Consider the following 131,183-nt stretch of genomic DNA (forward strand, 5'->3'; position numbering starts at 1 on the left):
GACAGCAGAGAAAACACAGACAGACATATGGAGCTCCGCCAGCCAGGGCAAGCCCCCCCAACAGTGACGTAGATCCCTGAACCTAGTAGGTAGTAAGCGAGCGCCGCCTTTAGGCTCCAGGGCAGCGTCGCAATGCGTCGTAATTGCAACAAAGGTAATAGACCTAATCAGCAGCGCGTTACGCTGCGACTCAACCGGCCCGAAAGTCGATCGATGCGGATCAGACAGACCGATCATGCAATGCGTTCGGTCGTCCAGCTTGATTTGTTTTTTTTCCCCGCACCTGCTCCTCGCCGAGGGCAACATACAGTGAAACCCCTCCGCTTCAAGATGGAGGAAATCAACCGCGACGAGCAACATGCAACAGGAAGTCTGGTGCTCGATCCGATGTTAACTCGTGAAGCGACTGGTTCGCGCATTGCGGGAGCTGCTCGATATGCTCGCGGTTCGCTCCGGGTATTCATTATGTCATCTAGTGGACCCCTCTCTCCCGTCCTGTACCACTCCCTGCCGAAGGCGTCGACTGTTTGGAACTAGAGACGAGAATAACGATACAGTCCAGCATGAATGAGTCGGAATCGATAGACAATTCTTTAACTCACTTTTAATGAGTAGTCTCGTCCAAAGGGATTTGGATCACTCAGAATGTTTTAGCTCTTTCATGAATCATAAGAGAATGTTTTAGCTCTTTCATGAGTCATAAGAGTCGCCCGAGAATCGAATCACGATAAGTGAGTGAGTTAAATAACTCATTTAGACTGGTTCGATTCTCGAATGAGTTAAATTATCCTAAGCGAGCTGAATCGTAAACGAATCAAAATAAATCATCTTGGCAAACCACCACTCGTTGGGAAGAGTTAACTCACTCACCCACTCACGTGTGACTCACGACGGAAAAAGCAAAGGGGACGAATTTCTTCAATTCATTGAATAGCAAACTCTTTATTTGATCGGGTTTGAGTGTGTGGTGTGTGGCGCGGGTAGCCCTGTGCGGGGGGTGGGTAACTGAACATTTTTTTTACATATACACCCCCCCGCGGGCCCCGTGCCTCGCTTAACATATACATGTTGTTGTTTTTTTTTGGGTTTTTATCTTCTTCATGCTGCCGCCGCCGCCGAACCCAACTCCGAGCAACTCGGACTCGTTGTTTGTTTTTCTCAAGCGATGTTGTTGCTAGTATCCCCTGTTGGTACTACTCTCCAGTGCGTTTTTTTTCTCCCATTTTCACCTGTTGCACGTTCGGGTGCTGTTGTTCCGTACGAAACCGCGATTGCAGTTGCGGTCTCCCCTGCACTCCGGGGGTTCCCATTTTCCGTTCCGGGTTTTGCTTTTTCAGGCTTGCTTCCTTTTCCTTGACACGGTCGGTCGCGACCTCCAAAAAGGAAGGGGAATCGAGGGGGGGAACCGACCGGGTGTTGGGCCGAACAGAGAAAGGGAGCGGACAGGCAATCCGCTCCGGATCCTTTGTTGTTTTCGTTTCTGTTTTCGTTATCGTTTTCGTGTTTCATGATGAGACTCCTCACTTTCGATTGTGATCCTTTCCGCAGAGATGTTCTCCGGTGCGATCGTGGAGCCAGCTAGTCGCGGCCGATGAACCGGTGGCGTGACAACTCTGCGCTCCTCGACGGCTTGCAGGCAAAGGACCGAGGGTTGGACAATCCCGCTAGCACTCAAAACAAAAAAAACCATATGTATCCATATCACACAACGTCTTCCGTGGGGCAACATGGGCGCTGGAGGGTGTGGGGGAAGGGAGGGCGAGTCGGTGGCAGGCGGCAGCCTGACCGTTGTTGCTCAAGCAGTTATATCCTATAGGCGCGCGGCTTTGGGCTCACCACACTAACAGTGGTACGCGGAAAAGGAAAGGAAAGGGGGGAGGAGGGGGGGGGGTATGACTTGACTTTGACAGTAATACTGGGTAGGAGGTTCGTGTAGCTGCGTTCGCGTGTTCGAGATTTGGTGTTGGAGCGTTCTCCGCACATCTGCTGGATTGTGCTGGAAGGATTTTTAAGGTTAGGGGCGCGCGATTGAAGCGTACAAAGAGATGGCGGTAGATGAGTGGTAGTGGTGGTGCATTGGGGTAGCTTAGTAGTGGTTGTCCCATCGGCCATCGTACGAGCCGTCGTCTTCGTGTCCGGCCGGGGCGGACCATCCGGCGCGAGCGCCAGCCTCAGCGAGGGCGGCGTAGTGCGCGGCCTTGGCGTGCTGCACCTCGGGCGTCTCGACCGGGACGCCGTTGTGGATGACCGGGATGTGCTGCGGGTAGTAGGAGTGGGCGTGGGCGGGCGCGTATCCGCCGGCCTTGGCGACGGCGGCGAAGTGCGCGGCCTTAGCGTGCTGCACCTCGGGCGTCTCGACCGGGACGCCGTTCTTGATGACCGGGACGTGCTGCGGGTAGTGGGCGGCCGGGGCGTGGTGAGCGTGAATGGCGTGCGTGGTGGAGTGGCTCACGGCTGGGGCGAGGGCGTGCTGGTTGGCGCGGGCGGCGGCATGGGCGGCGGCGTGTTCGGCCTTGGCGTGGGCGACCTCGGGCGTGTCCGGGACGGGGCCGGCGGGATGCGCGTAGCCGAGGGCCTTGGCGTGGGCGGCGGCGTGCTCAGCCTTGGCGTGCGCGACTTCGGGGGTGTCGAGCGGGACTCCGTTGTGGCCGAGGACGACCGGGGCGGCCGCACCGTAGCTCCAGGGGTACGAGGCGTACAGGGAGCGCTTGTGGAGGCGGGCCTTGGCGGCGGCGTGGGCGGCGAAGTGGGCGGCCTTGGCGTGCTGCACTTCCGGCGTGTCGATCGGGGCTCCGTTGTGGCCGAGGACGACCGGGGCGTAGGCGTAGGCGTTCCAGGCTGGGGCCGGGGCAGCGTGGACCGGGGCAGGACCCTGTGGCAGGTTGGTGCCGGCGACGCGGAATCCGTGGATCGGGTCAGCCGTGTACTTCACGCTCTGCACGTGCCCGTTGGCGTCGACGTACGAGTAGCCACCGTGCGTCACACCGTGCGCATCCTTCGACTCGTGCTTCTGCGAGTTGGGCTCGGCGTAGCCGTACGAGTAGCCACCGATGCCATCGTGCGCCTGGTACTGCGACGACAGCGCGACTCCAAGGTACGAGCCGGAAGCGGAGGCCGTGGCCAGCAGCAACACTGCAGATCCAAGTACCTGCGCCGAGCCATAGAATGGGAGAACAAAAACATGAGTGACCACCTATTTAGTCCGTGCTTCCAAAACTTCGCCCACTCCAAGGACTCTGGCCAGATAAGAGTTCTCAGCTAGTTTGATAGGATAGGATGTCCCAGACTTTGGTTGATCGATGATTGGCGATTCAGTACTACACTCCGCTACTTTGGACACTCATTTTGGCACAACAGCTGAGTAACTTTTTTTGAGGAGTACCCTAACAGTACTCCTCCTGGGATGGCAAAAGGATTGGGGACCAGGGAGTTATGGTCGGATAGAGGACTGGGAGCGGAGTCAAGGAGTTTTGGAGAGGACCAGGACGTTGTTCTGGCCAGCGGAAGTGGATCGCTACTGGTACTTACGAAGGCTTTCATTTTTATTCCTCTTCTTGCTCACTGGTACACAACACTAGCAACACACGCAGCACACAAACACTGTGCACACACTGTAGGATCTGGCAGGAGAGGATGCAACGGGTCACTTCCGGTGTTCCACTGTTCAGTTTTCGATGGATGATGGACGCTGGTGGTTTTTCGTTGTGAACGAGTTTTTGAGTGCTGAAACCTCCTAGGAGCCGCCGGATGCGTTGGACTCTAGGACTGTTTGCGGACTGTGCCTCAACATTGCGCCCGGACATGGTTTTATAGTCGGCCCGGCTAAAAACCCAGGAGCCGCGGCTGAAACGCCGGTGAGCGCGCGTAAGAGAAAGCGGCCGAGCGAGCGAGAGACGGAGCGACGGCGGCGATCGCGAGCGGCTGGGAGGGAGAAGAGCGTACACAACGGCAACAAAAACTAGGCACACATACACACACACACACACACACACAGAGACCGAGGGCACTGGAGTAACAGACAACACACATTAAACAAACGCGTTCGCCTGAAACGCCCGATCCAAATCAAAAAGCGCCCGAGCCCGAGCGGAATGCCCTTCCCTTCCCGTCACTGAAGAGGTCCCCCCCCCCGCCCCGTCCCTCCCTGCGCTGCCCCGCCCGCCGGGGGGTGGTTCTTCGGTTCTTCGGTACTACCTCAGGGTTGGCCGCAACTATTACTCCCTAATCTGCCGCAGATCAGTCGGTACGCCGAGGCGTCGAGCGGCTCAGAGCAAGAGCGAGATGCGGCGTACGATCTAGAAAAGCGTGCACCGATCGCGGAACACACTGGGTAAGCGAGCGAGAGGGCAGGCGAACGGGTGCAGTGGTGGTTGTGGTGCATTTGGGAACGCAGGAGGCAGCGATCGTTTGTTGCGGTGAGGGTGTTGTACCGTTCGATTTGGCGTTGCGCCATACGGCTTAGTTCGATCCGGAGCGGAGCCCATTCGCTGCCGGGACGGGTGAGTGCCCGGCAGCGGAGGAGGAGCTGAGTGAGTGGAGGAGGCGAGTCTTTAAGGAAGAACAGTGGAATTATGGCATCGGGTACCGGGGGTTTGTGCAGGTGCACAACCAAAACCCAAGGAGACGGCGGACGGCGAGCATGCAACGCAATGCAGGCAGGACAGAATGTATATGCGAGCAGGAAAAACCAGCGTCGGAGAAACTTTCGGTTTTTTTTCCCCCCTGTAAACCAGGGGACCAGAGTACCAGAAGAGCTAACAGCGTGGGTGTAATGAATTGGTAATCGAACCGTGCAGCTCCAGCTGGTAAAAGGATAAATGCCTTAATAGGAACCCAAGCTTGAAAAATTATTTTGCGACTGCTAATCCATAACGGTCAAGAGATCGGTAGAACTCCACGCTGCGTACATTCCGAAACTGAAGCTACAACCAACTTTGGGTTTGCCATTTTTGACTAATTTGAGAGTTGCATTTAGTCACCTATGCACCTGCCATTTCTTAAGGTTCGAGTACATTTCGCTAGGCAATGGAGATCTCGCCCCAAGTTTCTCGGATGTCACTCCCCAAGCCCGATCGTTGGGCTCAGAAGAGACTCCAGACTCGTCGGGAAGTAGAAGACACGAGCTAATCATCAAATCCAACCAAACCGAACGAGAACGGTTCCTCTGTGTGGTCACGCGAGCGCTCCTCTTTCGTCGATACGTTTCGTCGGCCCCGCTGCAGTCATTATCCCAATTTACGTGCATTTTCACTTCATACCCGGTGCACCGTTGCGTGCAGAATGTATCGGTTTTGGGGTTTGCCTCAAATTGGAGAATGGGTACCGAAAGACACGCCAGGCCAATATTGGTCACAAATCAACCAGCTCAGCGGACCGGAAACGGGTTTTCGGTAGGGGGGCGAAGGTAAGGCACTCAAGGGTGGGAGAAATGTGCCGAAACCTAGAATGAGCTACAGAAAAGTGCAATCGTCGCGAGCGGGTGTTCGAAGCAAACCGGCAGACAGTTTCCAGTCGTCGAGGCTTCTGCCTCAGGTATTTGTTTGAACAGTTTGGAACGCGTTACGTACGTACAGTGGAGTTCGCGGAGTAAGTAATATCCGTCCCAACATCTAACTAGCATTTTTCCACGAATCAGAAATGCAGCCAGAAATCCTAAACCTACAAGAGATCATAGGTTCACACACAGATATTAGCAGATACCTGCGTATGACTAGTGTGACTTTAAAATCCTTCCTGGTTCAACTCCCCAACTATTGAGATATGTGATAGCCACATGTTGGCCACGTGTACTTGGCCTAAGATTTCAAACATACAAAATATGCCAGAGGTCTCTCTGAGGCTATAAGGGCCGAATTGCACAAGCTTGTTTTAAACCCCCATACGGTTTGGGGGACCATCAGAACAATGGAAGGGTTTCAAAATGTCGTCGTAGAGGTCGTCCAGTGTTCCTCTCGTTAGAACGAAATGAACGTTTAAAACGCGTTCTGGACATATCCAGCGAACGATGGTAAAACCTCCGATACAGAGGAAATGTCAATTCCATTCCAGAAACGTGTATGACATTACGCGAATTGATTTGTCAGCGGCACCGACGAAAAAAAACGAATTCGGTGTGAATGACCACGTTGGTTTGAGGTCCGGTTTGCTCTGGTTTCGCTCCATCGGTAGGCGAATCTAGACGCAACCTTGTCAAGGTAAAACAACCTGTCGGGCAGTCCACCAGTTCATCTCGCGAACCGGTACTGGTACTCAAAATTAACAACCAATTTAACGCTTCTCCCGTCACAGAAGTATGTAGAACAAATCGACTGTTCGCCGGCGGGTTAGGGCGCCGGGATCGGCGCGAAATCGGAAGCTCGGCTACAGCGGAGAGGACCCCGAGCCCCAGGGACTACTTCATAACACTAATTAATCCATTAATAAAACAATGAATTAGGATCAGCGCAATGCGGCGCTGGGCAGGGGAACGTCAAGGACGTGATGTGGGAGTTGCAATCGCCAGTGTTTGCTGTGGAGAGGTGATGCAACCCCGCTTACAGCGATGTATGCGTCGTCGATGGCGGTAAATGGTGGTGAGTATGGAAATGTGCGTCTACGTCGTGACCTTGCTTTCGCTTTCAGTTTCGGTACGCGGAAACTGACACCCCCCAACCTGCCTGCCGCTCTTCCTGGCCCTCCGAAACCTGGCCCTGGCGAAGGGAATGGTGGAGACTCGACTTCGCCTTATCGCAGACGACGGCCTGCACTTGCGCACCTGTATGAAGACGCGCGCCATTCTTGGATCGTTCCATGTATGCGTGCCCGAGTTTCCTTGATCTCTTCCCCCCTTTACTGATCGGCACAATCAGATGGTGCGTAAACGCGATCTCGTTTGTATACCAATGTGACGTTCATGTCTTTCCTGCTCAATTAAGATAGCAAACGCACCCGAGGGCCAAACGAAACGTACTGGTTGCCTTGGAAACGACCAGTTTAGTACCTTTCTTATCCCGACGGTTGGAGGTTGCAACCACATTTAATTTGCTTTTTAAACAAACCAAGTTTACCAAGAAGAAGACATTGTATACTAGAAAATATCTAATATACAAAAAATGGTAGAATATACACTAATGGGAGCACCCTTGACAGAACTTGTTTGGCATAATTTATTCTTTACATTTTATTGTATTACATATAACACGTGCACTGCCAAGCGTTTTTAGTACACTTTTTTAGTATAATCTTTTTTGATAAAATTGGTTTATAACATGTATTAAACCGACGGTTTTCGAAGCCTACTTCTAATACTAATGTAATTTCAATGTTTCATTGTCATTTATGGGAGAAAAACTTTTTAGAACTAATGACAGCTAGCTGTCAAAAATGTAAGAGGTTTAGGAACTCGTTGGTTTGTTCTGAATCTGGTTTGAAACTGTTCAACCAAGTGGTCGATTTCATACCAAAACCATAAGAATATGATCCGACGGCCCGAAAACATGTCCCAAAGGGCCTCGGCAAGCCAAAATGCCATTCCGGAAGTGGCGGTGGTAAGCCAACGAAACCGGCACCAAGTCCACTTTTCGAGTCACCCTCGCGGCACAACCATTACCGCCCTTCAGGCGACGTCAGAAATCTCCAGAAATTAATCAACGCAAACGAGTTCGTATCCACAATCCGTCGCGACCACCACCACCGCCACCACCGTCGTCGTCTTTGTTCGTCGTCGATCGCCTCATCTCATCTCAAGGTTGCAAAGTTACAGTTACCAACGGCTCTTACCCGACGGGCGCCAACGGAAGGAATGTCGATCGGGCGGAACGAGATTGAACAATTTCGCACCCCAAACGCACCTGGAGAGAAGAAGACGATTGGGCGGGGGGAGGGGGAGGGGGGGAGGTAAAAAGAAGCCGCGTGCCACCCCAAAACACACCAGGGCGCGCTTTCCACCGACCTTCGCCGCTTGCTTTTCCACTTCATTTCGCCCACTTTGCGTTTGCTTTCCGTATTTTAATTAATGTTAGCTGATGCACGTGGACAGTGAGGAGAGCCGGGGCGGGGGGCGAGGGAAAGCCACACACACAGGGAAAAACCGATACCCTTTTCGATCGGTTCGATTTTCCACCCGTTTTTCTTTTTTTTTTAAACCCTTCCAATTGTGTGTGCAAACCCTCCAGCGCGAAAGTGCGTTGCGTTCACAAGATTTTGTAAAATGCAACAACCATTGGTTCACGTTTTACCGTCGTTTGTGTGTGTGTGTGTGTGTGTGGGTGATTTTTTATGCTTTTCGGTTGTGGTTTTTCATGCCCGAGCGGAGCGCAACCAATTCCCGGCCTTCCCGCACACGCACAAGCCCCATTTGCGGTGGGCGGTTTCGGTGAATATGCATTTCATTCTGTGTGTGTTTGTGTGTGTATTTTCCTTGCAGTAGCCGTTTTTTTTTATTTTCGCATGGAAATGAACCTTCTCCGCGACGGCCGAAAGGAAGCATAACAAAAAAAAAAATGGCGAAGATACAAAAAAACACCCATTTCCATAGCGCGCCGTTTAGCAATTCAATCGTTCCGCCCCGTGCCACCCACCACCCCCTCACCCCTCTTTCATCCCCCCCCCCAAGGGCTCCCCCGGGAAGTCACAGATCGTCCCCGATGGGAAGTCGTCCTAAACAGCCCTTTGCGCGTCCGGCATCGAACCAGAAAAGTAAAAAACCCTTCACATCGATTCGGAGCGAACGGAAAATAAAAGGGGGGGGGGGGGGAAAAACGCAGCCACCGAAAGGGGAAGGCTACGAGGGGCTGGCACATTGGTTACAAGAGGGAAAATGCCCCCCACCCCACTTGAGTGGAAAAAAAAAAAACATAATTTCGCGAACATTTCTATTCAACAAATTTACTCCGGATTTCCACATTTCTGTTTTCTAGCATCTGTTCGATGACCGAAAAATATTGCGAAACTTGTTGATGTCTGTCTCGTTTTAACACCTGGAATAACTTAAAATATGTTTACGAAATTTACATGATTACACAGCTAATTTAATCTACCTCATTTTCTCTGTAAACGTTTTAGTTTATTACTTTAGCTTTTTAAATTGTTCAATTGTCCCGTTTTCGTTGCAAGCAACTGTACTTCCAGGCACGATCAAGACGTGTCCTGAACTGGACTTCTCTATCTCTTTCTCTCTCCCTCATAAACACACACACACATATACACGCACATCCCAAAATGCGGCGCAAGTTGCCGTTATTTTTATTTTCTGGTTGCCCGTTACCAAGCGAACGGTTGGAAAACATGCATAAATGCACAAAATATGCACCCTGGCGTCCGGTCCGCGCCCGCTCGAAATGCATTCCTTGCACAGTACCCCACTCCCCACCACCCCCAGGACCGCCATGATGATGTGGTTGACCTTGGGGATGGGGCGGAAGTGATCGCCGAAGTGATGGAATTTCATGTCGCTCGCACGTTCGAACGGTTTTCGTCTTTGGCGAACGTTCTGCCAGCACCAGTTTCGCTTCGTTCTTGGAGTGTGGGAGGGAGGGGGGGGAGAGGGAGGCACGTTGCATAATACCTCCATCGCCGAAGCCTACCCTCGCGCGATCCTTTTACCAGCATGCGAATGGGTGGCGTACCCATAAAGACCCGCTCTTAAAATGAAACAAGAATGCTAGAGTGTTGTCAACTAAACTGGTTATCAAATTTTATTTTTTGAATTCAGCAGAAGTAAAACAAAAACAACTGCTAAGTCCGAAAATTGTTTCAAAAATAAGAATAAAACCCTCGAAAAATGTTACAGTTAAGATCTTTTACCACTTTGTCGATTTATAATTTACAATTATCCGAAAATATTGCATTTAATTAGAAAAGAGTTATAAAAAGAAGGCAAGTTATCCGATTAGCGTTATGAAAAGTAAGTAAGTAAAACTACTATTAATTGTGGAGTTTATATATATTAAAAGCTACTTACACACGTCGTAAATCATTTCGGATACAGTGCAATGATAAACCGACAAAGGGGTAAAAAATCTTAAGTTTTTACCTTCTTTGGGGCGTTTTTTTATTCTTGAACTAGCTGATTTGCAGCATTTTCAGATGTAAGAACGTGTAATAACTATTGCATTTGGTCTCTAGAGACTCACCATTTCGTCTTCTTATGGACATGCAATCTTTTTTGTGAACATTTGTTGATAAAACAGATGAGAGACTTCAGCTATGTGCAGAATGCATTTCTTATAGTGTTACATTACACTGTTTTACTTGACGTTTGCAGTATTTGTATGTTTGTTTAGCTTCTTTTTAATCATATTAGACTTTTTATTTTTGCTTTCTGTTACGATTATTTTCGAGAGCTGTCTCCAATTTTCTTTTGTCTTGCCCATCACACCGATTATTACAAAATCATGTGTTTGGTTGTTTGTTTCCTTCTAGCCACTTGTTTAGTGTGTGGCTCTCGCTAACAGCTACAGTAGAAGTGCCAAGAGTAAGGAGAAGGGAAGAAACGAAACATGGAACCGTGATTGTCGTGATCTTTACTTCAAATTTGATTTCCAACATATAAACCACTTCCGGGAAAATGTCCGTAAAAGTTGTTCAACGCTGCACGAATAATGTTCCAAACCTTCGCACACATCAAACACGGAAACCGGCGGGTTCATCAAAGGGTAAAGAATCGTCGGTTTTCGTGGTTAGGTTCTCGTTCTTGTTCGTTCGCTTTCCCGCATTCTTTTCGAAAACCCCACGCTTTCGTAACGCACAGAGGGCACGACGATCGTGGAGGGCGGCGCACTAACTAACTCGCAAACCGAACCAAACCCACCCACCTGAGCAATGCCCACCAGCAGCGGCAGCATATGGTCACCTCGCCAAACTAGCACTTAGCCCGTAAATTCTCAATTAATAAATATCTTGAGCACGCAGGGATCGCGTTCCCTTCCACCCTCGGGCAGGGAATGTGTGCCGTCTGTTATTTCCCTTCGGTCGTACGGAGGAAAGGGAAGGTGCCACCAACACCAGCATCGGGCCGCGCGTGTGGAGGGCGAGCATAATTCCCCCAGCATAAGCGCTCCATGTTGTTGTCGCGTGCAGGAAACGGCACACGAACTGCGAAGCCAGTTTCGCCCAGCTTACCCTCCACGTACGGGTCGATGTTTACGGTTCGAGTGCTGTTTTTCAGCTCGTCTTATTTTGCTTTTGGCTTGTCCACGACCACGGCGATGACGGCGAACGACAAAACGACAAGTACACATATTTTACATTTTTTCGCCCGACATTCGCTGCGCCGCCAATTCTGGTGAAACCGTGGATATCGAGATGATGCTGATGGGTGTGGGAGGCTGGAACTGCATGCGAAACGGTCAGGAACAGGTACCGGATACGTATGCTCCGAGACCTCCTCGCTTCAACAATGTAAGGCTATCGACAAAGCTATACAACTCCTTTCCCCTCTTGACAACCGTTCAGAAAGTTCGACTTTCTGCTGCTGACAGGTCGGTTTCCTGAGTTCCTGACCCAACTTTCCGAAAGAAAAGCAAATCGCTTCCGCCAGAGAACAACACCCACGTGCGGCCTGTTGTGCGCGTACATCTTCAGCCTTAGACCTCCTCCGAGTATGGACTTTCGAAGACAAAGAGGACCCGGACCACACACACCTCCATTACGTGCGCTAATGTGTGCGGAATAGAACGGCCTGGCGATCGATCACTAATTAGCATAAGATCAATATTTGTCGCCCATCGGAGCCGCCCGGGGGCTTGGAAGGGATGGTGGTGGCAGGGCCGGCGAGGGATTAATGTACGGCTGGGGTGATTAATTAGAGCGACAGATCACCCGCGACACGCGGCAGGGGCATGTTTTTGTGCTCTTGAATTTCTTGCAAGAAGTGCGGCAGTTTGCCAAGGAAACCCTTCGGTGCGGAATAACCTGACCGCAGGACCGGTGTGTTACTTCTTCACAGTAACTTCATCTTCATCCGGTAAGTAGTCTTTTAATGGAACTACGAACTAATGGAACTCTGAAAGTAAACTTCTTAGTCCAAAGACAGACCAATTCGCAAGCTTCAGTACTTCTCTCAGTTCGCATCAGATGCTTATGGAACTACGGACTATAACACAACACAAGGATTAAACTTCTTGGACTAAAGAGAGGCTGGTACGCAAGCTTCAGTACTTCGAACGTTGCGAATTCTAATGTTTGGGGTTCTACCACCAAGAATTGTCCCATTGAAGAGCGCCAATCATGTGATATCAAAGGACTTTGATGCAAGGTGTCGGATGAGTGTTTGATTTGCTCCGTTTGAAGGGTTAATACCGGAATTTATCAGCACTCACCACAACATTGTACGAGCGATCAGCGAGGCGCGATGTAAGTATTTGAAAGTAGATTCTGACCACCCACACCCTCTGCCCTCGCGCTCCCTTACGTACCTGGTGGTCAGCATCCACAACCCCCACAGCCCCCAGAGCCCTCAGCCCTCAGCCCAGGTGGAAACCGATCAATCATAGGCGGCAGGCGAAAGGTACCACGGGATCGGAACTCGGTATGTCGCTCACTTTGTGTGTTGCGAGATCACACACCGGACCCAGGTGTGTGGGCCCGGCGGCGGATGAGAATCTACGCAAACCACTCCTCCTTGACTTCCACCCAAGCAAGCAGCCCGCGCTTCTGCATATGCGGGTGAATGGGATTGGGTTTGTGAAAAAGGCGTTTGCGTTTTCTAGAAAACACGGTACAGGGTAGTTCTGCAGATGCTGGCAAGGAACTTAACTCAAGGAACCCCGGTCCGTTTGCATCAAAGGCGGATTATGCAGTCGGAGAACATGGAGAGATACACTGTACACTAATTTACACACCCAACCGTGCGGCCTGAAAGCTGAAGGTTGACTGGGCGGAGTTCGTCTCCTTGCCGAGCGTATTTGCATGTAATAATCATCCGATTGACTTGTCAGATGTCAGGTGTTATTACGCGACCGAGTCGCTCTACACTACCGACATTCCTGAGAGTGGCAGAAGGCGAGCGAGAGGCAGGAAAAGAATGGAGCATGGGGATGAACTTGAAGGCAGCGTGGTACTATGGTGAAGGTACGATGGAGTTGGTTTATTTATAAACTTTTAAGTTCCCATGGTAATTGAAAGCCTTTTTCCTTTGGAGGTCCTAGACTGTGTTCTTTTTCTTTATCATATATCCTTCCAAGATCTCTACCAAACGAGTTTAAACAGGCACCGGTCAATAGGCACGCGGTAAAAGAGCCCCGTTTCGCGAGATGCATAGATAAGACAAAACTACGCCGATTGTCGGCCGTGTTCGAGCAGGGACGTTCATTTGTCTTGCTGGTGAGCTTCCTGGTTTCAACCTGCGGCGAACCACCAGAACAGTCAGCTCACCCGAATGCTCCCTCGAGGTCCCCGAATGACCGCGCGCTGTGTCGGAGCGGATGAACCACCGGTCGCAGGTAGCGCGAGAAATAGGACGAATCAATTCATCAAAGTCAACACTTCGTTAAGGGAACTGTCAAATGCCGGAGCGACCTGACTTTCCATCGCTGCGCTGTAATGGAGTTCCATCAGCTGCCAGTTCTCAGCTATCCCCCCCCCCTTTGCCAAACTAGATGACTCACGCTCTGATTGTCCGTTTGATTTTGCAGAATATCGTTGAAAGTGACACGGGCCAACCGATGACAACTTTCTGTCGGTGTGCAATCAACGAATCCGAAATAGTTTGGAACTTCTATTAATGGAACTTGTGCCTTCCCAAAACTCTAAGTCTAATAGTTTAAAAGCATTGTGACGGACGTACACAAAGTTGAGGTTACAGAAAGTTAGAATAAATACCTCCAGAGTGGTTTATACTCTCATACCAACTCTCTGAAGGATCCCTACCGCTTACTCAATCTACTGTCTACTGCGTACCATGGCTTTCAATTGGCCTGCCAATCGATGTCAAATATCTTTCTTAAACAACAAAACAGCTCCATATCAAGATAAGCTGATATCCATTAATATTCGTCATTTTTTTCTCTCCCAATCGCTTGTCATATTTTTTTTTCAGCCCATACTAGTTTCGCCAATGAGCTTGTTTGTTTGGCTAATTGCCGGCACTCAGCGGCTGTCCCATAGCCAGATATCCGGACATGGCGGCCACAACATGGCGGCCGCAGAACAAACAAACCAAAGCGCCAAATATTTAAAGCATCTCCTCCTCCATCCATCCATCAACTTAAGCAACCTTGAAAGGCGCCGCAGCTTCCGTAGTATCGTGCGTTTTTAACATTGTTTAACGACCCCTCGTGGCTGCTTTTCCCCGGTGCCAGTGTCACGGAGCAAGTGAGCGCCAAGTTTGCGTGTTTCTGCGGTTTCCTGCTTTCGGGGCGGCCCGGTCCCGGAAGCGGATTACCGAAAATCGAATTACTGGAACCCTGCCGCTGGCGCGGCCTCCATTCGCCTCTCCCTCCATTCCGGATTTCTCCGCTTGGCTGCCTTCATCCATCCATCCCAACCGTTCGCTAGGCCGTAAACTTCATTCTAGTCCAGTTAATTAAGGGTTCCTCTCGACAGACTCGATTAAAAACGTGACGGTAATGCAGGAGATGATGGAAGGTGAGAGAGCGAGAAAGTAAAATTGAAAAAAAAAACAGTATACGCACAACGTTTACAACGTGACGAAAGTTAGTCTACACTTACATCGGTCCGCACGCAGACGCATTTGGTTACACAATTTTATGGTTGCAGTATGGGTTTTTAAGCTTTCAAACCATTTTAAAATTCGTCAAATGCCGTTTATGTTTGTGATTAAGGATGTATTTAATGCATTTTAAACAGAGAGCAAAATAAATTTTAACTTAAAACCGTGCTTTTTCCCTTTCCTTTTTCGTTTTCAAACTTCGTTTCTAAATAAACCCTTTCCTGGAAACATTCTGCAATGCTTACTAGATTGCTTAATGAACTCCTGCTAGGTGCCTGCTCTTCGTTGTTTTGTATCTCTAGTTGGTGGTTCAAATGTTAGTGCAAAGAAAATATTCGAAAGCAATGACAAACGTATAGACAAATTAAAATGAAAGATATCGGCACCATCCACCAGCATTTAAATCAGCGATTTAAATAAAGAGAGAAACACACTAACGCCCTAAGAAACAAAAAACCATTATAAATTAACCAAACGCTTAAGGTTTTTTATCCACCTACTTGTACGCGAAACGCCCAGTGTGCGGTGTTGTGCGTGAGTTGGAAAAGGCAACCAGTTTTTCGTGCCCTTTTTCTTCGTTGCGCCTGCTTTGCTCCATTTTGGCGTTCCCTCTGGGGTGCATGCCACACAATTTCGCTGCACAAGTGGGTGCATTTTCGATGCAAAAACCACGAAGAGAGACGGAAAGCGGGGAAAAAAGGGAACGTCTGGAGGTCTGGACCCTGCCTCGGTCATCGAGCCCAATAATGCAGGCGCTAGAAAAATGGCTTGATGTTTTATTTATTACTTGCCCTGTGTGCAGGCAGGCAATGGCAGGCTTTCAAGGGCTTGGATCCGGGGCGAAGGGCTTGCGATTGATTCGAGGGAAAAAAGGAAGCAACCGTCCGTCCTACCCTTACACCCCCGGGAGCGCACCATCCTGGCTTGCGGCAGAAACTCCCGTTCGGTTTTTAATGGCTTTTGGGGCTCCGTCGAACGGCACGAACACTCGATGTCTCCGAGTGTGTGCGGTTTCACGTTGCCTTTCGCCGTAGCCGCTTTTTCCCTCTTGCCTTGCTCCGGTTTTCTTTCGTAAGGGAGGGGGGTGGGGGGGGTGGCGGGCCACGAAAATATGCCAACGCACACTGGCGCCGAAGAAACATCTCAATTAGTCAATCAATTTAACGCTACCTTAAGTGGAATTATCCGCGCACCTTCAAGGCATTTCTGCTGAGCGCCACAAGTGGTGAGCAGCTCGCAACAGCAGCTTATGCCAAAACTTCCAGCGACAGTATTTTGCGGGCAGAATCCACAGGCGGTGTCTCGTCAAAAGCAACAAGTTTCCCCCGGGGGGAAATGTGGCTTACAAGCAGTGGCGGATTAAGTGTTCTTGAGGCCCCAAGCAGCTACAAGTTGAAAGCTCCAAAAACATACATTACACTCAACATCTTTATGTTTATAAATTTATAGACTTTCAACTACACTACACAACTAAACTTTTACTCAACATTATCACAATTTTTAACTACCAAAATCCAATTTTCAAAACCATATTTCATGCGAAACCACCATTGCGAACTTTCCACGATAATGATTCCAACATCAAAACGTGATATTACTGAAGAGCACGAGCATCGCTGATTCTAAAATCGCGCGTATAGGAGGAAATACAGTCATTCTGTAGTCCGGAAGCAACATTTCGCCTCAATGAAATTTTGCGATTTACACATTCGTTCGGCAGGAGAAGCTAATCTATATTCAAGTGCGCAGTATTCGCAGATTTAGAGGTTGTATCATTTTGGCTATAATGGTGATGAGTTTCCATAACCAAAATTGTCACCGCCAAAGTGACTCGCGTTGTAGAATAGGATGCTGGAAATGAAAATATAGCGAATAGCTTTTCCCGGAACAATTATGCCGCATTCTGAGCTAGGATCCTCGTCATTAGCGGTGAGGTGAGTACTCCATAGCCAAAGCATCCCACAGGTGTGACGAATCCGCGTTGAGCTGTACGGCGGGAGGTGCTCGGTAAGTGGGGCAATAAAAGGATTGATGTATAATACATCGGGTGCCACAGAGACACCACAGGTGGTTGTAGGCGTAATTAGCGGAATCCCTATCTGACGCACCACACGTATCCATTACCGGGATTCGAAAGTAAGGAGATTAACGGCGGCAGAGGATAGCCGAAGGGGTGCGAAGGTGGCGATCAATGCAAATCTTCAATGTGAATGTGAGCTGATAGCTGTGGGAGGCGGCGACCGTGGGTGGTTATAAGTATCTGAATAGCGCGCGCTGCGAACACTCATTTCGTCGAACGCGGACATAATCACCAACATTAGATAGGAATCACCATTGCCGTGAGTGCGGGTACGGCGAAGGACACGGACCAGGTGCTTGAGGGGCGTGCTAAGGGGGAGGGATAAGCTTGACAAAAGCCCGCCTATCGTCCTTCGCACCAGGCATTGCACTGATCCCCTTCCCCCGAGAGTCCCGCCTTCAGATTTCCGCACTACATTTTAGTACACAACAAAATGGATTACAAATTCTATAAACCCTGCGTAGGCCTTAAAGTCAATAAGTCCCCGATACCGTTTATGTTGAACTCATGAACTTAGAGCTTGTTTATGTAAAAGTTCTGAAACCTAGTTCTGATACCCTACAGGAGAGATAGCACAGAGATACGCATCCTACCGGTTCTCTAGAAGGTTCTCTAATCAATATGGCGATGGCTTTAGACACTGACACGATAACCGACGCTGTTCGCAATGCTCGGAAGTTGGCTCGCACCAATGAGAACCCGTTCGGTGAAATGCATTCCCTTCCCTCCCTCCCTTCCTACTTCCTATTTCTCACATTTCCCAACATCGGCCTTAAAGGCTGATACCTGAGTTTGATTATTTTTAACCCGCGCCAAATTAATTACCAACCACCCTCGGATTGATGCGCGTCGGCGTTACGGTGAGGAGACGTGATGGGATCGAGTCAGCATCCCTTTCCCCCCCCCCCTCCCCTCGGGGGAGCTCATCTTCCCTACCCTCTATCGAAGGAATCCCAATAGTTGGATCGTACTTAATCTTTACCTGGGAATTAAGGCCAGGTTGTTCGCGAAAATTTGGTGTGGTTTTATGTGTGGCCGAAATGCTAGAAGTTGCCCGATACAAACACCTTACAACCAGGAGGGTGTGACACATCGGCGAGAGGGTGGTGGGGGGATGCCATAAATAAATGGAAGCGAAACATGTTAGCAATTCCCTTTTGGCGTATGTCAACCCGCGCCGGGTGGTTTCTGGAGTTCTCCAACATGGAGACCGTACCGTGCACGAAATCTGGGGGGAGGGGGAGGGTGCAGCAGGGACGAGAACCACCAACGGGGCCGGGCGCGTTTTTCGCGTCGTTTTTTTTTCTTTTCCATTTGTTCGGTGTTCATTTTCTTGCTTCTTTTCCTTCGCGCCGCATTCGGGTCGGCATTATGAAATGACCAACCGCCGTCCGTGCTGTGGGTGGAAGGGATGCTGCTGGAAGCTGGAACGTGGGGGGGGGGGGGGGGGGAGAGGGGGGGTTGGCGCTTGCGACGAAACCCGGTGGAATGCGGTAGGGTTCGCCGCCGTGCGAAATGGCGCATACGTATTTATTTGCGTCGTTTTTAAAAAGCAGCCGCCGGGCGCCGGGCTGAAAGCCAATCAAAATGAGATCGCGCGGAAAAGTCGCCGAGAATGGCCCACGGGGGTGGGGGGTGGTTGGGTGGTTTGTGGGCGCACGGAACCCGGGGCCCCATCGGGTTTGTGTTGTGGCCTGCACCCAATTGACTTCGGCTGTGGCTCAATCGAATCATTTTTCGTATGGGTTTTTCGATCTGGTGGTTTCCCCCCCACCCCATTTCCATCCCGTTTTCAGCACCAACCCCCTACACGAAGGTGTTTCCGTGCACCACACACACACAAATTGGCTCGTGTTCGCGGGCTCACTTGCTGGCACTTCGGCATTGGCGGAAAGCATTCTTTGTTCTTCGGCCGGTTTGCGATTTGGCAAGTGTGTGCAATCGTCGTTCGAAGTAAAAATTAAAACCAATCGATGAACAGCGAACAAGGGACGGGCGTTGCAAGGCTAAAATAACACCCTCACCCTCACACCCTTAAAACGCCAGTAATTAGCCGAACAAAATCCTTCGTTTGCAATTCGCAGTTCGGAAACGAACAACGAAACAATGCAGAATGCATGTCGAGCACACCGGCTGCAACATAGAGATATGGCTTCCGCAACACACCATGCAGGGTCGTGAGGGTAGCAGGTGATAATTTGGAAAATTGCTCCTTCTGCACAATTCTACGGTCAAACATTGTGTACACACAACTTCCCGCAAAGTATTTCGATTGTCAGTGATCGCTGAAAACTCGTTTGCTCGGGGACAAACGCAAATGAAAACATCTTTAAACATTCCAAAACCGCAGCATCTGTTTGAGGGGTGGGAAAAGCTGCTTTCCATTTTGCTCTTAGAAAGAGAGGTTTCCCCAGCGCTTCCCACCCTAAATTCACCACGCAAGCTGGCGACGGAACGGGAGTTTCGTTTCCGAACCGTTTGTGGAAAATTTAATTTGATTGAAAGTTGTGTCCTCCTGTTTGCCTCGTTTAGCGATTTCCCCTGCATGTGAATGACACTCTTGCGGCAATAAATATATGTGAGAAATCGTTACGAAAAAGATGAGGCAAGCTGGCCTGAAAAACTTAAGGGAAAGTGTTGGTTTCCATTACAACACTCGTTACTTTACATAAAGTTAAGTTAGCGAGCACTTCACTTATGAAAACGAAACTCAACAGGCGTTTGTGTTTGCTGTTTCTACTTAGAAATATATTCTACCCATTTTAAAACGATGATTATTAAGTACTGCAATCTGTAACTAAGGAAAGGCAGCCATTTGCAGCTTCCAAGCCCAAAGATCGGCATTCTTAAACACGAGCGTCGTTTCTTCGGCATCATAGAATTGGAAAAAATTAAAACGCACCCTCGGCGACGCGAGCGTGAACAACTCAATCTGGCTCGTTGAGTGAGGTGCCTGTTTCGAACGTGCGCTGCACAGTGGGCCAACGGCCGGAGGGCCCATTGGTCGCTGGGGTGCGGTGCGAAACGTTGTTTTCTTTTTCGATCAAGCAAGCTCTGAATCATGCGATTCAGAGTAACGTACCGTTTTTCAAAAGCCGCTATTCGCTTTTACATGTTTTCTTTTTGTGTTAATTCGATGAGTCGGATTGTTTGAAGAGCACCAGATCTAGATCCAGAATAATTGGACTTTGCACAACGCTATCACAGGTTGTCGATGACAGCATACCGACCGAGACCTAGGCCAATAAAGCCGCGACAGCAAAAAGCGCGCAAGCAAAACATGATAATAAATAAAGTTAGTAAAAACATGCTGGCTTCCGCATAGCCGGATAATAAACCAGGTCTCCCAGCACCCCCCTCCGTGATCTTGATCAGGTCAACTAGCGATCTCGACGAGTATAGAGCAAGAGAAAACATAGCACGTAAGAGAGAGAGAGATAGATCTAAGAGCTTTAGGTATATAAGAATGCATACTTAATAAATAAAATTGCATTTGAGCCCAAGCCAAAGGTGTAAAGGTGTCTCTTTCTTCCTGTCTTTATTGAAGTTAAAATCAACTTCTTCGCAGATTATTTTCACACGGAACATTTCACTTTGCTCCTATGTTAAAAATTACCAGGTCTTGTTGTACTCAATAGATAGATTAAAGAAATACTATTTATTACTGAATGAAAGAATTCATTCCGAGTGTAGAAGAAACCCAATTTGCACCAATCGAGTTTACGTAGAGTCCTTGGCTTTGGGCCACCGGTTCGAACCACTGTGCGTTGGGGCGCCTTTCCCGGTACCGGTACGCGAATCTGATCTGATCTCGCGCAACGCGAGTCGGGGCAACGCTTCGGAACGCACGTGAAAGGCGGCCGCCCGGAAAACGCGCCGTCGTCCGGATACAGAAGGTGTTTGCTTAATTTACTGGTCGCCGGTCGCGTCCCGCTGGGAGTGGCCACAGGCATACAACCTTCGCATTCGCAGCTGCCTGGCCAGCGTTGGTATGCGGATGGGCCGACGTCGGACCTTCGTTTGGACCTAACGTTTCCATGAACGTTCCAATCCCCTCCTCTCCCTCAACAAACGAACTGACAAACGAACTGACAGCAATATGTCACTCTGATCGATTGTATGACAACCGCGACGACGTTCGACGCGGGGCGATGGGCAGGAACGAGCCCGAAGGGCAGCCTTTTTTTTTGCGGTGAAGTCGTCCCCCGCTGGCGCCACGGGAAGGTGACAAGAGGTTCTGGGCATATCTTAGGCGTCGATCGAGGCGCAGCCCGGATTCCCCGACCGTGGTTCAATTGTCAGCTTAATCCGCTCCCTCCCCCTCCTTTCCCGCTGGCCACAAGCCGAACCTGGCGGGGCTGCACATTCCAATCTGAGCCTTGGCTTCGGCGTTGTCACTCTTGGCACGCAAAGTGTTTGCATTCTCTTTTTGCGGGCTCTCAGGAATCTCAGCCGAATTTGCACCTCCACCTCTCCCGGCGGTGGTGTTTGTTGGTGGGCCTTCGCTTCCGACCCAATTCTTGGACCTCCACCCTCACCCTCGCCCTCCCTCATTTCCACCAGCTTCCGGCACACCGGATGATCGGTATTTTACGCCCCAAACGCCCAAACCGTTCCTTTCCGTTTCACGAGGGCGCGAGGGCCCCTAGCGATGTTTTCTCAAAACTCCCCCTTCCTTCCGCATCCCTATACACCCCCACTCCTTCCGACTCTCCCCTACGTCATCGTCGGAGCAAAGGGGAGGCACTTGCTAATGAACTCGTCCTGCGGAACGCCCGCGATTCGGATAAGTAAATTAAACTTCGCCTAACATTATTTCCCACGGATCCCGCACATCCCCATCCCCCCCCACACACACACATCGGGGCCGCCCTCGCAACCGTGCCGAAAATCGGAAAACTTCCCCCGCGACCGGCGCGTGGGTTGTGCGGGGGAGGGGTTGAGTGGGTTCAGGATGATTCTTGCACGGTTGGTTTGACTAATTGGCGCAAGATGCCAGCATTATGGAAGCCCTAGCACCAACCGTACGTGCGTGTGTGTGTGAGTGTGTGTGTGAAAGGGATACCAAAGTTATCCCGGAAAAGATGCACACGTCTTGCTTCGCGCGAAAAACGGATTAAGGGAGGGGGAGTATTTCGTCAACACATCGCTCGGCCACATCCTCCAAAGGTTAATCGAGCACACACGGAGGCGAATCCGCTGGCGAAAGCACTTCACCGTACGCTACAGTTGGCCTTCGGCAAACCGAAACTCCCAGTGCTCGAGTTTGATCGATTACGGCCAGGCGGGGCGCTATCAATGGGCAACGACCCAAACTGACTTTTCACCATGAGTGCACTCCTACCGGCAAACGGTCGGAATGTTGCCCCCGAAAAGAAGATTCTAACAACATTCGCTACAAAAAGGATTATCGAGGAACGTAGAAGAAACTGCAATTTTACGTCCATTTTCTCTACCCTTCTTCAATCCTAATTCAAGTGTTTTGACAGATATTTCATCAAATGTCCTTATATATGTGTCAAAGATGTAGGAGTGATAAAATCTCAAGCACTCAGGAAGAATTTGAACTTTTACGTCTAATTTCAATACTGTACTGAAAAACCAAGTGAAATGTCAAATTGTTTGCATCGTCCTCGACTCATAATAACATCGTCCTGGAAGGATGATTGGCTCGGTTCACGGACGAATGCCAATCCACGGCAAGGTGGTTCCGAGTCGCCAGCTGGTTCCGGACTCCGTTCCCACGCGCGCTGCCACTTTAATCGGTCGTGATTAGACATGGTTTCAAGAAAAGAAAAAAAAAAGGGAAACCCTACCTTGCCCCGAAGAGTGTCTGAAATTATCGGTTTACATGTAAATTTCATTACAAATAATGAGCCGCTGAGCTGATTAGCGTAACAAGATAATGGTGCAATTAGAAAACAACAAAAAGCAGAAAACTTAAATGGGGCAATAAACCACGCACACGGACACACACACACATCGTGGGTAAACCGGTCGTAAAAAATCAATGAGCCAGTAAAAGGAACGCAAGCAAGGGATCGATGTAAGGGAAGGGAGGGAGGTGGGGCGGGATGTCGTTAGTGGTGTTAATCCCGTATCAAAGCGTAGAGAGGCTGGAGGCCGCACAAGCGGACCGAACAAACATGGCTAGAGCTTGCAACCGCGATGCACCTTTTACGAGCGTGACAAACGCGTACTTAAATCCGTCGTCGGGCGCACTGACACTTCGGTTTAATGGTGGTTGTACATCGATTCGTTGCTGCTTAATATGGAATACTTATAACGAGCCGTACAGAAATACGAACGACGAACATTAATCGGATCATCGACGCGCACCGGCATTGATTGTTCACTTTTCAAGCCATTCCTAACTCAACACGCCTACACGCGAACGCTCCCCGAGCGTGAGCTAGAAGATTATTTTTAAAGGCAAAAGGTCCTAGAAGCAACAAAAGCTGCAAACTAATCGAACCGTTAAACAGACTTCCGGTTCCCCGGGTCCAACGGGACCGGGCAAAACATGAGAACAGTCGGAGGAGGGAGGTTGCGATCGACTCAATTCAAATTTCCGTCCAGTTTCACACTGTTTTGGTGGCGTCGCAATCAAAAATAATAGTACCACCGGAAGTGCGAGCACTCTACCCACGCAAAGGGAGCTTCCGGTCGTCCGGGTGTTGGGGGAGGGGTTTGCTTCCGCCAAGGCGTCAAAAACCACAACCAGGATGTTGGGCAGCTTTTAACACGGGTAAGTGTTAGCTACGGGTGGATGAGAACGCAGTAGGGATTTCATTTCAGAAACGTCACAACGCCGCAGCCTTGTTCAGGTGGAGAAAAAGTCAAACAAAGTGCCCTTAGTTCTATCAGAAACAGGCCTGGTATACAGACTTACAAGCTACCGATCCTTACAGTCAAGTAGTCGGAGTACTATCTCCACAGTTATTCAATATTTATTATGCAGACGAAATAGCAAAAACATGTTCCGCTAATAATCAAAACCCTCAACACACATTCACAATAGAAAAGTCAAAGGTACTTCAAACTAATGAGGAAAACAAATTATGAACCAATGACATAATGCTAAGAATGATGTAAACTCATACCATAACAAATAAATGCTACTATTATACTACAACTAAAGTGCACCATAGAGACGGAAAATAATTGCTTAGAACTACTATTCCAGAGCAAATGCAATGGTTGGCACCGTTCGGATATTGCAGGTAACTGATTCGCACAGGCGAGCCATTTTTTTCCGAGCGTTCTATTGTGATAGTTTATTGCACGAATTTTCGTTCGCGATTTGCGTCCGTGCCCCTGGGCCTCTGGGTGAGATGACCTGACGCAAACGCTCTTCTCCTGCCTCCACTGCCTGCTTTAGCTAGTTCGTTTTTAAAGGTAACACACATCCTTACATCTACGTTTATCAGAGTTACTCTACTGAACCCTCCTAGCGTTCGAATAATACCGGTTTAGAGAGTCGTGTGCATTTTGGTTCGCTTTCATCATAATCGCCGTGTTCAACTTATTTCGTCACACTTTTCCAAGCGCGTTAATTGTAAGTAAGCAAATGTGATGCTAGAGTATATTAGAATATATAGTTTCGATACGTTCTTATCAACTTTAACCTTTCTAGTTCCTAGTTCACCCGCAATATCGAGAAGAAAAGAAAGCCCCCCAATGGGGAGGTTCGCTCGGAAGATTGCGATTGGAATTGGTTCGCTTTAGTCGCGCTTCGGTGGCGAGAAGCATATGGTAAGCCTGGTAAACGCGAGCGAATTAATTGTTTCACCACAAGCGAACGCGAGGTGTGGCTACATTACAAAGTACAGCGACGGGGGTAGGGTAGTTTAAGCGTACGCCTAAACCAAACCAAGCAAACGAACGGACAAAGATGCGGACTGTTTACGAGATACAAGTTTGGAAGGCTGATAGTATGCGGTTGTATGTGTAATAAATAGAATCGCCCTTTCCGAACGATTACGCTTTTTTCCGAAATTTCATAGCATTCGCGAGCGAAAAGATTAAGCGATCAGCAGGCGATTACCGTGCGGAACGTTTCGCGTCCGTTTCGCCGGTTCGCCGGTAAGCAATCATCCGCCGCCGTCCTTACGCGTCCCGGTCAGACCGACACCGGCGGGCAGGCGCGTCGACGGCGGTGGAATACGTGAGAGGCGCGACCCGGCCACCGAGTGGACGGGCGTACGCGGGGAACGGTTTGGCAGCGTAGTGTTTGCACGAGCCAGCACCTCCGCCCGGGCCCGTGCACCTTCGCCGCTCGCCGCCTTCCGCGCCTTCGCCGGCGACGACGGGGCGGACGAAATGTGTGGCAGCGCGGCCATGCTCGGTTTCTCGTTGACAAACGTTTGCTGGCGCGTAAGTAGCACCACCTTCGGCTCGGTCCCTGGGGACGCGGGGATGGTGGCTTGCGGCGGTGTCGCATTACATTTCGGTATGCCACCGTTCGGCTGCTTGCCTTTGCCGGCCGGTGTCGTTTGACGGATGGCCGAAGAAACACGCCCCGCCGCCGGTGTGACGCGCTTTGCCGAACCCTTCGCCAACTGCTTGACGGACTCGTTGGAGCTAGCAGCCGGACTCTTCACCCCCGCCCCCGGCGAATGTCCGACCGGTGGGACGCGACCAGCCGAGGTGAGACTGTTGCGTTTCGTACCGTCCTTTGGTTCCACCACCGAGCCGGTAGTTGCCCTTCCGACCGTCGGTGAGGACACTTTCTGCCCGGCGGGAACCGGACGTGTAACGACTGCACCTCCTCCTTTCGTGCGCACCGTCAACGGAAGCCCACTGGCACGACCGTAAGGCGACACGTAGGCGGGTTTTTTCGGCGTCGATTTGTCCCCGTCCGCCACCACACTGGATTTCCGCTGTTGCGGCAGCTTCGACGATACGCTCTGCGATACGCGCTGGATCCGCTCTTTGGAGGGTGCTTTCGTTACGATACTCGCTATCTTAGCCGGTGTCACTGCGACCGCTTGTTGTTTCTAAAATGGAAAACATCGATTTAATTTTCACGTTTACTGAAGCGCTCGAAAAGTTACATGTCAACGGTGCAGGCAAAATTGACATGTAACTTTTCCAGACGCGTTTGTTTGTGTACTTATGGACGAATGTTCAGCGGGAATAGGTGTTGAGCGGGAGCAGGTAGGTATACTAAATGGTTTATGATTTGAAGCATGCACATTTAATCGATGTAAAATGATTTGGTTAACTACTGATTCACACTTTTCTACAGAACACTTTTATGCACTGGGTATATGTTGACAAAAGCGTAGCAATAAGGAAGTGGACTTACCTTATCACCGCCGGATGTCACGGAGCGATCGACCGGCAGTACCGGTTCGGCGGCGTTGTGCTTGAGACTAGGTTCCACATCCCGCAGCGTCCACTGCTGGGAGCGAATGGAGCGATGGAGCTCGTCGAATTCCGCTTCGTCGATTATTGGCACTCCAGCCTCCGCCGCAGACGGTGGGGTGTTGCAGCGGGTGCCCGCCTGCGTGAGGCTGCTAATGAGCTTCGGTAGCGAGCCGACGGTTTCCGGCACCCCCCCGCACCCATCGCCCCATTTCGTGCTCGATAGCGAGCCCAATGATTCGTTCATCATGGTCGGCGGTTCGATGCTGTTGATGTTGGCCATATTGGCGACGGCGACATTGAACTGGGGTAGAAAGTGCGTGCGGGGCAGGGAGGTGGTGGTGGCGGCGGTGTAGCTGGTCGCGAACAGCTCATCATCGTTCAGCATCGACGGCGGCTCGATGTTGGGCAGGTTGACAAACTCCATCAAACTGTCCGTCTCGTCGACGGTGAGCGAAAAGGCGGGAAACGACACTTGGCCACCGAGCTGGAACATGACCGACGGCTCGGTGGTGCCCTGCTCCTGCGCCCCGTCGACCGCCTCGTCATCGGACAGACCGTGGCCACTCTGCGACACGAGCTCGCGAGTGAAACGCTCGACCGATTTGAGCATCTGCTCCGGGTCCTTGTGTTTCTCGGTCGCTAGCGGGATGGACCCGGCCGGCAGTGAGTTATCTTCGGGCGGTTCAGTACGCCGTAGGCCGTAGCTTGGGATGCGACTGCGAGCGTTGTCCGCGAGTGGCAGATCCAGGTCACACCCACTCGCCGATGCCGTCGCTGGTTCCGGTGGAGCTGCTCCACCTTCCGGCGTCACTCGGCCGCACGAAGCTGGCCCGACCGCGCTGGACAAGCCGGCCGCGGTGATGTTGCTGCTGCTGCTGCTGCTGCTGTTGATGCTGCGCCGCCTGTGCGGTGCTGTGTTGGTGGTGTTTGTGTTGGCGCCGATGCTGCCCGGCACCATGGGAACCATGGATCCCGAGGGCAAGGCCCGTGTGCCGGTTGACTGTGGTTGGTAGCTTGCGCTGCTTACTACGCCTGCTGATACTGCGGCGGCACCGACATCCTTCAGTATCACAGGCGTAGTGTGCACGTTTTTTGGATTGCTCGTTTGCATCATCCCCGCCGCGCCCGGCCGCGTCCCGTTCAGCGTCAGCCGGTGCAAATCGCCGGCGAGCAGCTCGCCGACGCCACCGCCGGTCTGCTGTTGGTGGCGCATCTGCGTTGCCGCGGTGCCACCTTTCGGCACGGTGTGCATTCCGCGCTGGATGCATTCGGCCAGCAGCTGGTAGTCGTCCTCGTCCCGGTCCGAGTCCGGTATGCTCTCGGTCGGATTCACGCCCATCGGCATCGAGCTGCTCACGACCCAGCGCTCCGTTTCCTGCCGCATCGCCAGCCCACTCTTGCCCTTGTTCATGCCACGCTCGATGGCATCCTGCAGCAGCGCCTCCTGCTGCTCGTCATCCGAGTTGACCGTCTCCGTCGAGCCCGGCGAACTAATGAGACGCTTAAACTCCGCTGCAAACACGTACGACATTACATTAGCTCAAATGCACTGGTGTTGTATAGAAAACACTAGAATACTTTACCGTGCGCCATCGGTGACGTGCGCTCGAGGATATTCCGACGGCGGTGCTGTGCCATCTCCGCCTTCCGGATGGCACCGGTCGCAATCGCTTCCTCCAGCAGGTGGTCGTCCTCGTCCGATGCGACCGAGGGCGAGCTAAGCAGCTGCTGATTTCCCACCGACGCAACAGCGTTCCGCTCCGCCACCGACTCACGATTGTCTCGCTCCAATCTACGACCGCGGAAAGCGAAATGAAGTGGCGTTTCAGTCAAAGTTGTTTGTTTATTTTTTATGCTCCCATAGAAAAGCCATATTTACGTACAACTAATGTATAAATGAGTAACACGGTTGTTTACGTAAGGGCTTGGTTGATTTAGAAATGGGGCAGTTTGTTTGAATGATAGCGGAGCCCCACTACCCCTTCTACACTATGATTCATTCAAACAAAGTTTTTCGATTTGATTAATGGTATAAAAGATACACGCTATACAAAGTGCCCGCATTTCTAAATGAACCTAGGCCTTATCTTACCTTGGGCGTGACGTTTGTCCCGTGACGATGTCGGATGCCACGGTCAGCTCGGACAGCGCGGACACAGTGGAAAAGTTGCACGGACTGTCCTCGACGTGGAACGGGCTGAGCTCGTCGTTCGCGAGCAGCGGCTGCAGGTGGTGCACCGGGTTGGTGCGCATCATCTTGAGCGGGCTCTCCTTTTCCACCGGCGCGAGGCGCTGCAGCGTTTGCTGGACGCCGGCGTTCGCGTGCTTTGGCTTGGGCATGCCGCTCAGTATGCACTCCTCCAGCAGCCGGTCGTTATTGTCCGACTCGTCCACGGAGCTGTCGTCGGAGTCGGGCCCCCGGTCACCGTTGGGCAGGTCGCGCTCCGAGTCGATCGTGATCGCGCTCAGCTCGCCGGTGCTGGTCGCGCCGGAAATGTGGCGTGCGGCGGCAGTTTCGGAGCAGTAGCGCCGCAGCATCTCACTCCGGGACAGCATGTCGGGCGGTTCCGCCTTCGGCAGTGGAAGATTGGCGTACGTCGGAGCCGCGGTGGCTGTGGCACTGGTCGCAGTAGTTTCCTTCGCCGAGCTGCGCGCCTTCACGCTGTTCATGCCGATGCTAATGCACGACGCGAGCAGCTCATCGTCGCCTCCCACGTCCGAATCGACGTCGGACAGCGTGCTCCGTCTGGTGACCAATTCTGCCGGGTTGGGCAACACGGGCGACGACGACCGACACTGGCCATTGTGCTCGGTGGCTTGAATGTGCGCCGCGCAGACAACGCCTTCCCCTTCGTCCGGGTCTTTTTCCTCGATGCTGAGATTGCTCAGGCTGGTCGCGCAAGAGAATTGGGCGGGCGTATTTTCCACATTAAACTTGTTCATCGTGTCGGCGAACGCACTCTGCTGTTGCTGCTGATGCTCCTGCTGCTGTTGCTGCTGTTGCTGCGGATGGTGCCGGCTAGCCGGGGGCGCCTCTCCACCGACATCGTCCTCCACCCGATCGGCAAACGGTTCCTGACAAAACACCTTCACGGACGCCGCACTCAGCGAACCGCTCACCGAACGACGTGGCGAGTGGGCAATCGTTTGCGTGGGCGAATCGGGCAGCTCCGATGGTGAGATGACGCCGGACGCCAGCCGGCTGAACTCGCTCACGATCGAGCTTTTGTCGTCGATGCAGGCCGGCTCGGCACTGGACAGCGAACCCATCGAGCTGGTGCGCGAAAACATTAGCGGCGTCTCTTCGGCAGTGTTGAGGAAGGAAACCGATTTGGCGGAAACTGGACCGACGACCACGACCTGGCCGTCGTCCGCCACCAGCTCGACATCGGCCGGTGGTTCACCCTTGTGCTCGCCGGTGCTCACCCCGAGGCCCTTCGACCCGTCCGCGTCCGACAGATCGATGATGTTGAGCGACGCATCACGGCTAAAGTCCGGCGTACCTTCCTCGCAGTAGTTGAACGGCTTGTCCGGTGTGTTGCAGCCGAGATCGTCCGGTCCAGTCACGCCGACGCCACCACCGGCTCCGACGCTGCCGCCGCCGCCACCACCACTGCCAGCACCTCCGACGACGACGCCAATCGGTATCGGATTCGATTTGAGTGCGTTCACCTGCTTGAACGACGAAGACGATGGTTGGGCCGGTGCACGCAGATCACTCATCGACGTCGCGCTCGATATGATTTGGGGCGTACCCTCGGTGTAGTAGCACTTGACCGAGTCCTCGGGTATGAGCATGTTCACCGGATCGGCACCGTACGCCGCCTCACCCTTCTCGTCGTCGGAATCGGACTGGTTTTCAGCGTACCGCAACGAATAGTCCGTCAGCTGGTCGATGTCCGTCTCCTGGTAGTCGTACGATGACGACGACTGCTGCTGCTGATGGTGCAGATCGTCCTGCAGGCTGTAGTTGATGGGCTGCTCCGATTCCAGCAGCTCGCCCCCCGTTTCTACCATCGTTCCACCCTTCGCCCGCTCCTCGTCGCTCACGTCCTCCTCTTCCTCCTCCATTAAACCGGCGCGATCGTTCCCGATAGCCTTTTCCCGATAGAAGGCGGCCCGGCCCAGCTCCTCCTCCATGGCACGCTGCTTGCGCACATTCAGGCTCGGCAGATCTTTCGGTTCGGCGAGCTTCTCATCACCGTGCACCGCCACCGCCGCCGGTCGATGGTGCTGTAGATTCTTCAGCGCCAGCTGCGATCCGCTCGAGATGATGTTGTGCTTGCTGTAGATGAGCGAGCGCAGCATCGGTACCGCGCCGTTCTCGCGCAGAAACCGCTGGTCCTCGCCGTTCTCGCTCGAGAGGTTACCGAGGGTGCCGCACGCGTTGCTCACCACCGTCAGGCTCGGCGACTTTAGCTGATCGAGCAGTATCTTGAGGCAGTTCTTCTCCCGCAGCACCCGCCGGTACTGCTCGCACTGCGCGATATGACTAGAGATGTTGCGCAGGATGCCGCCGGCGTTCTCGACGATGCTCATCGTTTTGCTCGGCGCATCGTACGTGAGCATGTCGATCAGGAACTCCAACGCCCCGTCGACCTCGCAGATGTTGGCCCGATTCTGCGTGCAGTGGTTCGATAGGTTCCACAGCGCGGACAGGATCGACTTAAGCGTGTTCTCCACGGTGCAGCGCATCGCCGACTCGGTCAGTATCTTCACCGTGCCGATCTCGATGAGCGTCTGCTTGGTGACGCTGTCGGCGCGCCAGGACAGGTTGCGCAGCACGGACGCGGTCACCTGGAGCAGCTCGGTGCAGCCGAGCTGGGACACGAGCGCTTGCATGAAGTTGCGGTTCGAGCACAGCAGCGCCTTGTTGTTGCCCTGCCCGAAGGTGAGATTCGTCAGCACCATGCTGGCGTACCGGCGCATCTCGATGCACTTGGTCGCATCTGGCGACGCACCGTGCACGAGATGGTCGAGCTGGATCAGACTGGAGATCGTTTGCAGCGCCCCGAACTGGCACATCGCGTGCCGGTGCTCCTCGTCGTAGCTGATTTTGGCCAGCGTCCCGATCGCCTGGATCGGGTGGCGCTCCTGCTCGATGCTGCTGCCCTCGACCACTGCCGGCGGCGGCGGCGCCGCAGCATGCTGCTCCTTCAGCAGGTCGGTGTAGTCGATCAGCTGATCGATCAGTCGCAATACCTTCACCTCGCGTCGAGCCGACGCTTCATCGACGTTGCAGCGAATCACGTTCACTAGCGCATGGCGGGCGTTTTGGCGCGCCACATCGTTCGGCTCGTTGTGGATAATGTGCACCAGCAGCGGCACACAGCCGGAGCGGCGCAGGGCCGAGCATTTTTCCACGTTGCGCGACAGCTCCAGGAACTTGCTCGACATCTCCAGCACGTTGGTGGAGCCGAGCATGGACAGCAGCGAATAGACACACTCCATCTTCGGTCCCACCTCCGATAGCTCCCGGTTGAGCGAATGATGCTGCTGTTGCTGCTGCCTTCTGCTCGGACTGTTGCGATCCTTTAGCGGCCACGTACCACGCGCCCCGATCGCTGTCGGGATGGGTTTCTTCGCCGCCGGCAGAATGTTAAGCGAGCTGGGCGTATCGTACGAAGCGTTCATATGCGGCAATGGCATTGGCTCCCCGGCGTACTGCGTCTCGCAGGGCAGTGCAGCATCATCGAGCCGTTCCACCACCGCCGCCTCCGACGGCGACGCACCACCGTTCAGTCGGTTGTGCTGCTCGACCAGCTCCGCCGGCGGCTTGTTGTCATAGTCCAGAAAGTGCGGCTTCCGTGCCAGCCCGCCGCCGTCCAGATCGCCGAGATTGTCCAGGTCCTCGATGCAGCTCTCCAGGTCGTCCAGCGACGAGTCGGGCGGTGAGAGTGTTCGCTGGCCAAGGGAGCCGGGTGATTCCTCCGTTGGCCGTGGCATGATGCCGCTGGTTTACTTCTGTTACGTTTTGTTTGTTGTCGGATTTGGTAGCTTCACTTTAGTGCGAGTTAGGAAGACGCGTTACACACAGCTGATATTGTCCAGGTAAAGCGAATGCAGGCAAGTTGTCTTTCCACAGCATATTGCAGCGATTGAACATCAATCGATCGCCATTGTTCATAGCATGCCGCCACCGGTGCACTTGGAACATAAACACTTTTTCGAACACTTTCCATCGTCGTTCGAACGCCATTGCTGCACCGCACTCGTTTGCATCGTTTTTTGCACACTATACTCACAGTCCCAAATAATAATAGTCACAATCTACAAAAACAAATCACTTCAACGAGGCGAAAACGCTACCGTGTACCTGTGTCTCACAACCAGCAAACTTTTCTTCTCAAAACTCTGACGAAAAATGTAAATTTTCTACCATCTACCGCTAGTGTTGCGGGTACCACCAATCCAAGGACATTACAGGCACGCTACGCACACGCCCGAAGCAAATCAATATCAACCTAGAACTCCGTGCGCACTTGCCAAGCGTACGGTCGCGTTTAGACGCCGGACTCAATACTTCACGCTAGCGGGCCGCTGTCATTGCGGTTTGAACAATTCAATGGTATAAATTTCAAATTATGTTATGTATTTCCGTTAAGCAGTGCAATCGTGTTTTGAACTCCGAAAAACAAAAATAATAGAATCAATCATTGCAAGTACTCAAACCATTATATAGTACTTTAATATTTCTAAAGTGAATTTCTTTTGAACGATTATTTCTGAAATAAGAAGAAAAGAGTAAAAGCAGTCAAAACTAACAAAATCATTGATAAGATTTGCTTTAGAAGTACAAAGGAAATAATATGTCAGCCAGATTAATTAATCTATTTTCTTTCACCAACTCAAGTTATTTTCAAGTTAATCAGTAAAACTACAACTCTAACTTCGCCTTTGATAACATACAAACTAGCCTGCAGTACGTTCTTTGTGGGCGAAGGGCGAGGGATTGAAGTTTTGAATAAGTATCTAGAAAACGGGTGTAAGGAAAAGTAAAAAAGAATGTAAAATCGACAAATATGTGTTTTTGTGTTTTTATGTATTTTATTATTCAAACATTATTTCATTCGTTAATTGAGTTCCACGTGTTTTTTTAAATCTATGAGTAAAATGATATTATCTGCGCATGTCCTGTGCCATTTCCACCACACAGCAGAACATTCTCTCCTCGGTTGCTTCTCCTGCAATTCTGTTTGCCATTACTGCGCGTGACAGTAAGGTTCCTCAAGCATACTTTCCTAAAAAAATGTTAATCAAAAAAAGAGATACTGCTCCCAACACTAAACACTAAACTCGTTGGCCATTGGCAAGGAAAAACAAAGTTAAAGTAATAATTCATTCAGGTCGCATGCATACGCTAGTTCTCCGATGTTAATAGGTTTAGGAAGCTGCACTTGCATCATGTATTATCCGATGCCCCTAGCAGCCGTATCGATTGAAAATGAGTTTCGGTTAGTTCACGAGCTTAATCGCGGTACTTGCTCCATTCGTGAAAGATTAATGCTTCTTATCTCCTGCTCGGTATCGGGTCGGCCTGAAAGGGATTGGATGGGATGGGTATCGTTTGTAGTGACAGTTGAACTGGTTGCACTAGTGGTGCTGCTGCACTCAATCGCGGGATTGGATTGCGGCGGTAGCGCCAAGGATATGGCAAAAGGTGCTCGGCTGGCAGCCAGCGAGGCAGCTAGCTTCATCGTCTTGTAGTCCTTTCGCAGGTGCTGCCGGATCTCCGTGTGACAATGCTCGTTGTTTGTCACTATTATATCGCCCGTGTCAGTGGTGGTTACCCGGGCTTTGCAATTGTACTTCCGCGACAAGTTGCACTGCCAGTACTTCTTGTCCTTCCGGATGTACTGGATGCCGAACGAGTGCCCGTCGTGCACCAGCAACGGCTTCCCCCGCTGGCTTAACATGAACTGCAACCTTCCCTGGAACCACTTCTCCCCAGGTGCGACTGGAGACGGAAAAATAGACTCATCAGTTGTAAATTACGAAAATTCATTTATTTATTTTTCAGCAAGAACGGCCTGGCCGTATTGCTTATGAATTACGAAATTAAGAATTACAAATAATTCCAAATGGATGATGCTCCCTGTAGGGACTTCTCCTGCCTATTTATTTCGATGAGTAAATTGATGGATGAACCGATACATCATTCAAATTCGTGCGAGTGTCATGCTGGGTTTCGACAATATTATCTACAAATGGGAAAACAGAGAAAATGATGAAATAAAATGGAAATGTGAAGCTGAGAACGTTATGCAAACATAATACAACTGTATATATAACATATACGTATACGTATGAGGATACGTATATGCTATATGGATACGTATATTCTAGCATGCCCAGGTTCGAGCAAATGCAATGCAAACACAAGGAAAAGAAAACCACTAAAAGCATTCTAATTTGAACAGACAGAATCATGCTTCCGCTCGTTATCGCAAAGCGTATCTCACATTGAACGAAACCGTAGGACATAAAACATTGAGAATGATTCAATACGCCAAGATAGAGAGCCGTCGGAATGCTCCACAATAGCGCGCGCAGGATGATTGGGCTTATTACGGCCCCAATTCTAGGAGTTCATCTCATTGGCTCACTGTTGATAAAAACAGATCGTCCACTACAACAGCAAAAAAAAAAAGTATAAATAAAACGAAAATACTTAAAACACCAAACCGGGCAAAGAAGGAGCCTGGAGTAGGAAGAGTAAAGTTCAAATCCTAACCTTCGCCCTGGCTCGCACATGGACCAATGACAGTGGATCAGAGAGACTTATCTCTGCCGGTCGCGGGCGCGCGCGCGCACACACATCCCCGGTAAGGGAGTCGCTTCCGGAGCGCAACGAGAAGACAGTTTTCCAAATATCATCTTAAAAACAACCGGACCACACCACGTTCACGGGGTGCCGGGTGCCTTTTTCTCGCCCCCGGTAGGCCCTGTCCCCCGGCGCATTGCGTGACCCTTGATTAAGCCGGAGGATTTCGAAATCTCCGTCCTTACCGACCCGCCGAAGATGTCATGCACACTCCTCCACTCGCCGAATGCCGAAATGGAAGGTAGAGGAGCGCAAGAAAACAGAGGGAAAAAAATAGGTTATTATCAGTCCGAAGCATTAAGCCGAGCACATAGTAGCGGGATGAGTGCTGACTATTGAAAGTCGAACACGATAAGCTTGCGTGGATCTTCGCCTGTCAGACGACGGCAACGTCATCAACTCCATCTTCCAATAAGATCGAAGGCAAAGTGTTTCATCTCCCGCCTATCATACCCGAAGCGGAGACTAGACGTACTATCATGAAGCCAACATCATAGCACGCTGCTGGCTTATGCTTACAGTTAGCGCGAACGGTTGGTTAATGCGATCCGCGCAATAATAAAATCAGCTCACCCGTGCGGCCAGGGGAATGTAACGACGAGTGTTTGGGGCTTTATCCTTTATCAGCAGGCGACTTATCGGCCTATCGAGCTAAGGCACTAGGTGCTAAGGTGGGCAAGTTGTAGTAGAGCATTCCGGGCACTCCGCGAAATCATTGTCTTTCCCAGGGCCGCTGGGTTTTAGACGCACTCCAAAACGATCCACACGTTTATCGATGTTACCCCCGTCGCGCGTTTATCTACACTTGATATACACCTAGTGGCGAGCGATCGATGCCCAAGTATCCACGGCTGCTTAAGTGGCATAAGGCATTCTTGCGGAGAAGGAGACAGCGCCTAACCCGGCCCGTCGACTTCCCGTTGTCGACAAATCGTCGATGGAACCAAAAAAACAAAAATACTAATGATAACCATACTTCCAAACACAACTCTTCTGCCCCTCTTCGTTTAGCAAAGATGTACATCGAAATTGTTGGCTCCTGAGGCGGACTGATACAAGCAATCAGCGTCAGCGTCGGAAGCAGAAAAACAACCTAACCAGCCTTTTTCTTCTTGGAATTTTCGTTCTCAATGGATTAAAATGAGATCATACAGCCAATGCGAAGTGATCACAGCGGGTGCCTGGCCAGTAACCTTTGGGTAGACCTTTCATGAACAATATTTATGATATGGAATGGGTAGGGATGCTGGTGCGGAATGCTATCTGCGCACGTAAGGGAAATGAGTAAAAGCAGCCACTCGCTGCGGCAGTGGGAATAAAAGATGTAACTGTAAGCGTGCACAGGATGGCAAAACGCTTCATATTAGAGATGTGTAAACAGTAAACAAGACTCCGGTCTCTACTTCTATATATGTTCAATAAACAAATTGATAACTGATAAGTGGTTAGCCGAGATGGCGAGGACGTGGGTACGCCTTATCGCCTCATACTGGGACCTATCTCCGTGCGCAGGATAAACTGACAGCAGGACGAATGATCTAGCCGAGGCGATGGATTGAGCTAAGCTGTTGCTAGTGTTATACATTGATACCGCGGAGATAAACATACCGTTGGATGGAAATCCCAAGCAAGCATTCCAAATGTGGTTCAATTTAATGAGGTTATGAATCGTGTGTTTAGATAATTGCACAAGTAGACTCACCGGCCGGTATGTCCATATGTCCCATGCGTTGATTATCGTTGGCCGCGATGCGCAGATCGTTCGGGAAGAGCTGGCGCATCACCGATGGACCTTCCGATCGGGAGGAGGACGACTCGCCAAAGTCGTTGCTGGAGCGTGGGCGCTCATACTCGGATAACCCGGTCAGGATGAGTGGTGGCGATTCGTTGTACTCCATCGCACGGTCGAAGTCGTTCTCCTGCTGGCGCTCTGATGAGGCGTTCGTGTGCGTCGATCTTGGGTGTTTGATAGCCGGCTTGAGGTTGTTATGGCGAGCGTGGTTGAGTGGTGCGCTGGACGATCCCGACAGGAACCCGTCCTCCGAGCTGCTGTTATGGTCCATACCCATCAGTGCTTCGACACATTCTATGGCGGTGCGTGGTGCAGATACCTTCCGAGCGTTGCTTCGGTCTAGCGGAGTGCTCGAGTGACCCGGTTGCTCGTCCGTCATGGAGTCGACCATGCCGGAAGATTCCGGCGCGGCCATCTCATGATCGAGCACGGACTCCAACAGCGGCGCCACGGCGGTCGGTGTGTAGATCGGCAGGGTGCTCAGACCCTCCTCGTCCTGCTCGTGATGGGGCTGGCGGGGCTCGTCTTCCGCCATCGGTCGCTCGGTGAGTCCTTTGAGCTTCAGATTTTCCGCCAGGTTGAGAAACGGCTTCACCTTCATGGCCTCCAGGTTGGTCGTGCCTTTGTACATAAACTCCATGATGTTCTCCATGTAGTCGCCATTGACATCGTTAAGATAAACTAAACCGAAGCGAAAACAAGAAAGCAGCAAGATTTGTTAGAGCAAGGTGAGCGGAGAAGCACAAGAAGGGTGCACAACACGGGCGAGGGGGGAGGAGCTACCGCACAACACGTGGTACTGTCCTATCAGCAAATACAGCGTTAGCGACGAGTACAATCGATGTATTAAAGTCGAAACACTCATTCACTGTCCGATATCGGGAATGATAAATCTATGAACAATAATCCTGAAGTGCCCCCGGTATCAGTGTGGCGTACGATAGCAAACGGCCCGCTGCGTGTAGACCAGATGGGTTGCCCACCACCAACCCCAAAACCGGCCGCCCGCCCGCCCCTTGGCTATCGAGCAGGGCGGGCCTTCGTTCTAGCGGCCGATCAAGAGACACAGATAGTGAGATTTCTTCAGGTATTTCCTAATGTTGACGTCTCTACGCACACCGTCGGCGCGAAGATGCCCAACGTCGATAGTTGCCTATCCTCGCTCTCGGATAGCGGGCATTGTTCGCCAAAGCAGATGACTTCGGGTTACGCGTATGGTCTCGCTTGAGATAAACTCCGTTCCCGGTAGGCACCGGTCGGAAACATCCAAACCCCGAAACAGTTACACTTGTATCGATATCTGGGCCCACCTTTATCAATCGTTTGTAAAACGATAAATTGTACAATTGGTGGCAGCGGGACAACCCACCAACCAGGCCAGGGCGGTTTGACGCGTGTTTCAAATCAGATCGAGCAAGCTGTATTGGGCCCCGGGGGCGATAGTATTTCTTATCCACGCCCCGGGAAAAGGCTATGCCACAACAACGCAAGTGTAAACACGATAAGCGAACATCATGCCGAATTGTTGCCCGATGCACTTTACACTGACTCACGCACGCAGATCTGCCTATCGTGTCTACCGGCGCAGCAGCTCATTAGGGGGAAAGCATCCTGATGAGACCGTGAATGTCTCACGAGAACACACATAATCTACTGCCGAAGCCATCATGGGTAAATCCGTTTCCTTATCTGCTTCCCTAGCTGCGGGAGATGGACTGGGCGACATGGGGGAAACATGAGAGCACTTGCCGTCTACCCGTTACGTTCTGCCCGCGTACACGGGAACATGGATGAGACGGGGTTTTATCGACTCTTGGCTATCGAGCACAACCAGCTATCGAGAACAACACCTATCCGTAAGCGATCGCTCGGAAGTGTACTACAATTTGTTCCACGTAATCAGCTGGGCCTTAAGTTCAGGATAAGGTATACAATTAATAACATAATGATTAAAAGGAAGCTAAAACCAGCTGGATTAGGAAATCAACCAATAAAAACACTGGGGACGAAGATCATGAGGAGATCATGTAAAACACAGAAAAACAAACCATAGCTTCTCCATATCGCACAGCACGGAGAGTCCTGTACGCAATTATTCCAAACAACAAACAGACGACTATAAAAGCAAGTGCGAGCAATGGGTGTTTCACCACAAACAGCACCATTGCAATGTTTAATTCACTTGACTGGTGAAATACTTTCTAAGGCGCAAAACCTATGATGTCCCCGAATCACAGCCGTCGATGCAGACGTTAGGCAAACTTTCCAGAATTGCTGCGAAATACTCACTTATCGGGTGTTCGGTAGGATGCTCCTTGAACAACTTCTCAAAGTAAGGACTGCAGGCCGCCAGGACCAGCTTGTGCGCCTTGAAGTGTCGGCCGTCGCAGGCGATCGTCACATCGGTGAAGATTCTGTGCTCGTAAAACGTGCACACGTTGGCGACCAAGTTGTCATGGTATTTCTTCCAGCGCAACGAATACTCGCCACTGTTCATGATGGTGGAGGTTCGTTTGAGCCTAATTTTTGTTCGCAAATGTTTGTTCTCTGCCCTGTTGAAAACTCGCTTCGGAAAAGCCGTGTCCGCGCCGTGCACCGTAAACACCGGAATCGCTAGCTCCTGCGCGACGCGTGTATTCTCAAATCACTTCACTGCTCGACTGAACGCCCGCCGTTACCTATGCCGGCGATAGCAGGCAAAGGAACCTCATGGTGTTATCTCCTTTTCGCTCGCGTTTTTCAGTATTTCGCCGCGGTTTGAGCGCGGTTCCACAACACATGTGCAAGGCGCACCAATACTACACACACGGGCCGCCAGCTTTAGGCCGGCGAAAGTCGTAAACTTGTAGCGCGCATCCTCGCACGCGTGGCGGCAACACAGCCTCCCGGCTTTTAGAAAATTTTCCAAGAACCACAAGTCAGAAGAATGCAATGCATTGTTCCACCTGAGTAGAGCATGCTTACTCCTTCGTCGAACACACATAGCACAAGGTATTGATTTGTTCATCCTGCCCGTCTACCCCGAAAAATTTTCCGAGCACCGAGGCAAGCACGCAACGCATTGTTTCACCTAAGCAGAGCATGGCTTACTCCGTCTCCGGGGAAACTTAGCACGAAGTATGGATTCCTGCCAAGAGTAATCCCAACTTAACCAGCGTAAGAATATCGATTTTGGCATCACAGTTGCGCGCGCAAGTGAAAAAAAAATTACATTGGTGCAAATTTATGTTCGAAATAAGTTATAATATGTAAAGCACCCGTTCCGGAGAAAGTTGAGCGAAAACCTCATCCTGTTGCCGACCATGTTGAACAAGTAATACCGGATGGTATACAAAATGGACACCTTAAACAAATATTACCGGGAGGTATTCTAACCTCAATTCAACACTACATGCATTTCAGATGAATATACGAATACAAAGTATAAAAAATAATCACATCGTCACAGAGTAGAAGAGGAAATCATATTTGCGAAAATGGTACGATATCACGGCACACTTGTAAGCTTTTACTACAGTTTAATACTTACCAACGTCTGGGTTGGGTTGCATCTGCAATAATTCTTCGAAAAAAGTACTGCTGGATGCCAGAACCAACCGATGTGCCTCGTACCGTCCGCCATCGCAAATAATCGTCACATCAGTAAACATTTTATTAAGGTAGAACTCGTACATGCCGTCGACAAAACTATCGAGGTAATTATTTGATTGCATTTCAACAAACGACATGTTTTAAGTTCGATATGGACAACTTCTGGTCGATGATGTATTTTTCTAGGTTAACTTGCTTCCAATATCGTTTTTCACTGAGATCACCGGCACCTATCCAATGCGTGTCACCGAGAGCACTCAAACTCTTGACTGAGATTGCAGCATGCTGTCAGACCTGTGGCGCGAATTACAAAACTTAGGTCCTGTTCTCAGCTCACCTGACATTTCCATCTGCAATTAGTCAATGACGTCTGTTTATATCCAGTATGATATGACGGTTGACAGGTAATAGCATTTGCAGCATACCAAAAAGATGTGATCGGATGAAAACCGACGCGGCTTTTCGACACCGATACGGTGTTGCCGGACGGCAAAGTGATAATTGAAAAAGCCTTTATGTGCCTTCTACTATTGTCAACATTTCAAAAATCGTAAGACGTTGAACAAGGCGTTGTTGGATCCATCACAGTTGACAATCTGGTACAGGCTCTCGTAGACGAATCCGAAATTGAAACAGTACAATTGTATGCTACAGTCGGTTATTACACATAGCAAATCTCTACTCGCTTTTATCATGGAATCAGCAAAACTTGACCGAAGTGGTTGAATAATTGATTTGTTTTATACAATAGAAGAAATGGAACACTTATTAGTGATTTGGAGAGAAGATATGTTAAATAAGCGGTTCCCTCTCAGTGTCAACTCTACAATATGAGGTATAAACGATATGGCAGAGGAAATCCGCAATACGCGAAAATTCTATATACGCTATTGCGTTCGGTCCCAAATATTCGCGTACTGCGGGGACCAACTGTAATCAAATTGTATTGGATTCCATATTAAAATCACTCGAAACCAGTAAAGACGCTACTAGCGGTTAATTTGAATTGGTCACGATTCGTACAGCAAAGGTAGCTGTCTGCAGAAAGCTCGCCGCTTCATTTGGGATCACTTGTGTTGTATCATGGTTTCTAGGCGTTTGAAATCCACTTGATTCGCTTCAAAACGAATTGGTGATAATCTTAATGAGACAAATACTCCTTACACAAAACATTGACTTGATATAACGACCAAGCCAGCGTTAACTTTCAAGTGTTGAATTGAATGTTGCGTTCACGCTTACCGCACCTAGCACTAGATGGCGCCACGAACGTAAAATTTTAATTTTACGAAATCAAACATTTCTTTCACTTAAATCAAAAACTCACACACAAAAATGTTAAAGAAACAATTAGCACGTAACAATGGCTACTTTTTATCATTTCAAAACTCTACCGGTCTTGGAGGCTAGGATTTCTCCACGTTCTTCGTGAACTCTGTGTCCAAGCGTAACTGATATGTTTTTCATATCGCACAGAACCATTTGTTGGTTATGCTTACAATATATGTCTATCCTAGCAAGAAAGTGAACCCGGAAGTATTTGGGATACTGCTCCGGATGCTACGTGTGTCTGTAGATCGTTTTTAATGTATATATATATATATATTCATTTATATATAAATCTATGTATTATTGTCTTTTTGTTTTTCATCGCCTACTACCATTCCAGATCATCGGGAAGCCCCCCAGGGTAGTCGCCAGTGAGGCAAGCGGTACAGTGACCAACTTGTTCGGGTTTTTTGACAGACATATTTAGCTGAACCGCCTTCTTGAGCCCTTCGACGCTCAGATAAGCGAGACTGTCCGCGCCGACGTATTTGGCCAGCTCCTCGGCGTTCAGTTTGTTTGCGATGAGCTCTTCGCGCGTCGGAATGTTGATCCCCATGTAGCAAGGGTAGAGCAGCGGTGGGCTAGCTATCCGGATGTGCACCTCAATAGCACCGGCGTCGCGTAGCAGCTTGATGATGGGTCCGATCGTGTTGCCGCGCACGATCGAGTCGTCGATCAGTACCAACCGCTTGCCGGCCACGTTCTCCGACAGCGCACCGAACTTCTTGGCAACGCCGAGCTGCCGCAAGCGTGTCGATGGCTGAATGAAGGTACGTCCGACGTACCGGTTTTTGCACAGCACCTCGGCAAAGTTGAGACCGGTCTCGCGGGCGTAGCCGTGCGCCGCGGCCGTACCCGACTCCGGCACGGAGCTGACGATGTCCGCATCCACGCCGGCTTCCCGTGCCAGCTGGCGACCGCACTGCAACCGCACCGAGTACACCATCTGACCCTCGAAGATGGAGTCCGACCGCGCGAAGTACACGTACTCAAAGATGCAAAAAGCATGGCGCCGATTATCCGGACAGTCGATGATATCGATCGTCTTGATACCGTTGCGCGTCATCTCGACAATCTCCCCAGGCTGCACCTCGCGGACGTACCGGGCACCGATCGAGAGGAAGCCGCAACTTTCGCTCGATATCACCCAGCCCTCCGCAGGCAGTTTATCAATTTTTTCTACGGAGCAAAAACGATAGGATTAAGTAAGCGGCAGGAGGAGCGAAAACGGCGAGACGAGGAAACGATCTTACCATGCCGGTAGGCGCCAATAGTAAGCGGCACGATCTTGCCGATACACAGCGGCCTGTTGCCGTACGGGTCGCGCACTCCGTAGATCTTATCCTTGAGCATGATCACGAGCGAGTAGGACAGCGGGGCGAGCTGCATCAGATGTTTGATGCGCGCCGGCCAGTCCGGACCATCCACCTCGCCCTCCGGTGGGTTGAGACAAAGGGCCTGCGTGATAAGCTCGGAGTCACTGTGCGTCGACAGGCCAACGCCGCGCGACAACACGTCCTTGCGGAGGCTCTCGCAGTTGACCAGCTCGCCGTTGTGCGCCACGGCAAGCGCACCGTGCGCCGTGTGCACCACGAACGGCTGACAGTTGACCTCCTCCGAGGCGGCCGACGTGGAATAGCGCGTATGCCCGATACCGAGGTTGCCCTTCAGCTTCTTCATCGAGTCGTCGGTGAAGATGTTGTTGATCATGCCCATGCCCTTGTGTACGTTGAAGTTCTTCGCGCAGTTGCCCTCGCTCGTGACGATGCCCGCCGACTCTTGGCCGCGGTGCTGCAGCGCCACCAGCCCCAGGCAGATCACCTGCGCCACGTCAATCTGCGTTGGCCACTCACCGGTGGCGATGGCACCGAACACACCGCACTCGTGTGTGAGCCCACTCAAAACGGCACCGCGTCCGGCACGTTTGCTGCCCATCGGCCTCTTTCCTTGCTCACCTTCCGTGCTCAGCGATAGATTTTGCTCCAGCGAGGATGCTAGCAGAAGCGAGTCCTGTTCTGTGCTTTCCGATGGTGATGCTGGCACCATCATAGATGCGCGTTCCTGCTGCTGTTGGGCCATCTCAGCCATAACGACCTATTTTCGTCTTCAAGAGGAGCGCTTCAGCTGCAGAGTAACATTAAAACTATTACAAACTATTTACTATCAATCGCCGGCAAAAGAAACACACTGGCAAACAAAAGAACAAAACCTGTATCAGTGCCCGGAGGAAATGAAAATTGGCTTACAAAATGGACCAACCAACAATCGAGTGTATGGGGCAAGCAATCTTGTCCTCGAAAGCGAAACCAACCGATCAACCCCTTCAAACTTTCCCCTACTGCAAAAGCCCATGCCACCGGTTTTTATACACAACAGGATCTCGGCGTGCGCAGTTGTGTGTGGCGCAGCTACTGGGTGGTGGTTGCCTCCGCGTGACCTACTATGTCGCTGGGCTGCCGTCCGGCCCAAGGATCATCTCCCTATCTCCAAGCAGCACGAGCAAAGACAACATAAACGGATACGGGGTACACGTTTTCTGCTGCGCGGGTTACAGATTACGGTTCGGCGCGTGTTATCAACCCCGCACTCGCTCTGCTTGCGTTATCGCTTATGTTTTTGCATTTTCATAAACAAAAACAAGCAAACTGAGCGACAAACAGAATCAATAAATTTTTCGAGCCCTTGATTCTGGGGCCCCCCGTTTCCGTGCAAGCCGTTCACCGATTAATTAGGCCCCGGGGCATCCAACCCTGAGGAATCGAAAATATTTACATCCTGGCACAAGTTTCAAACAGATCTATTTTACGATGTCCGTTTGTTGATGCATGGAAGATGGAACAAATCAATTCTAATTTCGATTAAATAGTAAAACTGACCGAAATGAGTTAAGGAACCGTCGTACAAGCACGCATTGACACACACCACGTGTTTCTGGGAAACAAAATGATGCAAAACGACGCATGCAGGGATGAGAAAAAAAACAATGAAGATGATTTGTTTTTACTGTGGATCACAAATGAAAGTGTTTCTTTTGGATACGATGCCATTGGATAGCGTAACTGCGAACAAGAATGGTTTCCGACAATGATAACCCCTCCGAGGGGCAATCGACTTGAACTCCTTGTATCTCGTTTTGGAATTGAGATTAATTTAACAACCGCCTAGTATAGCTAACCCATCCTTGTGGTCATTTGGCCTTTTGAAGCTCGTCCAGAAGCTATTTAGCGACCTACTAACTTACACCAACAATTAGCCAGTGGGAACACAACGCACACGTGTGGCCGAGTGTTCGCTTACATAATTTGTCCTTGCCAGAAGCGTTTTTGTTTCCAGTTTCACACCGCTAAGCTAACGTGCCAAGCGTTTGGCTTTTTTCTTCCTTCGTGTGTTGTCTGTGTTTGTTTGGTTGTCTACCATTTTTGCTGGCCTATCCAATTTTCAGCCCAATGATCTATTCATCTATAGGGCCATCGCGCATGTTCCATCTCCTACGCAGTGTGATACATTTCTGCTTGATTTTATTACAGCACAAGGGCTCGCAGCCGAACTGGTACCTCATTATGTGCAAGGTAGCATGTTACAGCAAGGTAGCATCGACTCATCTCACAGACTCACCTATCACTTTCGCTTTGTTCACGGAATCCGCGCCGTTTTTCCTCGAGGATCACTTTGCTTCACTTTTGCTTGTACTTGCTCGTACGTTTGATTGTTGGCATGGGTTGGAAGGAAAGCGACAATGCAGCGGGGATCCTGGCACGAGGCACGTGTCTCCGTTGTGCGTTCGCTAGCTGCTCCGATATATTTATATGTCAACCAACGACGAGATGTCAATCACCGGTATCCCCGTGTAGTGTACTGGCTTTGCAACTGCTAGGAAGTGGAGTGATGGTGCGAGCTGGAATCCAGCACGCTATTCACCGTCCGTCGTTCGTACGTATACTCTGTCAGGCACTTCTGCCTCCGTCCCGGTGATCGCTCGCTTTGATCAATCGTGAGCGGTAACTGATTTACGATCGGTTCCTCTTTTCATATTTAATACTTACGAGCACTGACTGCTGGGCCACACCACCGCCGCTTGCCGGGTTTACAGAGGCGGACACACAAGCTTGCACGCTGCGGTCCCCTCGGCACGTAAGGCACTCCACCGCCTAAGGGTTTACCTCCTATACGTCGCCGCTCGATGCTTGATTGAGCCGCTTTGTAGTTTAAGTGAACGCGCCGGTCCCCACGACGAAGAAAGGCTCCCGGGCTTCGGCGAGATCGCGCGCGCGTTCGCGGCCTTTTTGTCTTTCCCTCGCTCCAACGGGTCCCATCTCGGTGCATCTCCCTTTCCCCCACTACGCACGGCTCGGGCGCCACACTCACATTTACTTCACAAACCCGCGAAATTTCCAACCACATCCATACGACGCAAACACACAAAGCACAAACTATCCTGCCGCCCGCAGCATCCGACCGCGATCGTCCGACCGAAAATCGGTCGAACTTGATTTACTGCTACCTTACCTTGAATTTTGAGATGTAGTAAATCAAGCGCAGAGCTGGACGCATGGAAACGAGGGATTCGGCGGATGACAGAACTCTCTGACGCGGCCATCACACGGTGTGCGCGCATCTTCTTGCAAACCCGAAAGACTAAAACCTGTCAAGCAGGTCCCGTACCGATCGTTTTGCACGTGTCTCGCAACGAAACTATATCAAATCGCCATGTCTTCCCAGGAAAAGCTGTGTGAAATCTTTTTAAACATCCCACGGGGAATTTGCTTGTCAATCAGGATAAATTTGTTTGAGTGTATGATCCGACTTAAACGCAATAATGTACCTTTACCGTTATACATCTAAATAAAGTCCAAAAGAGCAAGATCATACGTAGTGAAAATAAAATTGTTGCAAAAAACACAACACTTAACAAACAACAACAAAGAAACAAAACCCTAGTAAACAGAAGACTCATTTGTTTGTTTGCCTGCCGCCAGCCAGGCTGTATTCAAGGACATCAAGGGCTTCGGACGTGGTGCGTACGGCGCGCCATGAAAACATCAACAATCCTGCAATCGCGCACTCGATGGCGTACCAAGATGGCTGTTGAAATTGACGAAAGTGACCGACCGGGAGATACGGGAGCTAGAACCTCATTCCGCGACCCACTGACCTGAAATATGCCAGCGACATTTACAAGCGGGCCTAGGGCAGGGCCTCTAGCTTGAGTTGCCTGCGCCCCTGGGATGTTCTGTTTTTTTTATTTCGTTTTTTTTTCTTCATTTCGCCGGACGCACTTTGAACGACGATTGCTTTATTTTGTACGCCAGAATCAGGTCAATCAAGTTTGATTAGTTGCTGGCATCCGATGTTATAGGGAGAATAAAATAAACCTAAGCTTTCTACGTAATTCAACTCGTTCGGTTGAAAACAGAACATTAAAACCAATACTGGTAAAAAAAAAGGAAAAACCAGTACGAGTGAATACAATCTAATGTATGTTCCCTGTGTACAGTATATTAAGTACATGGAAGTACATGTTATAAGTGTGGTAACAAAAAAAACGCTAAATGACGCGATCAGGTTCTAGCATTTGATAAGGGCAACTGGCAATAGCGTATTGGAAACAGTCACGTGAAAATGGGGACCATCGTTTGAACCATTGCGCGGCGGCCTGGAAACACATGGTCCAAAAAGAAGATCCCCTTTCCTGATTATCGAACAACAAACTGCATCCATGGCAACGACTTGGCCGAGCACAGCGATCAACTGAAATCTATGCTGCCCTCGATTCCCCTCTTCCACTCACTTTCGCTTTCTTTCCTTTTCGCTCGCCTTCGCAGCATCCGACGCTGGCAGCAACCTTTTGACCGCCAGTGAATGTACTGGAATGTCTTACACTGTGTGACGTTGAAGATAAGGGTTTTAAGAAAACAACGCCGTGTTTACGTCGTCCGGCGGTTTCCACAGTTTTCTGACAACAATATTTTGTTGTGATGAAATCGATGAAAATGCTTCGTTGCCGGGGCCGATCGGCAGCATGTTTTTCCCAGCATGACCCTATCGCCATGCCGCGATGTGCTCCACACGGGCCGCGATTCCGCGGCTTGATGGATTGTCACACCACCACGAGAGAGCTCTTCGGACCACGGGCCACCGCGGATCGCACCAATACGAGCCAATATCGCCCGTCAAGTGATGCTCCCGCGGCACCGGGAACGGGCAGAATAATACCTTCACTCTATCGGTGGCAATCGTTGGCAGGGAAGCTGGAAGGCAGAACGGCTGGGGCTGGGCTGGGCTATCAGGAAAAGGAAGTCGCACGCTTCCAGCGCAACACACAACCGAAGGTTTCGTAAACGCTGCTATTTAGTGTGGTGATTCGTCGCAGGCCGCCAGTATTTGGTGCTCGATCGCGCTAGCAGCCACTTCAGAGGCTTTATAAAACTGCAACCGAACGAAGCGTAGAGTGTAATCAACCCGTGTGAACCGAATCCTCCGGTGTGCGTGTGGTGTTTTTCAAACCGGTTGCTTTTTACCTAGCGATTTTCATTGTAGAGCGTTTAGTTGAACATATCTAACGTTCAGTCCGTAGATACAACATGGCGACCGTTACGGAAGGTAAGTACGAGGCGAAGTTTGTTCTAGGAGGAAAAGATCCACTCGAGGCAGCTCTCCCGATCGCTATGGCGGTGGCTAATTTTTGTTCACCATCTCTCTCTCTCTCTCTCTCTCTCTCTTTCTCTCTCCTTACTGTGTCACCACAGTTGGAAACATTAAGCTGGGCAAGCTGCTGATCGAGGGCAAGACGAAGCAGGTGTACGATGTGCCGAGCATGCCAGGCCACTCGATCCTGCTGAACAAGGATCGCATCACGGCGCACAATGGCGTGCGGGCGCACGACCTGGAGGGCAAGGCGAAGATCTCCAACCAGACGAACGCGAAGGTGTTCACGCTGCTCAACCGGGCCGGCTTGAAGACCGCGTTCGTGCGCATGGTGTCCGACAACGCGTTCCTCGCCCACAAGTGCGAGATGGTGCCGATCGAATGGGTGACGCGCCGGCTCGCTACCGGTTCGTTCCTGAAGCGCAACCCGGGCGTCAAGGAGGGCCACCGGTTCGCGCCGGCCAAGGTCGAGACGTTCTTCAAGGACGACGCCAACGATGATCCCCAGTGGAGCGAGGAGCAGATCGTTTCCGCCGGCTTCAAGGTCAACGGCGTGACGATAGGTAGGCAGTGCGCTTCTCTTATCAGCCATCACTAAGCACGTATCATCATCCACTCTCCCGACCTGCCTTGGTTTACTCATTCGGGGCCAGGGTTCGTTCAACCATAACCCTCCTTCGATCCAGCATCAGCTTGGTTATGTTTCCCTTCCGCTTGCATTTGTTGTGCTAAACTCACTCACTCATTCCCAATCACCATAACAACATTTTTTTCTAACTCGGGATTTTTTTTCCTTTTTGGTCCTCTCCTGCAGGCCAAGATGAGGTCGATATTATGCGCCAAACGACACTCCTCGTGTTCGAGGTCCTGGAGAAGGCATGGGCAACGCGCGACTGCGCCCTGATCGACATGAAGATCGAGTTTGGCGTCAATGGCGACGGCCAGCTGCTGGTGGCGGACGTGATCGACTCGGACTCGTGGCGCCTCTGGCCGTCGGGCGACAAACGCCTGATGGTAGACAAGCAGGTGTACCGCAATCTGGGCAGCGTAACGGCCGCCGATCTGGACACGGTGAAGCGCAACTTCGGCTGGGTGGCGGACCAGCTGGACGGCATGGTTCCGCCCTCCGATCACCTCGTGGTGATCCTCATGGGCAGCGCCTCGGACCGCGAGCACTGCGAAAAGATTGCGACGCACTGCAAGACGCTCGGGCTGAACACCGAGCTGCGCGTCACATCCGCACACAAGGGCACCCAGACGACGCTGCACATCGTCAGCGAGTACGAGAGTGTGTTGAGCAAGCTGGTGTTCATCACTGTGGCAGGGCGCTCGAACGGGCTCGGTCCGGTGCTGTCCGGCAATACGAACTATCCGGTCATCAACTGCCCACCGGTTAAACCGGACAACGTCAGCCAGGACGTGTGGTCCAGCCTGAACCTGCCGTCCGGACTCGGCTGCGCCACCGTGCTCTACCCGGAAGCCGCCGCCCTGCACGCCGCGCAGATCGTTGGCATGGGAGACTTCATGGTGTGGAGCAAGCTGCGCGTCAAGCAACTCGACAACTACGTCAATCTGATCCTGGCCGACAAACAAATGCGCGGTGTGCGCAAATTGTAATTCTATCAACAATCAACCCCACCTTCAACATTCAACCCTATTATGTACCAATATAGTTATGTGCCAGTTATACACAAACCTCAATAAATAAATATCTACGCTAAATGTAATGCTTTTCCCATACAAGTTTCGTTGAGATGAGAGTAAGAGCAAACGTTTTTGTACGATAAGAAGAAGCCGGTATATAGCAAGAAATACTCGCTGGAAAGGATTTGTAAGATTTGTTGTTAAGTGTACTTTGTAGACACTCCACACTCCATAACATTGATTTTATATATAACCTCAGGGGTACTACGAAACTATTTGACTTACAATGTTTATATATAAATCAAATAGCATTCATAAGCTACAACCTTCTACTTGATTCTATATTCTAGATACTATTTGAGTTCTTCTCTTCTTCCTATTTAATCGTCCACTCATAGTTGAGCACGTCGTGCTAAACATGGCCTGGTCAATATTTGAGCTCAAGTCGCATAATTGTACACCAAAAATTTAACAAACCCCTCAAAACTACCATTTCAAATAAATACGAAACTTACTAGCCTACTGTAGCGCCCTCTATTGGTCGGTCTTATTGATCACGATGTACTTCAGCTAGAAAAGCTTATAAAAGATCAAGCTTGTATTCGAACGTGTAGTAACGAACATTAACCCTCATTTCTTACCTAAAACCTTATATTAATATATATAGAACCAATGTACCAAAATACAAAAATCTAAAAAAAACTCCAGCTTATATAGCACCTCCTGATAGCTCAGCAATCTTTCATTTCACAGCAAAATGAAAAACTTTTTCCACACATCAGAAGATTCATTTAAGAAACACAACATAGCCTTGACCAAGGATTTTTGGATTTGCATCGTTCTGAAGCATGACGCGGTCACGTTGCGCATGAACGATCGTTACATTGTACGCAATCGCAACAATGGTTCTCACAGTCTTGAGAGGGTTTATCGTCTATAAACCGGCGTTGACGATAAGATACAAGGTGCTATTAATCGTTTTACCTACCCCCAACAGCGGGTTATTGCTTGGCCCCCTTTAACACTCGTCAGCTTCGTTCTCTCCAATTACGCTAGTTTCGAACGTCACTAGGACCAGCATTTAAACTGTTCATATTGCAGTTAAATCAGTACCGAACATTGCATAAGACATGATATGTACCTCCGCTTTCCATTAAATAAGAATTCCCAAGTGAAAGAATATTAAGGACAGGCTGCGAAAATGTATAACCACCTCATGGTCCAATATAAACCACGTTTGGCTTCGTGCAAACGCGTGCTGCAACACTGATACCTCCTCAAGTAGCCATTCTCTTACATTGTGTTCACCATTGTGAATGACTACTGATTCGGCCCGATGACCATGTCGACGACGACGACGCCGGCGATAAGAATCGCACCGTTCGGAACAATTACTCAGTCATCTATTGAAACTCCTCCGGTGCGGATCTACCTGAAGGCGAATAGCACGCGCTTCGCAGCCGGCTCGAACAACCGCGTGGCGTCCTCGCTTGTCCCTCGAATGTCCCTGGACTGCAGCAGGCGTGTGTTTAGCGAACCGATTTAGAACTAACTTTGTACTACAAGGTACGCAGTCACTCTTTGGTACCGCTGTCCGTTATCAACCCCAGAAGTATCTTCAAAAACCCTGCACCAACATGTTCGCTTAAAAGACGGCTCTTCCCATACACGGCGTTTGTTTGTAAACTAGCTTACAAAGGATGCACTTGCAGCTAATCAGCACTTTTCTAGTAGAAACGTTCCAGTTGGTTTGATTGAATGTACGTTTGTTTGTAAGCCAGTTGATAGCCATCGATAAAGATGGCGCGCATTCGAACAGTGCGAGGACGCGTGGGAAAGTATCAATTAGCAATCATTGCCATTTCTCGTATTGGTGTGCATCTCGGTGTGTGCTGTCGGTTTTAATGATGTACCGCTTCAATGGCTGGCTCAATCGGAACTAAATAAACGTTACATTCTATCGTCGCGAGTTAGTGCCGCGTGGTCCCAACCACTTATCGGGAAGAGAAATCGTGATAAGACCGTGCACTACGAATGGAGCTGTGCTATCTTAACTTAAGACGTTAGTTCATCACTGATATACTATATCTAATTGCCTTTGACAACCCTTTTGCAGACACTAATGAGAGTATGAAGAACCCAATGAGATTTCTATCCCGTGGCATAAGCAAAGACCGACGGTTAGTGGTTGATCTGCTGGCCATCCTGTTCGGGACCGGCGCGTGGCTTGGTATCAATTCGATGTACGTGCAGCTCCCGCTGCTGGTCGGCAATGCACCGGAAAGCTGGAACTTGCCGTCCTATCTGGTCGTCATCATCCAGCTGGGGAACATTGGTCCGATCCTGTACACGGCCGTGCAGCGGCTGAAGTCCTTCCGCGACTCATATCTCATCGTCGGTCTGCTGCTGGTCGGCGCGGGCTCAGCCATGGCCACCGCGTTCGTCTACGACCAGACCGTCTGGGTGTTCGGTGAGGACCGCTCGGTCCCCCTGTTTGTGACGGTGTTTGGCCTCGCGCTGGTCGGCTGTACCAGCTCGGTGCTCTTTATGCCGTACATGGGACGCTTTCGGGACATCTACCTGATCACCTATCTGATCGGCGAGGGGCTCGGCGGCTTCGTGCCGAGCATTGTGGCGCTGTCGCAGGGTGTCGGTGGCAACGGGGAGTGCATCCTGGTGAACAACGGCACCGACTCGCCGCCACTGTACACCAACTACACGCCACCGCCACGATTCGGCACCCGAACCTACTTCATCATTGCGTCCGGCATCATGGCAATCAGTTTGGTTTCCTTCGTGCTGCTCGATCGACTGAAGGTGTGCCGCAAGGAGTACGCAGCCATCACCATTGCCAACGGCAACAGCTATACGTACCAGACGAAGACATCCGACAATGTGGGCGACAGTGCGGAAGCCGAGCGTCCCACCCAAGAGGACACAGTTGCGCGGATCAGCAGACGAAACTACCTTTCACTGATGGTCCTGATCGGCGTGTTGTGTTTGTTTGGGAACGGGTTCTTTCCCAGCATTCAATCGTACTCCTGTCTCCCGTACGGCAACGTCGCCTACCATCTCTCGGTGACGCTCAGCAGTATGGCCAACCCGGCCGCCTGCTTTCTAGCGTTCTTTGTCCACCGGAACTCCATCCGGTCGATCGCGTTCCTGTCGCTGCTGACGGTGCCCTTTGCGGTGTACGCCATCACCACCGCCATACTAAGCCCGGATCCTCCACTAATGCACCACACGATGGGCGACATTCTCCTGGTAGGTAGAAAGTACCCCCTGGAGAGTACGGGACGCTAACTTTAGCTGTTTCCTTTGGCCTCAGATATCCTGCTGGACGATATTGATGGGATTGATAAGCTACATCCGACTAGCCATCACCACGCTACTCCGCTATGAAGGTGGCCAAACGCTCGTCTGGGTCGGTGTGTCAACACAGCTTGGCTCGCTCGTCGGTTCGCTGCTATCCTTCTCGCTGGTCAACTTTACTGACACCTTTGAGCAGTACTACCCATGCTAGCAACAGCACGAAAAAGTGAACAACTTGGATAGCATTATTTACCTATGTTAGATACATTTTAATAACATTAACACAGGGCAGTGATATCATTTGCATTTATCGTGAGAAATAAAGCAGTTTTAGCTTTTTATTACATATTCGAGATGTTCACATTTTGCACAAAGATATAGATGATTTGTTATCAAGCGCGTTTGTCGACAATGTCGCGACAGGACACAAAATGGAGGACAAAACATGGTGATCATAATCCATCCGGCACACGACGCCGAACATTTTAATTCATACCAGACACGGGGCAAAAACAATCGCCATTACCTTATCTGAAAGTTCAGTAGGTGTAGCATGTAGCATCCCGCGCACGCCAATTAAATAAACGTTCAAAACTAACATAAAAAAAGTCACAACGCAAAATGGCACATTATAGGATGCTTTAAAAGATTTGTCGTAAAAACTTTCCAGTAGCCTTATCGGCCGACCCGCGCCACGAGGGACACATTTCATCGATAGATTTTGCTGGAAAAACGGAACCAGATTGATTGCTTTCATCGTCTACCGACGACGACGGCGACGACGAGTTCTAGGAGATTCGTTAGAGCATGTTATGTCTTTTTGTACGGTTTTACGACTTCTGATTGCAGCTGGTGGGCGACAATCTTTTTGTGTTCATGCAGCTGCTTCCAGTCATATGGCAAATTTCTTTTCTGACCCTTGAAAGAAGGGGATTTATTTTCTCCGTCGCCCGGAAACGCATTCCCGGCTCCACAATTTGATAAGAGAGACTCTCGGCACAACGTGTGTAATTCTAGTACATTCGAGAATCGTTCGAAACAGATTGATTTCCGATCCGGCGATCGCTGACATTGCTTTGGCTTGGGTGAGGAATCAAGAGTGGATGGCTCGGATAACTGCAGATATCCACTTCCGGAACCCTCCGATACGGATGTAGATGCTTGGCAGCTCCGATCCGTCAACTTCCACCTGGGGGAAACAAAGGATGTAAGCCAACAGTGAGTGGGAGTTGAAGTGGAAATGCACGCTCATCGCTCGAAGCACAGATCAACCTCACCTCAGTCTGCAGATATGAGCGCAAGCCCACCACGTGATACCTGCCACGTATTTTGGCAACGGCCGGACCACCGAGAGGTCCAGTGCAGGTGTCGGTCGCATTTTCATAGACGCAGAAGCTCTTCCCCGCTAGGCGAGCGCCGTACGGTTCCAACAGCCGGTTGCATTCGTCACCGGTCAGCAACTCCACCGGCTGCAACCTGCTACGGCTGTTCTTCCGGTTGTGCGAGCCCTGTCTGGAGTGGGCTGCCGCGGGCGTTGGAGGCGTTGGCCGCTTCTCACACACGTGCGACGTGATGGTGAACGCTTCCAGCCGATGGTCCTCCTTGGGCAGGCAGACGGGCCGCACGTGATCGGTGAAGTTCTTCACGCCGTCCCCTGCTAGCCGGATGAGGGCGATGTCCTTACTCTCGTGCAGAAATACCATCCCGATGGGGATGCGCACCAGCGTGCTGTTGGCGCTGTGCGTTCGCTTTCCCGACGGCAGAATGCCCTCCCGGTGAGTGGGCGCATCGCCGAGCCGGACACCCGTCAACACCCACGAGGGATAGGAGTTCTGCACGCTGGACACGGTGGTCAGCACGTAATGGCGGTCGATCAGTACTCCCTTGCTGAGCGTACGCTTGCGGCCACTGCTGTGGTCCGGGCCGCTGTGCTCCAGCACAGCGATCCACGGGAAGTTGTCGCCGGTGCCAGTGTACAGACCGCACTCATCCGCATCCAGCGGGTCGCGAATCGCCGCCAGCGGATCCACCGTCGTCGACTGGAAGCGGCTCTCATCGAAAACCGTCGATCGAACCGTGCTGTACGCTGGAGGATGGACCGTCGACGTACTCACTGGCTCGGGCAAAGGCGCAGGCGTACTAGAGGTGGAGCGAACATCGCCAACGCTGGCTACGCCTCCCTTCGATGGAACAGTGATCAACCCCTCGAATTCCTCCACATTCTTCGGCAACTCCAGCTTCGGTTGGATTTCGTTCGTCTCTAGCATGCGAGGATTGAACCGACTGCGCAAAAACACCGGGAACTGTGTCGTCGACACACTATCCGGTATTGCTGCAAGAAGTAGACTTTAATGTTTCAACATTCCAAAGTACTTTCATTTAGCCTGACACATCACAAACCCTATACACTAAAAACTAAAACGAAATCAGATCTTCAAAGAGATCCAACCCGCGTGTTCAGAATTTCTAGCTCCACTATTTGACGACAGGTAGGATGTTGGGGATTTCAATTCAATCAGTAGTAGGTAATAGGTTTATAGAGTTTTCATCCACAAACAGGTAGCATTTGCGCATTAGGCACGTAATAAGTAGCCCTATGAAATACAAATAACTTCTTCAAGTTCATACGTTGAATCTAAACTAGCTATAACTCGTAATGCGCAGTCACAGAACGCCTTAGAAATAGCACCATTTCAAGCGGGTTTACTTGTACATCGGCTAGTGGTTGATCGCGTCGTTTTAGAGGTTTCTCAAGTCATTTGATTTGATTTGCGATTGTTGTTGTTGATGCTGTTTTTGTTGCTGTTGCTGCTGTGTTTGTTGTCGTCATTAGACCGTTTGTGATTGCAGCTTCCGATCATAACTAACCTAGCGAAAGGCCGAGGCACAGCAGAACACTGCACAGTAGTGCTAAGTTGCCACGAAAACTCCAAAATACTTCCATCGTCACTAGCGACGTCGATCACCGAATGTTGTACTTCGTGCACTGGAACCAGCAACCCTACTCCGACCCGGGCGGAATCACGTTTACTCCAACGTTTCCTCCGGGGGCGAGTGCGATAGTACGTAGGGGAATGCGGGGCAAAATATATCTTACAGGAAGCAGGAATTTAAAACTACGCTTGGCATGATATCTTGTTAGTTTATCTCATTTCAACTGAAGTGTAATTTGAATAGACCTATATTCATTTTCCAGAATCAAATTTATCTCTTTGGAGATGATATTGCCCGGTGCTCCTTTACAAACGAGCAACACACTTGATGGAGTCGAGCTATCGATACAGCGACGGGCGGTGATTAGATCCCGCGTTCAGAATGCCCTTGCGCATCTTGCTTTTACATACTTGGCGCTCGAGTGTCAAGTGTATGTGTATGAGGAAACATTGCTTCGGAGGGTAAAGGGCTGACCTAAAAACAAAAACTAATTGAAACAAACTAACCCAAAACACACCCGCCCTCGATCGTCCGCGTTGCGTCCTTTTCTGCATTGGCTTCCGCTCTTACGATCGATTTAAGGTTGTGTCATCGCCGATGTCTGGACTTTGGTTAGTAGCAGTCATCTGGGAGCGATAGTGTTCGCAGCCAAACATTTCTGCTGCCATGTTTGCGGTGAAAAGGGTAAGCATACGGAACAGAATTTCGTTAAACCGTCAGGGGTCGTCAAATGACCCACGATCATTCCTATCAAACGGGAAATGACTATGAAAATGAGCTTCTATTATATTCCTATCCCTCTTCCAAAAATCTTCTAAGATGCAAAGAAAAGTTTGCCAAGCTTTTTAAACTGTCAAACTTTTGAATGCATCACAAACGCAATGAAGTTTAATAACAATTTCCATCAGAATTATGGGGTAAATACGACGTACAAAATTCGCATAAATGAGCAAATAAATTGATAGCGAAAGAGACAATATTCAATAACTTCATTTTCACACAAATTTAAAAAAAAAAACGTTTGGGACATCTGGTCCTCAATTTCGGCAACGGTAACCTGTGCCAACCCCTGTGGTTTAGACGATAGGAATTGAGCTTTCCTACGAGTAGCGATGAGAATGGTGAAAACGGTTTTGTTGGAGCGTTTGTTGCAAAACAAGCACCTACACAAATGCCTCCGGTGTACAAACAAAGAAAAACTGGAAGACTAAATAATGATGATGTCACGGGAAATCGAAGATTGACCAGACCCGCCGATCACACGGCTAGCATGAGCCCCCTAGTCACAACTATTAAGCCTTCCTCTGCCGTTCGCTAGCGGGGGCATATGCTCTACATGCCATGAACCTCTAATGCCATTGCTGTGCTCGCATCAACCTCATGCGCCCGGCTGACCTCGTGATCCTTCGCTGCTTGATAATGCCTCCAGCGGCCTGTGGCCTACCGGGGTGGTGTTAGCTGAAATTTGTTCCTCACATTCAGCGTGTCGTGATCGGGTGCCTCGAGTGTAGTCCAATAGCGCGTGACACGTAAGAGCATCGCACAAAACAGAGTGATAATGCTCGCAAGGTTCTGCGAAACACCTTCCGTGCTTGTGGTGGCCTTCAGTGTGCTGGTGGCGGCGTCATCCGCTAAACCCTTCGTCGACCAGGATGTGGAGAGCAGAAACGTTTCCACCAGCGAGCCATCGGAGGTGGCAGGTACGAGGACACGAAACCGAGACCACGCGAGACCTCTCAAAATAAGCCCTTAAAGTTTTGGAATACCACAGTAGTCCAGTATTGAGCGTCTTTCCGTCTCTCCACAGGCCAACATATGCTGATGGGCAACTGTACTGAGCGATTGCACCTGGTATACGTGGAAACAGTCGTACTAGCAAAAGACGTCAACAGTCTCATCAATGGCACGATAGAGGTTTGCGTTCCGTTCCTGCCGTCATCAATCAAACCTTAAGCCTGCTCTATCAGCTCAACCATCCTCCGTTGCGCAAACAGAAACTACCAAATTTGTGTGTTACTAACGCAAGGAGTATTGAATTCATTCGGGAGTTTTTTGACATGAACCGGATCAAAACGATCAGTTGCGTATAGCTTGGAAAACCCATTCAGAGAAACGAACTATTTGCGTCATCCTAGAGCGTCTTTTGAGCTGAAGCCTGGATATATGAGCTCAGCGTCGATGCAATCGTTTCTCTTCCTATCGTTTTTCTTACCATTGAATTGTTTTATTTACTAATTCGGCAAGTACTTAGTGCCATACTAATTAAAAAATAATGTGCATGTAATTGAAATCGACCAGCCGCGAGGCAGCCCAATCAACACTTGTGTAGTTAGTCAAAGATACCAAACCACTTAAACGAACCTCAATTACATCCTCAACCACCTCGTTAAAGTTCGTTCGGCAGTTGTCGACGAGTTAGCTAAAAACCTTGCTAATTATTTTAAAATCTACTTGGTCTGAGCTTTTCTGCCATTTTCCCCCTCGTCCCCAGGTCAACTTGGACAGCAACTTGGCTCCGTTTTCCGTAGCATGCGTGCGAGTACAACCCCGTACGGAGTACGATCGTCGAGCCCTGGCGGAAATCACGTTGTTGGGACCGAAACGATTTTCAATCGCCGTACAGGAGCAACCGCCTCAACGGGCACGGGCGATGCAGTTTGAGATATCGGTATATAGAGCCCTTCCCCCGAGGATGAAACCCAACGAATAAGGCACGCGCATCCCATTTTGTTGAGATTGAATAAAAATGAATAAATTGGCGACATTGTTTTGAGATATTTATGACTACAATTTCAAGTATATTGGAAGATGTTTAGATGAAAATAAACGAAAAAATAAATTTACATACCTTGAATAACAATCCGAACACAGGTACAGCTTCACGTCGCTGGAGCACATCTTCGCAGGAAACGGTTCGCAGACGGACCAGTTTCACGCCACCATTGACGAAAAAAGCACCTTACCGTCCGCCATTGCACAATACACAATTCACTTTTTACACAACGTGAAAGCGTGTCCGGCCGTTACAACCGTGACTTTGACCGCGACGCGCTGAATGTCTTAATTTTTCAACCGTTGCACACACACACACACACTGCGCGGGTTTACCACTTCGAATGTATGTTTTATTGAATCTTTTCTAACGGAGTAGTGGCACGCTATAACATTATGATTCAACACTTTTGTCATTTTCATCACCTATGAGTTTTTAGCAGGAATAAATCAGATGGAACTGATACGTTACGACATGTTTTCCTGCATGGTCATCCTACTTTTTCCCAGGATCGATAGCTTCTAACCCTTTAATGGTCATCCACTGTGTTTAAATGTACCGGTAGTATAATTGGTCTAAATTTACTTATTTCTGCGACTTGTTGTTCATATTTCATCGTTTTTGTTTTAAAAATTAGATTCATCACGTCAAACTGTGCAACGTCCACGGGTACGTCACCCGCACGTGGAAGTGTGAGTTGTGAGTTCCGGAAAAGAATCCTCCCCATAGGCAAGCTGCTAATGTAAATAAATAAACAGTCTCGCAAAGGCACAGAGCGAGAAGAGTCAATTGGGGCGGTCAAAAAAGGTTAACCAAAACGAGCCCGGATTTCTCGGCTGGTTCCGTAGCCAGTTTCACACACAGAGGCAAACAAAAAAAAAAAAAGGAGCCATCTCTAAATCATCAGCCCCGTACATGATGCTGACGCCGGCACGCTGGTGAAGGTGATCGTCGGCGTGCCCTTTCTCAGCACACCTAGCAGCGTGGAAATGTTTTCGCTTCCCTTATCAATCTGCTTACATGACCGGGTCCCGATCGGCCATACGATCAGCTGATTTTGAGAACTTATTGCAGTGGCCAATAAATTAAGGACGAAGCCGGCGATCGAACCACAGTGCGCTGTTACCGCTGGTCGGGAAAAGTTTCCTCTTGCGATCGTCCCCCCGTTTGTTCGTCGTTGGTGGCTGTGTGTGGTGTGTTGAGGCGGTGTAGAGTGTTTGGACTTGAATTGAGTGTCGCTGCACAACCCGCCCGGACATGGCAACTACGGTGCTCAACAGCTACCCGCTAATGAAAAGGTAAGAAACCGACCGATTGACCCTAAGGCTTTCGCTTCATTTGTCGGGTAGGCGGCGCGGTAGGAAAACAAAAATTCAAACCCTGTGGAAATTTGCATCCCGCCACGACTCCTCCCCGGTAACCACCAAAGCACCAGAAATGTTTATCTTATCCAAACAAAAGATGTGTAACACCATCTGTCGAAGCAGAAGTGTGTCGAAGTCACAGAAAAATCGTGTCACTGTGAGCAGAAAAACAAAAAAGAAAAAGAGAGGAAAAGCTTGCCAGTGGAGCCTTGCGGTTACATCGGCACCGAAAAATCACGCCACCGCCTTGCGGTAATAATTGGCGGCAACGAAAAGCACCACCCGAAGGTGGCAAAAAAAAAATTGCACAACAAACAAACCTTCTGGCGCACAAAAGCGAGAAAACCGCGAGCCGCAACGAGAAGAAGACGCAATGAATGAAATAAACCGGCCAACGGATTGGTGGTTTCGGTTGCTGGGCAGACAATGTGTTTGGGAGGAAAATATTTAAATTTAACAAATCATTTAGACCAATTTTGCTAAGGGACCTTTCGATGGGCGATGGGCAGCGAGATGAGGGGTAGAGTGGATAAAAAATATTTATTTTGGCAAGCCTTCGCCGGATCTACGTCAAATCGTCCCCATCGGAAGAGCATGGTCTGGGAGGTTGGCCAATAACACCACCGCGAGCCAGACAACAACAACAACAACCACTTATCTAAAAAAAGGGCTGGCAGATAGAGCAGTACGCGCGCTCTTCGCCGAATCGCGAAAAAGGACAAGTCACGGTTGGTGCCGTCTCGTCATCGCCGTACCCTGCCCGCGTGCCGGCGGCCCCATCCGCCCCGTGCCGTTACGGGGTTACGCTATCCAATTATTACCGCCAGCACCCGGCGCGCGCAAGCCGAAACCAATATGTGACAGCATACGGGAATATGCTGTAGCGCAGCGCCACCGCCCCACCCCGTGCTGGGGGGGCTGGTTCGCACAAGTGTGCGAGCGTATACCGATGGGGATCATATGATGTCGCTGGGGGTAGTGGTGCGCGTTTGCGCGCGCTTCACTCCGCGTGGTGGTGGTACAATCGCGGTCGATACTTCGGGTACCCAGTCATGGGGTTGTTATCTACTAGTGGATGCCAATTTCAGACTGGGATACCCAACATGCAACACACGAGATTCCGAGCATCATATTCCAACCCTGAGCAAACCTGCCCATTAGGAGATTTTCTGAAGTTTAGCAAATGCGAACTAATTCAATGTCAATTTGATCAACTCTCTATCTCATTTACAATTATGAGACGTAAGATTTCAGTACAGCAAAAATTAGTAAAATTAACAGTAGCAAAGTACAAACGTTCATTTGTACAAAGGAACAACACCATACACTAAGAAGCATGGTAATTAGAAATAATTTTTGAGAATTTTGTTGAAGCTAGCATAAGACTCTTTCAATTATCCACAAGCATTACATTATTATCTTTAAAACATGCACTGCTCTTTGTATGAAATTTTTTTTTTTGAAATCTATCTCCCCATCCAACGTTTAGCGGCAGCAGTAGATACCCCCCTGACGCCGACGTTACGACTTTATCCAAGCAAGCGAAGGAAAATCCAAGCAATACACCGCGTCACAAAGCAGTTAGTAATGAGCTGTTAAGCGTGAAACAACAGCAGCAGCAGCAGCAGCAGCAGCATCAACAGATCCCAGTGTCCGCCAACCGCGTCGAGTCGAACGGTGCGCCAAAACTATTGCCAGCAGCAGCAGCAGCAGTAGGAGCAGCGACCAACAGCAGCAGCAAGGACCGCCAGGAAACATCCGGTCGAGCAGCAGTAGCACCAACAAGCAACACCATGAGCAACGCATCGTTCAACCGCGACCGCCTCGGCCAGTGGCCGTCCGCATCCGACAGCGAAATTGCGGGGTCAATCGCTGGATTCGACCGACTCCGCAGTGGAAAGTTCAATAAGGTTCGTACATCTGTCTTTTGTTTTGTGCGTGCAGGCGTGCGCGGAACTGTCCTGCAATGTGCCAAAGGCCAGTGTGTGTTGACTAAGGGGCGGAGAGCCCCGCAAAGTTGACGGTCAGACGGCCACACGTGCCCCACCGTGTCAGCCCTACTGACGTACCCAAGAAGTGCTGCTGTCCTGGGGCGATCCTTGGCTCCGTGCGTCCATTCCTTGGGCAATCCTTGTTCGTATTTGTTTTGCTGCGAGCACACCAACAAAACTGGCGCGGTACCGGCGCACAGGATCTTGCCAAGGAGCAACCCTTCTACCCTTCAGGCAGCCTAAACCGCACACGTCTGTGTCCCACATTGGGGTCACCTTTCGGAGAATGAAAGGTCAAAACAACTATATGGCAGAAAAAAGGAGCGAGATGGATGGTTTTTATCTCGCCGCAGAACGGACGCGGTCGGCAAAAGTGATTGCTCCATTTCTCAGAGTGTTTATTTTTTCTTTATCTTTCTGTTTATCTACCGCACGGCGAGGTAAAATATTTCAACGCCAATATTAATTTTTCCGAACGGCTCGAGAGTGCGGTGCTGCCGTGCTCAAGTGGGCAGTATGAAATTATTTGCAACAATTTTATTGACTAAAGGAAAAAAAACCCCTTCAGCCTGCAACACGTATTTCGCTCATACCGGGACTGTTGAAAAATGCATTATAGCCCGAAGTAAATGTAAAATGTTGCCCCTTGCTGTTCCTTGCAAGATGATGATGATGATGTTGTTGTCTAACGCGAATCTAACCCACCAGGAAAGGAATAAACGGCTCAGCAGGAACGTACATTCCAGTGGATACACACTTATTGATAACAAGCAAGACGACCCAAGCCTGCTCGTGAACGCCACGATCGATGTGTTTCGTCGTTTGACGTAAATTGAAGGGAAAAAGCAGCAGTGGTACAGCAAATGACGGAGCAGAAGCAAAAAAAACAACAACCGAAAGTACGGCAATACCATGGTCATTAATTCACTTCGTTCGGATTTGATCGTATGGTGACGGTGGGGAAACCCGCAGTCGCCGGGAGGCGGACGAGGGGGGAAAACCCTTATGGAAAACACCACTGGAACCTTCGGCGGTGTTACCTACGATTCACCTCTAGGGTTCATCCGTGTGCTTCCTTCGCTAATGAATTGGCTTAAGTTGGTTGTTTGGCGTGCGCCTTTCAAATAACCACCCGAGGAGACTTGCGCCGATCGATCGCGACCTGAGTCACTGAATTGGATCGCACGTCCTTGATTTAGTCGCACTGTAACATTGCACGCTGCGCTCCGTCCTTAAGGCCAGCACACGAGCACATATTTTTCAGAGACCCGCGCTCGAACATTTACAAGCCCAGACCGCGGATGTGAATCAACACCGGAAGTTCGCCGCGAAGCGGGGTCCGTCCTTTCCGACACAACGGTAACCCCCGATCGGAGAATCTCGTAGTCAAACGGGTGAAGCGGGTTACCGATGGTGAATAGAGATTTTAGAATGTCGGTTTCATGGCTATGCTTCGTCTGACCACGTGACCCTGCAATTGTAAATAGGGTGAATCGTGCTAGAGAAACGGGCCCACCAGTGCTCTGTTACCAACCCGGTCAAATCCAGACTCTAGGTTTGTCTAACTGAATGTTTTTGAATTAAAAAAAAAATGGCCATGTATGAACTTTACCTTTGGCTTTGGCAAGAGATGTAAATGCAAAGTTCTGTAGCAACATAATTGAAATGGGCCAAATATTTCATACCGTATTTCCTATTTTAATTGTTCAGAATTGTTGTTGAAGTTTTCTTGGCACATCGTTGTTTTGTTGACGTCCAACATTTTGTGAGAACTTTCGTAGCCCTCTGGTATAAAAAGTACGCTCAGTTGGTTAGTTTTTTTGTTTTGTTAATTTCAAATAATGATAAATATGTAGTAGAGAAAAAACGACTTACCATTACGTCATCAGCCGAAGCACCCTTGACAAGAATAATTGCATGGAGAATCACCAATCGGCATCGTCGTTCGTCGGTGGCGTTGCTGATGCAATGTGCCGATGAAACTGCTAAATATTACACAAACACGTCACGACACACAAAAGCACAAACTAATCCACTTGCTGACGTGCGACCGTCGGCGAAGGCACTGATAAATCGCAAACATTGTCTGTAACACCTGGTATCTCTTTGCATTACTCTATATCTGCAGGGCCTATCGTTCACCATCGAGGAGCGGCAGGTGCTAGGCATACACGGGCTGTTGCCGGCGGCGGTGCGCACCGAAGAGAAGCAACTCGAGCACTGCCTGGCACTGCTGGAGCACTACACTGAGCCGCTTGACAAGTACATTTATCTGATGGGATTGGCGGACCGTAACGAGCGGCTGTTCTACCGCGTGCTCGGCTCGAATATCGCCGACATGATGCCGCTCGTCTACACGCCGACGGTCGGGCTGGCGTGCCAGAAGTACAGCCTGATCTTCCAGCAGCCGAAGGGCCTGTACGTGTCGATCAACGACAAGGGCCACGTGTATGAGGTGCTGAAGAACTGGCCGGAGGTGGACGTGCGCGCCATCGTCGTGACGGACGGCGAGCGCATCCTCGGCCTCGGCGACTTGGGCGCGAACGGGATGGGTATCCCGGTGGGCAAGCTGGCCCTCTACACAGCGCTGGCCGGCATCAAGCCGAGCCAGTGCCTGCCGGTCACGTTGGACGTGGGCACCAACACGCAGTCCATTCTCGACGACCCGCTGTACATCGGACTGCGGCACCGGCGTGTGACCGGCGCTGCGTACGACGAGTTCGTGCAGGAGTTTATGGAGGCGGCGGTGCGCCGCTTCGGTCGCAACTGTCTGATCCAGTTCGAGGACTTTGCCAACGCGAACGCGTTCCGCTTCCTGGAGCAATACCGCAACGACTACTGCACGTTCAACGACGACATCCAGGGTACGGCGTCGGTCGCCGTCGCCGGCCTGTTCGCCTCGCTGCGCATTACCAAGAAGCGGCTGTCGGAGAATCTGATCCTGTTCCAGGGCGCGGGCGAGGCCGCGCTCGGTATCGCCGAGCTGTGCGTGCTGGCGATGCTGCGGGACGGGTTGAGTGCGGCGGAGGCTCGCAAGCGCATCTGGCTCGTCGACAGCCGGGGCCTGATCGTGAAGGACCGACCGACGGGGGGCATCAGTGGCCACAAGCACCACTACGCACACGAGCACGAACCCGTCGACACGCTCGCGGAGGCGGTCGAGCAGCTGAAACCGACCATTCTGATCGGGGCGGCCGCCATCGCCGGTGCGTTCACGCCCGCGATCCTGCGCAAGATGGCCGACCACAACCCGCGACCGATCATCTTTGCGCTGTCGAACCCGACCAGCAAGGCGGAGTGCACGGCCGAGCAAGCCTACGAGCACACGGACGGGCGGGCCGTGTTCGCCTCCGGTTCCCCCTTCGCTCCCGTCACCATCGGCGAGCGGACGTTCTACCCGGGCCAGGGTAACAACTCGTACATCTTCCCGGGGCTGGCGCTCGGCGTGCTGTGTGCCGGGGCCACCACCATCCCCGAGGAAATGTTCCTGATCTCGGCGATGACGTTGGCCGATATCGTGACCGAGGAGGACCTGGAGCGTGGCAGCCTCTATCCACCGCTCGAGCGCATCAAGGACTGCTCGATCAAGATCGCCGTGCGTGTCATGGAGTACGCGTACGAAAATGGACTGGCTACCACCAGGCCGGAACCGCAGGACAAGGAAGCATTCGTGCTAACCCAGATGTACGACGCTGGCAACAAGGCGGCCCTGCCGGTCACATACCCCTGGCCCAAGCTGTAAGATGCAGCCTAAATCACAAGCCAACCAAGCCAACGGACACTACGGAATTTCGACCCACACCGGAAGTCATCCATACCTGGCTTTTTTTGTTTTTGTTTTCTTCCCCTAACTTATCTTCATCAATGTCAAATATCAACTGTTGTAATTAAGTGGTTTGTTTTGTTATATACTCATTTAATATGTTTGTTCAATATCGTCCTTCCCCTCCTCCACTCGAGGCATCTTGCTCACTATCTCTTCTTCTCTGTATCATGTTGTTACTCTCCCCCCGCATCGGTGTAAGATTCTTGCTACGCGGTAGAACATCACAAAGCTTTTACTCGTTTTGCATGTTTAATTTCTCGGTTTTAATTTTCGTCAGCAAGCGAACAATAAAAGATATACATGTTAATTCATCTATGTATCACGCATATAAATAACGCCTATAAATAATAGTTAAAACGTCGCTGGTTAAGGTTCGCTCAACAAGTTCCGATCCGCCATTCCAAGCAAGTGAAAACACGCTGTCTACTGAATGTGATGGGATTTTCCTCCCTTGGCGTACACACACACGCGAGGGCGATATTTACTACGGTGGGCAACTAATGCACGCGCACACACACACACACCCTTTTAAAGGGATGACATTGCAACCTATGTAACCTATGCGCAACCTATGTAACCAGCTCGGCCTAGCCCAGCCTGTTAAACTTCTAATGAATGTTTGTGAAAAATAAAAAAAAACGTGATAATGGAACCAGTGTAAATCAACGTAAACAAACTAAACTGGTGTGTGTTTTCTCTACGGTGTTAGAAAATAGTCAAAATAGTCCTTTTTTCATTATTTTGATCAATATAATATCATTATGGAGAAGTATTGTCTCATAAATTAGGAAGCCAATGTTTTGTGCGCAACTCAAATTTGGAATATGACTGATTTGATTTTCTACTTGATTCTCCATAGAATCAATTCCTGAGATCAATGCCGTTCAAGCTAAATGAAAAAACAATTAAGATGAATCGTGCCGACTAGTCGGAAGGTCACTTATTCTCCTCGCTCGTTTTGGCAGGATGTTTGCTGGATATCGCCCTTCTACTCTATTATGTCCTCTTGTTGACAGCATGCATCAGTTGGAGGATTACCAATTAACAGAAACTGTTGCTTGTTCGCCAAATAACTGCGCAACTCATCGTACCGATTCTGGGTGTTTTGCGTCGGTTCCGGTTTATCATCATCGTCCTCGTCGGAAGGACTGACACTCAACGAATCGATGGGAGAAGACGAACCATACGGAGTGAACTGATCACCTTCAATACCCTTAAGTTTAAGTGCGGCTTTGCAACGCTGATGAAATGACAAACCGATCGGTTGAAGCTGTTCTCGCAGCTCTTTTAGTACCGGCTGGAACTGTCTTTTTATCTTACGACGAGAGACCAGATCTTCCGCCGCATCCAAGTCTTGGGCAGATGGTTTCGCAGCGACAATTTCCTTGTCTTCAATTCCAACGAGGAAGAAAAATTCATCTGCAGACTCGTTCACCGCCTCTCCCGATAATGTGTTATCCAGGATGACCATATTATCGATGGCAACAGCACCACCCTCGGTATCGTTCTGACTTTCACCTGCTGCCTGATCGCTAAAGTTTTCTTTGCACAACAGCCTTTGCATGCATATCACCAGCCGTTCGGACTCGTCCGCGCGCAGCAGTAGATTATCCCGAACGACAAGCAGATGCGTCATCATTCTCTCAAGCACGGTGTGGTCAGTAGTGACATCTTTACCTTGCAGCTCATCGTCTAATGCAAGGACATCGTTGGTTGTAGCCGCTAGTTTCATAGCTATTTCAAGTGATTGATTACGCAGCATCACAAGTTCCTGAGGAATTGGTTTTTCTTCGTGCAATGGAACCTTCGCATTCAGTTTTGCCTGGTCGACCATGCGAACGAAACGCCACAGCCGTTCATTGCATTCGGCAAGCGAATGTTTCAGTTGGAACAGGTTCCTAATGTTAATTGCTGTTTTATCGCTAAGTTGCACTAAACCCAAACATAAAAGGAAATGTGATTGTGCGTACAGGAAAGCATAGTGAATGATCTAAGAAAAATTAAAGAACCCAATCCACCGTTAGTTGGTTTGCAGATGGCACCAAGTTTGTTAAATTTGTTTTACCTTGAGGACATCATTGGCGTCATCAGCTACTTCTATAGGCGCTAGTGGCTCGATCATGTTACTATACCGTGGGTCCATGCGTTTTGCTAGATTCATATCACAATTGAAAATAAGCTCAATGGCGTCCTTACAGGTGCGTAGGCAGTTAACGGCAGTATCCTCCTTGAATGCACTGCAAACGAATTATAATCATAGTAAATAACAATTACATTAAAATACGCCATTAGATTAATTGACAGAGATTGTACCTACCTGGAGTGAGTCATATTTTCAGAAGCTGTAGCAAGTTGTTTGATGAAAACTCGATTTCTTTTAATTCCGTCGTCGAACTTTTCGAAAGCCACGAGCAAATCGGTCAAGATATTCTGCTGTTGTTTAAGCTCGTATCTAAGGTAAGCATACAAGCAAATCCCCGCTACGCTAACTGTTCCTAAAGTGCTAGCTACAGTCGGGTAGGATTTGGAAAATCTAGAAAGAACAAAAAAGGTATATATGAGTTGTATAGATAGGAATTTGTCTAATTGATTAATGGACTACCTACCCTATGGTGGCTGATGGAAAAACGCATCCTACGCATCCTACCCATCCAGGATGAAAAGGGAAACTTTTCTCGAAGGAACAGTATTCCAATCCGCCTAAGTCTGCTAAACATTGTTCGAATGATTCAACATGCTCGGATAGCATTCGTCGCGATAGAATAATCTGTCGAATTGAACTTTTCCTAGCTGGCGTCTTCAGTAGGGAGGAAAATATCATGGTGACGCTTATTGAAACTAAACCGAAATGAATGAAGCCGAGTTCAGTCGCAGCACAAAGATATCGCTGAAGTAATTGGGATAATACAATCCTTGTGGTTTCGCTTCTTAGTGGTTTAGCAATAAACACTTATTTAGAAACCGGAAATTCGCATCCGAACCGCGTAAATCTTTTTACTTGCTGCAACCATTGTGCCGTTTGCCGGTTGTTTTCACAAAACGTCATTTGCTATAAATTGACAGCTATATGTCATCCTTCATCTTGTACTGTACGTTTACATCACTCAAAATCATCTTTTCAAATCTACTATAAAGTATTTCAGTGTCCTAAACCTTTAGTCGCAGTTCATAAGCACCTACTTCATCTATTTCACTGTTAAATGGCGTTTATAAACAATCTTTTATGTGCCTAATACGAGCCTTAAACCAAGAGTTGATCGGTTGTGAAATTCCGAGAAACCCATTTTTTTAAATTATGAATTTGTAAAGATAATTCATAATAAACGATTCTTTGATAAAATACTTCAACACTACACATAACTGCTGGTGATTACTATTGTTCTAATGTAATATCGTTAAATAAATCAAATCCCCAGTGGTATTTACAAGTGAAAAAGTCACGGTTCTATAAAAGGGACTCTGACAGTACCTTATTATAGCAAATTGTTATAGCAGATCATCAGGTAAAGAAAATAATAGATGGCTTTTTTACGTAGGTCGTCCAGCAGCCAAGCTTATACATCGCAGCAAGGCATCTGAAGTTGTGCTAGAATTGTGCGTCGATTGGATTTGTGATGTTTAAGCTCGGAACATTCACTATTCGTGCTACTGCAGTGCTATTATCCACCCGCGTTTGGTAAAGCTCGCGTTACTATTTGCGCATCGGAGGAAGACGACGAGACGCAGGATTCTTGCCATCCAAGACAACTCGGGAGTCTGTGCGTAAACCATCAATGCCAAATGCCTTGAGACGCATAATGAAGCGAAACATTAGATTGTCTGGCTACGTTTCCCAATTGCCACTGTGAAACGACCAGTGTCGATGCCCAACAAATGTGCGGTTGTGCGATTTGTCGATAAACTAGAGTACGCATGTAGCAACTCTAACATGCAATAAGCCAATATTCAATAGTGCAGTGTGTATCGTGTAAGCGTAATCGTTGCGCATAACTTTTCCAAACTCAAGCCACAGAGGCATAAGGGCACAATGTGTGGCTTGGTGCATTTTCTTTTCTACCTCTCCCGTAAGTAAACATTCTTTTCTATTCACCGAGTGCATTTCGTTCGCCTACCCGTTGCGTCTGCGATCCGATTGCTCACGCATATTATTATTATAAGCAGATAGTGGCAGGCGTGCACGGGTTAGGAGAGGCAGAGCGGATCGCGCCGATCATATATAGAAGTGTATGCCAAAAATAGTGCAATACACATGTTTCATAATGTGTTTCTTTCCTCTTGGGCCTCTCGTGCTCTCGGATTCCAGTGCTGATGGTTATAAAGGGTTCGCTGAGTCGGGCACGCCTTGCAGATGAACTTCGGTGCGTAACGTACGCGTGCAAGGATGGAGAGTGCATGGAAGGAGAGGAGGTTTGCGACGAGACGGAGCCCGAGCGGGGCGGAGGGTGTTTCGTCGTTTGGATGACGAACAATGTGACCAGTAAGTTCTGGAGCTGCTTTAAGCTCATAGATCGATCTAATTTGATTTACCGTTTCCATAATCTGTATTCGACCTGCATCATTTCAGACGAGATCAACGTAACGATGAAAGGTTGCTTTACGCACCCGACCGACTGCAATCATACCGAGTGCGTCGACACGTCAACCGATATGAGGAAAAATCTCAACTTCTGCTGCTGTCGCGGTAACCTATGCAACAAGGAGCAAAAATGGGTCCCGATCTCAACGAAGGCACCGGAGTTGGCTGAGTCGGTAGCCGCGGAAGCCAACTGGCCAATCATTCTCGTCATCTCACTCACGTCCTTTGTGATTGCGCTGATCTTGCTGTGGGCCTACTATTTCACCCATCAGAAGCAGGCTATGTTCAACGAAATTCCGACGGTTGGTATCTCGTCATGGTCCCTTTTCGTTTTCTAACGCTTTCTTTTCCCCTCCCATACACAGGTTGAACCGGACATTTCGAGCTCGTCCACCAACATTTCCAACCGGCCAATTGACCTGAAGGACATCAAAGCCCGTGGACGATTCGGTGTGGTATGGCGTGCACAGCTGGGTAACCAGGAGGTGGCAGTCAAGATTTTCCCCATGCAGGAGCGCCAGTCGTGGATCACCGAGCAGGACATTTTCAAGGTAGCTTCATCATTCAGAACCCTCCTTTCCTAAACGCACGCACGCTAACCCCATTGGCATCCTCACCCCGTTTCTAGCTGCCCCGTATGAACCACCCCAACATCCTGGAGTTTATCGGCTGCGAAAAGCGTGTCGACATGGCCAGCACGGACTTCTGGCTCATCACGGCCTACTGTGAAAATGGGTCGCTGTGTGATTTTCTGAAGGCACACACCGTCAGCTGGACAGACCTATGCAAGATCGCCAGTACAATGGCGCGTGGTCTTACGCACCTGCACGAGGAGGTACAGGGTACGCGCACCGACGGTCTCAAACCCTCGATAGCCCACCGTGATTTCAAGAGCAAAAACGTGCTGCTCAAGGCGGACCTTACTGCGTGCATCGCTGATTTCGGCTTGGCCCTAGTATTCACACCAGGTTAGTTAAATTTCCTATACAATCCTTGCACTACTTCCATGATAAACACTTCCGGAGCTCGTGTCAAGAAGCCTTATTTTTGATTAGGCCTTATTGTGTTTGCATCTCCAACGTCAATCAAAACCTCGTTTGCAGCGTTGTGGTTTGTTGTCGCTTCACTTTAAACTTGTGCCATGTTTTAAATCCATGGTTTGATTGGATATTTTCGTTTGTTCTCAACGCTTTTTCCTTTCCATGTTACTCCTCTAACATTTGTCGCCCTTAGGAAAATCGTGCGGCGATACGCACGGACAGGTCGGTACGCGCCGCTACATGGCACCGGAGGTGCTCGAGGGAGCGATCAATTTCACCCGAGACGCATTCCTGCGCATCGACGTGTACGCGTGTGGGCTCGTCCTGTGGGAGCTGGTATCACGCTGCACCGTCCACGGCGGCCCAGTCGACGAGTACCGATTGCCATTCGAGACCGAGCTTGGGCCTCACCCGACGCTGGAGGAAATGCAGGAAAACGTGGTGACGAAGAAGTTGCGCCCACGCATCTTTGATCCCTGGCGAAACCATGCAGTGAGTAACGTTCAATGGGAAACCATTTCAATTCTATGCATCAACGCCTTAAATCTTGCGTACCACAATTCACAGGGCCTGAATGCAATCTGTGAAACGATGGAGGACTGCTGGGATCACGATGCCGAGGCCCGGCTGTCATCTTCCTGCGTGCTCGAGCGGCTCTCGCAGTACGCCCGGTTTCCAACACGCCAATTTTTCGTCGCCACCAACACCACCAACGAGCTGCCGACGAAGATTGCGTCCGAGAGCGTCTGAAAGCATACGCCACTCTCGTACGCTGCAGGGGAACGGGTGCGGACGGATGTGTCCCTCCCGTGCCGAGTTCCGTCCGGACAGGAAACGTTGCCAAGAATTGCGCGGGACAGCACGAATATATTGCGATATTGAGAATCGAAAGGATAGGACGGACGACGGATCACCGTTGCTTTTATGCGCATTGGAAGCAATGAGGTGAAAGCAATTGATCGGACCAGAATGCGTTCTGGCGAAGGTGAGAAGTATTTGTGACCCCTGATTTTTTAAACGATAGAAAACAATTTTGACATAGACACATTACATTTTCTACGATATGTATGTGGTATGTATATAACGCAGCGATCGTCATATACATACTATATGTAAAATATCATCTTCATTAAACTGTAATACTACATAAATGTATCTTAATATATGGATGGGTAGAATAGCTCGATAAAGTGGCATGCCCTACGGGGGGAAAACCCCGAAGCAGTGACACTAAATGTATATTGTTTTGGCTAGGCTGGTTGGAGTGCACCCTCCATGGTTGTGTTTGTTCTGATGTTCAACATGGACGGTATTAAGATTTATTTCCGCACGTACCTAGTTCCGGTAGCCACCGCCAGTAGTGCAAAGCCGAGCTAGAGAGCTTTTTCTACGTTTGTATATAAGCTCGCGAAGTACGTAAATTGGTACAAGTAACTTATGTTTAAGAATGCAAGCAAACTGTTGAGCTGAAAGCAACAGATCCTTTCCACTCGTCGCTTACAACGACCTTCTTCCCGGTCCCTTTCTATAGTGATACGAACGAATAATATATGTACTGTTGTTACATTGGCATGTTCCACCACTACATTCTTAGTTCACGAGATGACGACGAGCAACAATGCCGTTTATCGATTGCTTTTATTACATTTTACTAAGTGTATCCGAGTTCGTAGCTATTTCAGCTCGCAACCGAGCAAACTGCCGCGGTTTCCATCGCCGCAAGCATTAGCTTGATGAACCGAGCTTAAAAGAGCAGTATGTTTACATTATTTAGGAGCGTATAACAATTGTTTATCCCACCAGCATACCCCCACACGTGCACGATTCATCCGCAGATCCTTTCACACTAAATTCCGACATTTTCTACACGTGTCTCAGCCCATTTCTCAATAACAACTAATCTTTAGGCTTAACTTTCCCGCGTATACGAACCCCGGGTGGAACGATTTAGGATTTGGTAGCTATTTGTTTGGTGGGGTTTCTTTAGCGCGGGCGGATGTTAGTTGGTACTGGTGTGGTTTTTTTTTATGAACGAATGAAGTCTTCCCGTTAGGACGTTTTCTTTGGCACCCACTGTTCTCGTCTCGGCTGACGCAAAGACGGCCAGACAATTCAGGGTCACCAGCATGTACGGAATAACGCAAAACAAATCAAAATAAAATCATCGGCCAATGCGAAAAAAAGCGGCACGTGTCGAAATACCAACTGTGCCAGCAAATGAGACTTACAAGGTAGATAGTTAGATAAGTGGATAAAGAGAAAGGAAGAGAGCGAGCGAAGGAAAGAGAGGAATAAGAGAAATAATATTTGCAAAATTTAGAATACATAAACGTAAGTCGAGTAAAAGCCAGCAGCTATACTATTTAACTAATGAAAGGAGGATAGGCAGCGGAAATGTCGACATATTTGGAACGCAATTTCATACAAGAGAAAATTACAGTTAAAAGCAGAAGAGATGTCTATTTTAGCGGTACGATTGATTTATATGTCAGGTTGTTGTATTTCGTAACGACATGGCACTTAAGGAAATGAACAAGTAATTATGGAAATAAAACAAACATAAACAAAATATGGGACAGACTTACTGGTAATTTCTGCTTGTTTAACATACACATTTTCTCCCTGAGCTAAATTTTTGGCAGTTTATAAGGATGATTTTTCCAAGCAAGAGATTCGATCAAGACTCAGCGTGAATCCGAAACAAATGCATGTTCCAACAGGAAATGCATACAGTTCAGTTCCTTTACAGTACTTTCTTTCGCTTACTCGGGTGGGAACAGATTTAATTCGCAAAACGCGTATGGTTTGTTTTATTACTTCCTTGTATTGATATCTATGAAAAAAAACATAAATAGTTACACTTTAAAAATTTTGACTAGCTATGGACAAATTAGTGATAGTAGAGTGATGTACCTTGTCCAGCGACCGGGTCGGTGATGATTCGGACAAGCTGTGCGGTTTCGCGGCCTTCGACTGTCCGTTTGCGCCTTTCGCTTTCGTTTTCCTAAAACGGTACATCCAACGGTCGATGCGAGTTGAATGAATGTATCCGGCGGGGCTGGGAAAAGGATGTGTTTTCCAAAACTTTTCCAGCGGAACCCGGCCGAGCGCACGCGGTCGCATCTCGGGTAACCGCGTGACATCGAATATTACAGTGCTCATCACATAAACCAAAACGAATCGAAAACGAACATGGTCGTTTTTGTACGCTTTTCCTCTAAAAGTTATTGACTAAGCAAGAAGGTGCGCTTGACGGTTTTCTTATTTTTTTTTTTGTCTTCTTTTTCTACTCCTCCTAATAATACCTGTTCTTCTTATTCACTGGTGGTAGTGTTTATTTCTTCTTTTTTTATTGTGGTGAACTCTCGCAAAACCAAACTAAAACATTAAATACACATCACGACAAACAACATCATTAGCGCATCAAACACTGCGTTCCTTTTTTTTTTTTTTGTTGATTTCGCAGCCAGTTCGTCCTCCGTACACTGCTGTATCTTTTATTTATGCTTATTGCCTAGTGTGTTTGTTCGAAACATGACCACCATCTGCTACTGCACTTGCCTGCTTTTGCGCTCGATCTGCATTGTCCTACATCTGGTTGGCTTTGGGGTTTACCACCGCCCTTGCTGCTACCTTGCCTGTACAATGATTCGACTCATAAGCGACTCATTTGTTTAGTAGTCATATTCTTATTTCCTCACTCTCTTTACTGCTCCGGTACATGCTCGCTAAATGCCCTCAAACTAGCCTCAAAGGACAGTGATGAAGATCGCAACCGTACGCTGGTAGTCGCATACGGCGCTTACTAAACTAAGAATAAATATTACCACGGTCCCTTATATCGTTCCGATCTGCTATACATATTTCACTAAAAATAATAACGTTTGTTTTGCAGTACGTTCCCTCTTAGTTTCCCCAAGCTTCGTTTTCGCCGTTAGAATAAAACAAAAAACAAATAAAGTTCGATGACTATACATATTTTACAAAAACAAGATTAATAACTTTTGTTTGTAGTTCATTTCGTTTCGGTTTCGCATTTGCTCGTGTTCGTCGAGATAAAATAAAAAGATGAAAGAAAAAACAATTCAATTCGATTCAGCTAGCGCTTGCGTCACCACGTCGATCAAAAAGATGCATTAGCCATCAACAGTACAGCGCTCGTTTGGCTATCGACTCTTTTCATCATCGTGACATGTGACTACCATCTGTTTTCCGTATTGGCCGTTACAGTTACTGTTTCGCCTACCGAATATCAAAAGATTGGCTACGGTCTGGTACTAAATTATTATGGCAATATTTCTAGAGGAGCGTTGAAGCGAAAGGGTTTGAAATGGTGGATGGTTTGGAAGGGGGTGGTGCTATTTGGGGGAAGCAAGCCAACACGCTCATCTCAGTCTTCCCTTGATCTTCCCTCCCGAGTACGGGGGAATTCACTTCGAAAGTTCTCCACTTAAACAACAGAAAGTTCGCATATGACTTATATGTTTAACTTACTACCGCTAAATATTTTCTCCACGCAGAGCCTATAAGATCCGGTTCATAGCACGTACGTTTAAATTTATATATGCAAAGCAAAGAAAACCCAGGTGATTAAAGAAAGACAAATCACAGGAAATGTGTACGCCTGGAGTGACAGGCAACCAATTTGAAAAGCGATGGCCTGCTGGTGCCGTTTCGAGTACACACAACGTTGCGAGCGATCTCAATCAGCAAACATAGCTGACTAACCTCACAGTATTCGCTATCCCCAAGCTTTTGATAAATTACATTTGCTTTTTAATTTAATTTCTTCGAGCACATCTTCCGACCGACTCACAGAGCAGAGAGTACGAGAAACGGGGCTATGCGGACAGTTCATTTTTTGTTTCTTTTTCCTTACTTTTGCGTGTATCTGTTGCTGGGGATACGGTTTGATCGCATACTTTAATATTAATATTGGACCAGTAACTTTCGGGTTCGCTTCATGAGCCCATCTTTAATCCTTTAAATCAACAAAAAGATTAAACTCGCTTTTCGCTTTCTTGGCGTCCTCTTTACATTCTAGAGTTGAGGTTTGGTATCGATAGTTATAATGCTTAAATCGTGCTATTTGTCACGCGGTACTAAAATGAAAAGTAAAGTAAAATAAAATAATTCTTATGAGATCCGTTCGTAAATCGTTTTCGCATATCTACATCTTTGCCCTACGTTTCCACCTTCATCCCCCCTGCGTGTACGGTACAAAATACTAAAGAACAAAACTAAACGCAAACTTCTACGCGCAATAGACATTTGTATGATTGGGGCAAACTACTGCGCGAAAACAGGAACTAATCGTGGGACAAGAGCAAACAAAATCTAACCCCAGGAAATGCTGAGGTACGATTGTTTTTGGATATTAAAAATAAATAAAACTAACAACTAATCGTGTAAGGCTTAGGCGGAAGCGAAAATGACGAAAACTTAACCTAGATCCTTACGCGAAATCACGCCTATTTGCCACGCCCTCGGCTTATTGTAGAGATAAGAATTAAAGCAAGAAAAGAGAAGAAAACAAAAGCAGGGACCTATGCCGATCACCGGCGAAGCAACGGGCCATGGCAATCTAATACGATCAAGACTTGCATGAAATAAGGATATACTAAATCTAACTAGCTCACCGGTTGTTCAAATAGCTTGCCGGCAATAAGATTACCGTGTGAGGAACCAACAAAAACAAAACGATTAGTACTGAAGATTGTCCAAAAAAATAAAATAAAATGAGAATCCTACTTTCTTTGCGAACGTAAACTGCTGATGAGGATGATGGAAGTTGATTTATGAGTTTGTGTATCTGTATCGCCTTCTCACAGATTCTATTCTAGCCTGGTCTGCCGGTGGCATGGAAGTAGCGATAGAGCAGGGAGGGTTGGTGATGGGAGGATGATAGGTTCCTTTTCATTTCCCAAACATTCCTGATCGTTACATCGTTGTGCTACGTGTCGCTTTGCGATTTTCGGGAGTACATTAGGCCATATACCATTGTACCCTTTTTTAAAGGTACAGGGATGTATGAACACCAGACACTTTGCACCGACTCGCTCGCAAAACGTAAACTATTGTTTACGCCAAATATATATATACAGTGAGTGCCTCCGTGCAACAGAGAAGTTCTGATTAAGAAGTAAGATTAATTAAACTTTGAACGAAAGTAACAAAATGATAAAATTTAAAACGAAAAAACACTTGTCTGTCACTACCAGGATGCGCCAACACGAGTGAGCGATTGCCGATTTGGAGTTGCATGTGTGCATATGGGGGCCGAAGTTATTCGCAAGTGGTTATTCATGGTGAAAGCCTATAAACTACTAGTAGACACAGGTACCCTCCACTCCCCACGCCCACGCACACCCTTCTGCTCGCTCTTTCTCCCGCGAGCCAGTCAATACTTTCGCAGCAATAAATTCTTAAGTATCGGTTACGTCTCTTCGGCATACAGCTGACTAGTTGCGGTTGACGCCGATAGCACAACCGCATTGTTATTACTGGTACTGGTAGTGGTGACGGTGGAGTTGGTGTTGTTCATCTCACCGCAGCCTCCGATGGAGGAGACGACCAGGGCAATCCCAACTGGCTCCCCGTTCTGCGCGACGCCGCTGGTGGGGGTGGTGGCGATGGCGGAAGCGGAGGCGACACTGACGACCGTTGTCGATGCCGACGTACCACCACCGCCCGTCGCGTTTCCACCTACGCTAACATTTAAGGCTGGCATCACGACGGTGGTGGTCGAAGCAGGTGGAAGGGGCGAGGCTTGCACGGCGGCGGGTGTGGATGCACCGCCAGCGGCGGCCAGCAGCTGCTGCCCATTCTCGGGGCTGATGTTGGTGGCGAGCAGCTTGGGCGAGGTGGCCGGTGTTAGTATGCCCAAACTGTCGTACTTGATGCTCACCGGTGACGAGATGGGCGTGGAGGACGCGAAGCATCCACCCGAGGTCACACCGTGGCCCGTTGGTATCGGCGAAATCATCAGCGTCGCTGCTGCCGTGGTCGTTGCCGTTCGCTTCGTGGCGTTGGTGAAACCGGATTGCGCGGCAGGCGTCAGCGTGGCCAGGGTCGGTGTGGCGGGTGTCGGAGGCGGTGGTGGTGTGATCGTCCGTTGTGACGCGTTCTGACTAGATGTGTTCGGTACGCTGCTGGAAAGATGGAGAAAGCTTCGGGTGCCGCTTGGGAAAGTGCTGCTGATAGTACGCATCGTACTCCCGTTGGTGATGGGGCTGGAGTTCAGGGTGCTGATGCCGGAAGTACTACTGCTCAGGGTCGACTGTTCCTGGAGTTGGTCCTGCTCGATGGATGGACTTGTTCCAATACCGGATGTTTCGGTGGAAGTGAAGTCAAGGGTGTAAGAACCTTCCCAGCTGGATGTTGGGATGCTTACGGTGTTAGTGCTCTGGGTCGAGCCGGAGCTAATGCTGGAAATACTGGCACGCGATTGACTCGAAACTGCCGCTACCGGCAGGGGCAATGGAATTGTCTCGAATGCAGCCACCGAACCATCGGTCTCGGATGCCGATGCACTTGGTCCGGTTGTTACTGCCGACCCATTGGACTGCTGCACTGCAGCGATCGAGCCTGAGCTGGTGGAAACGTTACCTGAAACGTTGTTACCAGCGGTGGCAGCATTTGTCCAGCCGGGACCATGCGACAGCATGTTGTGGATCTTGAGACGTTGATTAGTTTTGTAGCTCTTTCCGCAGAAGCACTTGAAACCTTTGCGAACCCGGCTGGAAGGGCAGGCGAGAATGAGAACGAGCAGAGTGTTTGTTATTAATGGATGAGAATCATACAGGTGATACATAAACGAGGAAAACTATGATACAATAAAAAAAAAACTACGGCGTATGCCTAATTAGCATGAAAAGGAAAAAGTCGATTAAAATAACCGTTGAAAAAACTTTCTCTTGCTAAACCATTCTATGGAATCATCTATGATGGAAGATCGCTACATTTTAATACAAGTACAAACATAAATAAAACATCGTAAATGAAATCAACAAAACCAAATGAATCAACCGTGTACTGTAATCATTGATTAATAAAAAAAATCATACGTACTTTCCGTCCTTTTTATGCCCATTTTTGGAATGGTACTTGATACCATTCACGTTCTTGTACCGCTTCTTACAGCCAGGTACCGGGCACGCGAACGGTTTCTCATTGGATGAATTAGAGCCGTTTCCGGTGCCGGACGCCGAGTGTCGTCTGCAAAACACAGATGCAATGTTATAACGAAGAAGTGATGACAGAGAGCTATGCCCTGCACCTACCTGCTACCATAGCGCATTATAAACTCCGAGCTGAACTCCTCCGTCGTCCACGAGTCATTACTGTCTTCCGATTCGGAGACCATCATATCATCGTCATCCAATTCACTACCTATATGGGTAATAATCAGTACAAGAAACTACCATGAGATCGGTGTATCAAACGTATAAAGCGGATCCTCGATAATGTTAGCCCGATTAAAAGAAACTGTACGAAAACAATTATCCAACGATCGTGCCATATTTAACGCTACTCAAGCTTCTCCATGAAAGGTTTAAAATAGACTGATTTATTTACTAGCTAAATATCTTGCAATTGATCAGCCATACAAAGCTTGAGAATCCAGTGTCAGTGAATCGGTTCTAATGCGAGTGTTACGCTGAACTACTAGTTATATAATGTTACGTACCTGTTGGTGTTGTGCTCCGGTTGGACGACGAGATGCTGTAGCTGTGATGTTTAATGGCGATTTTGCGCTTGAGATCTGCTGTGCCTGTCGGTTGATTGAGGGAATTTTTGGATACCTCGGACAGCGTACCACCATTGCCGCCCAGGCCGTTCTGTTCCGCGGTTCCGTTCGTGGCTGCACCACTGTGGTTGACACCATTGACGGCGCCGCTCGTTGCGGTAGAGTTTGCAGCTGCATCAGTGGGTTGATTGTTGGCATTTCCACCGGACACTGTCATCGTCACCCCATGCGCTGCTGACCCCCAAACCGCCGCAACGCCGGTTTTGCACCGGTGCAACGTATCAGCACCGTTAACGGCACCGGATGCACCGCTGGCTGCTGGTGCAACACTGTCATACTGCGGATTGTAAGGCAGAATGCAGCTGAGCGGAAGACATGCTGGCTGTGCCCGTTCTAGGAGTGGTATATAGTCTGTACAATGGAAATTAATACAAGTTGAAATAGTTGTTATCACATGAAAGTACAAGGCAGTGCCGCCAGACTAGCTGCGACACGATGAAGTCATAAAATGGCGAGAAAAAATGACATTTTAACAATCAAAAGCTATGGATCACAAATAGCGCATATGCCTTGTGAATTGAACAAGATAGCCACCGACTTCCAATTGCAACCGGAAACTGGCTGACTTTCTTCTAGCACCCCCTTGACCGACATGTTCTTACATGGTTCACAGTCGATTTGTTTTCACCCAGTATATGATATCGACCTACTCACCTATTATGTGTGTGTCTTCTATGTGATGTATTAATGCATCCAGGCTTTGGAATTCTAGAGCACAACCATTAAACTTGCATATATTCTGTAGCAGAGCCATGTTTATATGCATGTAGAGGGGATGCAGGTTGCACTGTGCAATTCTAGTTTAAGCCCAAGATGGAGACTTTACGAAGATACTGTTTTTCCTATGTGTGTCCATGTAAATCGCCACTTTTACGTATTCGTCGAAGTTCACTGTTGTTTATAAAAAGAAATTATGTAATCATTAGGCAACTATGGGCGAATCGTTTTAGTACAAATGTTACCATATTTCCACCGAGAGCACCCATACACACGGAGGGTGCTTATGGTATGCTTTCGGGGCAGAAATGTACGAGGATGGCAAGATGTCTATTTTATATGATACAGCAAAACATTGGCTCTAGAAGTAAAGCTTTATTTGCCGACTACAACTTCAGCAGGCTTCGATTCACTACCTATTGCTATTGCTCCAGTCCGCTAGCACAATTTGCTAGCTCGATATTATCACATATTTTGTGGTTTTTTTGCTCCTGGGGCTATAGGAAATTTTACACAAGTGCTCCAATATGAACTCCTCTGCAATATGTAGCGAATATGTAGCGTAACATGATGGCGCACGGCACAAACACCACCCCAGTATCAAAATGAGGGGTTTATACCTCCAGCCCTGTAGCTTCACTGCTTTAAACGAGTAAAAATTGAAATAGCCGTTTTCGGCATCGAAAAATAAGAACCAAATGTAGAATAGTGTCCAACCAACCTTTATGATACATAGCATATTAAATATTTACGCTAAATAGCATTCCTTATAGCTCGGACCTCCCAAGACCAGGGGTTCAGCTTATTTCGAAGGTACCGAAAAAGCAATTTGTGGAGCTTTTTACTACGTTTGAAATGAACTTTACCAATGTTTTTTGTTGTGCTTATATTGTATAATATAAGTTAATGTTACTGAAACTTGTATATCCTTTAATCGAATGCCTTGCATGGTTTGTACCATTTATTGAATCATGTGCTGAACAAGAAACATGATGTTTGGGACAGAGCTTAAATATATCTGATCTGCAAAAATTCAATTTAAATAATGACTCGTTCAGATGGCTTATAATAACCCAAAACTTGACTGAAACATTATATAAGTTAAAATAAAATAGCAAGCAGATGTGAATTACCTTTTCTCAGCCAATCCTATTGGAGGAATGTCAAAATGCATCGTACGTCTAATTTGCCGCAAGACAGTATAACCGGTGCTAGCTCCATCTGGTGGCAAACGTTGGGCGCACCACTTCCGCTTCAAAGGCACAGCTGTATGCGGTACTCTGCGCAAATGCACCGAGATACCACGAACACAGCTACAGATTTTCCGCCCCAGGAAGGTTCGAGGCAACGAAAATTTTGTACAACGTTCACTGTTCTTCGATAAGTTGTCGACCGCGTTTTGAAGTGAGTAGAGCTCCCGGACTTGGAACAAATTTCCTCACCCCTGATAGATAGGCTACTTCTTAGAACCGAACTTAGGTTTCCTCTGTCCTTCTAAGTGTCGAAACAGAAAGTGTAGCATACGCGGTGTTTTTATATAAAAGTTTCCCTCAACTCAATCAGCAATCAAACCACACCGCAGTAGCCGGTAGTTCGAACTCCATTTCACCGGGCGCTGTCGGCCATATTTTATTTTAACCATCCAGTTGCACAATCGGCTTTATCAGTCGCAAGTTCTTTATATAATCGTAGAAGCAACGACAGTAAAGTAACTTAAAGTTTACCAATGTGATCTTAATCTAGTAGTTTTTCACAGCAAGTCTTTTTTACTCCGATCGATCGATAGAGGCAGTGCGAATATAGGCGGAAGAAAGATCTCTTACGTAACTGGTTGTGGTGCACAGTGCTAGGAGACTAGACATATTTTCACCTACCGGGTCATACGAAGAACAGGCCTGCTTACGACAACCAATTGTTAGCGTCCACCTTCTTTGAAGCTAGTACGAATCTACTTGTACAGCTTTGAAGGAGTTTATTGGCCCTGTGAGCAATAGTGTGAATATACATTTTAACTTTGAAATTGCTTGTTTCTCTAGGTCCTTCAGGTACCAGTAAAACTCAACAACCCAAAACATCATCATGTTCGTCTCGTCGGCTGCCCGCATTGCCCCAGTTGCCCGAAGCCTGGTAAGTGAGGATTTGAAAAATTAAAATCGTTCATTGCCGACTCAATTCACACACCATCGTTACATAACGAACGTAAACGTGAACATAGTGTTTTTAAGGTTACGTAACTTAAACATCTCCCGGTGTTTCGGTTGATAATAATTGTTCTAGTGCATCATCAGCGAAGTTCAATTATGTTACATCCAATACAAGAATGCCTGTAGAGAACAACAGTCGAACCCAGTTATTTTACCCGCTTCAATCTTTTCCGTAGGTCCTGAATGGAACCAAGGCGTACATCCGACCGATCAGCAGCGCCATCATCTCCCAGAGCCAGACGCTCGCCGCCCAAAACACAGCTCCAGTAGCTCTGTTGCCACAGGTCCGGTCATTCCAGACTACCCCGGTCACCCGTGACATCGATTCTGCTGCCAAGTTCATCGGAGCCGGCGCAGCTACCGTTGGTGTTGCCGGATCTGGTAAGTAGCCGTTTAGTTTCGTTTCGTTCGTTTCTAAGTCAAAAAAGCCCGGACTTCCTTATGATCACTACCTCCGAGGCAAAATTGTTCGTTTGTACGCTTGTATTGCATTTTTCCATTTAAATTTTCTCTCCCCCAAAGGTGCCGGAATCGGAACAGTATTCGGATCCCTGATCATCGGTTACGCAAGAAACCCATCTCTGAAGCAGCAGCTGTTCTCCTACGCTATCTTGGGTTTCGCCCTGTCTGAAGCCATGGGTCTGTTCTGTCTTATGATGGCTTTCCTGCTGCTCTTCGCCTTCTAAACTTCTTATCCCCTAAACAACACAAATGGGACGAGAAACCCGGTAATTTAACATCTAAGAGCAAAACAAACAACAAACTAAAAGTAATGTCAAGAGAGAGAGAAAATTGCAACCACTTCTAAGAAAAATAATAACGAACGTGTTAACACTTTAGCCACCCCTATACACCTTTTAATCGTATCGATTCAATAGTTCGGAATACAAGGCGGAAAAGTTTTAAGTCGATCGTCCGATTTTATACGAGGCGTGTAAGAAAAAATCATGAAAAAGTGCACAGGTTAGATCAGGCTTGCGATATACTAGTATTATACATTGCGAATGAATTATGTCACCCGCGAAGGGAAAATCTAGTACGGTGTGCAGTGAAATATTGATCTGCTGAATGCGGATAATAAATGTTTGGAAAAGGAGGTTAATTCTAATCCAAAAGTTAACTCTAAGGGCTACAACATTTACACGTGATCGAGAGATGTGAAGCTTCATCGCCGTTGAATTCGATATAAGAAGAACTACTAAGAGGATCTATAGGAGTAACAATTTGAAGCACATCGAGAGGTGAAAAACATCAACCTTCTGTAACAAAACGAAAAGAACAAACGAGACATGAAACGAACATCCTGTTTCGGTCGATGGTAGCTGTTGTTTCTAAAACACATACTATACGACCCAAGCAATCTGAAGGATCTCTCAACAAGGATTTTGATAGGCAAGGGCAGTCACCAGGGAAAGAAGCAAGTCCATGTAGTAACGAATGCGCGCGCTAGCGTCCTTGGCGACTACTATTCGATAGCCTCATACGGGCGGTTTCGACCATGTTAGGTGCATTTTTGGGAGGATTTGCACGTGACAACGACACCGGATCGTTAGCGGAAAAGAAAATCGGCTGTGTAGTTGCGCAATACTGTTTCCCGCTGCCAACTGCATGGTCCTCTTTCTTCCCTGGGTTATTTCAAAATCAGTTTCAAACACAAACATCTTTTTTTTTGCATTGCAGAAAAAGTGTAAATCCTAAGGTGCAAGCTTAGGAAGCAGCGAGAATGGTGTTCCATCAACGTAATAAAGATTGAGATAGTTACTGGTACAAAACTGAAGAAAATAATTGACTTATGTTACTGCGTGTTTGGAGTACTTGTTGTTTCCGAATATATTTTAAAGTTTTACGCCATTGAGTTTGTCGTATGGTAAGTATTTTGCTAAGTTTGCCCCTTTTCGGTATGATAATATGATTCGGATATGATTATTTGCTTGGAAGCCCACTAACAAATTATGGATCACGCAACTCACTATTCTGTTCTCGTCGCATTAGCTTTGGTAAAACCTAGCACTGTATTTCTGAATGAAGAAACTAACAAATGTAATGACTGTAAGTTCTGCCGAAATATTTGTGAATTCATCTAGCTTTATTACTGTAACAATGTTGTGCATAATTCGCTATAATATGATTGATATTTATTTTTATTCATTCATTATTGCTAGCGCGAAAGTAGATGGAGGATGGAGGGTGCTATGCATTAACATCGAATTCCTACCGATAGAAATGAAGAAAATTAGCTCCCAAAGCCTGGTGCATGAATGAAAAAATAAGTTACGCGATCATGTAATCATGAATCCTTGCACCTTGAGTCACGCTTTTTATTCACACGGACAATGTCATCGTGCGTAAAAATACGTTTTCTCCGATTCCATTCCATTCTAGGAGCTTTAAAAATGGTGCCGATCGCCATGCACTGCTGCACCGGTACAAATCATATGATCCACTTGTCAATTTCTGCTGCATGGTTAAGACTTTTTGAAAATATCAAGTTTAGTTAATATTATAATTATAATCTCACAATTCGTTAGGGTTCGGGTTAATAGCTAATTTATGTACGGAAACTTGAAGCAAAAATGTATTTCATAAAGTAGAACTGCAAACTGTTTGAAGTTTCATACATCTCTATAAACCTTGGTTTGCAACATGAGCACATTTACGTTTACGTTTCATGCAGGTCTTGGCTTCGAATGCATTCATATTTGTTAAGCACTTAAAGAAAGAGTTAATTTAATTAATTGATTAATTAATTAATTAATTGTTGAAGAAAGAAAACATGTTTGTATATAATTTTTGCTACATAGGCATTATTTGCTACTTGTGTCACGTAGGCAGATTCGGAGCTGTCACAGTTGACAGCTGTCAAACGGCCTTTGTTCATGCGATGAATGGCTAGCTCGACCTTTCATTATCGCTGCACGAAACAAGGCAGTCAAACATGGCTACGGTATCAGGTAAAAAGTGTAATTTAATGAATCTCGTACACGCATTTCGATCGCCATCGTCGCGTAAAACCGCGTGTGAAGTATCGTTTGTGTTTGCGTACGGTTTTAAGTCGATTGCTGCTCGCTGCGTATAAAAGTGATGGGCGAGCAAGCCGAGGGTGGCCGTAGGAATTCTCCGTTCGCTTAGCAATTGTACCGCGTGGCTCGATGGCCAAATAATATGAAATTGTGATCTTTTTTCATCGCCAATGGTTGGCTCCAGTCGCGTTTTACGGGGTGGCGTAAGGTTTTGTCGCGAACGAACGAACGAAATAGTGGACACCTGTTACGATTTCCAAGCGGGGTCGAGTGATGAATACCTGAAAGGTGGCGGTGCGAATATGGAGGACGCATTCCCGACCAATCTAAACTGGTCGCCTGCAGTTGGCCTGCATTGGGTGTGTGAAGTGCGCGCGCTGCAGATGCGAGGACACGGAAAGGCTATGTTCGCACGCATATGCACAGTAATTTCGTTCCCGCATCGGTAGGCCGCAACTGGCACTCGTTTATGGATGTAATTTTGCATAACACGAGCGTATGTTTGCTGCTAACATGGCTATATGCTCGCATATTGGGCCATACATACAAATCTTTCGTGCAGGTGGTCATTAGAAGTGTTTTAAACAAATTTAACCTACCTCTCAGTGCAGTAGGTACAATTTTTCTTCAATCAACCGAAAGCGAAGCAGCGCTAGTAGTGCGTGATTTGACCTAATCTAGAAATCGGCCACGGCCACGGTCTCTTCACAATGTTCAGTTTGAAGTATGTGTGTCAAACTGACGTAAAGAAATAATGTTATGTGACGAATGGAAACAAAATGGAAACGGGAAGCAATGGAAGTGCGTTCCTAGTACAAAAATACAGTTAATCGTACCGTTTCACTTGCCTCGAACTCATCGTGCACAATCCTCCGGTGCAGTCGATGATAGACGACCTAATAGGATGGATTCGTTCAAGCAGTAGGCGGGAAAACATGACTAGCACATTTTCTACACACACCCGTGATCCGTCGCTAAGTTTAATGACTCCGAATTTCAATGCGATGGCGTACAGCTAATTTGCTCGTTTTTCCCTGCCTCTTAATTTAGCACCTCCGACCTACAGAAGCATTTAACACATGTGGTATTTATTTTCTCCAGGCAAAAAAGGGAAGAAGGTCAAAAAGACCAACAAGCTGTCGCTGGGAGAGTTCCTTACCGATGGAAATACGGCCGTGCTGAATCAGGTGCAGATCTCTGTGCCGGTCAAGCTGAGCGACTGGGGCGAGGATGGTGAGGACGATGACGACGACCGCGGTGTGCGCACGCAGGTTATCGCGCTGCCGACGGCGCCCCGCGCCACCCGCATCCTGAACGATGACTCCATACCGCAGCACCCACCGTTCTCCATATACGTGTCGAACTTGCCTTATGACATCAATGAGGAGGACCTCTATGAAATATTTGCCGATCAGGAGATCGTGGCGATGTCGCTGCCGCGCGACGACGGTGACTCGCGCCGGCTGCGCGGGTTCGGCAACATCGAGTTTGCCACGCGAGACGACCTCATCGAGGTGCTGGCGATGCCGGAGCCGATGGTGCGCAACCGTCGCATCCGCATCGGCCCGTACAACGAGAACGATACCAAGCGGCGCAACAACCGCTATGACAACTTTTCCTCATCCGACAGAGACGGCGATCGGCCGTCTTCCGGAAACTGGCGCGATCGCCCAGACCGTGGCAGTGGCGGCGGGGGTGATCGTGACGGAGGTGGCATGCGCCGCAGCGGTTACAACAGTGGCGGCGGCGGCGGCGGCTACAATCGCGACCGGGAGGATCGATCGGGTGATTCGTCCGGTGGTGGCGGAAACTGGCGTACCGATAATCGGCCCCCGCTGCCGCCACCGCTCTCGCCCGGTGCCAACCGTCGTAACTACGACCGAGACAGAGGATCCGGCGATGGTGGATTCCGTCGTCAGCCGGAGTCACGCATGACACGCCCGCGCGAACCCGAGGTGCCGATGGAGCGTCCGAAGCTGGTGCTGCAACCCCGCACACTCCCACTGCCCGAGCTGCCGAAGCCGCGGCCTGAATCGGACGATGACTCGAAGAGCGAAGCTGGCTCCGGGGATGGCAGCGGCGATTCGATGCCGTCGCCGCCAAGGCCACGCCCGACGCCGGTGCCTGCGGCAAAGGTGTTCGGCGACGCAAAGCCGGTCGATACGGCCGCGCGCGAGCGCGAAATCGAGGAGCGGTTGCGGGAGAAGGAGCGGCTCGAGCGCGAGGAGCGCCAGCGTAAGAAGGAGGCCGAAGCGCTGGCCGCTGCAGCCGCTCGGGAGTCCGAGGACGCAGCCAAGGCTGGTGTGGAGGGAGCGGATAAGGAAAACATTGACACGGACAAGGAGAACAACGCCAGCAAGCACAAAGGTGATGACGCGGCTGAGGAGGTGGTGAACTGGCGAGTGCGCAAACCCGACGACGAAACTAACAAAGGTAATAAAGCACCTCACGCGCACGCTGACGTCGACAAACGACTGCCTCAGCTGCCCGCGGCAAAATCTAGTAACACCAGTGGTGGAAAGTATCTTAGTAACCGACGTACGGGTAGGTATATGCTACCAGCAGCTCGCATTCACTGAGTACAGGACCGCGTGGCGTGCTTTATCGAAGCCCCCCAACCGGACAGACGGCGTGACACGGCTACTCCTGTGCTGTCCTGTACACAGACCATTGTGTCGCTTTGTTGCGCGTTTGCCACATGTCCTAGTTTCATTTCGCTCCATAGACTGTGCGCAGCAACGTTTGGCGCACCCCGCGGTTCCATGTTTTCTTCCTTATTTACTTCGATTCCAGCTGAACACTGACCTGCTTGTTTGCTTAACTCCATCTTCGTTTGACTACTTCCCTCTTTTTGGGTTTTCTTTATTCTAACATTTTTTTTTAAAATTTACTTTACTCTTTAGAGGACCGCAGGACAGACAATCAGCAGAACAACCGGGGTACGAATCCCCCAGTCCAGAGAAACGGTGTTCCCACCGGCCGAGATTATCCGCGGTAAGTGAAATGTCGCCTTATCATACATTCGCACTGATTGCTCAGTAACCTATTTACATGAAAATGGTTTTCGAATATTGCTATTTGGCATTTTTTATAAAATTTTCATCTACTCTGGCCGATTGAATATTGAAATGGACAACATTTTGGAGCGCTTCTGAATCGTTACACTTTCTGAATTCTGAATAAAAACACAGCTGCAAGGGATGTATGGAATAAAATATGTTGCTATCCATCTCTGGTTTCAGTGACCGCGACACTCGCGATCGCGCTCCCCTCCCTCCTCCATCACGCGATGGGGTTCGAGCCGGAGACAACAAGGATCGGCCAGCAAAACCATCACAAGAAAAAGACCCGAAACTACTAGAAGAACGTATGCCCAAGTTTCAGGAGCCCACAGGACCGGTACGTTCCGTACATTACTGACTGTTGTGGATTGAACTATTTCGCTCGAAAAAGCCAAACCAATCCGTACGCTAACCATTTTAAATTTCGCCACAGAACTTGTCGATGAAGAACACCTTCGATGGACTCTCAGCCGATGAGATAGACGACTGAGAGAATAACAAAACCACCCTGATCACCACCACCACCACCAACACCACCACCACCACCACCAGCTGACCTTCGGCGGATGAGCTCGTTGTTAGTTAAAAGAAGGCATATAAAAAGCACTAATTACAATTCATCTTCGAAGGGAATCGGATCTGCGTGTACGCGTCACTGCGTTGACTGCGCCCTGGAACAATGCGAAGCTTGCGTTGCGGCATTGTGCTCGTCTTTTTTTTTGTTTTGTTTAAAACCTATAGAAATAGTAAGGGAAAAGAAAGTATCAAAGTACTAGCAAAAAAGAAATAATCTTATAAACCACTAAGGAAACAGGAAAAAGAAATGCTGAATGAAATGATCATAAAATGCTTTGTAAAGTAAAGTAAAAAAAAAAACAACCACACAACAATAATAAACGTCGGGACTTCTCCAAAAAACCCCCGGGGAGGACAAAGACTGAAGGGAATATGGTGTTGCCGAAGGTCGAAGTACGTTTTTTGCATCATCCGCAAAAGTAAATTTAACTAGAAGGGAAGGTATAGTAGTACGCCTTACAGGATACAGCAGCTAATGCGTCTTTAGCGTAGAGTAACGAAATTGGTAGGGAATATATGAATACTTTCACCACTTCCCGGCGAACATTCCTCGAAAGACGGGGTAAAGCAAAACCCTCTTTAGAGCAACGAAATGCCTCCCCTTTCTCTATCTTCAAGTGACAAGTGCAGACAAGGTAACGGAATGTATGGCAAAGCTACTGAGAAGTTCTCTTTTTTTTTTGCTTTTGCGTTAATTTGATATTTGATGGATCTACACAAGGAACGCTTATTTTACGATTTGCTGCTACAGTACAGAGCCTTCATAGCGTGGGGTCGAATTAGCTAGAAAACTGCATAGGATAGAACGAACAACATGCTCCTATGCAATTTTTACTTTGAAGTGTCTATGCTTTAGGTAGTACCCAGGATAGAACCGATGAAACAGTCATATGTGCCCCTTTGTTTTTTTCTCCTATCCCAGGTTGGACTGTACTATAATCGGCTAGGAAAATCTTCTTGTCACGTTTTTTGCGCATTTTATGTTAGTAAAACAACCTATCCATTATCTAGCCAAGTTAACCTGTTTCAATTATAATCGGAATGTAATTTTTGGTGTTTATTTAACGTAAAATATAAAAAGTTTGAAATAAACACAACGATCGTAACGGGATGGTTTTCTTTTATTTTATTTTTTATTTTCAGTGGTTTGCAAGCAGCCCGGTGTAGACATTCCAGGATATATCTCTACGATACTAGGACCATATGAGATGTGGAACGGCAAGTGCGAATGATCTTCGATATGGATGATGAATCACCGACGTTGATTTCGAAAAATGCCGACTAATCCGCATCGCAAAACTTGACTTTTCCATCTGCCATTCACGGCAGTAACGTGTTGTCAACGCGTTTTGCGGGTTGGTGGCTGAGAAATCTTTGCGATTCAAAATGTCCGCTTACTCCGTGGGGTAGTGCTTAATGTAAGAAACCACGTGTTGGGACGATTTTAGATAAACGGAAAGACATAATTGCTGGTAAGCAGATCATTTCTATTCTATTTCACTATCAATGGGTGGAGAATATGTGCATGCATTTGTTAAGTAAATTAATTTATAAATCTATAGATGAACTAATGATGGTATAACCTTTCATAGCCAATAATGTCTTCAAGAGTGAATCGATCGGTACGCCAACGTAGGGAAAATCAATCAAATTGAAGCTTCTTCCGGTTGATAGTAAAACGAATTGCATACCACCATTGATTTCACGTAATTTTGTGATTTAGTAGTATGCCAACGGTTTCTTTTTGACGATTTTAAACGATGCGGTACTAGCGTGCTGTCAAATGGCGTCAGCTCTCAGACAGTCGAAAAGACCGGACCAATCGGAACGCACAATGACGTACGGCCGTGTGCGGCTGGCCAATCAGATCGCTTGAATGTTGCACAACGAAAATAGGTTCTTCCAACATCACATCTGGCCTGGGTTTGCCCCGGTCCGAGTTTGCTCCGTTCGAGCCACATCGTTCATTACCTTCGGTAGTAAGAAAGCGGTTAGACTGTGGTGGTCCTGTGGTGCTGGTGAATAAGTGAAATAATATATTTTTTTCTGCGTGCGCCTGATATATCCTGATCCTTGCAAGCGGATTGCAATACAGTCTTCAATCAAACAAGTAGCCAGGACCGGAAACAAGTGTCCTGCGTTCATCGGGCGAGTGTTTATTTTTCACCCCCCCAAAAGTACAAGCGTTCGAGCGAGCATTTCTGGGTAAGTAACAGTAAAGGGACGGTGGGGTGGTGGGCGAGGCCGTGCAAATTGCGACGTTAGTTTTTCGTTGCTTGCTTGGTTACTATTTTTAAAACTATTTTGCCCTGGCGATGATTGTTTTTCCACTTCCTAGGGAAGCAGGAATATCGACAGCTACATATGTTCCCTTCCTTGAGGCGCTAGAAAAGTGCGCTCTGAAGATGTTAAAACGTGATTCATCTTCCCTACCCTCCCCCCTAGTCACTGACTAACTGTACAGGGTGGGTATGGCTGCGTGTGTATATGCCTCGTGCGTACGACACACCGCGAGTGCGTATGTTTCTAGAATGTTCCACGAGCTTCGGAGGCCGGAGACATTTAAATAAAACATGTTAAAACATGAGCCTTTTTCCTAGCTACCGTTGGTTGGAAAATATCTTACCTAACCATGGTGGATTTTTTTCAAATTTTTTTTATTGCACCCCCAGGCAAAAAGAAAACGCTCAACCGGATCCTGTTAATTCATGGATGAGAGATAAAGAAATCAAAGTGCTACTTAAAAAAAATAATATACAAAAAAGTATGCTAGCTAGCCAGCCAACGCGTACAAGCCACCATGGCTCGTGTTGGAATTATTCAAAATCGACCACTGAAATTTCCACAGACCGTATTCTGGAACATCCCAGAGGCTTACGGACCATTCGAAAGATGCCAAAAACAGGTTTTTTTTGTAGATTTAGATTTCTCTTGTGTGTGCGTGTGTCCGTACATGTTTCCATCATGCTTATCCCGCGACAGACTTCGCGAAAGTTCAGCGAAGGTCATGTCCCAACACGTTTCATTGCGTGTTGGGTTGAACATTTGAAATTTAATGGAAAAGAAAAAATCCAGAATATTAACGATCGAGACGAACCGAAAGAGGAACCATTAATTTGAATATTTATTTTTTGTAGAGATTAGGCAAAAGGCGGCTAGTATTTCTTTCAGAATTCATGAAGGTTTTCAGGGCACATAAATCGTTTCGCTCTAGCTGTCTTATTAACTTCCATTAATAGCGTGCGTAGCCGCAGAGGGCCGTCGTTGTTATCAGTTTTACGACAGCAGTTATCGCTGTTGCGGCCCAAGATAAGGAATAAAGTGGTTTCTTTGAGAGCTCGGTTCGGTGCGACCCGGAGGGAGTAGAGTTTCTTTTCACTGATGGACGTTCGGTTTTGGGCGCGGAAGGGTCGGGGAAGGGTGTCACCAGCCCCAAAAGGGACAGAGAGCACACCCATAATTACGGTAACGGTGACTTAGCAGGTTACGTCAGCAGCAGTTCGTTAGTAAGCTGTGGGAGCGGCACAGAAAGTAATTTCGAAAACGTCGTCACAGCTTCATTGATTTAGTTTTTTTTTTGAGGTACTAATTTTTTGCTAATTCATATGACCTTCCTCTGTCGACGGTTAAATGTTTCGCTGTCCAACTCTTAAACTTGTCACATTTTACGTTCCACAATTGAATGCTTTCATTTCGTTAACTCGAAAGCTTTGTTAGATGAGCTTTTTAAAATGTTATGAAGCTCCACTCGTGAGCATGACGAGGCGCAAAAATATAACCCACATCATTTGCATAGATTGAGACTAAATTCCCTTAACCTGCAATATGGTTGAATTGAGTATTTGAACCAATTTAGTGCGTATAATAAAATAAAAGACTTATCGACAACCGACAGAGGGGGGAACGCGCAGTAAAGACCTGACTGGGAGTGAGATTTTAATAAGAATGTTCTGGGCTTATTTGCCATGTGGCAAATGGACGAGGGAATACAGGATGTGAAGATTTTTCCCCGTGCGTTGGCAGTATCTCTTACTTGTTTATTTATCTGTTTGGTATCGCTAACCGTTTCGTTTCTGGTTTTCTATCTTTCTCGAACGCAGGTTGAGGGCTGGGAACTCTCAACTCAATCCGGCGCGTTTCCTAAAGCGTTAAAATTTCATTAGAATTAAACGGTGAATTTATCGTAAGTATTTTCGCTTCCGTTCGTTTTCGTTGGCCACACTAGTCCCCATTCTCATGATCACTCGCTCCTTTATCACCCCGCAGTCACTTTCAAGATGGCACATGCAATTGAATTCGTCAACGAATGCCGCTCATGGCGAGAAAGCGATCTGTCTACGGCGTCCGTCGCCTACCGTAGCGCAGCTGGAAGACCATCGCGAGGAAAGCATCAACTTTTACGGAGGCCTAGTTCAACGGAGTCATCGGGAAGCCAACTTTTCGCCACAGGAATCATCGCTCGCCGGTACGCCGTGCGAACTGCCGCTGCACGACGATACGTCCTGCTTGGCACCGCGCCGGCTGGACACGGCACCGAGCGGCAAGGAGGGGGCGGGCGTCGGCGTGTGCTCGCCGTTCCTGTCGCTCGCGGCGGTGGAGGACGATACGTCCTGGATGAATACCACGACGACGATGGTGGACAGCAGCAGCTGTACCCCGTCTACACCTATCGACTGGTGGAAGGTCGACGGCAGCATGTTCATGGACGAGGGGGGCACACATCACATGGCGGAGCTCAAGGCGGCATTGGCGACGGCGCAAGGCAGCTGCAACAGCAGCAGCGACTCAACAGGTGAACGCTTTCCTCTGAACGCGCGCAAGACAGCATCAGCGGATGTCTGCCGGCTTGAACTTGACAAATCCCCCAGAAGAAGAAGCTTCGGCGGTGCGGAAACAAGCGTAACTGTACACGGCGTATGTAATAAGACCATCAACGGAGGCAGCGGCGGCGGCGGCGGCGGCGGCAGCGGCAACAGCGGCAACAGCGGCAAGTTTTCCAACGCAGAACCAATTGGCTCAGCGATGACGTCACCTCCAGCACCTCCAGCGAGCGGCTGCAGCGGTAGCGGGACTGTTGCAGCTGGTACAACGGCAGCTACTGGCACAATAGCGCAGCAGCTGCACCACCAGAGAACTCTTAAAACCCAACGTGACCACAGTAGCATTAGAAATAGCGGTAATAACAGCAGTACTAGCGGCAGAAGTGGCAGACAGCAAACGAACATTGCAGTTGTCGGTGGAAACATACATCTCGTAGCCCACGACGACGGATGCCATCAGTTTTTGTCTGTCCCTTCCACCGCCAACCACGACGACGACGACGACGACGACGAACTATCTTCTCTTACGACACCCCTCTTCCTGCCCGAGGTCGACTGGACCAACGAGACGTGCATCGGCGGCGGGCTGGACTTTTCCAGCTCCATCGTCGTCAGCTCGTCGGACGAGCAGCGCCTTCTAGAGCAACAACAACATCAACAGAAGCAGCAACTAGACGATCAACATCAACACCTGTGGATTAGCTCCCCAGCCAGCAGCAGCAGCAATATCACGGATTCGGAGCTAGAGCGCCGGCTTGAGGAATACGACTATAGGGCCACGCGGGAGGACGGCCAGCAGCAACATCTTCTTTCGATTTCTCAGCTAGGGCTACCGCAGCTCGATGGCAACAACAGTAGTAGTGTCAGTGTTGGAGGAGCAACTTCTTCTACCATGGAGCAGACGGTTGACTGCAACAATCTGCTGCTGACGGGGGGAAAGGCGAAGGAGGTAGGAGAACCACAGCCGGCGACGATCTTCATCACGGGTTCGCCCGTTTCGTTGCACGAGGAGATCGAGCAGCTGTCCAGTGGGTTCGATTGTGACGCCACCAACCACCTAGTATCAACCGGCCCCTCGGCCGCACAACTCTCCTTCATCGTTGACGACGAGCCGGATCATTTCCAGCAGCAGCAGCACGGTTCCGGTGCGGACTCGCTTTCGCTTAACATTTTCAAATGGCTGCAGGAAGATATTTCCTCCAGCATTCTCGTTGACAAGCAGCAAACATCATCATCAGCAGCAGCAAACACAAACCTGCTCGAAGCTGTAGACGTACCCAGTAGCGTATCGTACCTGCTCGCCAACGACAGTACCGAAATATCTTTCTCCCCTTCCCCTGCCTCCAACCACCTCCTGCAACAGCCCGTGTTGGAAGAACCGTTTGAAAATAGTCTCGATCAGATACAAACGCTTCACCGCACAACACCGGTCTCGGGCGCCGGCGGCGGCCATAAAACAGCGATCAAGAGCGAACCATCCTTCGTCCTAGTGAAGGGCAATAATTCACACACTACTACTACCGCTGAGACGACAACGACGACGACGACGACAAACACGAGTGCGGTCAATCCACAGTACGATCACAACTATTCCACCATAAAACGTCGTAACCAGGACAGTGGCGATCAGGCACACAACCACCTGAAGCCGAAAATGCTCAAACTATCAAACGACCACCAACAGGAAGGACAGCAGACAACCAGCAGACATACAGCTGCAAAGGATAGTACGACGGTGAAGGTAACGGCGAGGAGCACGGAAGACAGCTATTGGCGCACTGTTCAACCGGGTATTGCGGCAACGCAAACAACCGTGAATACCAACGCCGCTAGCTCCACCGCCACCACCACCAAGAACAAATTATCGGTCGCCCACCGGAAGGCGCCAACGTTGAAGGTACACCTTGGTGGAGGCGCCCAACCACCGACCATACTTTCCATGCAAGATCCTTTCCTGCTACTCAACAAAACGCTACATCCAACGACGACGACGACGACGACGACGGGCACGACCAACATCTTCGGCCACCTCCACCACCGCATGCCACCGCAAGCAACCCTCAACACGCCCGATTTAACAAATGACATTTTGGATTTGGAAGATGAAAAGTTTGATCTTCTCTCGTTCATCGATACCAATGACGTAAGTTGATCTTTCTTTCCCCCCGTTTCACTTTGATTGTCCGCAAAGATTAATCCAAAGTTTTAAAATAATTATAATTATGGCATGGCGTACAAAAGTAACCTATTGTTGTGTTTTTTTTATCCTCCTCATAAAACACCGACAGGATTCGTTAGATCTGAACAAGTACAATTCAGTCGTAGATGAAAAACCAACGCTCGACGATGTCCTCCCATCTGCATCGCGTAAGGAAGAGGAAGAGGAAACAGAACAGAAGGCAGATACAGCAAATAGCGGTGCAAATAGCAGCACCAGCACCGGCAGCAGGAGCAGCAGCAACAGCGTCAAGGATAGTACGGAGATAAAAATCCCCCAGCCGCTAACGCTCGACAGTTTGCGTCAGCTCACAGCCAGCACGGAAGAGTCGCAGGCTTCCACCTCCTCGCCATCGGGGCGTTACCGCGCTCAACATCACCATCTCAGTCAGTACGGCGGCAGCAACAGCAACTGCAGCATTGGCTCCCGCTCATCCGCGTCGTCCGTGTGCGGCGATTCGGATGTGTCCTCGAACACCACAACGACGCAAACGCCGAAGCGTCGCGGCCGGCCACCGAAGGCGGTCGGCACGGTGCGGGACCGTTCGCAGTACGAGCATCTGAGCGAGGCGGACTGGCGCTACCGGGAGCAGCGGGACAAGAACAACGAGGCGTCGCGCAAGTCGCGCATCAACCGGAAGGATAGGGAGCTAAAGCTCGAGTCGGAGGCGGACCGGTTGAACATGCAGCACCAGAAACTGTCGTACGAGGAGCGCCGGTTGCAGCGCGACTGCCAGAAGTGGCGCAAGGCCGTTATGAAGCTAGCACTGCTGTAAAGCGAAGCGGGGGGGAGAGGGAGGGTAGCATTATGCTGCAGCATAATTTTAACGTAACCATAATTAAGGCTTCCCACATGTATAAGTATTTTTTGTTCGTCTTTTTCGTATTTTCAAAAGTCGCATTTCTCACCTTATGACTCAATGGATGCAATCTTCTTCTTTTGGCGTAACCGAGCGTCTTCGCTCGTGCCTGCCCCATTAAGGGCTTGCTGGACTATTTCCCTTTGGAAAGTAGTACGTGCGTGGATAGTCTATGCTAGATTACTAGCAATTGTTTAATGCATTACTTTACAGCATATTTTTCTTGCATTAAATATCCCTTTGCCTATCGACCGAGCAAGCATTATAATGATTTAGACTATCCATCCATATTTTACACAAACCCCTCTCTATTGTTTTTAAATTTGAAACAAGTAAGAAATTTTATAAATTGTTATTGCTTTAAGTTTTGTCCATTCACGTTGAGGAAGATGAAACTTCCTCTTTTTATATTCAATGTTGTCGAAAATTACTTTCTAATGTCAAGCATTATAATTAAATATAAAGTTCATGCTTGTCAATCAAATATCCTACTCTATCATGTTTTGAGTACAATGGCACGAATTTGTTGTAAAACGGTAATCTAAATGTGGAAGGTTTTCTTCAAACCTTAAAAAAACAAAAAACAGTAGTGTGCAGGAATCTATTGTAGAAATATGCATTAACCGAGTACATGTAAGCTAACTTGTTTTAACATGTTTTTTGAACTATGTAAGTAATTGATAATTGTCAGCTAACTTTTTTTTTGCGGTGGTGGTTATTTAGTAGATGAGGAGATGAGTGCAACTCTAACGTTTAATAATAAATGTACGATGAACATTATTCGACCATCACTGAAGCATACATGTATGCGGCATAAGAAAAAAACATCGAAATGTGGAATTTTATTGTTTTTCTATTGGAATATTGAACATAATAAAGGCAGGGCTGCATGAGCTTGCCATAAAAAACAACTCATACTGTATTCGGCTTCATTGCGTTGATAACCTGTTCGACTAGAAACGTAAAAGGGATGCTTTCTAGTGCGAAAGCCCTTTCACGAGTAAGTAATTTTAATTCCTACCTAGTAGCTACTTTGATACACAGTATGCAAAAGTTAATATGGTATGTTTCTTCGCTACACATTGAGCATAACATACTATCTATGGACAGTATGTTACATACAAAGTAACTTTTAATGAAAATAATTAGTTTATGCAAATATTGTCGGACCAACGTTAACATATTGCGTGTCGGGCGAGTGTATCGCGAGAACTATAATCCGCAGGGAGAACCGCACTAAAAAACACTGGACAAAAGAGCATTCATTGTATAGCCAAAAAATCGATTCAATCGTTTTCAGAGTAAAAAACACAACAGGTTTATAATAAGTAAGTGCGTGTTCGTAATATATTTCATCGCACACTTTTCTTACACGTAACTTTGCGTGTGCGTTTAACTGTCGATCGATAATATTGCATAATATTTTGGAGGGCTTTCATATTAGCAGGAAGGTTGTGATGATGGTAGCTTCTTATTCATTTCTAGCCCAACACTTATGTTTTATATCAAAATTTTTGTAGGTTTTCCAAGTATAGCTATAACACGTCTGCCAAACGATTCGGGAAATAATTCAGATCGTAATTCACGTAAAATCAGCCCTGTTGACTGGGACCGGGCAAAGACTGAACCGCGGGTTAAAGTCTGTCCTGACAAATGTTCAATCCGCTATGCGATTAAATGTTTTTTTAGCAAAGCGCAGCATGAAGTAAAGCAGAATGTCAACAATACGAAGTCAGCCTGCAACCTACAGGATTTTTGATAATATTTAAACCGTTGCTTTCCATACATATTCCATAAGTTGAAAGCGATCCAGTTTACTTTTGCTATCCTTAAATCACATTACTTAATTCCTAAGCCTTGTGGATAGTGTTTTTACTAAAAATAATTAAAATTTAATCTTCGGATGCTCTAGTCTTCATTTTCATTATTTTTTGCTGGATAGCTGACCAATCATGTTCTCGACCGTTGCCAGTAGGGCCGGATCGGCGTTGGTGCAGTGGTCGTGTATTTTCAGCAAGCTGTCGATATCCTTCTGCACGAAAGCGATGTTGGCGGCGTCCGCGTAGCAACTGAAACAACAAGCAACAAATAAAAACGGGTTTCGGTCTGGTCTGGTTTATAAAGCAAGCAATTTCAAAATTAGTTTTGCTCACCCAGCGCGTAGATACCACTTGAGCTTGTTCTCTTCGGCACACCGCGGCAGATACTTCTTCGCCTCGGCGACGTTGCGCTGCTGGAGGCAAAGTTCCACGAACGGCTCGTAACCGATGGCACTCTTCTTCGCCCGCGCAAACCGCTCCAGCTCCTCCCACTGGTAGTTTTCTGCGAGTGTCCGCACCCGCAGCCAGCAAAATCGGCGCTCGGGCATCCGGAACTCGCTCTTCAGCTTTTCCGCGTACCGCAGGTCCCCGAGCTGAAGCAGCTGACGAACAAGGGCGTGCAGTGGCAGGCCGAAAAAGTCGCGATGGTACTTGTCCTGCAGCGTCTTCTGGTGCTTCAGCAGCCGCTTCGTTTCGTCGGCTAGCTCGGCTTCGGCCGCCTTGCCAGCGCGCCGATAGTTGCCACCGATGTCCGGTATCGACGCGTCCAAGTTGCCGAGTGCGAGGGCCTCCCGCAGGCCCAGTTCCGCCTGCGCCAAGAAGTCATCCTCCTGCGAGTGAATGTCTTTCAGCGTGGACAAGCTGTTCAGCTGGCAGTACTTCTTGTACAGACTCTGCGCGAGCGAGTAGTTCCGAATTGTCATGTGAAATTTCGCCAGCGCCGTAGTGTTTTTCATCTCCAACAGTGCCATGTAGATGAGATCAATATCGCCGGACTCGGTCGCAGCCTTCAGCGCCTTCTCGCTTGCACCGAGCTTCAATAGCAGCGGCACTTGTAGCTTCTTCTTTTTCTCCCGCTCGAGAAGCTGTAATTAAAATTAAGCCAAGCTTTAAGCACCACTTGCGAGAGTAAGATCAACGAACATATGTGAACTGTTTTTAAAGTACCCCCTCCCATGCTTACCGTGATCGCTAGCTTAGTTTTGCCCAGCTGTTGTGCTTTTTCGGCCACGTTCGCAAAAGACATAGGTTCGAGCAGATCGGCACTGGAAAACTTGGCCTCAATCTTTCGTGCCACCTCGTCTTCGTCTGGGGAAGGACATAAGTGCAATTAAGAATCACGCACACACACAAACACTGGACGGCACTGCACCACAATGTTCTTACTTTTATCTAGTGCAATCTTCTGGAACGCCCAGTGCTCCAAAATCCTCGTCTCCTGCAACCGTAAATACTTGGCAATGTGTATCGAAAGGCTGTAATGTTTTCGGAAAACCAAACGATCTAGGATAACAACTGGCTGTAGATGGTTGAATCTGACAAAAAAGAGAAGAAAGTTTATGATTACTAGAGTGTTGGTAACGTTATTTTTGTAGGGAATACATACTGTTGAATCGTAATGGGTATGGCGACATTCCGATCCCGCAACACGTTCAGCACCTTCAGTGTTTTGCACATCCGGATGTACTCGGTGGAATTGTAGTCGCTTATAAAACTCTTGCCAAAGTAGGCCGCCCGGATGAGGCTCTTCTGCGTGTTCGGATCGAACTCGTGGCCCGCCGCTTCCACACAGTCTGCCACCGCCGCAGAAAGCTTACCCTGGATGAGACAAAGGTACTCATCGGACTGGTGGCTTCGCTCCTGGAATTTGCGGTGCGCCTCAAATAGAAAGCTCGCCGGTTCGGATATGTTGATACCAAAAATTTTGCTCGTGCTTAGTGGCACCTTCTGGATCAATTCATGGCAGCTGCTGGTTAGTACGCGCACGCAGTCCATCTCCGGAATGAGGGTCATCGGTGAGTCGTAGGTGTAAACACTGGACTCACCTGTCGTACCGATGATCAAGATCAGGCTCATGTAGGCTACAATTACGGCTTGCGATTCGACCTGGGTCGTACCATCGATGCACCAGGCCAGATGTATCGGTTTATCTTGACGACCCGTGGCGAACTCGGCGTACTTCTGCTTCAGATCGGATGATCCCATCCAGACGCAACCGGTGTTAGTTAGCAACGCTACGTGCTGGTGATCGAACGATACAGACATGAGAGCGATCGATTTGTATTCGCTCTTCATCGCCACATTGTGCGCCGCGAAGGCGTTGTCGCCGAGGCGCACAACGGTGATTTCATTTCCCATCGCTAGCAGGCAACTCGTTGTCCGATCCTTGCACACCACCTCCCAGGCGCTAAGCGCACTGGTAATGTCTGCAATATAATAATTTAAAAATCAAATGAGCATTACCTAATATTACACTACCGTTTGTTGTTTAGCTGTAACTAGAATCACAGAGCCATCGCTTTGCTTACTCAGTAGATCGGAGAGTGGTCTAGACTTAGGATCTTTGATGTTGTTCAGGATATATATTTTGAAGCCAGACGTCATGACTGCGACTCCAGTGCCCGAGGCGGAGGCGAATATTTTAGCTGCGACTACATCCGCCACGTCCTTTCCGACACTAAACTTGTGCACAAAGTTGCCGAACATGTCGTGTATGAAGATGGTACCGTCGTCCTGCACTCCGACGAGCTCCTCGCAGTCCGACCATCCGAGTGCTACCAAATTACCGCAATCCCACTGCCAAATGGGGAAGGTTAATATGATTAAAATGCTCTCTTTCTTCCCCCGCCCCCATAACCTTGTCGTTCATTCTGCTTACATTTATCGACGACATCAGCTTGCCAACGCAGTTGAACACTCGTATCACTGGTCGAGCACTGCTGCCCCCATCGAGCTTGATAAATGACTTCGGATCCTTGACAACAGCAATAGGGCCGCCGTATGGGGCAGCGTGAATGGTCATGTTGTCCAAATTGATGCTAGCCGGCCAGTCCATTGTATAAAGCTCTATTTTCCTGCAAAAAAGAAGAAACGCATCAACGCAATCCGTCCAGCATTGTTTCTTGCATTTTCGCTTTACCTGAATGCATTCCCTTGCCCCAGGGTAAACCAATCACCGGTATTACAAAGCAGCGACATTTTGCGTAATGTTTTTTGCTGTTGTAGGTCAATTAATTTCACTTATTCCATTAACACATTTATCACCAGCTGACTCAACCAACCACTGTTCCTTCTATTGCTAAATAGCAATTCTCCTTCGAACAAAGATAAGTGTCAACATTCAAAACATACGAAACATGGCGCGCCTTCCATAAAGAAGGCCCATAAAAGCGTTCGAAAATACAGTTGAAAAATAGGAGACAGGGGAATAAACAAGGAAACCATGTTTAGATACGCTAAAGATAGGATGTACAGTCAAGTTTGGAGAATGTCGGACCCTTCTATATTTGTTTTAATACATGGCTTTCCACTAAAACGAAATCCATCCATTTCATCCCGAAACCATAACTTTGTAGCCGTTGTTATTGTTTCTCATTGCTACCTTATTCCTTTTCCAACTAACTGGACATTTCTTTCTTCCAGATGCAATGTGCATGCTAATATATGCTTCCATATGAAATAATGTATCGGAAGACGAACTCTCGGCCAATATAACGTACATTAAATTGAAATGCTAGAGTCAAAAACTGTTTGTTCAAGCGATACGTTTATAGCAGAATGTCCTTTTTCACCGGGTCGCAGGTCCACGTCACGTTGAGTGAAACGTTTATTTGAATAGCGACAGCTGTCTGTGCGAGAGGGACGCATCATACGGCGATAGGCATACGTCGTAAATAGAGTAACGTAAAAACTGCTTTGATCCCCGTCATCGTTTCTGCTAGCAGTGCCGTCGAGTAGCTAAATTCCTACCTCGAGCTGGGCCAAGTGAGAATTTCATCAGCACAAAACACTCGCGGGCCTCAAGCGAACGCACAATTGTACGAGTTTGTCGATTGCGAATACGGGCTGCTAGCCAGTTTTGCCAGCGAAAATTTCCATCGAAAGCTCAGGAAGCGTATCGGGTCGTTGATTGACTTGCAAAAGGGAGGAATAGCTGTGTGTGAGAGCGCGTGTGTAGTGTGGCCTTTTCAACTGGTTCAAACATGGCGAAGCTTGCTCAGTTATTAAATATTGAACCGGCGAATGAGCTCAAATTTCAGGGTAAGATTACTTAATTTTTAACCGAGAACCTTATCGTTTTTACCGCACTAAAGCGAATGAATGCGGGTGGTGCGCATAATTTTACCGTAAATTTGACGTAGTAATGTTCGACTGTTCGATTAAACGTATGTGTCCAACATCCCCCTATCTGCTTTTCCAATGATAACACCACCGATATCTATCCGACTTTGCTACCTGCTTGGAAAATAACATCATGATAAAACCACTTTTCTTGCTCAATGCAATTTTCTGCTCATAAGTTTGTATGCGCAATGCATAATCATGCCTATAAGTGGAAATGTACGTCCAAAAAGCATGTTATACATATTTACATGTATACGACCAATAGTGCGCAACCGAGAGCGAACGGGAAAAACTGTCGCTGTACCGCAACGACCTCTTCTTTTTTTTCGTCTTAAGATGGTCCCTCGTTTTGCTTGATGAGTAAAGGTCCGTTGCTTTCGCATCCCGTTTATCTATTCTTGTTCGATTGCAATGAGGGGAAAAAGAAAAACGAAAAGATAAACGCGGCTAGGAAAAACAATAAACCCCTTCGGTAAATGGCAAATTGCGTTGCAAACGATCGAATGCTGAGCTTGACCGGACCGATGATGATGGTGCAAATATGGTCCAATTTACATGGGCACACCGTCGTGTTGTTGGGGTCGAGTTCAGTAATTCTTTCTCCAATGTTGCAAGCCAAAAGCAATTGATAATTAGCGGAAATTGTACACCAATCAAAGGACACATACCTACACCGATCAAAAGCGTTTCGGGACGCCAAATAGCCCACGCGTGTTCACGCTCACCATCAAATGTGTTGCCCTTCAAAGTGACGGTCAGGTTGCCACAATCAACATATCAGCCTAGCCTGTTTGCCGTTCCACCATTCAACATGACCGGGGAGTGTTTGAAAAAGCTAGAAAAATCGATGAAATTAATTTTCTTAAAGCACTGTACGGGTCAGAACGGGGCTAGGGCGACCGCGATAGCGTGCCTGTATGCTATGTACGCTTTCCTTTATGTACCTTTATGTTTTGTGCCCGTGTTTTCGTCTTACCGCACTTTTTGAAACTATTGTTTAGTCACCCTATTCTAACCCCCTCTCTTTCCCTTCCTATCCCCTTATAGGACCGTTTCGGACTGCGGTTGCATCCTACATGCGACTTACTAATCCAACCGACCACGACATCTGTTTCAAAATAAAAACAACCGCCCCTAAAAAGTATTGCGTGCGTCCCAACTGTGGCACACTTGAACCCAAAGAATCACAGGAAATAGCCAGTAAGTATGCAGTAATCGTGGAAGCGAGGCTGTTTGCCTGAGTGTTTCCGTTTCTGTGTTTTTGCTCACAAAATTGTCATGTAATATAAACACTAATACCCAATACCTTTCCGCGACGAAAAACAGTTGTCCTTCAACCGTTTATATTCGATGCGAATGAAAAAAATAAGCATAAGTTTATGGTGCAGTCGATGGTCAAGCCGGACGACGACGATGTCAATCTGGAAGACTTGTGGAAGAAATACCCCGAGAAGTTGATGGACTCGAAGCTCCGTTGCGTGTTTGAGGTACCGCTGGATAACAGTCAACCGGCTCAGCAGGCTTCAAAGGATGCGTCGAATAGTCAGAAAGCTAGCGGTAAGTGAAGTATCGGTGCCCGTATCTTTCTCCAGCTAACTGTACCTATACCTTTGCTGTACGGTGCCGTAAAACTAGAAATTTTAAAAATATATACCTATACCTTCGTTGATTCGTTAACACAGCCGCGGCAGACAACGAAATGTTCACTGGGGAGTTTGTGAGCCAAAAAGCACACAACACCAATCACGAGGATGAACCGGAGGATGAGACCGTGCAGAAAGAGCTAAAAAAACTGCGTGATGAGGAGCGGGCTTTACGCCAGGAAAATTTGGAGCTGAAGGTACGATATTTGTTACAAAGAGTGCGCCAAATTGTAAGTCTCAAGTCCTTGTATCCTTTTCCATATGGGTTTTTTTTAAATGTTTGTCATTTCAATCGGCATCAATTCAATTCGACCCAAAAAACTACTGTTGGAAAATTAATTCAAACTAACCGTAAACTGCAACTGCGAAACATTTCCAATTATTGGCTATTGTGCAATCATTTATACAACTTCGTTAAAGAGTTGTAAAAAGCTAAGTATTTTTAATTACTATTTGAAATTCGCAATGATTAATGTGTGACACATTTATAATGTTAGCAGGTGGTCGGTCAAATTCAGACGACTGTGTTTCATTGTGTTCTAAATGTTTGCAGGAACAAGTGCTACGGCTTCGTCTGCAAGCGGACGGGCGGGCTAAGGAACAGCGGGCGGCAGGTACGTCCTCTGCCGTTACTGCTAGCGTTACTGCCGCCGCCGCCGCTGCCAGATCGGCCAACACACCAGTGCACTACACAGACCCGTACTCTCCCCCACCGCAGGTGCGCGGTCGCCTGCACGAGCACATGGAGCTCCTCATGGGCATCGTTGCCATCTGTACATTGCTTTTCGGCGTGCTGATCGGCAAGTTCACATTCGGCGAAAGTAGCAAATAAAGTTAAATTTCTCAACAGTGCTGCTGCATATCCGCGTGCACCGAAAGGGTGGAGTGGTGGCGGTGGGGGGGTGGAGTGGAGGCGCAGCAAACCGCGGTGATGGTGGCGGATTGGGATGATTTAGTCGGACACGTCAACATGGCGCGTATCGTTGCCCCGGAAACCGGAAGGAAAGGCAAGGGGTGTGGGCTAACAATGAGAAACCATTTCACACATTACTTTGAAAGATAAGAAAAAAAAAAACTGGTAGAAACTATATGTAGCGTAAGTTCGGTATTGTTCGAAACAGATGCCCATAAGTATCCAACCTTGCAAATGGAAGATGACATGACGAATTATGGTTGATGAAATACCGAACGAAGAGAACAACGTCACGTCGAGCTAACCAGCTGAGATGTACATTGAGCGCCAAAATTGATTGTTAATGGAATCACCTGCAGGCGCAGGGCAATGTCCAAGAAGCGTGCAGAATGGGCAAAAGAATTAAGCCATCCAGTGAACTACTAGAGGTGTACGTACGTTTATCCTTCTTGCTGCAGCAGCGATCAACAGCGATAATAAATTGGAAAAGAGCGCGCAGAACGTAAGGTTAATTAACATACAAAGTGAATGAATCATGAATAAAGTGAAAAATCTGGCATATACTACTGGGATGAAACAATTACCTTTCCCTTCACTCCCTATTGACTCCGAATCCTTCTTTCCCCTCATTCAGTCATTCATTCGTTTAGTTGTGCGAGATTGCGCTCTGTTCTTGGTGTGGTACGAAAAAACCTACGTTATTAACTCGCGAACCTGGTGTTGAAAGCGGTAAAAGAAAGCGAATGAAATAAAAATGAAAATAGTTATTCCCTCTTTCCAATGTTGTCGGAGGAGTTTTGAACTTTCGGTAGAAACATGGTACACCAGCTTAGCGCAGCTTAACTAGTTTAAATGCCTAACTTAAATAAAAAAAGAAAATCACACGAAAAGAAATCCAACATACAAAAAACCACGGTGTTGAATATGAACGAGAACGACGGTGACGATAATGATGATAATGAAGTTGACGATGAAACCGATGCAAATCACACAATTATGCTGGTGAAGATTATGTTGACGAGGTTGATGGTGGTGATGGTGATTGGTGGTTGATAATGACGAAGGTATAAAAGCAAATAAAAGTAGGTGTTGAAGCATCCCAGATTGAGAAGTGAGTAAACTAAAAAAAACAAAAAAAAAAAAACAAACGAAAGCAAACTGCATTCTGCTAGTTTTTAGTTAGCTTCGGTTTTGAGTTTTCACCGCTGATTTTGAATGCGCGTAGTAATGTGTGCGGATTGGATTGGACAGTGAATGGAGAAAGAAATTACGTTCACTACCAATAAAAACCCTCAGAAACCAAAAGACGAAATGTATTCGATGACATCGGTGCAGAATTGCGTAAATATATATATAAAACAAAACAATTTATAGAGGTGTGACGTCCGATTTTTTTTTAATTATTCCAAGGAAAGTAATTATTGGAAGGCATGAAATGTGATTGGAAAAACTTTCTGGCGAGTGTCTGTGTGAAAAGCGCATCGGAAAATTTTTGAGCGCATCGAAAAATACTCCATGACGAGTTGACATACGCCTTACCTTGGCATCGCGTATACGTAATTCTTAGTGAATGAGAGATAAACAGGAATAATTCAATTTTTTAAGGAATAATTCCACTGATTTCCCTAATGGTTGCTGAAACCGGGTCGTCACATAATGTTGTGCAAGATCGCCAGAAGCAATAATGTAAGCAAACGCAAAAGAGAGATGCATTTCTAGGGCGGGAAAAAACGAACGCCGGTATGTTCCTCGCCAAGTCAAGGAGCTGAGCTGTATAATTTGAACGTAGAATGAACGGTTATTAGGAGACAAATTTCGTTATTGAAAACTCAGCAACATATAAATCTAAACCAAAATTAATGCAAAAAACAGAAAAAAAACAATCAAGGCCAGAAAACGTAACCATCTAAGTTGGCGGAGGTGTAGCGCAATGTGAAATGTAGGACTAGCGAAACATATTAAAGGGGTAGTAATGTTGAGGGAACAAAAGCACCCACTACACAACCCGACACACTCAACAAGGTGTGATAATAATCGACGAAAATTCATAATTGTTTTAATTGCCACAGAATAAAGAACAAACAACAGAAAAACAAGAAACACACAAGAAAGACAGCAGAACAGGAACATCTAAACTAAAGATAATTAATAGAACAACATTATTATTATATTAATCACTGAGGGTTTATACGGCATTACTCTGTTAGCAACAAACAAAAACAAAAAAAATGTAATGGAAATATTAATGAGTCTAAAAGGCCTTCTAAAATCTTTATCATTGCTGTTTCTGTAAAGCATACTGACATAAAACAAATGCAAAATAAAAGTATGTAAACTAGCTATATTTCGATTGGATCGAGAAGAATTTATGGCGCAGTTTTTTTTCTCGGGGTTTTGCATGTCCTTACAAACTTGCTCATGACGGTAGTTCGTGATTTGCACTAGACTTTTATATCCTTAAAGGATAAGATTTAAGCATAACATAAGTAAGGGTAACTAGTCGATAATCGGTTGAGGCAATTTTCTTTAGAATGTTCTTTACTGGGGTTAACTTATATATAGGTACGAACATTAAGATATTGCCAAATTCTATATATTGTTATAGTTTATGTGGAGTAGCAACATAATGGGGGAAGTATATACCACTGGAATAGTGTTTCATATCTCGCTTTCCGATCCATACCATTCTGGGTGATTCAGAAGACACACTTTTCGTTAATGTAACAACATTATTTATGTTTACCTTGAAGATTTAGCTATAGAGAAATCACACGGTAAAAGAGTGAATAACCATCGCGCTTGAACAGAAAATAACAGATTTATTTCACATCTATCATCGCTTCTCCAAGGCATCCAAATCTGTCGTATTGTGTTGTAGAGCATTTACATAATTCATCTTATGCTATTGTAGAGTTCATCTCGAGCAGCGAATAGTAGGTTAAGTGTGTTATTTGTAGCATTTTTGTTTTCAATTTAGTTGAAAGTAATGAATAACATATATTATTTTACACCGCTAACATCTTCCTGTGTTCCCCCATTTCACCCTCTCAACTTTCGTAATTTTCGTGTTGCATGTATAGCTTGCCAAAACGCTCCGTCCCACCATCCTTTCCGCTTTATATGTTTTGCACACTTCTAGTCGTGCATGTTTCGTTATCCTCTTTACGCAAATCATACGAAGTACTTAACCTTCCTGACCAAAATCTTCAGTAAATTTGTCCAGCTTTTTCATGTCCTCGTCGTTCACCGATGCTTTCGTGCTGGCCAGAGATTTCAACATATCGTTCTGTGGAAGAAGAGATAATAGAATCTCAATTATACATTTTGACTGGAACATGCTACATAGATATTGTTTATCATCTAATTGCATTCTATTAAATCCAATGCAAAAGCCTAGCATTTAGTTTGCTTACCATGGTCACCGGGGGCTCGTACAGCTTGTCGCCTGGAAGGTCCACCCAGGTCATCTCAATAGCACCCTCCTCGCCGGGGCTGCATGGCTTGAGTAGATCGTCGCATATGGTCGTCTTATCTATCGGCGACGGGCCGCTGATGCGTTTGAAATGCGTCGCAGTCTGCACCTTGCGGACCGGTTGCATCAGCGCGTCCCGTACCACGATCGAGATGTCTGAGCCAGAGAAGCCCTCCGTTTTTGCTGCGAGCTCGCGTAGATTATCTTCAGTGAGCGAGTGCGCCGTGTTGCCGAGGTGAATCTTGAACATCACCAGCCGGGCGTGCTCGTCCGGCAGTGGGATGTAGATGCGCTTCTCGAAACGACGCCGGATAGCGGAATCCAGAATCCAAGGCGTGTTGGTGGCGCCCAGGACAAGCACTCCCTCGTTATCGCTACCGACACCCTGCATCTGGACCAGAAATTCGGTCTTGATGCGCCGGGCGCTTTCGCTCTCGTTGTCCGACCGGGACGAACAGAGCGAGTCGACCTCGTCGATGAAAACGATAGAAGGTTTGTGGGCACGCGCGAGCTCGAACAGATTCTTCACCAGCTTCTCCGACTCACCCAACCACTTCGACACCAGATCGGAGCTGGAGACGGAGAAAAATGTTGAGTTGTTCGCTTCGGTTGCCACAGCCTTCGCTAGATAGGACTTGCCCGTTCCGGGCGGCTGTTGGAGTAGGTTAACGGGAGGTGAGAAAATGAACTCAATGCAGCATCAAACGCCAAAACCTACCCCAAACAGCAGTATACCCTTCCACGGCATGCGCTTGCCGGTGAATAGGTGCGGAAACTTAATCGGCAGGATGACGGCCTCCTTCAGTGCCGTCTTAGCACCCTCCAGACCGGCCACATCGGACCACTTGACGTGCGGCTTTTCGACCACGATCGCTCCCTCCAGCTTCGCCTGAAGTTTCTTCTTCTCCGGATCGTCCGAGTCCGAGTCGGAGCTGTCGTTCTTCGATTTGTCGTCCTTCGACGAGCTGTCACCGTCCTTGACCGGCTTTTTCTTGCCTTTTTCCAGATAGGCCTTTAGCTTCTCGGCCCGGTTCAGATACTGGATGCACTTTGCTCGAATCGACTCCTTCGCTTTATCCCCCTGAGCTTCATCTAAATAGAGTGTAGAGAAACATTCGGGAAATGTGACGACAAATTAATATAGAAATGTAAGCTTTTGCTGAAGAGCAACATCATAAACATAAACCACTCTATGCAAATGGATGCTCAAAGCAACTCACACTTGATTGCGTGGAGGAAGTACTCTACGCCATGATCATAAAGCCGGAGAGCTTCCTCGTAGTTTTTGTTCCGGTCCTCCTCTGTCGCCTTCGTCACGATGTCGATCGCTTTCTGCAAGGTTGAACCGTTCGCCATCACTGAGCCAGTTCAGTTGGTTGTTTTTCTTGCCCTTATGCCTAAGTAGAAAAATTGATGTGTGTCAATACATTTGGAGGCGAATTTTTTGGAAGCGCCACTGACAAGTTACAAGCTGCGCATGTAGGTGAAAGCACAAATCAATCTAAAGGATGACTAATGCTACCGATTTAAATAAGATTAATGCAGTTCGCAGGCCGGGGTATTCGCGCATTCCCACGAATGGAGGGTGTTACGAAAATGTTTGTGAGATAGAATAGTTTATAGAGTTGCTAACCTCGAGGATTCCTTCCGAGTTCCGTATCAGAAGGCACTAAAATCCAATTTCCAAATGTAATAAACAATACACGACGGACAGCGGGTTTGACAAAGGCGTTGGAATTCTCACGAATGCTAGTACTTCCAAGGTGAGTAAAATATATGAGGTGAATTCACATCCTGATCGTGGCAGCCATATTCTATAGGACTTTTGGTTAGCGTTACTGTATGTTCATGTTTTCTTTCCTATTAAAATCAACACCAACGGGCATAGTCGGCATTATCCAGAAAACTAAAATATTATGTGTCCGCGTTTGTTACAAATTTCGTTATTTTTCTGATGAAATCAAAGTGTTCTCTAGGATTATCTCACCTGATATAGTGTGCTCACCTTGAAGTTGCGTACTATTGGGAAATGACGTAAAACATTGACAACTGGTACACTGTCGGCGATGTAGGTATATGAAACTACGTTCAAAAGTCCAAAAATAAATTAGTTTAAATAAAGTTCTTTGATGGGTTATCAACGTCAGCCCTGTTCTTTTCGAAATCGTGTGGAATTCAACAACTTACTTATGTAAGTTTTTGAGGATTCACGTCAAAGTATTCGCAGATTTTGCTCTGTGCACATTCAAACTTGAGGCTCAAAGAAGCGTAAATCAACTAGAAAAGTTATCGACTTTTCCTTTGCAATTAAAGGAATCCATCATATTACTTAAGCAATTTATTTTATTATTGTACATTTGTGCGTGCCAATTTGTTTTATATACAGAATTGTATAGCCTATGGTTACCATAAAACTCACGGTTATTCTCATGTTTATCTGAAATTTTCACTTGCAATGTGTCAAGCAGGCAAAACAAATAAATACCTCGCTTGGAGCCGGTTACATCAATAGCAGGCATTTCCTTCTCGTGCCAGTTCAGAAGCACGAAAGTTTTGAGAATTTATTGTGTTCACAGCGAAAACTGTTCCCCGCATGTTGGCGAGTATGATAAGATCAAGGCAAAAAGCGGTTCTGCAGCAGTTTGTGCGATGGTATTCGGAGAGAAACATTTTGAAGCTCACGGACCGTGGTTTCATACAGGATGTATTTCCGGCAGAATCAATGTTTGTTGTTTTTAGAAATCAAATCATAGTATTCCCTATGTTAAAAATATTCTATTAATCTTCCAGTGACAAAGCTCGTACAATGCTTGGTGCCACAACACAGGCCGTGTATGCTGGATTCGATCCTACAGCAAGCAGTCTTCATGTCGGTAATTTGCTCGTTTTGATTGGACTACTACATACGCAGCGTGCTGGCCACCAACCGATAGCACTAATTGGTGGAGCCACCGGTCTGATAGGAGATCCGTCCGGGCGCAAGACAGAACGGCAGCAGTTGGAAAGGGAAATCGTGGAGCACAATGTAAGCTGCATTCGGCAGCAGATCGAAACAATCTTCGCTAACCACAGCCGTCTGTTCAGCGAAACGCCCACATCGTTGAAACCAGTCATTGTAGTCAATAATGCTGACTGGTACGAGCGATATAGTTTCGTCGAGTTCATGTCAAACGTTGGCCGACACTTCCGGATGGGAGCAATGCTATCCCGTTCGTCCGTGCAAAGTCGGCTTCACAGTGAGTCCGGTATGAGCTTTACTGAGTTTTCCTACCAGCTGTTTCAAGCATACGACTGGCTGCATCTGCTGCGTCAGTACGATTGCCGCTTTCAGCTGGGAGGCTCCGATCAGATGGGAAATATTATGTCCGGACAGGAGTTAATTAGCCGCACTGAGTCGAAGGAGGTTTTCGGTTTGACCCTCCCATTGATAACCAATGAGGAAGGTGATAAGTTTGGTAAATCGGCCGGAAATGCCGTCTGGTTAAGCGCGGATCGTACCTCAGCATATGCCATGTACCAATTTTTTGTCCGCACCCCCGACTCTGAAGTAGAGAAACTACTGAGATTGCTAACGTTTCTACCGGTACAAACCATCGACCAGTTGATGGCAAGACATCGGCGCACACCGGAGCTATGGGAGGCACAAAAATGTCTAGCGGAGGAGCTAACAAAACTAGTGCATGGTGAAGAAGGCCTGCATAAAGCGAAAGCAATAAGTCAAGCACTTTACAAGGGCGATATTTCCATATTGGAGCAGCTCGATGTGAAAGATATTTCCCAGAGCTTCGGAGGAGCACCGATGTGTGAAGTTCTTCCCGAACCTGGCATGACGATTTTGGACGTTGCATTACGGGCTAACTGTTTCCCAACAAAGAATGATGCAGTACGCATCATTACCGCTGGTGGATTTAGCATCAATTTCAAAAAGGCTAAAAACGTCTCAGAAGTTTTGACGCCCTCAGTGCACATTCTTGCAAACAAATTGTCTCTGTTGAGGGTAGGTAAACGGAACTATTACATTATAAAGTGGCTGATATAGTGTACGAGCTAGGTTGTAATTAAATATAAAATAAACAACGATATGCGGAACACATGTTCAAAAACGTGTGGCTGTCCGTTAGCAATCCAAAACACAAAATAACATAAGATGAATGCGACAGTTACCTCATATCGTGTAAATGTTAACTTAAATCATCCGAAACTGACTTCCCAGATCTATTTTTCCAATCTGTACTTGTAGTTAGCAAGTTTATAGTTTATAATAAAATGTTAATAAATTAACATGATGTCATGCGGAGTTGCTGTTTCTTTTTCATAGTGAGACAAATGTCTCACGATTATAGCACATGATGGATGCTGACAGTTCCGTTATGGCAAGCACTTCAAACGTCCGTCTTGGAATACAAACATTCAGCTTTGCACCGTTCGAAGGAAGTGAGAAAGAGATGCTATTTTGGTATCAATGTTAAGGCTCACGGAAGAAAGTGAGAAGGAGCCACGGATAGAACGATATACGACGAAAAGGCTGGTTTCGTTCCCCGTGTTTTGCGGTAGATTGCGATCGGTGCAGACGATATCAATAATTTGAGCAATGTGACACAAACATTGCCCATCATCGGTGAGTATTCTTAAGTGGAATGGAGTGTTTCTTATTCTCTACGCATTGTTTGAAGAGGTGCACGAAGTAATTGTTCGAATCCTTAGCCCGCCTGGCAATGGGTGTAGCCAATGCAAAAGATTGGTACCCAATGCAGTTAACTGCTTCCCTACCAGCGTCCTGGTGCTGAACGGGTTAAGATTTGGAGATATTTGCGCCACGTACCATTTGCGGTAATTGGTAAAGTAAAGCGTAGACGCTCCGCATAATTAAATAGTAATGTATTCGTGGAACGACGAGAAACAACCGTAGGCACATAAATCCTTATCCAAATAGTGAAATGCAGGAGTCAGTTTGTGCAGAAACACAACATGTTCTGGAGAGACGCGTAGCGCAGCGGCGCAATAACATAGGTGCTTTTTACATGAATATAGGAAAGGAAACAGGAGCGACATTTTCATTTGAATAGGTTTACCAACGTTTTAGTTAAGTGCTTGTAATAGTTTTTATTCTAGGGGTATGGGGTACGACAATGGCCATCATGCTTTCGAAGCGTTTGGTCGTTCCTGTTAACTTGGGGCAGTTCTGAAACATTAACACTGATAAGTGTAAAACATGGATTCTGTATGCTTGGCTCTTGGAGGCATTTCCAGTTCGTTTTAGTATTTTTTTGCATTGTTGAAGTGCTGTATTTGTTTTAGGGCAAGTTTGTCGTTTCGATTCCGGAATGGTTTTGTTAGCTTGTTGGCGTTTTAAACCGGCTGGTTGATTCGATCAGTACATTTTCATTAAATTGACTGAAATCTCGCTGTGGTAAAAAACGTGTGCCCCTGCGCAAGTCACATTAGGCTACGCACGGCCCACGCATATATCGCGCACGCACACTTAGGAGTGGTTGCTAAGCAACAACGGTCTGCTCTTGCGAGGGCAAGGGTTTCACTTTCGGAAGAAAAACCATCATTAACAACCAACATCTTGCTTGAAGAGGTCGCCTCAATTTGAAGGTTTTCGGCTACTTGGAACAGATCGTTCGATTTAATCTTGCTAATTGAAGTAATCATGTTTTTCAGAAATATCCGCCTACCCTAGCCCGATTGTAGTTAGCGACGACCGTTGGACTTGGTGAACTTGGTGTAGAAAACGTTTCTTGGTAAGATGTTTGGCTTTTGTTCTTACCTATTCATACTGTGTCATGTATTGAACGAAAGAACTAATAACAGTTTTGTATTCATTTTACAGCTTTGCACGCAGTTGACCGTCATTTGAGAACAACGCCTATTTCCTTCATTCCTTACTCTACTGCATCCACCGTCGCGTGTTGTTCACCAGGCCTGGAGGTCTGGTGTTTGAAGTTAGCAAGCTGGATCGCCTGCTGTGGATCGTCTGCCTGTTGAGCGCATTCGCGCTTTTGCGTGTTGCGCCATCCGCCGTGCACCCGGTCTCCAGAAGCGAAAGATCTCCGGAAGTACTCGATAAGTTCTTGGATCGCAATGACAACGAAGAAAGTGCCCATCAAGCTACCGGCCAGGATGGAGCGGATGTCAGAAATACTGACGTACGGGTGTCAACCGCAAAAGGAACTGTTCCGAACGTGGGTGCTGCTCGGGAGCCGACCAATGGTGGGCGCAAGACGGAACAGCACAACCATTTCCAAAAGCACACCCACCACGAGCATCATCCAGTTGCGGAGAGCAAGGACGAGGAGGGCGGTTCCGCTCCAGCAGCCCCTGGAAGCATCAACCACGGACGTGGTGGCATGAATGGAGCTCGTGGTAGTGGCAACGGTAGCATGCCAACGCGCACAGCCAAAGGTAAGGGTCAAATAGCTCAAGGGGGGCAAGGAGACGGCGAGGGACCGGACCAGCCGGATGAACAATGGTATTCCATCCGACGCTTGCTGATCGACTGGAGCTGGCCACAGTGTCTCGGATTCGAGCCGAAGGAACACCTTTACTATCAGATCGGGCATGCATTGTTTCTGGTCGCATTCCTCGCACCGAACATGCAGTGTGGTTTCCTCGTGCTGCGCTGTGCCGCTATTGCCGGCTGCATACTTATGCTGCTGTGGGGCTGGTTCGTCAACTGCAGCCTGGACGCGGTCGTTTGGTTCGGCGGGTTTCTGGTGGTCAACACAATCTACGCGGTGATTTTGCTGTGCAAGATTCGTCCTGTTAAATTCGATCGTGAAATAGAATCGGTGAGTATTGAACAAATACTTTCATCTTATTATACCAATGAAGGTCCATTTTTTATTTATGCGAGGCCTATTATTTCATTTTAATTGGTTATTTATCGATGAACGATATTGATATTTGTTTACCTTTTTTTGTGCATTTCCGATATTATTTCCGTTTCGAGATAGACAAGACGTTTAGGATACATTTGACTCATACGATTATATTTTAATGTCAAAAAATCAAATAAGTGCGTCAGGCGAACCGTTTGCTTTGTGTAGGATAATTAATCCGGTGAACGTTTAAATACTACTCTCACGGGTTGTGGTCATGCAACATGTCCAAATCTTTTACTCCTATATTCTAAATATGGCACTACACATCATGGCAATCCATATGAGTTCAATCACGTAGATGTAGGAACTTTTTGAATGGTCAAAATACTTGTTTCTAACTAGTAAAGTTTTTTTTATGTGCTTTACAAGAAAACAATACTGGTGGGCTGTTATGTTGTGGTGCACTGTCCTATTAAATGCCGTCTGCTTCGGTTTCTACATATGTTCTACACTTTCTTACAAGGAAATACCAGCAGGTTCAAATGCTCTAGCGATAGCTTCAACTATCTCAAAGAGATGCTGACAATGTGTGCTGCGGCACATTATTTCTTTTTGTGAGATTGTTGCTTTGCAAAGTGGAGATACTGAAGCGTTTGGCTTGAGCTCTCTAGTGTTACACTCTCTCTCTCGTTACGCTGAACACACGTTTGTTATTCCTACGATACAATTTTCTTGCTCTATACTGCTATGTTAGGAAATAAATAACTTAACCTTATATGAACGGCCGGAGGCTCTGAGATAACCATACGTTGACATGCCGGTGGGTACTTGATCCGGGCGGCGCGGGTTTGAACTCCGAGCAAGACCGGCCCCGCGTGCGAGAAGATTGACTTTATCGGTAGGTTCTGCGGGTCTAGATTTGAATACGTGTCGCTAGGTACAGAAGGTGCACGCAGGTGCAGCTGAGTGTGATCATGTTTAGTATCGCGATCGTCATATGGATCTGACGGAATTTTTTGTGCGTTCGCTTGTAGTGCTGGGAGCGTTCGAGCCGACCATTACCAACGCCGTCGAACTGGCCTACCTCCTGGCCGAGATCCGCCCGTGCCTCGATGCGGTGCTTTTCGTGCATCAATCGGAGCATCGGTGGTGCTAGGTATAGGCGTACGAAAAGCTCCAGTGCAGCCGTTGCACCGAGCGCCACGATTTGCACCAGATCGCTCGTATCCCAGTGGGCCAGATGACGCCCGGCTAGCTCCGGTTGCTTAGTGCGGCGCAGTTCGACGAAGCCAAGCAAGCTGACGGTGCTGAGGCTTGTGCCGAGTGTGAAGTACTTCGGGAATAGGACCTCCTGGATTCGGCCAAAGGTGTGACGCGGCAGGGAGAAATACAGCGCAAGTCCTGTGTATCGAGAGGGAGGGAGAAATTTGAAGAAAAACGTTTCATTAGTCATCGGTCGTGTTGGGTGCTAATATTAGTGTAGGTTATGTAAATTTTATTTTAAAATCCAATTTCATCACTGCCTCGAGGTTGTTTGAATGGTTCTTTGCAAAAAAAACCCCTCCCATTTTTGCACATGAAGTTACGTAACTCTGGCTTGAATTATGAGCCGGGTGTTCACCTCATTAAGTGTGTACGTACCCGAAACGAATGTCATCCAGATCTGGGCTCCAAAGTGTACCGCGAACGAGCCCAGGTAGGCTATCTGGGTAAGAGTACTGCTCTGCTCGGTAGCCAGATCCTGCTGACTTTGGGCGCATTTGCTCGACGCGGAGCTACCGATCAGGTTCGGCCATAGGGCAACCACCACTAGTGACAGTACGATGGCGGATATCGCGTGGCTCGGCTGCGTTGTGCTCGTCAGTATCCTAATGAGATATCGAGAAAGACACGGTGGCGTGTCGGATTAGTACCACGGTCGTCTTTTTTTTTGCGCAAGTCGCACGCATAATGCTTGCGTTTGCGGATCGTATTTGGCATGCGTACTTGAACAGTGGGCTGCGTTCGAAGCGCGTTGATTGATTGCGAAGGTAGTGGAATAAAACACGCGTTGCGCGCGTCGCCTTCTGCAGTACGTCCTGGTGCAGCGGGTTGTCGGGTTTTCCCATCGCTTCACAGCCGGCAGTCCTTGTTGGGATGGCTCTTGTCGATGCCTTTGGGGGCTGAAGCAAAGGGCTGGTATCGAGAAGGCGTTGCAGGCAGCACATTTTAGGTAGCACCTTGTTTCGCTTGACTGGATATGTGGCACGCACACGTCACACACTGTTCGCGCACTGATCGTCCTGTCAACTGATCTCTTGAAATTTTGCGCGGTTTTTCCGTTTTCGCGGAACTTGCACACTCACACGACAAAACGCGGACAGCTTCCTCAAGAAGAATAACAACAAAACAATCGACCTCACTTGGCTGCTGTTGGCGCGTGGACCTTGCGGCTAGCTCGTCGCAAGGCAAACAGTGAAATGGCATGGTTGTATTCGCGTGCCGTTCGTATATATAAGACTTTATTTTCGTTTACACCGCTCCACCGCTTTCGCCCACCTTCGACGCGGCCCTTACCGCTTCTGCTTACCAGACACATTTCATACTGGGCAGCGCGACAGGACGGGAGGAGAGAACGATGATCCTCAATTCCCCCCCTGGCGTATCGAAGGGGCAGGGCTTGTTGGCACGATAATGGCACGGGGTTTACCATCTGTGTGTACAGTTGCTTGCACGCCATGAATTGCGAATCCGCGGTGCGATAACGACGGCGCCCCGCACGGATACGGAGGGTGAGGGGCACTGTGGGAGCCGGTGGTGGTTTTATGACGTGTGCAGTTGATGCTGCAGTTTCTGTCGCCGTGATGTCGGCGCTTGCGTTTGGCAGTGTGTGCGAGCAGCGTTGCATGGGTTTGTGTTCCGCGCTGACCGCGCTTTCGATGGCTTCTAGGAAGAGGATTGGGGATTGCTTGGGTACGCACACACCAGCTGACGTGTGTGCTCCTGTCCGGCAAGAAGCGGGGAGAGCCCGGGGACACCGGGACATTTCCATTAGTCACATATACGGGCGTCTAGTTCCCAAGCTCACACACAGCTTCGCCGGTGCGTTGCTCGCAGACAGTAAATCCCCTACCCGAAGGTGGCTTAATGCTCAATCGTAAATCTACTCGCGAATCTGTCATACGCTATCGATTTGCACCTTGTCACGAGGGAGTTTCGCCCTACTGCCATAAATGGTCGTCTGCCGGGTGTTTTATTCATCGGGTGCCAGAAGGAGCGTAGCGGGGAGGTTCGTAAACGTGTGACTCTGCTATTTTTTCCGGGGCGCGGGGGGTCATTGCACCATGCATGCTAGCAGTGTGGTCAATTAGAATTCCTTGCTGCTCCCTGGAAGAAGCTCGGTTTCGAGATATCTTTCTCACGATTTTTTTCGTTTCCAATTCTAGCTCAGCATCTTGAGATTCGCTGGCCTGTTGTCGTTGGTTAAAAATAAAAACCTGATAAGCGTCGCTAAAACTACATATCCCTGTCGACAACCAACCGGACCAGCACGTTTATCCGATGTGGATTTTTGCATCAGAAACCTGGATTATAAGTGCTCGACACTGGGAGGGCGGCCAGCTGCGGCGCGTGTCGATTATGGCCAATCTCGTGCCATAAGTGGCCTTCCGGGGGACCAGTGCAACCAGCGTCCCCACCGGAAAACGGACATCGGTTTAAATCTTTTGAATTGCTGGATTTGACGAAATGCATGCAAACACTCTCGGGTCGCCGAGTGGCATCTTTGATCCACTTGAAGCGCAATCCTCGCGGTGTTTGCTGGATCAATTGTCTCGATTTGCACCGTTGTGCTGCCCGCTTCTGGCTTGCAGGGGACCCATCAAAAAGGGCAACTTTAAGAACAGCGCCCATAAATCTTCGCGCGGATATGGAAAAGGGCCATGGAAACAGGGCGTTTCGTCGCTCGCCAAATTTCGCAAAATAAGAAGCTACACATAACAGAGAAAAACATGTGACCCGCGGGCCGTGGCCTCCCGCATGCCTGCCTCCTCTTTTCTTCTCTGCGCTAAAAATATATAGCGCGTCGTCCGACGAGTGGCTACGTGACTAACCGCAAGTATGCACTTTGCGCACATTTGCGAATCAAGCCACCTTGTCGCTACCTGGTGATTGTGTGTAGGAAGCATACACACACGCGCAATGGAGACGGTTGCTGGTGGATGCGCAGCAACATGCGAAGCAGTCATGCTTTTGCTGTCCACCTTTCTCCTCGGGGGTTCCGGTGGGGTGTCCCGTGCCAGTTATGTTTCGCAAGATAACTTATTCTTGCGTCCTTTTGGGCCGTTTCTTCTCGAGGCGCATGCCGCGATCATGTTTGCTGATGTTGCTGTTTCAACGATTACAAAATCATCAGCGGAAAGGAAGGGATTTGGATACAATTAATATTTATGCTAACCCAATGCGTTGGTACTCCGAATCATGGGCTTGACGGGGACGAAGGAACATGATGATCTAAACCCAAATTTGCCGAAACGTCAGTTTTAATTGTTGCAATTTAGTAAAATTTACTTTACATATAACAACCGTGTAACTGTAACAGCATGATCAAGTCCAAGCTCCTCCGTAAAAATTGATTTAAAAAAAAAAGTTAGAATCGAGTTTTGGCCAGATTTTGCCAACCTCTTTCTACCGCATTTCACTGGATAAAATATTCTTATTTTTACCAAAGAAATGATTGAACATTTAACATGTAACTTAACAATACTATTGGCATAACAATGTACACTCCCTTTTCGTGTATTTGTTAGCTTGGAACAATTGTATGTTAATATAACATTGCTTAGGAAATGATTGCTACAATCATTGTGTAACTACAGTCCAGTTAAACATTGCAATATAGACACGTCCTTGAAGCTGTTTGATAAAGTTTTACCTCCCTTCTGAAACAGTTCCAAAAAATCAAGAAAGCGGAAATAGCCGACTGGTCTGTATTTGCTTCTGGAATGCCAATCCTAAAGAATGCGCCTGAAGCTTTCCGCCAGCTTAAAGACAGTAGCTGTTACTATTTGAAGGTCTTTTTAATTTGTTATCGGTCAATTGCAGTGTTGTACCCATGGCCGTAGACGATTGTAGAGTAGTGACGATTGGTATGGTACAGTTTTCACAATGGGATAGAATAGCTTTGTGTGTGCGCGATCTGCTCGTCGGAGAACTGGGCCACGCGTGCAAACGCGGAACGGTATGGGCGGGCGAGCCGCGGATCGCGACGTAGGCGAGCGGAATAAACGTATGAATTGATGACGACGATTTAGTCCGCCACGTGCCTTCGAACCCCCTTCCGTTCACCCATAGAGCGATACAGCGCGCGGGAGTATTAGTCGCTGGTGTACGGTAGGTCGGTTCGCGTATGACGTTGTCACTTCGCGAAAAATAGAAAAATGAAAACCCAATCAACCGGTTCGCACCACAGATTGGCGGGGTTCACCCGGTGTGGAGGTTACAGTGAAACATTTGTCGTTTTGGGTCGCAAATCGGTTTCGCACGTGATTTTTCATGACGTACACGTTATTTTATACTCGCTTATATTTACGAATCCGTTCGGGTGTTACCATTTTCGTTAGAACTGTTTTGATTTTCAGATTACCTTATTATCTTATCTTTGTTGCTTATGTTGCATCTTATATGCTTCTGCTGTAGGAGCATATCATTTTATAATTCAAATTGTAAGTAGACCGTTTAACACAGTTCGTAATCTACCAACCGCATGTTTTCTTTACCGCAGGTGTACGTGGCGTTGTTTAAGCCGTTGCGTGTTTCTCGCCACCAGTTCAAGAAGGTGTTGAACTGCATGAAAATAGTCCGATCACTCAAGTTCCAGGAGATTTACGTGCAGGAAAAGATCACGAAAGTCGACAGCCTATCGCTGGTTCTCTCTGGAAAGTAAGTACCCGATCGTCAAAGGCGTCTACTGGAGCACTTGACAAAACAAGAAAAGCAACAGTTTTGCAATGGATTTAGCATACTAACATCTCAATGCCATTGACATTTACATTAACTTCCCCGTTTTAATATCTCTTTTCATTCTCATTTCGAACAGACTTGTTATATCACAAAATCACAAAGCACACCATATAGTTTTCCCGCATCAGTTTCTCGATTCTCCCGAGTGGTTCGGTGTATCAACCGACGACTATTTCCAGGTATCCAAGAGTCGGTCTGAGCGCGTAACTGCGGAGCGAGTGGAAACATGTGCGTTGCTATAATGGAACAACCCCGTTTGTCGTTTTAGGTGTCCATCATGGCGATGGAGGACTCCCGGGTGCTAATCTGGCACCGGGACAAACTGAAGCTATCCATGATCGCCGAGCCGTTCCTGGAGACAGTGTTCGATCACATTCTTGGGCGCGATGTTGTCAAGAAGCTAATGCAGGTAACGCAGGTATTGTTGAAGGACGGCGCCGCGCGACCGAGCATGTTTGTGTGCATGGGTGAGCTGGGTTTTTTAACAAACTTTTTTCTCGTCTCCGCTAGGTGGGCGAGATTATGGCGCAGAGCAATGGATGCGTTCCTTCCAGCTTCGACGACGCGGAAGACAAGCCGATGCTTGCGAAAGGAAAGGGCACCGACAACGGTGGACATGGTTTGACTGCACTAATTAACCGCCAGCTTCAAGGTGAGAGGCTTCATCGGGTTACATTCTTTTTCGGTGTGTAAATGGCCACCGGGAACTGCTGTAGTCGAACGTGTTACATGGTTTTTTTCTTAGGGTTTATTTTTGGGAGTGAGCGGTTTGAGGCTCCGCAACAAAAACTATATTTTCTGCATGTTTTGTGAAGCACATCAACTTAATCCACTGCCAGTTGCTAAAGCCCCCCCTTTCCCTTTCTCTGTTTGATGTGTTGTTTTGTGTGCAGGATGTGTGTGTTACTTCAATTATCAATCAATGCTATCTTTTTTCAGTCTCTATTAGAATCCCACCGTTTGACCGAGAACTGCATATTCCGTAGCACCCGCCCTCAATGCTTTGAGCAAGGTGTTCCATGTTTCGTTTTCTCATCTAAAAGTAATGAAAATATTCATTACATTTTCGAATCGTGTCCAGTTTTCGTTTTCACAAGTCCAAAGTATTGCAATTTGTCGTCATCCAGCTCGCATGTCAGGTCGAATAAGGAGATATGGCCATTCATTAGAATCATGGCTTAGGTCGAGATTATGGCCCATAAATTCAATCACATGTTAGCCCCACGTCTAGTACGATTGAAATCACCTCTTTTAACAGGTCGGCATCAATGTGGAAAATATGCTTTTCAACCCCTTTTCGTTGATTACATTTTAGTTGGCTTTAGTTTGTTATGGAATTATCTATTTCAACTACAGTATATCGACTCCACCTTTTTCATTAGTACATTAAATTTTCGTTCTTTAACCTTTTTGTTATTTTGCTTTTTATTTTTATTTTCTGTTTTCGATTATAGATCCGTCTATTCCGCTTCTACCTTTCCGCTCGGATGCTGCACAGGTGATCCGAGGTGTTCGCCCCATCTATCCTGTCCGTTCGGGCACCCGACATTCAAGTGCAAGCTCTGAGGAAGATGGTGAACAGGGCTGCGATGTTACTAATAATATTATCCCCAATGCTTCCGCCAGGCTGATTACGCGTCTATCGGAACGTCCAATCGAGCGCGGTTCTTTTGGGCCCATGTCAGCAAATATCATGAATGCCAGGTTCATGTCAATCGGAACCGTACATCCTCCCGATGCTAGTGCAAGTTGCGATGTTTCCGCTAGGCTGATTGCACGTCCACCGGAACGTCCAATCGAGCGCGGTTCTTTTGGGACCGTACATCCTCCCGAAGTTTCCCCACTTGCTAGACCGTCGGCCACCCGACCTGCTAGTGCAAGTTCTGAGGAAGACGATGAAGAGGGCGGCAATACTAACAATACTATTCCAAATGTTTCGATCGCTGTTTCTGCTAGGCCGATGACACGTCGATCGGAACGTCCACTCGAGCCCCGTAATCGTATGCCTGAGTCAGCAAATGTTACCAAACGTCCTCCGCCGCGTCGTTGAATGCCAAAAATTATAATTCTATTAATTATTTTTTTCTCTCTTTGTTTGCACGGCCCAAGCCGTTTATCAATATTAATACCTAGTAATATTAGCTAGTAATATTATTCGACTGTTTAAAGAACCTTCTCGATTTAAAAGCGTAGATTGTTTCTATTTCCACGAGTAGGGAATTCTACGCATGCCATTTTACCAATTAATTCATTATCCTTGATTTTATCATCAATCTTATAATTAACGCGTTTGTTTGTTGTTGTTGAGTAATTTATCGATTGCGTTCGCGTCTTATGGAATAATAACTCTTATCTTAACTGATCGCGTTGGACTGTGCACCGTTGCTAGTCTGTAGTTAGTTAATGAGGACTTATAAATGCACACAAAATTAGGAAGGGACTAATATATCGACTAATAAACCAGCATCTGCCAGTGCAAGCAAACTGCTCGGCTATTGGCTGTAGGCTGGCTTGACTGAACCTTAAATACAAATTGCAATTGAAGAAACGCAATTGTTTGTAGATAACTGGTGGGTTCTTTGTAGCGATCTTTCTTCAGCAAATGCTTTTGCTAACAACTGATATATTTTTGCATTGCATATCCCGATTCTTTTCTGCATTCTGCATTCCTGGGTGGTCTCAGATTGTATCTATATATGTATATAAACAACCCTTGAAGCAATTAACACTATGATGTCCGGTAGCATCCCAAAGGTATACCGAAACGAAGTATTTTAATCAGCAATTGTTTCGAAAGTATGACGGGAGAGTATGAGAAGCATCCGGATCGTAGTATTACAATTTAAAAGGAAAAACAAAATCGGTCGTCATAGTGTTAATTGCATTTGGTTTTCTTATGCCAAAACTTGCCAGTTCGCCTTGGCCAACAAATATTCTGCAATCACCTTTTCCCATTCCTTCTATGTTCTATGTTAAACACTACGTTTTCTTCTACTATAACTTAACCATGGTTTTTACTCCCAAAACTTCTACTTCTATCTCCTTTTACTATTTCAACTATTACTACTAACTACCACTACTACATCTACTACTACTACTACTATTACGTTACTTTGCCCACTGCTACAAAAGCCCTCCCACGGATCTCCAAGTATTATTATTGTGGTAAGTTTCGCGTGGAATGGATCCAATTGCATTTTTTCTTCTTCCGTTTTGGTTTCTATTTGGCTACCGCTATCACTTAGCGTTTCTAGTGTAGAGATAGTGGATGGAAGCTGCGACGAGGCAAATCGTAGATCGTTCTATGACGGGAAGAGGGTAAAATACTAGCAGATGATTTATTTGCAGGGCTAGAGTTGAGGCGTTTGTGCGAACTAAACGGTGTTCATTCCTATGTTGCCCCTGTTTCAATTTTCATCATTTGTATGTGCATCGTACGTTACTCTTTACCATGTAGCTGTTGCTGTACGTAGTGTAATTAGTTTAGCGAATGAAAAATGTACGGTTTTGTTTCGATCGGTTAGTCTTGTTGCGGTGCGGTCCTGTTGTTGGTGCAAGGTTATAACGATGTACAACGAAATTGACCCAGTGTGCTTGCTAGGCATAGTGTTTAGAAAAGGCATATGATTATAGAACAGAGAGAAAAAACCTCAATAATGCCTTCTAGGGACAAAAAATAACAATTGGCAATTCCATTTTTATATCCCGTTTTTTAAACTGTGCAAATTTTTTAAACGAATTTATCGGAAATACTCCTTCTGAACTGAAGCAAACATTTAAAACTAGTACAGATAACACGAGCGATGCATTTATAAAATCGATAAAGACTAAAACTGTTTAAAATGTATTTAAACTAAAAAAAATTATCCAATTATTGGGTTAAACCCATAGACAAGTCAATTACGATTCGATGTTTGAAATGACAATCGATGGTTACATCACTCCGTGTATTAGGCTCTAAGATAAATGATGATGTGCGCTGCTTCATTGCGGTTGCGGCCAAGAGGCAGGATGGGCTTCACCAGCAGTCTATCAGATTTGCGATTTGTCTTTACCAAGAGCGAACTCTTTTCCAGTGAGAGTTCATAAAGCTCAACCGCTGTGAATATGCGTGAGGCAGTCTGCAGGAAGCAATATAATAAATCCTAACTTGAACATCTTGTTAACGACGCTTTTTATTTGTTGCTATCGGCCACGATGATTGTGCATACTGTTCTACGCTGTGTTTGCACTTGGATGTTGATTTCCGTTCATCCAAGAAGTTAAAGCGAGGCTTACGCTAGTGGACTATGAGCCGAAGAGTTTGTTTGTATAATATCCTGTTGTTAGCTTTGGTGTATTAAACGTTGTAACCAGTCAATTGGATGGCCTACTACAAAATACTAATCCTTCAGCACACTTGGTAAACAACAGTCAAGTGCTATTTTCTTGTATGGTTACTAACGCGTGAAGACTTTCATTTCTTTTTTTTTTTAAACATTTGTTCTACTTTATGTGTACGTACGCCCGTCTGTGATTGATGTTTATCGAGAAAATGTTAGCCTTTAGTGAAGTTTTAGTTTGCAGTACTGTTACGCACGCAGTTGTGATCCGCTTTCAGTTAGTGTTTGCCGATTGATGTGTGTGTGTCCTAGGAGCAGAGTGAGAACGAATCGAACCAACAGCAGCGAACTAGGAAAGCAAACACATACACTTTCTTTTACCTCCCGTGTGATCTGTCTTTTAGTAGCAACCGATCATAATGCCTGGCGGCTGGGGAGAATCGATGAAAACGACCACGAAACTGCTGTATAGGAAACGGACCTGCTGGCGGTCGGTGCGATGCTGATGCGGATGGTGCGCTGCAGGAGGCAGATATCGCGGCCACCCAGGACACAACCATCATTGTGATAATATGCACGGTGCAGCCGTGCAAGATCGGCCGAAGGGGCACACACGATGGACACCTAGCGATCCCGCCAGTGGTCGGAGCCAGCAGGTCTCTTCGAAGATGCGAACCTGGAAGGAGCGATGCTTAGCTAAACGAGGGAGGTAGGAAACAAAGTGAGATGTGAGCGAATGGAAGACGGTGAACGGAGAATTATTTTACAACCAAATGACCACGTTAACCGGCCAGCCGGTTTTGCCTGACCAGCGACTGACACGCCGGTTAACGTGTTGACGAGCGAAAATGTTTTCTACGTAGTCGGTGGACGCATAATTAAAACCATTCGGCTTTAGGCCGACAGCTGTGACCGCGAGGCGGAGTAGTAGAACTGTGAAGTCGTCGCAGGCGGCACATTTACGTTTCTCCATTCGTCAATCATTTTTCAAAGCAATCAACAATCTCTATTTCGAAACAACCGAATACAATTTGTAATGACAATACTCTTTGAAACTGACCGCGCTGGCGGCATCTTCGTCACTCGTTAATCTTAATTAGATCCTTTTTGTTAAAACAAAAAACAAACGGTTCTACACATCAGGATAATGAAAATGGATTAGTAGAGCAAAACGCTACGGTACGGGCGCCTGATTTGGAATAACTAAAACGTTGTTGGCAAAGCAAACCTCACACGAACGAAAACGGTCTATTAATTTTTGCATATTACAATCGCTTGCCTTACTCAATCAAACGCTGGTTGGTTATCAATTGTAACAGGATTTACAATGTACTCCGTTAGACTGTTTGTTTTCGGGTTTTCTTTCTGGTTGATGTTGTGTAGCTTGCGAATATTCGTACGAAAAGTAAGGAAAATGAAAACATAAACGTTCGGAGGAAGAATGGGATCGAAAAGTGCTGTGGTTGAGGAATTAATAGGACCGTAAGGAAATACCATGCCGAACACGGAACACGAACAGATCTCCTTTGCAATTGTAAATTTACCTATTTGCCTATTGAGACACCTTAATGAGATTAAAGTATTTCATAGTATATACGCGAAAGCGGTAATTGTTAGCCGGTATCGAACAAAATGTAGTTTATATATAGATATATATACATATATATATCTATTTAGTTTTTTTCTGGTTGCGAAACTCATAAATTAAAAACCGAACAAAATACAATACTATACATATATTAGACACAATAGAACAAATTACCTTTTGGGACACACTGGCACACCACAACAGGGCAGAGCAGATCATTTCCCCCCCCCCAATCCCCTCGTAGTTATGGTAAATCGATGTTAGAAAATAGTAATATTAAAGTAATGCAGTCGTTTTTGCGAGGAATTGCGGCTGCTCAGCACAACCAGTGGTAGAAGCGCACAAATGGTGGATTGCTCGTGCGATGTGATTGCTTCAATAGTTTACAGAGGGAAGAACAAAAAACGAGGGCGAAAAAAACATGTTTTCCAGTCTCTAACCAGACGACATTTCTGCACACAGGATGGTTATAAATGAGCGAAGGGGAGGCTAAACGTTTCGGGACGAACGTTCTTGCATAGGACCTAGTACTATTCGATTTTAACTAGACAAATTTGGAGGCATTTGGAGTTAGTATTTTTCCTATTTTTTTTTCGAATTATAGTTTTACAAGCAATCCCCGTTCAGGTCTTTAAAATTAACAAAGAGTCTGGAGAGTCACGCCACGGAGCTAGTTGTTTTGTGTGTTTGTCTGTTTTTTATAGTTTGAAAAATTGAAGCCGGGCGGGCATCGATTGGCACTTCTGGACATTTGTTTGTTATTTTTGAAAATATTCTCAAAATACATAGAGAAGGGAGAGAGAAAGTGAGATGTAGAAAGACAAGAGAATGGAAGACCGAACGAGGAAGACCGAGACCTGCAAAGTAATTGAAACAAAAGGCAAAAGTCGTAAGGTGGATATGCTGCAATGGCAATTGTTGTTCGTCGTTGATAAGGCTAAAAATTTAGAGCAAATTAATGTGGCATACTATGTGGTAAACTATTGTTTCTACGATTGCTTTCTAGTTCGGTTTAGATAGGATGATTGAATGATTTTCGGTTGATAGACAACGGTACGCTAGCGCAGCAAAACGCGAGGGGCAAAAAAATGAACTGATAGAATCCGTGAAGGATCGCGTACGTCTTGAGGCACAACCGGTTAATGCGGATCAACCCTTTCCAATGCAACTTCCCGACACACAGCCACTCGAGTCGAGTGTTCGGGTCTTGCGGGTGGAGACGCGTTTGCGTGAAATAAGCATGTGTGTTACTACAGCAACGTGGAAATTTGAAGAAATTTAAAGTGTATTATAATAGTAAGACAATTTTAAACAGGATTCTCGGAGTTAAAAACAAGGTTAAATAAGGAGGAAAAGAGCGAAAGTAGTAAACAACGGAGCGCGTAAGGATGCACTCATTTGAAGACAACATTAACAGCAACAAAAAAAAAAAAACAAAACAAACCAAACCAACAAAGCAAAAGGATAATTACTTAGTAACTAATGGATGTTCGCCTGTTTCCGATGAATGTTTATTGCATTCGAAATTTAATCGACAGTCAGTGTATATTGTATGTACCGCGGTCGGACCGTAGAGCGGCACGCGGTCGCCGGGGAAAAAGGTGTAATCGAATATCAAGAAGTCAAAACAATCTTGCATAAATGAATCTGTTATAAATTGTATTAAGAACTGAACATCGCGTGTTGCAACTGTAGAGAAATGGTGAAATATCACAAACCAGAGCTATTGGTGATGGGTTTGCTTCTTCTGGTGTAAGTCTTTTCGGATAAGCTCGTTCTGCGATTCCTTTAACTGACGTTTGTTCTACTAACATAAATTTGTTAATATTAAATTAATAATGTTCTCACTTACCCACCTTCTTTCAAGGGAGAAAGCGGATTGGAAAGGTCATTAATTTGATCTAACTTATATATATTATACCAATACATTAGTTTTAGGACATGGTGACTACTCGACTGAAATTAAAATTGAACTCGACACGGTGTTTTTAGGTTTTCGAAATGCTGTTGCTAACGAACTTTTTTTAAATTCGTAAAATATTGTAAAATTGTACAAAATGAACTTAAAAGCTTGCTCAGCCGGGTGCTGCCCTCTGCTCGCGGGTAGCCCAAGCGGTCGCGTATGGGTAAGAGCGAGAGTGCGCAAGCGCCTGCTGGTTCCCAGTGCGTGGTGTGAGCGAGACAGCCAGCGCGAACGTGACTCGCGGTCGCGGATGGCATCCATCG

At 47.7% G+C, this 131,183-nt stretch overlaps 20 protein-coding genes across 20 annotated transcripts; 10 read left to right on the forward strand and 10 right to left on the reverse strand.

Annotated features, from left to right (window-relative positions):
• Positions 1–2,086: 2,086 nt before the first annotated feature.
• LOC131290706 (histidine-rich protein PFHRP-II) lies at positions 2,087–3,540 on the reverse strand. Its single transcript, XM_058319871.1, has 2 exons — positions 3,529–3,540; positions 2,087–3,148 (listed from the first exon to the last, which is right to left on the reverse strand). The coding sequence occupies exons 1-2, from the start codon at positions 3,538–3,540 to the stop codon at positions 2,087–2,089; spliced, it is 1,074 nt and encodes a 357-aa protein (XP_058175854.1).
• A 21,283-nt stretch (positions 3,541–24,823) lies between these two features.
• LOC131290480 (adenomatous polyposis coli homolog) lies at positions 24,824–32,476 on the reverse strand. Its single transcript, XM_058319628.1, has 5 exons — positions 29,148–32,476; positions 28,195–29,072; positions 27,686–27,894; positions 26,041–27,614; positions 24,824–25,729 (listed from the first exon to the last, which is right to left on the reverse strand). The coding sequence occupies exons 1-5, from the start codon at positions 32,046–32,048 to the stop codon at positions 24,824–24,826; spliced, it is 6,468 nt and encodes a 2,155-aa protein (XP_058175611.1). The 5' UTR covers positions 32,049–32,476.
• A 1,086-nt stretch (positions 32,477–33,562) lies between these two features.
• Positions 33,563–39,215, reverse strand: LOC131290482 (broad-complex core protein isoforms 1/2/3/4/5-like). Its single transcript, XM_058319630.1, has 3 exons — positions 39,008–39,215; positions 36,629–37,399; positions 33,563–34,059 (listed from the first exon to the last, which is right to left on the reverse strand). The coding sequence occupies exons 1-3, from the start codon at positions 39,213–39,215 to the stop codon at positions 33,563–33,565; spliced, it is 1,476 nt and encodes a 491-aa protein (XP_058175613.1).
• A 2,695-nt stretch (positions 39,216–41,910) lies between these two features.
• On the reverse strand, positions 41,911–46,211 carry LOC131291408 (amidophosphoribosyltransferase-like). Its single transcript, XM_058320616.1, has 3 exons — positions 45,254–46,211; positions 42,892–43,762; positions 41,911–42,817 (listed from the first exon to the last, which is right to left on the reverse strand). The coding sequence occupies exons 2-3, from the start codon at positions 43,724–43,726 to the stop codon at positions 41,967–41,969; spliced, it is 1,686 nt and encodes a 561-aa protein (XP_058176599.1). The 5' UTR covers positions 43,727–43,762; positions 45,254–46,211; the 3' UTR covers positions 41,911–41,966.
• A 1,618-nt stretch (positions 46,212–47,829) lies between these two features.
• Positions 47,830–50,012, forward strand: LOC131291442 (bifunctional phosphoribosylaminoimidazole carboxylase/phosphoribosylaminoimidazole succinocarboxamide synthetase). The gene is made up of 3 exons (XM_058320653.1): positions 47,830–48,238; positions 48,385–48,846; positions 49,098–50,012. The coding sequence occupies exons 1-3, from the start codon at positions 48,220–48,222 to the stop codon at positions 49,898–49,900; spliced, it is 1,284 nt and encodes a 427-aa protein (XP_058176636.1). The 5' UTR covers positions 47,830–48,219; the 3' UTR covers positions 49,901–50,012.
• An 855-nt stretch (positions 50,013–50,867) lies between these two features.
• LOC131290483 (solute carrier family 52, riboflavin transporter, member 3-A) lies at positions 50,868–53,450 on the forward strand (the record flags this gene model as incomplete). Its single annotated transcript, XM_058319631.1, has 3 exons — positions 50,868–50,892; positions 52,101–53,191; positions 53,256–53,450. Coding segments are annotated over 3 exons (1,311 nt in total), but the record flags the coding sequence as incomplete, so codon positions are not given.
• Positions 53,451–54,332: 882 nt separating this feature from the next.
• Positions 54,333–56,183, reverse strand: LOC131290486 (CLIP domain-containing serine protease B15-like). The gene is made up of 3 exons (XM_058319634.1): positions 56,108–56,183; positions 54,517–55,571; positions 54,333–54,428 (listed from the first exon to the last, which is right to left on the reverse strand). Exons 1-3 carry the CDS (start codon positions 56,181–56,183, stop codon positions 54,333–54,335), a joined length of 1,227 nt encoding a protein of 408 aa, XP_058175617.1.
• Positions 56,184–60,203: 4,020 nt separating this feature from the next.
• LOC131291256 (NADP-dependent malic enzyme) lies at positions 60,204–66,214 on the forward strand. The gene is made up of 4 exons (XM_058320444.1): positions 60,204–60,244; positions 61,806–62,044; positions 62,087–62,220; positions 64,430–66,214. Exons 1-4 carry the CDS (start codon positions 60,204–60,206, stop codon positions 66,041–66,043), a joined length of 2,028 nt encoding a protein of 675 aa, XP_058176427.1. The 3' UTR covers positions 66,044–66,214.
• Positions 66,215–66,927: 713 nt separating this feature from the next.
• Positions 66,928–68,655, reverse strand: LOC131291258 (uncharacterized). Its single transcript, XM_058320446.1, has 3 exons — positions 68,445–68,655; positions 68,193–68,364; positions 66,928–68,117 (listed from the first exon to the last, which is right to left on the reverse strand). The coding sequence occupies exons 1-3, from the start codon at positions 68,456–68,458 to the stop codon at positions 67,116–67,118; spliced, it is 1,188 nt and encodes a 395-aa protein (XP_058176429.1). The 5' UTR covers positions 68,459–68,655; the 3' UTR covers positions 66,928–67,115.
• Positions 68,656–69,669: 1,014 nt separating this feature from the next.
• LOC131291257 (activin receptor type-2A-like) lies at positions 69,670–72,743 on the forward strand. The gene is made up of 7 exons (XM_058320445.1): positions 69,670–70,191; positions 70,431–70,604; positions 70,692–71,005; positions 71,069–71,254; positions 71,332–71,671; positions 71,937–72,235; positions 72,311–72,743. The coding sequence occupies exons 1-7, from the start codon at positions 70,155–70,157 to the stop codon at positions 72,491–72,493; spliced, it is 1,533 nt and encodes a 510-aa protein (XP_058176428.1). The 5' UTR covers positions 69,670–70,154; the 3' UTR covers positions 72,494–72,743.
• Positions 72,744–77,807: 5,064 nt separating this feature from the next.
• LOC131290488 (mucin-5AC) lies at positions 77,808–81,774 on the reverse strand. The gene is made up of 6 exons (XM_058319637.1): positions 81,515–81,774; positions 81,207–81,443; positions 80,433–80,903; positions 80,026–80,134; positions 79,814–79,960; positions 77,808–79,482 (listed from the first exon to the last, which is right to left on the reverse strand). Exons 2-6 carry the CDS (start codon positions 81,316–81,318, stop codon positions 78,180–78,182), a joined length of 2,142 nt encoding a protein of 713 aa, XP_058175620.1. The 5' UTR covers positions 81,319–81,443; positions 81,515–81,774; the 3' UTR covers positions 77,808–78,179.
• A 782-nt stretch (positions 81,775–82,556) lies between these two features.
• Positions 82,557–85,249, forward strand: LOC131291414 (ATP synthase lipid-binding protein, mitochondrial). Its single transcript, XM_058320621.1, has 4 exons — positions 82,557–82,673; positions 83,306–83,396; positions 83,650–83,854; positions 83,996–85,249. The coding sequence occupies exons 2-4, from the start codon at positions 83,349–83,351 to the stop codon at positions 84,157–84,159; spliced, it is 417 nt and encodes a 138-aa protein (XP_058176604.1). The 5' UTR covers positions 82,557–82,673; positions 83,306–83,348; the 3' UTR covers positions 84,160–85,249.
• Positions 85,250–86,337: 1,088 nt separating this feature from the next.
• Positions 86,338–90,201, forward strand: LOC131290489 (eukaryotic translation initiation factor 4B-like). Its single transcript, XM_058319638.1, has 5 exons — positions 86,338–86,424; positions 87,595–89,037; positions 89,397–89,487; positions 89,736–89,892; positions 89,989–90,201. The coding sequence occupies exons 1-5, from the start codon at positions 86,409–86,411 to the stop codon at positions 90,043–90,045; spliced, it is 1,764 nt and encodes a 587-aa protein (XP_058175621.1). The 5' UTR covers positions 86,338–86,408; the 3' UTR covers positions 90,046–90,201.
• A 1,919-nt stretch (positions 90,202–92,120) lies between these two features.
• LOC131290491 (uncharacterized) lies at positions 92,121–97,955 on the forward strand. The gene is made up of 5 exons (XM_058319640.1): positions 92,121–92,336; positions 94,232–94,314; positions 94,398–95,561; positions 95,613–97,094; positions 97,240–97,955. Exons 3-5 carry the CDS (start codon positions 94,416–94,418, stop codon positions 97,942–97,944), a joined length of 3,333 nt encoding a protein of 1,110 aa, XP_058175623.1. The 5' UTR covers positions 92,121–92,336; positions 94,232–94,314; positions 94,398–94,415; the 3' UTR covers positions 97,945–97,955.
• A 1,882-nt stretch (positions 97,956–99,837) lies between these two features.
• On the reverse strand, positions 99,838–103,118 carry LOC131290707 (vacuolar protein sorting-associated protein 16 homolog). The gene is made up of 8 exons (XM_058319872.1): positions 102,988–103,118; positions 102,727–102,922; positions 102,377–102,644; positions 101,455–102,274; positions 101,235–101,383; positions 101,032–101,156; positions 100,182–100,933; positions 99,838–100,097 (listed from the first exon to the last, which is right to left on the reverse strand). Exons 1-8 carry the CDS (start codon positions 103,044–103,046, stop codon positions 99,953–99,955), a joined length of 2,514 nt encoding a protein of 837 aa, XP_058175855.1. The 5' UTR covers positions 103,047–103,118; the 3' UTR covers positions 99,838–99,952.
• A 615-nt stretch (positions 103,119–103,733) lies between these two features.
• Positions 103,734–107,205, forward strand: LOC131290365 (vesicle-associated membrane protein-associated protein B-like). The gene is made up of 5 exons (XM_058319515.1): positions 103,734–104,108; positions 105,240–105,392; positions 105,519–105,749; positions 105,875–106,032; positions 106,389–107,205. The coding sequence occupies exons 1-5, from the start codon at positions 104,051–104,053 to the stop codon at positions 106,665–106,667; spliced, it is 879 nt and encodes a 292-aa protein (XP_058175498.1). The 5' UTR covers positions 103,734–104,050; the 3' UTR covers positions 106,668–107,205.
• Positions 107,206–109,546: 2,341 nt separating this feature from the next.
• LOC131290415 (vacuolar protein sorting-associated protein 4-like) lies at positions 109,547–111,962 on the reverse strand. Its single transcript, XM_058319570.1, has 5 exons — positions 111,854–111,962; positions 111,441–111,617; positions 110,939–111,312; positions 110,162–110,872; positions 109,547–110,034 (listed from the first exon to the last, which is right to left on the reverse strand). The coding sequence occupies exons 2-5, from the start codon at positions 111,574–111,576 to the stop codon at positions 109,933–109,935; spliced, it is 1,323 nt and encodes a 440-aa protein (XP_058175553.1). The 5' UTR covers positions 111,577–111,617; positions 111,854–111,962; the 3' UTR covers positions 109,547–109,932.
• A 753-nt stretch (positions 111,963–112,715) lies between these two features.
• Positions 112,716–114,309, forward strand: LOC131290835 (tyrosine--tRNA ligase, mitochondrial). Its single transcript, XM_058320017.1, has 2 exons — positions 112,716–112,944; positions 113,011–114,309. Exons 1-2 carry the CDS (start codon positions 112,814–112,816, stop codon positions 114,257–114,259), a joined length of 1,380 nt encoding a protein of 459 aa, XP_058176000.1. The 5' UTR covers positions 112,716–112,813; the 3' UTR covers positions 114,260–114,309.
• Positions 114,310–115,336: 1,027 nt separating this feature from the next.
• Positions 115,337–127,841, forward strand: LOC131290492 (uncharacterized). The gene is made up of 8 exons (XM_058319641.1): positions 115,337–115,341; positions 116,147–117,014; positions 122,809–122,966; positions 123,124–123,226; positions 123,316–123,465; positions 123,558–123,699; positions 126,180–126,212; positions 127,774–127,841. Exons 1-8 carry the CDS (start codon positions 115,337–115,339, stop codon positions 127,839–127,841), a joined length of 1,527 nt encoding a protein of 508 aa, XP_058175624.1.
• On the reverse strand, positions 117,209–119,671 carry LOC131291420 (transmembrane protein 205). The gene is made up of 3 exons (XM_058320630.1): positions 119,034–119,671; positions 118,689–118,915; positions 117,209–118,448 (listed from the first exon to the last, which is right to left on the reverse strand). Exons 1-3 carry the CDS (start codon positions 119,252–119,254, stop codon positions 117,961–117,963), a joined length of 936 nt encoding a protein of 311 aa, XP_058176613.1. The 5' UTR covers positions 119,255–119,671; the 3' UTR covers positions 117,209–117,960.
• Positions 127,842–131,183: the final 3,342 nt, after the last annotated feature.

This window comes from Anopheles ziemanni, chromosome X (assembly GCF_943734765.1).
Source record: "Anopheles ziemanni chromosome X, idAnoZiCoDA_A2_x.2, whole genome shotgun sequence".
NCBI lineage: Eukaryota > Metazoa > Arthropoda > Insecta > Diptera > Culicidae > Anopheles > Anopheles ziemanni.

Coding starts and splice junctions, on each gene's coding strand:
- LOC131290480 (XM_058319628.1), bottom strand. CDS start 32,048: ATGCCACGGCCAACGGAGGAATCACCCGGCTCCCTTGGCCAGCGAACA. Junction 27,895..28,194: donor GGACAAACGTCACGCCCAAG/GTAAGATAAGGC, acceptor CCGCGGTCGTAG/ATTGGAGCGAGACAATCGTG. Junction 25,730..26,040: donor TGACATCCGGCGGTGATAAG/GTAAGTCCACTT, acceptor TTTCCATTTTAG/AAACAACAAGCGGTCGCAGT.
- LOC131290482 (XM_058319630.1), bottom strand. CDS start 39,215: ATGAACAGTGGCGAGTATTCGTTGCGCTGGAAGAAATACCATGACAAC. Junction 37,400..39,007: donor TCCTACCGAACACCCGATAA/GTGAGTATTTCG, acceptor GCTTCGGTTTAG/TTTATCTTAACGATGTCAAT. Junction 34,060..36,628: donor ACATATGGACATACCGGCCG/GTGAGTCTACTT, acceptor TTCCGTCTCCAG/TCGCACCTGGGGAGAAGTGG.
- LOC131291408 (XM_058320616.1), bottom strand. CDS start 43,726: ATGGCTGAGATGGCCCAACAGCAGCAGGAACGCGCATCTATGATGGTG. Junction 42,818..42,891: donor TATTGGCGCCTACCGGCATG/GTAAGATCGTTT, acceptor TTTGCTCCGTAG/AAAAAATTGATAAACTGCCT.
- LOC131291442 (XM_058320653.1), top strand. Junction 48,847..49,097: donor GGTCAACGGCGTGACGATAG/GTAGGCAGTGCG, acceptor CCTCTCCTGCAG/GCCAAGATGAGGTCGATATT.
- LOC131290486 (XM_058319634.1), bottom strand. CDS start 56,183: ATGGAAGTATTTTGGAGTTTTCGTGGCAACTTAGCACTACTGTGCAGT. Junction 55,572..56,107: donor GTGCCTCGGCCTTTCGCTAG/GTTAGTTATGAT, acceptor TACTTCTTGCAG/CAATACCGGATAGTGTGTCG. Junction 54,429..54,516: donor GCTCATATCTGCAGACTGAG/GTGAGGTTGATC, acceptor TGTTTCCCCCAG/GTGGAAGTTGACGGATCGGA.
- LOC131291256 (XM_058320444.1), top strand. CDS start 60,204: ATGGCAACTACGGTGCTCAACAGCTACCCGCTAATGAAAAG. Junction 60,245..61,805: donor AGCTACCCGCTAATGAAAAG/GTAAGAAACCGA, acceptor GTTTAGCGGCAG/CAGTAGATACCCCCCTGACG. Junction 62,221..64,429: donor GCAGTGGAAAGTTCAATAAG/GTTCGTACATCT, acceptor CTATATCTGCAG/GGCCTATCGTTCACCATCGA.
- LOC131291258 (XM_058320446.1), bottom strand. Junction 68,118..68,192: donor ACGCCAATGATGTCCTCAAG/GTAAAACAAATT, acceptor AATTTTTCTTAG/ATCATTCACTATGCTTTCCT.
- LOC131291257 (XM_058320445.1), top strand. CDS start 70,155: ATGTGTGGCTTGGTGCATTTTCTTTTCTACCTCTCCC. Junction 71,255..71,331: donor CCGAGCAGGACATTTTCAAG/GTAGCTTCATCA, acceptor CCCCGTTTCTAG/CTGCCCCGTATGAACCACCC. Junction 72,236..72,310: donor ATCCCTGGCGAAACCATGCA/GTGAGTAACGTT, acceptor CACAATTCACAG/GGCCTGAATGCAATCTGTGA.
- LOC131290488 (XM_058319637.1), bottom strand. CDS start 81,318: ATGCATATAAACATGGCTCTGCTACAGAATATATGCAAGTTTAATGGT. Junction 80,135..80,432: donor CCGGAGCACAACACCAACAG/GTACGTAACATT, acceptor TTACCCATATAG/GTAGTGAATTGGATGACGAT. Junction 79,961..80,025: donor ATAATGCGCTATGGTAGCAG/GTAGGTGCAGGG, acceptor TGTGTTTTGCAG/ACGACACTCGGCGTCCGGCA.
- LOC131291414 (XM_058320621.1), top strand. CDS start 83,349: ATGTTCGTCTCGTCGGCTGCCCGCATTGCCCCAGTTGCCCGAAGCCTG. Junction 83,397..83,649: donor CCCCAGTTGCCCGAAGCCTG/GTAAGTGAGGAT, acceptor TCTTTTCCGTAG/GTCCTGAATGGAACCAAGGC. Junction 83,855..83,995: donor CGTTGGTGTTGCCGGATCTG/GTAAGTAGCCGT, acceptor TCTCCCCCAAAG/GTGCCGGAATCGGAACAGTA.
- LOC131290489 (XM_058319638.1), top strand. Junction 89,488..89,735: donor ACCGGCCGAGATTATCCGCG/GTAAGTGAAATG, acceptor CTCTGGTTTCAG/TGACCGCGACACTCGCGATC. Junction 89,893..89,988: donor TTCAGGAGCCCACAGGACCG/GTACGTTCCGTA, acceptor ATTTCGCCACAG/AACTTGTCGATGAAGAACAC.
- LOC131290491 (XM_058319640.1), top strand. CDS start 94,416: ATGCAATTGAATTCGTCAACGAATGCCGCTCATGGCGAGAAAGCGATC. Junction 95,562..95,612: donor ACTTTTCCAGCTCCATCGTC/GTCAGCTCGTCG, acceptor CAACATCAACAG/AAGCAGCAACTAGACGATCA. Junction 97,095..97,239: donor CGTTCATCGATACCAATGAC/GTAAGTTGATCT, acceptor AAACACCGACAG/GATTCGTTAGATCTGAACAA.
- LOC131290707 (XM_058319872.1), bottom strand. CDS start 103,046: ATGTCGCTGCTTTGTAATACCGGTGATTGGTTTACCCTGGGGCAAGGG. Junction 102,923..102,987: donor GGGCAAGGGAATGCATTCAG/GTAAAGCGAAAA, acceptor TCTTTTTTGCAG/GAAAATAGAGCTTTATACAA. Junction 100,934..101,031: donor AAACTAAGCTAGCGATCACG/GTAAGCATGGGA, acceptor TTTTAATTACAG/CTTCTCGAGCGGGAGAAAAA.
- LOC131290365 (XM_058319515.1), top strand. CDS start 104,051: ATGGCGAAGCTTGCTCAGTTATTAAATATTGAACCGGCGAATGAGCTC. Junction 105,393..105,518: donor AGAATCACAGGAAATAGCCA/GTAAGTATGCAG, acceptor GACGAAAAACAG/TTGTCCTTCAACCGTTTATA. Junction 105,750..105,874: donor GAATAGTCAGAAAGCTAGCG/GTAAGTGAAGTA, acceptor TCGTTAACACAG/CCGCGGCAGACAACGAAATG.
- LOC131290415 (XM_058319570.1), bottom strand. CDS start 111,576: ATGGCGAACGGTTCAACCTTGCAGAAAGCGATCGACATCGTGACGAAG. Junction 110,873..110,938: donor AGGGTATACTGCTGTTTGGG/GTAGGTTTTGGC, acceptor CTACTCCAACAG/CCGCCCGGAACGGGCAAGTC. Junction 110,035..110,161: donor ACGAGCCCCCGGTGACCATG/GTAAGCAAACTA, acceptor CTTCTTCCACAG/AACGATATGTTGAAATCTCT.
- LOC131290835 (XM_058320017.1), top strand. CDS start 112,814: ATGTTGGCGAGTATGATAAGATCAAGGCAAAAAGCGGTTCTGCAGCAG. Junction 112,945..113,010: donor GTATTTCCGGCAGAATCAAT/GTTTGTTGTTTT, acceptor TTAATCTTCCAG/TGACAAAGCTCGTACAATGC.
- LOC131290492 (XM_058319641.1), top strand. Junction 122,967..123,123: donor TCGCTGGTTCTCTCTGGAAA/GTAAGTACCCGA, acceptor CATTTCGAACAG/ACTTGTTATATCACAAAATC. Junction 123,700..126,179: donor AATTAACCGCCAGCTTCAAG/GTGAGAGGCTTC, acceptor CTGCTACAAAAG/CCCTCCCACGGATCTCCAAG.
- LOC131291420 (XM_058320630.1), bottom strand. CDS start 119,254: ATGTGCTGCCTGCAACGCCTTCTCGATACCAGCCCTTTGCTTCAGCCC. Junction 118,916..119,033: donor GAACGCAGCCCACTGTTCAA/GTACGCATGCCA, acceptor ATATCTCATTAG/GATACTGACGAGCACAACGC. Junction 118,449..118,688: donor CTGGATGACATTCGTTTCGG/GTACGTACACAC, acceptor CTCGATACACAG/GACTTGCGCTGTATTTCTCC.